Source organism: Sander lucioperca, chromosome 11 (genome assembly GCF_008315115.2).
Source record: "Sander lucioperca isolate FBNREF2018 chromosome 11, SLUC_FBN_1.2, whole genome shotgun sequence".
NCBI lineage: Eukaryota > Metazoa > Chordata > Actinopteri > Perciformes > Percidae > Sander > Sander lucioperca.
In genome coordinates, this window is record NC_050183.1 from 6,364,001 (window position 1) to 6,469,335 (window position 105,335).

Below are 105,335 nucleotides of genomic sequence, written 5' to 3' on the forward strand. Positions count from 1 at the left end.
GCATCAATTTTACAGACCCATGGATATCTGGAGAGACGACCGACCCAATCATCAAAATTTGCCGCTCTGACTTTCCTTTGTGTGAGCAACGTATATATCCTATGCATTGTATCAACAAAGGGCGTGATATGTGTGAATACATGATTCGACCACAGAACTGAACTGGCCAATCCATGCCTGTTATCTGGCACAACTCCAAAAAAGGTCTCTTCTGTCTTGGGGGAACCTCTGCTCATGTTAACAATTTCCAGATGTTCTCAGTAAGTGTAGAGTAAAGTTCATAGGACTCCCTTATAACAAACCTTTAAGCAAAGTTTATAGAAAGTTATAGAATGGTCATATACTACACTAGCTACATGGTGGCGCACAGGCTCTGGTGCATAGACTGTATATTAATATACAGTCTGGCGACAGCAAGGTTGCTGCTGAACTACCAGCTTCACTGATGTAGGCCTACACAGACATGTCATTTCATTATTAAAGTAAGACAATGTTATTACAGTAGATACAAATGAGATACACATTTTAAAATTAGTTTTTGTCAGTTGGTTTCAGTTGAACATTCTGTTGCAAGAAGCAACCACTACCTGTCACAGTTCCATAGCAGTTTAACTGACATTTTGCATCATTAGCCATATTTAATATTCCAGCATTATTTGTAGATACTGTTATATATAGCTGTTTTGTGATTGTTGATTTGTGTTTTGTTTGTGGTTGTTATTTTAGTTTGTCTGATCAGTTTACTGCTCTTTAACGTAACAGTTATCTGAGGCTAATGTGTTGATAATACAATCAACAAAAGCTTTTAGGCCTATCTCATTTTGATATTGACTAAAGTCATCATTTTCAATTAACCCAATGAGCGCTGTGTCATCAGCAAATTTAACAACTTGACAGCTTGCCTGCTGTGGACGGTAGTCTGCAGTATAAATGGTAAAAAGAAGGTGATAAAACAGTTCCCTGAGGTGAACCTGTGTTTGTCATGATCTTGTCTGACTTAACTTTTGAATTTAGCTTAACAAATTGAGACCTGTTCTCTAAGAAATTTAGAATGAAAGAGATAAATACCCCTGGAACCTTCATCATCAAAAGCTTATTTACAATGATGTGTGGTTATATCGTATTGAACGCTGAGCTAAAATCATAGTAGGCCTACAGAATTCTCACACACCGTCCCCCTGCATCCAGGTGAGAATAGACACTGTCCAGTTTACAGACAATGGCATCCTCTGCCCCTCTCCCTTTCTGATAAGCAAATTGGCAGGGCCGGGTCAAGATACTGCTCCACATGAGGCTTCAGACTATTTAATGCGATTTTCTCACATAGCCTACCTTCATAGCTATGGAGGTTAGAGCCACTGGTCTTAGATCATTCATACACTCAATGCAAGATTGTTTCCATAAATCAGGTAACACTTTATAAGAGAAACAATAATTAAAAATACTTGAAAAAATGCTTGCTAACTCAAAAGCACAGCCTTTTAATACTTTTGGAGACAGTCCATCTGGACCTGCTGCTTTGGTAGCTTTCAGTCTCATAAACATACCATATACCTCCTGATTGTTTGTTTGCAGGGTATAGCCTAGTCATCATCCTCTGTGCTCCCAATCATTTCCTTTGTCTCTCTCCTCTTTGTCTTTCATCAGAGAAGTCTATTTTGTCAAATCTATTATAGAAATGATTTAGGTTATTAGCATATTCCCTTGTGCCATTTAACTGGGATCTGTTCCCCTTCCCTTTCCCTGCATACATGCATATGATGATGATATATGATCCACTCATTACCACATTCCTTCCCAGACTTTCTTCATATCATTCTCTTTAAAATAATTTTCTATTTCGCATTTATACCGATATTTCTCTTTATTTATTTCCCTTTTAAGTTCTTTATGGATCTTTTTCAGTGTATTCTTGTCTCCCCTAGCAAAGGATTTCCTTTTGTCATTAATTAGCTTTTTAATTTCATCATTCATCCAGGGTTTACAATTTGCATATACCTAAATACCTAAAATGATATACCCACAGACGGACTCAGTAGGCCTAAGTTCATTTATGTCCTTGGCACTATTTTCAAAAACCGCCCAGTCCGTAGGCCTATTTTCGAACGAGTCTTTCAGTCTCTCAGTCGCGTCTTTTGTCATATTTTTCACCGTGATCGTTTCCTTTTTGTGCCTCTTTACGAGTGGGATATATTTGGGACAGAGCAGGATCAGATTATGGTCCGCCTTGCCCAGACTTGGTAGACTTCTGGACATATACGCATCCTTGACCTTAGTGTAACAGTGGTCGAGGACCGTTTCCCCCCTTGTGTTGCACTTGACATGTTGGTAGTATTATGACCCACTTGACTTTACGATGCAATGGTTAAAATCCCCAGATATCACAACAAACGCGTCAGGTGACGCAGACTCAATCCTGTGCACGGCCGCTTGTATCTCCTCGGCTGCCTCCTTAGACACATTTATAGGTGGCACATAAACTGCCATCACAACTACATGTGGAAATTCACGAGGGATATAATATGGGCGAACACTGACAGTCGGTATCTCAGAGTTTGGGGTACAAGTCTGGTCTTAATGGACATATTATTTGGGTGACAATATTCCTCATTAACATACACCATAAGTCCGCCGCCTCCTTTCTTCCCCGAATCCGCTGTTCTATCCCCTCGAAAAGTTTTAAATCCATCCACCGCTACTAGTTCATCAGTGTGATTTCTGTTGAGCCAAGTTTCGGTAAAGACCATCAAGCTTATTGATCTATATTCGTGGAGAAACAGGGCATTGGGCAAGTTTTTAGAATTGTGTGCATAGTTTAATTTTGTGTGTGTATACAATGGGGAAAAACTGTAATACAGTATTTCTTCTGAGAGATGTTACATCGGGCACCCAGTTCGTAATACTGCAAACATATACATATGGACCATAGGCGCAATTACCATTGTGTTTCCTACTTCGGTGATAACAGACATTTATTTAAATAATATCTTCGAGATTACAGCTTTAATGTTGACTTTTCACCAGTGGTATTTAGTTTTTTCCTAGCATATGGCTCAATGCAACTAATTTGTTAGTCTACACTTTTGTAAATCTTGTTTCTTTGTTACTGTACTAATTTTTCTTCAAAACACACATGATTTAACTCCTGTTCATGGTTGGTGGTATGTAATTGTTTTCCAATTTGTACTCAGCATGTTTATTTTTAATATTATTTTCATAGTTTGATCATTGCTATTAGTAAAAACTTCAAAGACTAAGCACTGTCTTCAACCTTCACTGGAAATGTTTAGCTTATTGCATTAATATGTTTTTTTTTTTAAAGTGTAGCAGACCTTTCAGGTCTTCCTCAATATTCAAACAAGGAGTGAATTTTTCTAATGGAATGAATGTATTTTATATTATGAAATTAAGATTTCTCAAGCCTGGTATGTTGAACACAAAACCAACAGTTCAAACCATAGAGGTAAAATTGGGATTTACAATTCAGTTTACAGTGAATTAAATTAAATGTATTCCAATTTATGTTATATTAAATTGTTTCTGCCATTCACATGTATTGTAATTACAATTCTCAAAAGGCGAAAATGATTTTGTGACATTTCATGATTTCAGTGAGCTTTTTAGCATCTTCCTCTAACAGTGATGCTGCATTTACTCTTGACAAAAAACAACTGTAATACTGCTTTGTGGCCACCAGATGTTGACTGCTCAACACCATGCAAGTCAGTATCTAGATCTTAAAGATGGGTCCAGACCAGTGTTTGTTGTTGTTTGACCACAACACACAATGAAGGTTGACATCAAAGACCCATGATAGGAAGGGAAGTTGTTTCCCTAAATGTTTAAAGCTTCACTAATCATTATTTTCTTCAATGAATAAAGTGGCTGTGTGTAATGTAAAAGGGCTGGTGATGCAGTAGTGTAAGTAGGCAATTGTTTCCTTGTATGTAAGCCATTTTACACATCAAAGTCTGTTTACAGGTCTTACGGAGTACTACTTCATGTGAAAAAAGTTTAAAAAGCCTTTTTTGGCTCCAGAGGTAGCTGCATGAAATCTAATAAAGTACCACTAGTGATCACTAGCATCACTTGGAGCTGAAGACTAGAAGAAAATGTAAACAATCTGGAGGTGTGGCGTTAGACAGAAGTCAGGTTACCAGATAGGGGAAGCGGGTAATTTAGGCTCCCAAATACTCCATCCTGCAAATATGGACAGGCAGTTATCCTTGGCACTGTATTGTGTCAATTTGCAGGTTAATTCCCATATTACCCAAAGACATTGAATGTGCCCTCACTGCCCAGAAGCAATCCCCACCCAAGTCTCGGTCATGGTTACACAAATACACATAGATAAATCTGAACACTAAATCAAACCCACAACACTAAAACCCAGGTAACATAAATGCACACCCAAAACAATAACAGAACATCATTAAAACATACTTCGACGAAGACAAGAACCGTTCAAAACAAAGTCCCATGTGCCTTTGCAGTGCTTCAGTGCACAGCACAACGGCCGTTACAGTATTGTACACACAACTACGCTAAAGTTAAAGCATACAAACCCACGTGTATTCCCTGTATTACCCTACTGCTTTTGTCGCTATGACCACCTTCTGTGGCTGCTCTCTGTGTTCTTCTTTTTTGGTTTGGTTGTCATGGTAATCAAAGGCAGTGTCGGGAAAGCGGAATAGGTGCTTTGGGAGTGGACTAAAAAACTAATCAGGCTACATAAAATATATTGATGACAATGTTGTAAATTATATTTGTCAATACTGAGCCTGCTACATGTGGAGAGTGACCTCAGAAAAAGTCAAAGCAGAAGAAATAATTGATGCTTACGATGTCAAAAAGAAGCTGCGCATATTGCTACATTAAGGCAAGACTTGGTTAGTTTTTTAAATGACAGTAATGTATTGATATGCCACGTGTCTTTGTAATGTATTTTATTGTGTAACCTCTCAGTGAAATATTTTTTATTGTGAAGGGTAAAGCAGAAGTGTTGAATTCTGACATCATGTGGTGCCATTGACTGTGTAATGTTATTTGATTAGGCTTCCCAGCACATACTTGTTTTATGGTGAACTTCAGACATTCTTTGACTCTGTATGTAAAGTATTAAAAAACAAAAAAGCTTTAAAGACTTATCATCTCCTGAGGAGCACTATAGACAACATTGCCACATGATTTAAAGGTGCTGTAGGTAGGATTGCGAAGAGCCAGGACTAAAGCCTGGTTCACACGGCAGGATAATTAGGCTGATTTTAGCCCCGATTCACCCCTTCCGACAATCTTAAAGATGCTCAGATTATCGTAAAATAATCTGATCAGATATTCCTGCCGTGTGTGGTGTGTTAAGACTGCTCTCGTCTGCTCGGAAGGATGTCGGGACCGCTCCGATCTCAAATCGGGGATATCCAACATGTTGGATTGTTTTGGCCCGATTTCTCCTCGTGTGTGGTGTCCCCCGGGGACAAACGAGCATGCAGCCTGTGGACTGTGGCGTGTAGCCAATCAGAAAGCGAGGTGACGAGGCGGCGAGGAAAGCACCGGGAAACAAAATCAAAACAGCCGGCGGCATGGCGCACCAGAAAGTCCGGTGGACGTCGGAGATAAGTATAGCAAGTATAGTCCATGCATCGCCTTTTCTTTTGATAATGTTTTTTTTTCGGTTAAAAACAAACTACAAACTATCGCCACTGCATCCTCTTCGTCCGCCATGATTGTTTACTCTGAAGTCACGTTTGATCTCAAGGGATTTTGCGAGATTTCCCGTCTGACCTGGGAATGCTCGGGAGTCAAATCGGTTCGTGTGTGATGTGTTGATTTTGCCGTGTGCTGTGCACCACACACTGTACGATCAAAACTGTTAGACCCGTGATTTTTTATTGCCGTGTGTGGGGTCTCTCAGGATTGGAAAATCGGCCGACAATTTTAAAATCGTCCTGTGTGAACCAGGCTTTAGCCAAAAAACTTCACCTTTAAAGAAGTGCATACCTAGAAGAAGTCTGAAGTCTGATCACACCATAATCAGTGAAGTAAGAGCAGGTGTTTCAATTACTCATCAAAGGCTGAACTAATGTGATATTATTGGTTGGAGGTGTGGCAAAAAGCACATAATAATTCAAAGTTTAAACCCACGAACAGCAGTACAGCAGTATATTCATGAGCACAAAGGCAAATATAGAAGTGTCTAAAGATGAAGTCTCTGTAATACTCACTGTCCACTCTTACAGACTAAGATTTCTAAATGTGTTCATGACTGGTACATGAGGGCTCACTGTGAAATTAGCAAGGCCTTGAGGGCTTTTCTCACACATTTTTTTGATTGCTTTATGCACATTTTTCCACAGGTTTTAGAACGCTACATACTTTGAGTTATTACTATACCCACACTTCATAGTATTTAAAAGTTTAAAAAAAAAAGTAAAAGCCAACAGGGCTGGCTCTGCTTATCAGTTTAAAAAAGAAACACACGCACACACACACACACACACACACGCACACACGCACACACGCACACACGCACACACGCACACACGCACACACACACACACACACACACACACACACACACACACACACACACACACACACACATACACACACACAAACTTGTGGTTGAGAATACACACAAAGTTTGAAGTCTTATTTTCAGAGTAAGGGCGTTTTCAACAGTCATGGGTGTTGTTAACACCTCAGGTTGCAGTAGCCTGTTGTGAATTGAATTGTTTTTTCTTTTCACCATTTATTTACAATAACAGGCTCGCCACAGTATCATTTAATTTAGATAAAGGAACATCTATCCTATATCAAAAAATCTTACAACTTGGTTTATTGATGCACGTCTGTTTTTTCACATCTCAGGACTAAAAAGGAGAAGTTGTGTTAGAAATTAGATACTTTGGTTTAAGGGGAAGGCCCATGAGTGTTCCTTACTGTTACACAATGTAGGTCAGTTATATTACCTCTGTATTGTTTCTGTATTTACATGTGCTCTCCTTTCTTGCTCTTGAACAGAGAAACCATGCAAACTGGAGAACTGTTTGTGATGGATATACTGTAAATGGAAGATGACAGATAGAACCCACTTGCAATTTTTCGTATGGGCATGAAAAAAACTATATTTTTTTCTTAGAAAAACATTTGGGGGGGATTGGCATGGTTATAGTTCTATTTTCTCAAAGGTTTATTTTGTCCTTTTTTCAGACCCCACTAGCATGCTTTTGAAGCATTTGATAAATGAAAATTATAGTGCAGCAATACAATTAGAGCCTACTTTGCTGAAAGATTGAAATATATAATCATAAGTCTTTGAAAACTCCACTCTGAAGGACAAATGGGTTCAGCCACGAGTTTTGGTTTTGCTCATATTTGAAAAGTGGTTTCTTGATTTTAGCGTCTGGCATCACTTTAGTGTTTGCAAGATGCCTCAAATGTTAGTTCTCAGTATATTATGTGTTAATGGTTGACTTGAAAGTGGGTGGTCATGGTCTCAGTGCCACTGCCTGTCTTATTGCATGTGGTTATGGTCTGATGGTGCATGGTTGGAGGTTTGCTAAAGTCTAGTGTGCCATGCATGGTGATAATAAGTGCATGGAGTGACTGTAGCCTGTCAATCCAAACCAACAACCACAGCTGTGTAATACGTATGAAACCTTATATCTGCAGGGAGGGGCGCTGCAGGGAGGGGTTCCTGTTTTTCTCTTGTTCTCTTGAAATATTGAGAAGAAAAAAAAATCTAATTGGAGGCTTTTGTAAAAACGTGTCTCGAGTTTTGCTCTTGTAAGTGCAAGTGGAATTCTTGCCACATATCATATTGCAAAACATTTACAACTTTCTCAGTGTGGCACAAGTGTTGAAAGAGCCTTTCCCGTATAAGTTATCATAGGGAAACTTGAGCAATATGATTTAATGTGATGTTGTAAAATGTGCGTGATGTCCTGGGAAAACGTGATGATCTTGATGCACCAGAAAAGTGGTGGAGAATTGTTAAATATCAGAGTCAATTAGATTTTGTCAAATAGATAGAAGATATTTGTAGAGCAATTATGACTTCTTCTGAGACTGTGAAATTGTATAATTGTAGGTGAGTGTGAAATTCTCACTGTTTTTCTCTTTTCAAGGTGATGGAACAGAAGTGACGACAATCTCTCTGTTGCATATTTCTGTTTGCGTGTGTGTGTGGTGTTTTGGGTGTGGTGTGTGACTTTGGCATACTTCCCCTTAAAAATTCTGTAGTCAGCGACACCTTCTCACTCACTCAGCATCACCACCAGCAGCCAGAGTAAGTATTCTCCACTGCACAGCATTCACATCACTCTACAGCTATAATAATTACATGTGATGGATTTTATCCACATATAATAGGATACAATTAAAATGCAATTTCAAATGAGTAAGTTTTCGAACAGATTTCATAATTCCTACCTAACTATTGGGAAACAGCATAAAGTTATCGAAAGTTTAAACAAAAAAAAATTCTTTGATTTTAGATAAAACAATATGAACCTTGAAATAAAGCTTCATGTTTCTTTAGTCGTTTTTGATTAATTTATTTTGATTGATGTCACTGAAGAGAGTTTTAGGAGAAAAAAGAAAAAGAAAAACTGATGTTTTTGCTATTTTGTAATTATTAATTCATTATTAGTTAGTAGTGCAGTAATTCAGACAGCATTGTTGCATGGAAATTTTAAGTAAGCATTTTCCAGCATTCTTGTACGAAAACAATGTGTGTATTTCCTTCATGTGGAGATTTAAATGCCCTCTGCAGCTGCTCACTCATCCTGTGTTAACCACAGCTAGGTGGAGTGTCGTGGCACATGAGATAGGTATTTAAATGATGCCTTTTAAATTGATTGAAGCACTTTAATGAGGAAACACACAGTACAGTCATTAGAGCGAGAGGAATTGTATTTTATTTTCACACAGATGCCGTATTGAAATTTCTTCTTCTTATGTCTTCTCAGTTGTGTGTTGGGTAGAAGCAGAGCTCCAGTGGTTAGAGTGTGATGATAGCCTGTTTGATCACAGGAGTTCCACACTAATTCCCGTGCAGCTCGTACCAGCTCGGTTCCGCCTGTTCCCACCCACAGCCTTGATCTTGACCAGCCCAGCTGTTGCTATGAATGTCTTTTCATCCCTCACCTCCTCCTCATCCTGCCCACACTTGTACCACATACCCAGTTACCCCAGCAACATCACCATATCAAACGGCACCACTGCAGCCAACGAGATCAACCATGTGATCCTGCGGCATTACAACCACACCGGCCGCCTGCAGAACAGGACCATCTCAAACACCCAGAACCACATCAGTGCCCCCATGGCCGTCTTCCTCTTCTTCAGTATTTTCATCATTCTGGAGAATCTCCTGGTGCTGGTGGCTGTCATCTCCCGCATCCGCCACAGTCAGCGCTGGGTTTACGTCTGCATTGCCAACATCACACTCAGTGACCTCCTCACCGGCACTGCCTACCTGGTAAACATCTGTATGTCTGGCAGCCAGACGTTTCGCCTCACCCCTGCTCTGTGGCTCTTCAGAGAAGGGATGCTGTTTGTGGCCCTGGCAGCATCCATATTCAGTTTGTTGCTGATTGCTGTGGAGCGTTACACCACCATGATGAAGCCACTGCCCCAGAAGTCAGCCAGGAAGACCTACTATAGGATCTATGGCTTGGTAGCACTCTGCTGGGTTTTGGCGCTGGTGATTGGCTTTCTCCCCTTGCTGGGCTGGAACTGTGTGTGCAGCCTGGACGGATGTTCCACCCTCCTTCCTCTCTACTCCAAGACCTACATCTTTTTCTCTCTCGTCATCTTCTTCCTCATCCTCCTGGCTATTGGTGTGCTCTATGGTGCCATCTACTGCCACGTGCACAAGAGTGCACAGCTGGGCCCAAAGCGCAGTCGCAAACGCTCTTTGGATCTGCTTAAAACTGTGATCACCATTGTTGGGGTCTTTTTGCTCTGCTGGGGACCACTGTTCCTGCTGTTACTAGTGGATTTCTTCTGTGCCTCCCGTCAGTGTGCACTGCTGTTCAGCGCTGACTTTTGCATCTCCCTGGCTGTCCTCAACTCCGGCCTGAACCCCATCATCTACGCCCTGGGCAGCAGTGAATTGAGGAAGGCTATTGCTGAGCTGCTGTGCTGCTGTTGCCTGAAGGCCGGCCTCTGTCACCCAGACAAATTCACATCCAAGGAGACCAGCAGCACCTCAGAGAGCAGGAGGGACAGTCTGAGGAACAGTTTTAACAAGGTCAGGAACCTGAGCGTGGCCTCCCCACCATCAACTCCTAACAAGCCTCGCAGGGCACCCCGAAAATATAGGCTGAGCTCCACCACCAGCTGCCTGTCAGTTTCAAGTGGTTAAACCACAACGTGGTCCCCTCCCAAGCAAACAAGACCTGTGTGCACTGATACACATCTAACCGTTTCCTCTGAGTTTTGGTTTGAATGTGCTTTGCCTGCAGGTACTTGCACTGATGATTACACACTGTCAGAAAACCTGTTAAATAATAATAATAAGTTTTTTGCATTACCAGACAGTCCTTTTTGCAATGCATTTGACACACTTTATTGATATATTGTTGCACTGTACCTGTTGCTATTACCCAGGAAAAAAATGTATATTTTTTATAGATATGAAGTCAGATTATGTACCACAAGTATTATCTACATAAAAGTTAACATGAATGGGTATAATTTGCAGAATAGAAAAATATGTATATACGTGTATTGCATTGTTTTGTAACATTTTGTGTAAGCCGGATGTTTTACTGTATGATAAAAATATAAATAAAGTTTATTTTGCTTTATACATGAGTGCATGCTGTTTTCAGTATACTCCCTCTGCTTTCCTCTGGAGGGAGACGCATCATCAAAGCATTTACTGGCTCCTGCAGATGAATCAGATGATACAAAATGCTTCCGATTTTCATTTCATTATAGTAACCTCAACACAAATTCTTTATGGTTTTCTAAATTCACCACATCTATATTTTGTACATCCCACCACATTAAAATGGCATAATTTTATCTCTGCCAAAAAAAGAAGATCTTTGTTCACACATCAGTTTCAGCATGCTTGCAAAATTCTCATGTGACTGTACATGAAAGAAAATATTTTGTAATTCAGCTTTAAGGCTCGTCTTCTTTGTTAGACCTGACAAACTTCAAAAGGCCTTTTTGCAGGCTGCTTCCCCCTCCCTGCTTTTCTGACAGGATGACTGATTGAAGTTCAGTGCAGAGAAGGTGAGGGCTGTGAATGCAGCCCCAAGGGCACACACGGCAAGGGCTAATTGATAAATGCATTATGACTGCCTGGCTGGGTAGATAGATAAGGTTTAGCGGATAGTATTCACTCGTAAATTTTACAGGCTATTGTACTGCACTGTCCTGTTCTGTACTATATACTGGAACAACTGGTTTTGTCTTGACATGTAAAAGTATTTCACAAAGCAAAACCAACGGTCTGCAAAGGCAGAATATGCAAAGTGTGCTCTCTGGCAGTTTCACTATTTCATGAAACTACAATAGATCATAGCCACAAGGTGCAGTCTGTAAGAAGTCAATACTGTATTGTTCCCACTTTCAGTACTTTACTTTCTAAAGTATCTATTTTTACACTTGAGCCCAGTTCTCACATCATATCTTACTGTAAAGGAATGACCATTTACATCCTATAGCCCTATTTCTCTTCTCTAACATTACTGTAAATACCCATGACTAATTATAGTAAGCAACAAGTTATTATTTATTAAGCTTTTACTCAAAATCTCACTTAATTTGTTGCAGGGTGGTGTTGTTTGATCAGATTTGATTAACATCTGCAAACAACCCACCAACTGTCATCAGTTTCAAATGTTGCTGAATTCTGATTGGGGCTCAGGAGTACGTGACATCACCTTTTTCTAACCACTGTGTGTGTGTGTGTGTGTGTGTGTGTGTGTGTGTGTGTGTGTGTGCATGTTTCTTTTTTAAACTGATAAGCGGAGCCAGCCCTGTTGGCTTTTACTGTAGTGGCTCCAAACAATATTGTGCTTGTGCCCTCAATTCAGTCCAGGAATTTTATTGTTTGTCAAATGGTATGCACCAAACTACTCCTATCACTATCTTTTATATTTTTTTTATCCATTTCAGAGTTGCAGGGTTCTGAAAGCGATCCAAGAATGCACTTGGTGAGAGAAGCATGCAGACAGGTCGCCAGTGTGTGTGTGTGTGTGTGTGTGTGTGTGTGTGTGTGTGTGTGTGTGAGTCATGTTCACAAAGACATGATGACAATAAAAGAGAGAGGGCAATATGGTGAAAACATCTTTAAAGGTGCAATATGTAATACTGACAGCTAGTGTTTAAAATAGTTACTGCAGTACAAATTCAAAATACTGGAGAGAGTTGTCTCCCCCACCCCTCCTTCCCAGACTCGAATTTCACGGAGGTTGTCAGGCTGAGACCGCAGCATCCACAACAATGTTGCTAGACGCTTGTCTCACAGAGCCAGACATACCTTCACAGCACAGCGGAGTAGCTAACGTTAGATGCTAGCTCTATTGACAGTCATAAAAGCCCGTGCTCATGCGGAGCTCTGTACCCAACTGACAGACACACTTTTTTGGCTTAGAATTACAGTAGGAACCGCTAAAAATAACACTACCTTGCCATCCTCTCCACTGACTGAACACACATTATTGGCTTAGAATTATGGCAACAATCGCTTCAGGTTTACAGCCTCCCTCTCTTGGCTTAAAATAACTCACCGTTGTCGGCTATGGCCGCTGAACAGGCTACACATTGTAAACAGCCATGGCCAGCTTGCCTGGTCCTCCGGTAACGTTAGCAGTTAGCAGGGTTAGCATGGCGGTGTTAGCCAGGACCAGTCGGGATCCCTTTACTGGCTGTGTCTCAGTTGTTTTTGTAACACTTGCACTTACATGAATGTTGAAATGACATAAAATGCCCGTCCCTTGTAGCCCTGATAAATTAGCCTGAAGCTAATGCTTACCTGTTCAGGAGGAAATTAGCCAACTCTGCGTCCTTTTGGGCTCTAAGATGTCTCCATCTTTTCAATGCATCTCCATTATTTACCCGGGGTTTGTAATGTCTCTGGTCACGCAACTAGAGACATTTACAGGTATATCTGGCAACCCGGCCTGGCTGTCAAACTGGGCAGTTGATAACAACACACAGGCCAAAACACGAATAGAAATTCCGTCACGGAACGGAAATTTCAAAAGGAGAATATACTGGCTTTAGCATTGTTGTCAGAAAAGATAGTATTTCAACTTAGTGTGTTTCCTTAATATCTGATGACGCATTGGGGTCATTTTTGGATTTATTACAGTAAATATATTACATATTGGACCTTTAATCCTTCTTTTCTCAGCCAGAACTTATTTGCAGAATATTGTTGTAAATGCCTTCAAATGTCCCTGTAGACTGCAGTGCTGAAGACCCATCCCCTCTTTAATTTAGCCTCTGTTTCATTAGCATCCCTAGGAAGGGTATTTTCTCATGGAGTTTTTCTTAAAAACCTCAAACATGATACAGGGATTTTCTGTCCATTGTCAATTCTACTGTGGTAGTATAGCATACTGTAATTTTCAGCACTTTGTCAATTTTAAGAAAGATAAAACAGCTAAATATCTTATTAAACAGCATATGTCAGTTTAAGCAACATGCTTTCAATGTCTCCTATCTTTGTAAACATAAATATAGACAGAAAACCCTGATGACACATTTCCAGAAATTACACTGGAGCAATAAAAGTGCAGAACAGAAACTTATCTGGAAAATAAATGGGACTTCAGTTATAACATACTACTATATGTTCATGCAAGCATGAACAATAAAAATCAATTTGTTCAGCAGTTACAAAAATATGGAACTTGATCCTGTTGATGCAAACATATCAAAAACTAAGATAACAAACAAAAAAAAGTCATCCTAACCCTAAAAAACTATTCACTATGTTATTGTTTGAGATGTTGCACAATCCTGGCAGCCTATCACGCAGGCATTTCTGTTTGTGACGTGAGCTGCACGGGCTCGTCAGCAATGACTGGAGGAAGGAAATGAGGCGTTGTGGTGAGAAAGGAAGAATTTTGCTTTTATCCTTTTTATCTGAAACGCCCGCCAACAAAGCGGCTGAGGGGATTGTGCAAAGCACACATTCAAATATACATACACACACACACACACACACACACACACACACACACACACACACACACACACTCTAAATCCTCCTCAAAAACCTTTCCTGTTTTTTTAGTGGCTGTGGGTGCAAACAAGTCATTGCTGGTTGTGTGTGTGTGTGTGTGTGTGTGTGTGTGTGTGTGTGTGTGTGTGTGTGTGTGTATGTGCTTGAATTCCCCTCTCGTGAATTCCTGCATCTTTACGGTTACAGTAAGAGTAGGGAATAAGCCTCTCTCATCCTTGGTCCTGGCACAGCTCCAGGTCCGGTGCCTGATGAAAAAGCAACAGCAAATTCCAGGCTTTATTAGCTTCAGCCTCAGAGTCATTCGTTGTATCATATTTGACATGTCAGGGGCTGATCAGCAATCCACGCTGCTCCCTCTCTCTCTCTCTCTCTCTCCTCCTCCCCTCTACAACAACAAGGCCTTCTCTCTGCTCTAAATGAGGTACGATGGGTTAATGATGGTTGCGTGCAGACGTGGCTATGCCCTCAACAATTACCTCGCTGACTCTGCCTCCAGGTGTTCAGCAGACAGCTAATGATGTACTGTCTGAGGAGAGGGGAAGGCAGCGGGTGAGGCACAGAGAAGCTACACGAGAGGAGAGAGTGTGCTGAGCTGCAATCAGCACTGCGACAACTCAGTGGCACAAAAACTGAATGTAACAGCCTGGACAAAAGAAAAACTCAAAAATATTAAAATCTCTTGTCCACCATCATGGATAAGAAATGTGTTTGTTCTCTGTTTGTTAAAAACTGTAATCACCCATTTGTTAAAGGGAAATTCCACCTTTTTATATCCTGATTCTAATTTTTGTAATGTTGGCCATCATTCTCATAAGTTATAATAATATTTTACTAGCTTAATTGCTGAGATATGGGACTGACAGCTTTACAGTAGACTCCACGTGGCATCTCTGAAAGACACAGCAATCCATTTAAAGGGATAATCCACCCAAAACCTCTCATGAGTATCAAACACAACCCATGTAGACTTGAAGAGGTGGTTTGTAGCTCTTTCAGGGCGGAGTTCAACACGTCTTTATGGCATTTACAGTATAAAGTGACCGGTTACTTGTAGAAAAAACACAGATAAAGATGTCTATAGAAACATCTCTTAAACGTTGTCCTGCAGCATAATCTACTTCTACTAAATGCACAGCTTCTGGTTTTAATACTCATACACAACCTTCTTAATCAAGTGTGTGGGTTGGTTTGCACACATTCGAGTGGATGCAAAATGTGACACAATGCACAATATGCTTTGACATCGTGCATTTGTGGGATATTACATTATTATATTATATTATAATGTCCATCTCTGGGCCACAAAAAAATAACTTAAGCCACCTTCCCTAAACTGTGGTCATACTAGTTTTGCCTAAAGCTGGAAAAAGCAACATACTGTAGGCTGCAACAAAGGTGAGGTTGAATTAAACATGGCATTTGACAAAAAAATCTCCCACACACTCGTAATAAAAGGCCATTGCATCAGCTCTAGAAAGAGTTTGTTTTGGATTTACAACATGATGATTCATTGAGAGAGAATGATAGAACTGATCACATGACAACCAGGCCCAGTCTTTAACCTCACTCTAGCTCTGTTCTAAGGATACATTAAAATATGGATGAGGCACAATTTTACTTAAAGATAAGTCTATTGGCAAAGTATAGGTCACTCAATGTGAAATCAACTATACTCAGATTACAGAAAAAAAACCTGTAAGGTATTTTGTTTTGGACACAAAAGTTTCCAACATTGTGCTTATGGCAACAGCACAGCCGAAGCTGCAGAAAATTATCCTTCAGCTCCAGAAATGTGACTTAAGTGTCCACAGGCCAGAAATGTAATGACACTTTTTGACTCCTCACTGCAGACAGTAGCCAAAGAGACTGTATGACTGCACAGCAATGGATTTATTGTAATGAAAATATTATCTTTGTCATGATCATTCATTTGTCATAATTTTAGAGAAAACTCAATGGAGCTTTGTTTGAGTGTGTTTACGTGAACATGTGTTGTTTTATGTGTGTATACCTAACCATATGTCAGCGTATGTATGCATGTGTGCATGTGCTCGTGCACCTGTGTACTCATCTAGTAAACGTGTTCCCACGGTGATATGAAGCAGATACTAACAGCCAGGTGTCCGCTGGGTCAGCAGTCGTTATCTGGTCTTTCTCATTCACACACACACACACACACACACACACACACACACACACACACACACACACACACACACACACACACACACACAGGATGATTTCATAAACTGGCAGCGTCAGAAAACTCTTTCTTTATTTAACCCAGCGGACTTGCTCCCGGTGAAAAACTCCCCAAGAAAATATCCAGTTTATTTGGCTAACTTACAGCGTCCCATTCCACTTTCAGACATCAATAATGGCTGTGCAAATATCCAGTGTTGTGGTTAATTATACCCAATCAATCAATCAATCAATGCATTTTCTTGTGAGCTGCCATCAAAGAGAACAAAATACCAGGAAGGGCATTAACTCGCTGCATGTCAAAACGAACAAATCAAACATTTGAATACAAGACCCTTTTCTTCTGTGTCTGTTTCTGTTGACTGCACCTGGCTGGGAAATCTGGTCCGAGGAACGACAACGTTTTCTTCTTCTCTGGTGCCAGTGGATCTACTTTAGGATTTATGTACTTTTTGTTCATAGTCAGTCAAGTTATGCATGTCTCTATAGTTGAGCATAAACACATACCAAACATCTCTGTTATTCCTAACACACACAAATTCTGTTCAGTTGTTTCTTAATTAAAAGGGAATGCACCACCATGTCATCTTTTTTGTATCTATTCTAACAGAAGAATAGCTCAGAAGAACACAGAAGAGCCTGTTCTGGAGAGATGTACATGTGGAGGAGGAATCTTCACCATCTTTGGACCCAGCTGTTTCCTCTTTATCAGATCCTAGATAGTTGGACAGCGGAAACAAAGGCCAGTTGAGTTTTAAAATGATGGAGGCAGACACACTATAAACACAAATTCTGTTATTAAGCATGTTTAAAAAAAACAAAAAAAAAAACATGTTCCAACATGATGAAAAATTGCTACAAGCACACACAAAAGTGTGTTTTCATTCCTCTTTCATTGTGAGTGTAGGAGACAATTACCAAAGACAACAAGGGCTGGATGTCAGCCATATGCAGTGACTTTGCTCTTAACCTTGGAAATGTATGTGAGCAAGTTTTTTCTCTTTTCTTTCTCTTTCTAAATCCTCTCTCTCATTCTTGCTGTGCTTTGGCTGAGCACCGTGACCACTTAACTAATTGTGTTATGAAAGATGTTCCAAGGGTGATGATTCGGCTTCAGTTTCCACTAGTTTCTTAAGCAGGTTTTCTTAGAAAACTGCAGGGGACTCGTTTAGAAACAAGACTAAGACTCTACAGTTGTGCTCTGTGAGATTGTACTTAGGCACAGCAGTGTTCTGGGCTAAATGCTAACATACACACAATGACACTGTGTTTGTTCGAAATCACTACACACAGGCCTGAAATACACATACACATGATCTGGTCCTATACATGCACAAATGGAGAAATGTCCAAGTGAGTGGGCTAGTGCTGGACCAGTGACCCTCCGGTTCCCAACCCAACTCCCTATGGACTGAACTATTGCCACCCCTAAAGTTGTTTACCATCTAAGTGCGATTAGTGCAATGGCAATTCATCCAATGGTTGTTAAGATATTTCAAAGCCACAAAAATGGTGCTATAGAGAACAATTCTGCAAAAAAAGTCAGTGGGCTTCATCCTCTGGAGATCATGAATGTCTGTACAAAATGGCAATACATCTAGTAGTTTCATTTTTCTTCTAATTATTCTTTGGGCATTTCGGTTTTTTGTACGGTTTTAAAAATAATAACGAGATATAAAACGTTATTTATTGAGCTTTAGAGGTGCCGGAAAGCAGATTTACATTTATTTATAATTGGACAAAGTTAGGCTAGCTGTTTCCCTTGGTTTGCAGTCTTTGTGCCAAGCTAAGCTAACCGTCTCCTAGCTCTAGCTTGGTTTTGACTGAAAAGATATGAGAGTGGTATAATTCTTCTCACCCTTAGTTTGGCAAGAACGGAAATTAGCATGTGTCTCAAAATCTTGAACTATTCCTTTAAATAATGACAGGGTTTGAAGGTGTTTATATATAGTATATCACCATTTGTCGAAAATAAATACAATCCACTGTTTCTAGAAACCAGCTCCAGTATTTCATAAATCCCATCTTGATGTGGGTTTGGGCACAGGGACAAAATGTGTGCACATTTCTTGAGTGTGGCCACAGATGTCTGACTAAATAATACTAATAACACTGAAAATATTGTCACAACTCTACATACTCTATAATCACATAATAAATCTATTCCATGTGAGTCATCCAACTGAATGAAACACTTTGTCTCAAAGTTTAAAACCTCCTACTGTACATATGAAATCAATAAAGCATACTCTTAATCACTGTCAGTCCAACTATAAATCCTACACAACTTGACACATTTGAACCTTGCATTTCAAAGCCCCTTCACTCTTATTCTCTCAATGCTAAGATTATTCTTATTCTAGGGTTTGGACTTGAGGTTGTGACATTTGGGGGTCCTTTGCTGCAGCAGCGGTCCTGCTGCTAGCCTTGGTTTTTTTCCATGAGGCCTGAGGATTGGAAGGAGCTGAAGCTTTGTAGAACAGATGTTCCCGCTCAGCTCTAAACCAAATTACGCAGTCAAGCTTACAGCCATGGGCCAGAACCGCACAGATGCTGATTGAATGGCAAAGGGGGCAACAAAAGTAGATCAGGCTCAAATCTGGTCAGCCTTTGAGACCGTAACATAAAAATGATATTGACATCGCTATGGAGACTAAAAGGAGAGCTGGAGGCTTTGGTCTGGGTACCCGTCACCAGACAGCCGTATGGATGCGTGTGTTTGTTTTCATGAGAACTCAAGATTGTGTATTGTCGTGTTTATGATTTCGATGTATGAAACAGGCAGCCTGCAAATGGGTGTAACAAGCGTTACTCAAACATAAAGTTGAACCTTTGACCTTTTGTTTGCTGGAAATCGTCTGCAACAGCACTGACAATAAGCAATCACACTATCATAACACTAGTGAGGATTTGTCACACTGAGATCACGAGTCCAAGTCCCAGAATATTTTGACCAGACAGCATACTGTAAATAGTCTGTAAATATTTTTTCCATTATTTATTTTTTTAAATCAGTTAACTGTTCAGAAGCATCGTCTGTACTCTATTTCCAGGTCTCTGTCTTGTGAAACCATGAATCTCCAAAAATAAAATAATATAAGCTATAATTAATATTAGTGTTTCCCCCAGTATATTGCAAGCCTGGTGGCCCACTGGGCCTAAATTTCCCCCCACCAGGCCTAAGCCACTGGGGAAAAAATGTTTAATGTATTTTTAAGATGTTTTTTAAACTAGTTACAGTGGGATAGCTTGGTTGGAAACTTAGACGTAGTCATATTTTCAAATCTACAGTTAGCTTTTAGCATTGACTTAATTAATGTAGAGCCCTATGAAATCTTTCTTATAGCTTTTTTAAATTCTCCATTTCGCGATTTCATCCATGATTCTGTTATCACAGAAACTATTTGGCTGTACATTAATGAAGACACTTGCCACCGGGTCTGACAACGTTTCTGGGGGAAACACTAATTAAACATTTCATAAGCTAAAAGCTAAAAAGTCTTGTCTTCATCTTTTTTGACGATGCATTTTTCAGACAATACAATTTTAAATGATTTATTTAGCCTAAGAAGTGGAATAATTTTTTCACCCCATAAACAAATTCATCATTCAGTTGGAACTGCATCAATTGTACACATCAAAGTCTGTTTACATGTCTGGGGGAGTACTTCTGCATATGTGAGAAAACATTTGATAAAATGCCTCAAGTGATGGCACTCAGCATCTGTTGGAGCTGAAGACTACAAGTTTATAAAGGAAAAAAATATGCTCTTCTCATCTCTGCTTGAAGCTAGCGACTTGAAGCTACATTAGCCGCTACTAGCACAACACACCCGATCTCTGACCGAACTATCAGCGGTCAAGTTGCATTGAAGAAGAATGTGTGGAATAAAAAAGAGGATTGAAAATATTATAGTAGGAGTCAAAATGTACCTGAAAAATATCCCCCCAAAAATATAAACAGGTTCCTAAAAACCTTCAAATTGACCTCATGACGTAAGTGGTAGCTTTGAACCTGACTGGTGAAAACATGGCTACCCCAAAAAACTCAACAATTTGGTAATCATCTGCAATTAAACCCATTTTGTCACACCATACCTTTTTGATGACCTTTTTATTCTTTGTCTTCAACTTTTGTTGTTTCCTGCTGCAACATGTTTTACTCCCAGGGATAAATGATATCTTGTGATATTTAAAAAATAAAAATGCTAGAATCCTTTTCAGCTCATTTAAACTTTATTACATTAACATTGTGGCTGGATTAGTAATGAAATTAAACATTTGGTTGCACGTGTAACATTACAATAAATAAGGCTCCACAATGAAAGTAGTTAGAAACTTACTGACATTTAGAATAATCTCTCTAATTTTATGGTGCCAAAACCACGATCAGTGGAGTTGCCGGATAAGAGCAGATTCATCATGCTTGCTAATGAACATTCATTTTCCTGTGGATATGAAATCTTCAAGATGAAGCACTTTTCCTTTGGTGGCTGCGAGTTATCTGGAGTGTGGGGAGAAAGCAGCATTGCACACATTCCCTGATAGTCACTGATAATGGGGACAGCTGGGTGACATCAATTAGACATAGACATAGCAGACATTTCACTGGGATTACCTGACAATGAACTCCAGTGTCAATGTGGCCTTTGACAGCACAGAGAGACAGAAAAAAGAGAGAGGCATTGGCAAAGAGTGAGCCATGTTTGCAGCTTTTTCAAGGGAAGAATGCTGAAATAAACATGAAGGCTGAGCAAAACAACAAGATCAACGACATCAGTATGTAACAGTATTAACACAATGGCTCTGGACGCCAGGGCCTACCTGTCAAGCATAAATGGTAAATCTGCTCATGAAACATTCATGTTTAAGCAAAGAAAGGGGACAGTCATCTAAAACTTGAGCTGCACCGCTTTGCATACACTTCAGGGTTCAGTGCCGTCGTCTGACAGGTTGGAGGGCTCGGGTTTGATTTTTATCAGGGCCAATAACTCGAGGCATATTCCCCACACCGCTCTGTGCTGGGTGTGGTCAACTTAACATGAGAGCATTGCAAAAGAAATGTTGAATCTGGGTTGGGCTGTCGTGCTGCGTGTTCAGTGGAAGATGGTAAGGTAACACAGGACAGAGATCCCGCTGACAGTGGACTTCACTCCTGTTCCTGCTGAACTGAGCCAGTTTTTAGGTAAAACACTGATACCAGTTCAGTAGGCACAGGAGGGCACAGCCCGAACATCGCTCCATTTGAAAATACAATGTGCGGTTGGGAGCGTGCCTATGTTCCTACAGCCCAAAATTAGGCACTGTGTTCCCACATTTCCTTTTTCATAAATTTGTATCAGATTTTATCCCCCTTTCTCCCAATTTGGTAGCCAATTACACCCAACCTATTATCCAGTAACAATTGACTACAGATGGAATGTAACCCTAACCCTAACCCTAACATAGGGCCTAATTTTAAGAAACATCTTAGACATGTGGGAACATATAGGGCTGTGGGAACATAGGGCTGTGGGAATATAGGGCTGACCCCGTGCGGTTTACATGCAAGGCGTTTTTTTCTTAAATATAAATTTACCGTTTACTAAGCCCAGCAGCTTCTAGGTCTGTCAAGCTTTCCGTTGTTGCATGGCATTTACAGTACAATGTTAACATTACAACTCAAACATTATTTTTTTATTAATTATACTAGACAAATGCTGCTTCTCATTTCTAGCCGGGACTGTCGGTTTTGCTGGCTGAAATAACATCAGCTATATCTACCTAGCTTATTAAGCTAACATCAGTTTAAAGGTTTAGGACTTTTTTATGTGTCCTCGATTTATCTTCTAAAAAAAAATGAACAAGTCTTTTTCCATCTTACATACAGTATATTTTGTCAAAACACTGAGGCTAACATGGCAGAAAGTCAGCATCCTAAAGAAGCAGCATTGGTCCTTGTATTGCATGGAGCTAGCTTTGTTAGTCCTAGTATTAGTATGATAGGGAAAAATGGCAAATCAGACAGCTCTAAGTAAATCTGCTTGGCTTACATAAAAACCAGAATGTTTTCACTTTTAAAGCTTTAGTGCGTAACTTTTTGATATTGTTACATTCAAGCCATTGCCAAATGAGCTGCTACAAAGCTCCACACAACTCTCTCTGTATTTCTCAGTATGGCTATGTTCAGAAGATTGTGGCGTCCGGTGACTTTCCTGAGCAGAAACTCAAGTGAAGATAATTACCTCTTCTGAAGAGTCCATCGTAAGGCTTGTATAATGTAGACGCGCCAACAGTTTTGTTGTCATTACTTAGAATTCCTCATGGGGGAGACAGAACCTACACACTATAGCTTTAACTTTCTACACATTTCTTCCCAAGAGAAAGTGGAACAAATGTGTACTCGCTATTTTGAGTAAAGTTGACTGGGGTTGCTGGAGTGTAAACCCAAATCTAGAGCAGGAGAGCTGCTAGCATTAGCCTACACTCTGATAGCATCCACACAATGGAGAAATAATACACAGCTAGTTGTGCAGGGCTTTTTTTGTATAGCCTATATACGTAACCTGTAACTCCACAGATGTATGATGTTAGTTAATGATGTAATCCTTGGCCTTGGAAGTAATACTACTAATTGTTAGCCAGACATCAACAACTGTAGCTTGCGTTAGATCAGACCAACACACTGTTTAATCCATTCTGTGCACTTCTGCTCCTTTGTTTTTGGTTTTGAAAAAGCTATAAAAAGACACAAATCACACTCTTTAAACTGTGAGTATCTCTCTTACTGGACCTGCTCCATCCGTACACTACTAACAGGTCCCCCAGGCCTTCCAACCAGGGATTACTGGTGGTCCCACGCACTCGCTTAAAAACTAAAGGTGACCGTTCCTTTGAAGCGGTGGCTCCAAACCTGTGGGACGGCCTTCCAATTGTCTTACGTTCTGCAGTCTCTGTTGATGCTTTTAAAAAGCAGCTGAAGACGCACTTGTTTGAATTCGCTTTTGATTCATGTAGTAACTTTGGGTTTTAGGTTTTAATCTTTTAAATGATTTTCATTGGTCTTTCAATTGTTTTTGCTTGCTTATTTCTGTTGGATCCTACTGGTTTTTTTTTTACAAATGTTTATCGTGTGAAGCACTGTGACTTTGTCTGTAAAAGGTGCTATATCAAATAAACTTATTATTACAGTGTCATGTACACCCCACCACACACAGCTTGAAAGGCCTGCCGTGCCTAGTTACAGTTGCTAAGCTTAGACAGTCACTGCTTGGGGAGGGGGTTATCAACCGGCAAACTAGGTGCATGTAGGTTTCTTCTCCAACACACACATCCAGGTGTGGCACCAAAATACTGGCACACCAGTCCTAAGCAAACTCAGTTGTACATGAACTGGGCCTGCCCCGACGGGTCTGACATTTACCACCACATTCCTAAAATCACAATACAACCTGTGGCATTAAGTTCACATTAAACCCAGGTCAAACTGTCTATATTTGGTATGCATGATGATTCTTGCCAAATGCATAAGGTAAGATAAGACATTTGTTGCTCAGGCAAACACAATAAAAAAAACTGTACAGCTTGTTGCACATACTGCACAATCAAGACCTGCATTTGGACCACAGCAACATATTTAACCCTACATAACTCCTACATGGGGATACAATCTTTGGTCTTTCTGTCTTCTCACCTCCCTCCCTCCCTCTCCACCTAATCTCTTGTCACTCCTCTCCTCCTCCCTCCGCCTTTCTTCATATCCGAGATCATCAAGTTCTTTCCATTCAGCGGAACAAATCCCCTCCATCGAATCAACTATTTCACCTCAGGCACTGAACTTAGCCACTGTGAACAACACATAGCAGGGATCAATGCTCACCAATTAGCTAAGCTCTGTGCCTTTAGCAAGTGGGTGGCTGGCCTTTGAGGGAACAAAGACTCACGCAGACCTTTACGTGATTGCTCAGTGGTAAAGTTTGGTGGGTTTCAAAGCCTGCAATGTTCAAGATGTTGGGGTTTGCTTTGCCTTCGACAGGGCTCGTTCATATTGTGTTTCAGAGTGCACTGCCAACGGAGGATCCTATCCTTTATTTGAAACATCCAAAATCTTCTCCTTGTTTATAAATCTTAAGTTACGTGATCTGCCTTCAAAAATGTGTTCTGTTGTGTAAATCTGTATGGCTCTCATATGCATTTACATCGACTTGTTGGCGGATTTGAAAAGGGAGAATAGTTTCAATTTCAGACAGCTGCACATTTAACTGCAGCCTTTTAAATGCATTTCGCAGTTTTCCATGTGAGAAACTAATTCCACAAGCAATTCTCTTGAGGTGCACTGAGAGAGTTGATCACAATATCTGTCTTAACCTCTCCAGTATTTATTCCTTTGACTCCATAGCAACATCCAGTGCAGATAATTACAGAACAGCCAAGAAGACCACACAAAAGCATCCCACTGTGGAAATATAACACGGGCGGGTCACCTGCTGAGCTGTGAAGGAGTGGAAATCCCTGGCAATGTGATTTTTGTTTCTCTTTGTGCATCAAATCACGGTGCCAGGAACCCTCCCCACCACAGCCGTGGCAGAGGCTGGAATGGATCCACCCTGAACCTCTCCGCCCTCTGTATCTTCTCTACCCTTCACCTGGGCTCCAGATGCCTTCGTCCACAGCAGCTGTGGAGTACCTGTGACCAGGAAGAAAGAGGAGAAGAGAAAAGCGGGGAACATTACTCGTCTGAACAAAACCTTTTCAATTTAACTTGAACTGATCCTAAGATATTCTATGATGCACTTGTTGCACCATCTCTGTAACCCTGGGATGAAATATTATACAACCAATCTAAAAAAAATTAAATTTGTGGGATGTGAGGAATGACTGCAGACTTCTCTGCTGCACAGATCAGCAGGATGCAGCAGATGTTGAGGCTGGTTGGAACATGCAAAGCCAGCTACCTGGTCAGTTTGTTTAAAGCAACTCAGGGACAAAATTAAAACATTGCTTGTTTGAAATGGTGAGGGCAATGCAAACTGTCTGGTGAGGCTCTTGGATATCAAGACTCTCACTATAAAATGCCAGCCAATCACAACGTACACCGCAAGGAGATCTACAGTATGTCTTGTTTTTGCAAATAATAAGCAAACTATGACAAATAGACATGGTTCTGTTTTGTCTCTGTTTCCCATTAAACGAGGGGGTTTCAGGTCAGAGAGGTTTGTTTGATTTGTTTTGTGCGTCACTTCTACTGTTTTGTAGATTGACGTAGCTGGGTGGGTCCACAAGGGGAGACTTAGAGAAAACTTTTTACTTTCTTCTTTAAAAACTGGAACGTCACTGTGTATTATTATCTTTTGTTGTTGTTTTTTCAGGGAAAATTCCAGGCCCACCCTGCAAGGAATAATGACAGGATTGTTGAGCAGTGAGGAGGAGGAGGTTAGGGCTGAGTCTCTACAGTCTTTCCTTCATTGCTTTTCATACACCGTCTGCGTCTCCTCACACTTGATTTCAGAGTGAAAACCTTTGGAGAACCACATCTGGAGTTTCTTCTATCCCAAGAGGGATATCAGATCAGGGTTTTTTTTTAACTTAGGAAATATTAAAATCTGTCATTCCATTTCAAGATTTTTAAAACACTACAATCAGTTGTTCTCATGCTACTTGTACTGTAACTGTTTTCTTAAATTTTTGGACTTAACAGCAGCCTCCTTTCGTTCCTTAGGAGCTGCTCAGAGCCAATAAATAGTGTGGCATGTAACACTTCCTAAAGTGGTGTTGTTTTTACGCTTTAGGTTTTGTATACATTTAAAAACGAGAAATAGCTAGTGGGCGGAATTTGTTTCCTTTGTACAGCCAGGCTAGCTTTTTCCCCGTGTAAGCTAACCAGCTGCTGAATATAGCCTTACCGTATATTTACCAGACAAACATGAGAGTGATATCGATCGTCTCCTCTCTCTGTCACAAAACGAATAAGTGTATTTCCTGAAAATGTGAATCATTCCTTTAGTTATCAATTACATATGTTAATTATGTGCTTTAATTGTTCTTTTTTTGTCTGTTTATTGTAGCGTACATGCCAATGAATAACTTACAGATAACAGTAACAATTTGAGGATTTAATGAATGAGACTGAAGGACAGACTTCCATCTATAATCAACACTTCAGGAGAACATATCGCACCTGAAAGCACTATCATCAGTGCATTTTGAAATCTTGATAATTACAAAGAAATTTCACGAGACTTCTTTAGAAGTCTAAGCTCTGCTCTTGTCTACACTTGCAGGTACATAATACACATTACAATGTCTGCTGACAAGATCTCAATGGCATGTGTACATCATTTTATACAGGAACTGGCTGTCCTCCACAGCCTGGTGTTTATGTGCAGAGCCACAGTACATGTTGTACAACCTAACAAAGGCACGCAAAATCCTTCCAGACAGAGAAATATGTCTGCCCTGTCAACAAGCGTTAACAGTGCACCCCGCCCTGCACAGGAATCATGAATAAATATGTTTGTCTAGGTTGTGCTTCACTGAACAGTTGTATGAAAGTGGAATGAGGGATTGCCTGTGTGTGTGTGTGTGTGTGTGTGTGTGTGTGTGTGTGTGTGTGTGTGTGTGTGTGTCCATGTTGGTGTATGTGTTGGTTATTTGCATGCATGAGTTGATGTGTGTTGAGTGTGAAAGGAAAGAAGAACATGGTGAGTGAATCAAAGGGAGAGGTCATTCCCTCCAACATGTCAGTGAGTCAGTTTTTGTTTGCTGGGTGTGAAAGTTTAATATGGGAGAGAGACAAGGTTTAAATGAATGGTGTGATGATGTGACATATTTTTGGCAAGCTGGGTGAATTACAGGGTGGCATACAGAGGTTGAATGTAGTAATGATTACATTATCTTAGAACAGAAACTAATAATGATTTTAATCATCGGGTAATTTTTACCGACAGTCTAAAAACCTAAAGATTTTTTATTTAATTCTCAAATATGACAAAGAAAAGCAGCAAATCCTCACATTTGAGAATCTGGAACCAGCAAATATGTCTAAAAAATTACTGAAACGATTAAGTGAATATCTATAATTTGTCAATCGACTAATTGTCTGAGCTCAACGGTAGATAAATAAGCCACTGCAGAATGAAGAATATTGTAAAAACAATTCTATCAAGACAAGACAATATTCTCTGTACGTTTTCAGTTTGACATGATTTCCATATGTCCATAGCAACTAAACTTGACTCTCTTTGCCATTTGTTTGTGCAGTACGCAGTACTTTGTTATGTCATGTCTCCAGTTTATGTGAGTCCCAATGAACATAATTTACAGCCTGATGGAAGTTATTATTTTACACAAGGCTGAAAGTGTGAACAAGTCACCACATTTAGAAAGTGCAATGTTTGCACACTCAGCCGAACAAAATGACCTCATTCACGCAGCCCGGAGAAGCTGTTCGTTGGGCTAAGGGCCGAAGTAGAGAGGAAATAATGCTGAGCTCAAGTGGCATTCGCAACCTAAAAACACGGACTGCAACATTTATGTACACATAAACATCCACAAATATCAAACTTCTTTTATGTTTCCTCTATATTTTCTTTCAAAGGTGACAAAGTCACACCATTAGCTGAAAAGCTGTTTCTCATGTATTCTGGAACTTGACAGTTGGCAGTATTTACACAGGAGATGTTGTGATAAATGTGCTGGTGACCGCAGGCGTGAGACTCACATCTGAACCCAGCCGTTCAGTGCTGACGTCACCCTGCATCTCGCACGTCGGTGCCACTGTGATTTGTTGCCATGCTCTCACAAAACAACAGGCAAAGTGTTGAGAGGGAGAAGGAGAAACAAGAGACGGAGAGAAATATAAGTATGTGAGAATGTGCGCAACAAGTACAAGTCAAATTGCATTAGAAAAGTCTTGGTTTATAGATGCCATTCTGTCATGATGTTCTTGTCCGTTAAGTGTGCAAAGCTCTTCTGAAATGTGAAGCTGTAAGAGAGACAGAGAGAGACCGGTTCATACATTGAACCCTTCAAAGCTGACCATAAAGGGGTCAGTATGCCTCAAACAGAGTGCTTGTAGGATCATCGAACAGCGCCTGAAACCCCATACAATTTCTGTAACTTTTCAAAACGGACAATCCAACATTCACGCAGGTGTGTTATTGTTAAACAACTGTTTTCACTTTTGTGTGTACAAATGAGTGCGACACTATAATTGTCTTCCAAAAGCGACAAAAACTGTTCACCCATATCCCCATATTTAAGGTATCGCACACGTATGACGGTTTTCACCCTGCCTTCGAGTGTGGCCGCTCGGAACAGCTATAAACATGTTTGTCTTCCGCGGTAGTTCTTTTCAACTATACCCCCGCCTTAAAGGGCTTGATATGCCTCAAACAAAGTACTTGTCTGAACCCCCCAGGTAACTTTCTGAAACTGATAATCCAACAAACACTACCATTTCATACAGTAGGCTAATTGTTTAGGTGTGGAGGTGAAAAAAAAGCAAGGAGAATTTGAACTTCTTTGTTATCGTGTGTTTAGACTGAACCAAAGTGAATTTTAGAGGTGGCGCGATTGCATATAAAGTTGATGAAAAGATGAGTGGGCGCGAAGGTGTGGGTTGAAAATGTTTCAACTTGAGCAAAAAATGTGCGCTTATCCCAGGGCTTAATGAATCTGCTGAGGGAAAATGTGAGAGACCGGAGGGAAATAACAATGAACTGGAGTTTCTGGTGAGTTCAGTCAGACACTGAGTTGCCACATCGGACAGTGTTAGAATTGATCAGAGAGATAAAACATGAGGCCCCTTTCTCAACCAATCACACCTCTGTAGGTAACTAAAGACCCCATGAGCATTAAAAAGTCATTACCAGAGCTTGTTGGGTCTGGGCTTCATTATTAAGCTCATTAGATCACTCAGTCCTGATAAACCAGCCCTGCCATGAGACTGATGAAGAGAGCAGGCATCGAGCAGGAGCTTTTTTCTCATGTCCCATTAACAATAATCCACTTTGCATAGCGTTAATGTAATTTTGGCGGGGATGTAATTTCATGCAAAATCAATCATTTCCAACCTTTTTTTAGAACTGAAACAGAATCAGACATATGAGACTAAACAGATTTAGGAATTTAATGTCAAAAAGTACTTGATCAAATAATAAATAAATGTCTCAATGACTCACCTCTTATAGGAACAATGGAGAAATGAAAAAAATGATCTGGGCCTCTGCGCTGACAGGAACATGATCCATTATAAGGCATGAGAGGAAATGGCACAGCTGCATTAAAGTCTGGCGTAGGCTATCTCTGAATCTGATATTAGTAGCTATCTCAGCTATTAGCTAATAGCCGTGGCTACGCTGATAACATTATGACTAGAAGGGAAAGACTCTCAGAAAGAACCTGAGAATACAGGGAGGTGGTGTAGAAGTAACGTACAAAAGATGGTAAAATTAAGAAAGATAAAAGAGATGCATACAGTATTTGTGTGTGAGAGTGTGTGTGATGACGTAGCGGTGGAGGAAATAAACTCAGACACAACATTGGACTGTAGGGTTCATCTGAGGACACTGGGATGTGTTTCAGTGCTATTAGTAGAGCTAACTCTGATAATGTTTCATACCAGACTCAACTAAACCAACCCCTTTTTTTATTTGTAGCACACTCTGAACGCAGTGTTCTTGCACCGACAGTATAAGAACAAAAGCTCACGAGGAGTTCTTTCCTTCTTGCCTCTATTTGATTGGCATTATTCCAAAAGTTGTGCCATAAATGTTGTAAAATAAAAGCAGCAGAATCTAGTAATACATTTTTAGGTAAGGACGGAGTGAAGGATGTTTGGGAAGGATTCCTGACTGACTTATGAGATGCATTTGTCAGCATGGAGTGTGAGAAGGCCAAGAGGAGTTGGTGTGTTAGGACCGTGACCTCCATGACCAGCAGGCTCCCTCCCACTCCAAGCATGCAATCTCTCCACAAACTGAGGCCTGTTTTTCCACCACACATGGCTTCAATTGGAGGCTACTGCTGCTGCTGCTGTGTCTGCAGCTCCAAAAAACAAAAAATATAACAGCCAGGCATAGCTCGACAAACCTGATTATGAAATCAGTGACTGGCAAACAAATCGAACTGGCAGTGTCACTTAGTGTTGGATATTTCTGTGGTGTTCGCTGAATTGGCAGCGGAGATTGCTGTATAGTTTTCTCTTGATTTCTTGAAAAATCTTTTTCTATTTGTGTGCAGGCATGATGTGTGTGTTTGTTTGTTCGTGAACAGGCCTGGATTTAAAGTCTCGCTCTAGCGCCAACAAGTCAAAGCTGTTTACAACTTGGTTGGTCGTAAAAAGTAAATATGCATCAGTAGAGGCCTATCAAAGGCCCCTTCATTTGGTTCCTGGCTAAGATGGCTTTGGATGTGTGCTGTAATTGCCTCGGCTCAGACAGAAATTCTCTGTGGTAGACGCATGACCGGGCTAAAAGAACAGAGGGAAACCATGCTGTCCTGTACACTTAAACACTTTGCAGTTGATCTGAGGGGAACCAGCAAACAGACAAAGTGCAGGGAAACCATAAGAGAGAGGAGAAGGCAGAGTAGCTGCAGACAGGACACTGACACAAACACACACACACACACACACACACACACACACACACACACACACACAACTACTGTAGAGTCACACAGGTGCACCTCTTGCAGGAGAACACACACCACACACAGTGATGTGCTCACACTAGTATTAACTTGATTGATTAAATTAAAAGCCAAACCCAAATGACAAACATCTGTTCATTGTCCCAGAGACCACGCCCATGTCAACACCAGCCACAGATAGTGGGAATGCAATGTAAGGCATATTCCGAAATAGTTTAGATTTGAAGCTGAATTAACTGATATTAGACCACAAGGGGGCAGAAAGACTCCCCAAAACAGAAACACAACGTCAGTTTATGAAGTTGTTACTGTAACTTGTTTACATTAATTAACTATTTTTTTTTTTTTAACTTATAGCAGACACAGCAGTAACATGGGCATCCCATTGTTGTATTTGGGCACCTAATAATTTTAGTAAGTGCATTATTCATTCGCAATATTCATTGTGTGCATGTTAGCTTTGGTTTGGAAGAGGAAGAATTATCTGTGTTAAGTTGATAAATGTTCACTTTTCTTCAACAGTCAGTTACTTTAGCTCTTTGCTATTTTGTTTGGTGCGTAGTAGCCGCATGTCTAAGCTTGCTTGCTGTAAATGGCTGCTTACGTTTTTTTATCGGGGTGAAGGAGTAACCTGACGCTCCAGATGGTTTGATAACACAGAACCACCTGAGAAGCCGACATTGGAACACACACCTAAACCACGCCTGTAGCTGCAAGTAAATCCTCACCGGGCGCTGATTGGTAGCTGGTAGTTCGGACAACAAACGCATTACTTGAAGCCTGACAAGATGGATTTTCATGTGATATGTGATCCCACGATTCTCACATGATCTTGTGATATCGCGAGAATCCAGCTGTGGACTGTGAGACTCAACCATAGAGAACCATTATGTGCGAGCACGAAAACCAAAACAAATTGCAAAAAGGCAACAACAAAAAAAGTTAAAAGATGCTTACAGCTGCAGATTTGGGTGTTTTAATTGTAGCACTATGAGTGCATTAAATAATTATTTATCACTATTTGTGTTACACGCAATAGGCATAAAGAATCCTTCATGTTCCACTACTACAGTCAAATTGTCTTATTTATACAGCTGCATTTGATATAAACACTTTATATCCAGAAGTTTAAAGCTTCTCTAAAAGCATTGGCCTTGCCCTTGTGTAATATGTCTCTTACACGTGGGAACAGCTCACTGATTTAGCAGACCCTGATAAAGCCTTGGAGCATGCTCAAATATTTGAAGTATTTGTTCAAAAATGTTCTGTGCACTTGACTTTAGGGTGAGTTTATCAAATCAAACTCCTTTTCAAACAGTGGTGATATTATGTCATTCTACAAAAAACCCCACGGTCATGAGTTTGCTGAGAAAAAGTGCTGGTACAGCAGCCAGAAGTCATGCAGGTGTGCGTTTTTGTGTGTGTGTGTGTGTGTGTGTGTGTGTGTGTGTGTGTGTGTGTGTGTGTGTGTGTGTGTGTGTGTGTGTGTGTGTGTGTACACTACTGAATCTGTTTTCCTAAATCAAATAGAGGTTTATTCAACTTTTATAAGGTTTTAATTGATTTGGCATTACAAAACCCACTAAATTAGTTTTGAGTAAATAAAGATTTTATTTTTCGTTCGACCCTCATAAACAACAAGATTAAACCAATGTGTGAAATATCTTTGGTAAGCCAATGATTGCTGTAAAACCAACTACTTGTTTGTCATACAAACAGATTGACTGTCTTCCCGAGTACCAAAGGTCACCATCAAAGCCAGACTCTGACAACTGCATAAACTCCATAACATCAGACTTAGCTTTGATCATATCTCTTGTCTTGTGTTGTGTCGGCTGCCAAAGCATGAAAAAAAATACGGAGAGGCACATAACAGAGCTAAACTATTACAATTTGGAAATGAAACATGACACCCACATAAAGAAAAAAACTCAAAGGAAAAATTGTGTGTGAAAAGATGTGAGAGACAGAGAGGGATGTTTGCCACTCACCATGCCCACAGGTCGGTTTTTGTTATTCGGTAAGTATGAGTCACCTCAAGAGTTCAGATGAGGATATGCACAAGTGGAAGAGTTGACCCAATAGGGAGGACCCCACTGACCGATTTACTGGCTGACTAACTAACCATCTGACTGGCTAATGACTGACGAGTCAACTGCATGATTGCCTGACTGCCAACTGTACCATTTCAGATCCAAGAATCAGTCGGCGGTGCAATCCTCAGAGTCTGTCCATGTCGTGACCTGCTCTGTCCAGGGCCACTTCCCAGTGCTCGACAGCCCAGCGAGAAACAGAGAGAGGGGGAGAGAGAGGGTAAAATGAAGATCTGTCCCCCTTGTTCCCACAGCCTGCCAGAAGGAGAGGGGAGGAGTGGAGGCTGCTCTGTTCCCATAGAGGTCAGATGTAGAGTTAACACACCCAGCCGGCAGCAGGCTGGTAACTGCTGCCTGCCTGCTACCGAAGTTGTCTCCCCCCTCTCTCCCTCTCTCCCACTGTCTTTCCTCACTGCAAACCTGACAAATCACTCTGGAGACACAGCAGAGCACCGACCCACTCAGCCAGGAGTAACAGTAGAGAGAGAGAGAGACTTTCAACCAGTTGTCCCAAGAGATCCACTGTCCATATGAGAGTCTAGAGGCAGAGCTGCCAGTTCTCCTTCTTCCCTCCCTCCTCCTCTCTATCCCTCCCTCCATTATTCCCTCCCTCCCTGCCTCTCCTCTTTCATTCCCCTCTCTAGTTTTTTTTACAGCCTCCGCTGAGACATTCTTATTGTGGCAATTGCATTAGCCTTTAGCGAGCGAGGAATGGCTCTAAGTGCCTAATGCAATGTTGTGTCTCTCTGTCTTTGTCTCTCTTTCTCCTTATCTCTCTTTCCTCTCTCTTTCTCTCTTTCTCTCTCCCAAGTGTCTATCAGTTGGACATGTACACGTACACATACACACCTCCTCTCCTTCCTTCTTTGCAGCTTTTCTTCTTCCTCTGTGAGTTATTCCTTAAAGAGACACTGTCTCTCTTTTTGCTCTTTCATGGAGGTACTTTGAAGGAGTCAAGGTGCAGGATCATATTTCTGGAGGCTGAGAGGCATCGATTGTGTTTTTCTGTTTGCCTTGTGATTGTCTCCAATGTTTACCCGCTATTAAAGTACTAATGGTCTACTGTGCCACTGCAGGAGATATGTAGCCTATGTAGAATCAATAAGACAACAATGGGCAGAAAACACATTTAACCACTTGGTTTATGACCATAATAACATAATATAGTAAGAAGGACATTATCATGACGGAAATTTTATTTCTTAACATTAAGAAAGAAACAAGAGAAAAGGCTTATCGAGTGAGGACTTATGTGTTTAGCAAACATAACGTTGACTGGGGTTGCTGAAGTGTAAACTTTCTTAAATCAAATGAAGAGCAGAACAGAGCTGCTAACGTTAGCCACACTCTGATACAGTAGCATCCAGGATTAGCTTCCACACAGTGGGTAAGTACTACACAGTTTGTCGTTAACAGGGCTTTTTAAACGTAACCTGCAGCCCCACACATTTATGATGTTAGTCAATGATATGCTCCTTCATTGGCCATGGCCAGGGGCATAGCACAAAATTCTGGGCCCTGTAGAAAGGCATTTTCTATGGGCCCCTCCCCGCATCCACAGCTATTCATTCTAGCATCTTTTTGGACCTCCTCACCTGAGGGCCCTGGGTACTCAGTCCCCTTTTCCCCCGAGTCCGACGTCCCTGACCATGGCACTCGACTACTTCTGTAGTTAGCAGGACATGCTAACGATTTGCAGCTTATGTTATAGAAGATACATTCTTTACAGTTTTGCTCATGTTTTTAGTTTTAGAAAGCCTAAAACCAGTCCATCCTCCAAATCTTTTAAATGCAGAGTATTGCTCTTACTACAGCCCCATGCACAATGTTTCAATGTGTGGAGAAATCCAATCCATGACTAGTTATTGCTAAGCTTAAGATTGGACAATCTATGTTTGGGTGTTTAGCAAATGGTCAATTGTAATCCAAAGTCCATTTTATGAAACCAAAAAGTAATTATTCACATAATTTAGCTTACAACAAGATTACAGTAAAAGCATGTATGAAAAAGTAAATAAGGTGACAAAGTCACATCCACTTGAGTCTCTGAAGCCCAGGCATCAATATGTTCAACCCTAAAATAACTAAAATTAACAAAGCCAGTAGAGGGATGACAGTGTTTCATCAGCAGGCGCGATGCAGCAGTTTTGGACTTGGCCCTAAAATCTGACACTGGAGAGTCACACATTTTATTCCCACAACTGTCCTGCTGAGGTGTCTTTAAAAACTATGCTGAAATCCTTAAACATGCTGTACAAAAAGTCAGAAAAAGTTGAATTTAATGTCATTAAAACATAGCAGAATATGTGAACAACAAGTTAAAAAAAACACTCAGCAGGGACATCCTAATACTGTCCCTCCGAGGTAGAGGCATGGCCGTCGGTGGCTCCAGCGACTCCCTGCTGTAAATCCGAAATGATTAGAGGGCAGCAGCTAAGATTAGACTGTATTTCAAAGAGTATTACATGTCCAGACATAACATTCATTAATAAAAATCTTGTGTTCTCTTTGAAGTTAGATAATATCTTACAAAAGCAGTTTTGGGGACAAGAACTGCAGCCCCTGCAATGTTCTTGGAGCCGTCTGTCCGTCTCATAACTCACAGTTACTTTATCAGTGCGATCTATCATTTCCACTGTACAAAATAGGCTTCAGTGTCTTTTTCCAGGCTGGCTTTTCTAAGTTTCTGAGCTAACAGCAAAGGAGGCTACCAATGTATTGAGTCTCTCCTAAACAGATAGCCCAAATTACAAGAAGGCATGCAAATCACTTACCTCTAATCGTAACTAGCCATGTGGATAGTGTAGGTTTAATTTGCACAGGTTTCAATGCAATGGAGGTGAATTGAATTAGGTTTGTGGTGCTTAAAGCTGAATTAGTTAACATTGTTATATTATAAAGTAGCAATAGATTAAATGACTCAGAGAATGATCAACTATCAGACTGACTTCACTAGTCTGTCTGACAAGATGTTCATTTTAGCCATTTTCATTTTGGTGAGGGTTGTTATTTCTCCCTTACCAATTAAATGACTTAATCATCCCACTGATGTCATTGTTCAGTAGACATGGAAGCGTCAGTGGTGGTTGCTAATAGCAGCTAGCTAAACATTTTAATGTAAGTGGACATACAACAATGTGCTGTTCTTGTGGCAATTATTCTGTTGCCATTGGGACGGAAGATGACGTCCACACTTTTCATCCCGCCTACACATCTCTTATTGACTCAGTGGTTTTTCCAACCACAGCAACAGGCTTCCATGTGCTCAACAGAGATTCAGAGATCCGGAGGAATACTAAAAGAAATGTTTACTATGAAACTGTTGACATCCAGAGTAAAAGCAACACTATTTCTCAAAAGAGATGTACTGTAAATGTAATTTTCAATGCTTTGAACACCACGTATAAAATCCCATTCACCTTCATTGCTTTAGTGTCAACGCAGAAACTTCGAGCAAACAAAGCCTGACTGTAAGAAATTACTGCCCACTCTGGAAACTACAGAAAATTAATCAGCACTTAGGAGAGAAAAGCTTCACAGGATGAAAACAGACGTGGCATGGCAACATTAATCTTAGTTCATGTAGCTGATGCCGTCTCAGCACAAAACAAGCCATCTTTCAAGGCAGCGATGGGTGCTCATTGCTGAGCCAAGGTGCTGATGTTTGCCTGTGTTTCTCATATTTTCCCTCTGGGCTTATTTGTTTGTGTAAACTAGTCTAAAGCATTCAGACTTTTCAGCAGACAGAGCCAGGATGAAGCAGAGAGGCAGGCTGATCGACTGGGATCATTCCCTCATTTTCAGTGACTGAAACCAAACATTTACAGAAACACCGGGCAGAGTGGTTTCACTGCACGCAAGGAATTCTATTTTGTTAGACATTACTATGTTACAGTATATAAACAGTGTCACACATTGTTTGTATGATGGGGGCTTGTTTGCAGAGACATTGGGCAGTTTTCAATTTTTGGGGGGCATTTTATGCATTTGGTAGAGTTTTGACAGTAAAGAGATATGACAGGAAATGAAAGGATGTTAAGGGAGATGTAAATATTAATGGTGTCCTCCTCGGTTGAGCTGTAACTGTAGCTAACCGATACAGCCGAGAAGGACGAGCCTCTCTTCCATGAGTGCGCTTCTTTCTGCGCAGTGATATGGTTGGTGAGTGTAATTCATTAGAAAGAAAATAGTTCCTACATTAAACACGTGAATTATCTTTAGTAACTGGGTCATGATTTCTGGAACGAGACATTGCTGTTTAGTTTTTCAAATGTTTAGCAGTCCCAGTCTGCAGTTCTGTAGTCAAGTAATTTTGTTCTACCAGTCGTTGCTAAACGGGTGTTTTGTTTTGTACAATATGAGGCTTGTGAGAGTCAATACAAGTTTTATTTACTTGTTAGGGGTAAATATTTTTGGAGCATGTTGCTCCTGTCCTGACCGTCTTCGTGTTTTGATATTCAACCACACACTGTCAGAGCGGAAAGAACGGGAGGTGAGGCTGATGACAAACTGAGGGAAACAGACAGCCTGGCTGCCTGTCTTTGACTTTTCCAGGGTGGGCTGAAGACAGTGCCAGCGGGGATGCCATGCATGGTGCTGTGCCGGGAAAAGAAGCCTACGCAAGACATGGGGGAGGGAACACGCACACACGCACGCTGACACGCGCACACGCGCGCGCACACACACACACAGACACACACAAACACACACACACACACACACACACAACCTATGCAAATGAGCTCCAGAGGCTCCATGGCATGTGGCAGATGCCCAGTTCTTCTGCCCACATCCTGTTTCCAGACCAAACCAGAGCTCGCCTTTTCACTCAGGGCAGCAACATGGCCGCAGATGAAAAATTACATTGTTGAAGGAGAGTTTTTTGAATGTTTTATTTCTTTCTCATTACAAGATGTTGATCACTCCCAGTTACTTGTAATTCATGGGTCTCTGCATGTGCGTGTCAGCCTCCTTGTGAATGTAGTTGTACAGGCTTAAAGATACTTTCCAGAAGAAGAGAGTATTTGCTTCAGTTTGTTACTCAAGGGCACTTAAAGCACGGCATTAGCTTGATGCCGTGCTTTAAGTGCCCTTGAGTAACAAACTCAAGGGCACTTAAAGCACGGCATTAGCTTGATGAGATGGAACTTGAACTCAGATCATATAGCTGAAGGCAGTCTCTCCTGCTGTATTATACAGTAGGTCTTTACAGTATTGCACCTTTTTGTAGCGTCAGTAACTTCAGTGACCAATCAAACAACCTCTCTCGCTACATTGCCAGACACAGTGAGAGAAAGTAACTTAAAGCAAGCAAGCACACACACGCATGCACGCACGCACTCATGCACTCACGCACACAGGCATGCTAGATGACTCTTTTGAGTGAAAATAGACACATATGTTCCCTAAGCTGTTAAAGAGAGGGATTGTGTGTGATGCATGCTGCCTGGAGGGTTCTCTCTGTTAGAGTTCTCACTCAATTCTTTCCCATACTTCTTAAGCATCAAGGCCATCTGTAGCTTGGCTTGACTGTACAGCTACATGTGTGTTCATTTTGAATACGTTCATTTTTGCACTCTGTCTAATGCAACGGATTACACACCTTATTTATATTTTATGAGACTTACAGTTTTTTCCAACTGCTTACACACGTTTTCAAAACTATGTCTCCTTTTTTCAAAACTCTATACACAATTCCCAAAACTGCACACACAAAATGCAAAATGCCTCATCTCCTTCAAAATGAAAAACTGCATTCAAATACCATAAACACATCTCAGAATGAAGCATTTGCATCAAATGACAAACACTTTTTTCACAATAGTAAATGTTTGGATATACCATATACACACTGTTGTTCTAAATCTAAAGCTCTTTTGTCTTTCATAGGCTTATCTCTACATTTACAATGTTCTAGAGATAAAGTAATCTGCTGAAAGTGGTTGAAAAGTGCACTGTAAAAAACAATAAAACTGAAAATATTTATTGGGCAAAACATTACGTTTGTAAGAGTAGCACAGTGTTGTATACAGTAGCATGAAACAAGAAAACAAAAGTACAAACATATGTAAAGATGGCTCTCCTTCTTACTCTTCTTCCCTCCTCCTCCTCCTCCTCCTCCTCCTCCTCCTCCTCCTCCTCGTTGTTGTCCCCTGTCTCTCCCTCCTACTCCCCTTGCTCTCTGTCTATTGTTAGCATCCATTGTTCAAAACAGGTAATCTGGCCTTTGACCTCTGTATAGGCCTATACTAAAGCAGTGATTGGTTAGTGTTCAGTTATGACATAATGTGTTAGCACACGTGAGGAGTGTGTGTGGGACCTGGTAAATAAGTGTAGCATTTTGATTGGTTGTGAAAACTGAGTGAAAGGCTGATAAATAGCTTATGGTTTTGGAGATTTGCTGTGTAATTTTGCATTTTGAGTGAGAGGTTTCAAAAATCGTGTGACATGAAAAGATTTTGTGTGTAAGCAGTTGAAAAAAACTGTATTTTCTGATTCATTTAATCAGCTTTTTCCTATAACATACATTTTGATTTGTCATAGCAGGAGAGGCACAGGTGTAACTATATCCACCAACTGAGGATGTTAAAAATCAGCTGCAGTTGGGAATTCAAGAGGACAAAAGGGAGACGAAGAAGGAGGAAGGCAGCAGCAGGTAAGGTGAAGAAGTAGCAGAAATTGGAAGTGAGAAGTAGAGTCTCAGAAGAGAGAGTCGTACGACAATGGAGGGAAGGATAGGTAGAGGAAGGCAAGAAAAGACACACACGTGTCAGCTTTAATGGCTCTTTCCAGCGGCCCTGCCTGTGCGAGGGGCTCAGGGGGAAAATCCCCAGGGACTAACTGAACTCTTCAAACCTCTGCCGCCACATCTGGATGACACACCACCGCCCTGAATCAAAGGAAGGGACGCGGCGGACGGCCAGACAGGTGGCAGGGCAGTACAACTGGGACACACCCATACACATACCTACACAACAAAGATGTAAAACACATGCACATATGTATACACATACATATATTTACACACAATTACCTGATGTTTAGCCTTGTTAGTGACATGGCTCTAGGGATGGCAATGATGGTTTGTCAGTCACTTTGGTCCAAACTGAAATAACAACATAACAACTATTTGATGGATTGCCATTTATGTTCTCTAGAGTATTAAGTCCACTGACCTCAACAACTGTCCTAAAAGTGCTACCAAAGAGGTCGATGTTTGTGTATTTGTATTTTGAACAGCTGTTGGACGGTTTGCCTTGAAATGAAATTTGGTAAAGATTCAAAGTCTCCCTGAGGATGAATTGTAATAACTTTTGTGATCCCTTAATGTTTCATCCAGCGTCATCATTAGGTCAAAATGTCAATTTGTTCAATACTTTGGTTTATTTAACATTATTGAATTTAATAAGTAGTTACAAATTACAAATAATAAGACAAAGCAATACTAAATAAAATTCCATTGCTGGCCTCTTGCTTCTCACCACATCTTTCTCTTTTCATCTCGTTAGATCAAAAGTTAGATATTAAAAAACACAGTGAAACTGAATCATATTCCATTAATCTCAGTCCTATAACCGTATGATTCATTTCTTACACCCTGAGTTCATACTGCAGTGGGTCTTTCTGCAGGTGTGATGGCATTAATAGATATCCTGTAATACCAATCTATCACCTCAACATGTGCATTGCACAGGCTGAACTAATTACTGCACTTATACAGGAAGCTCTCTGAAGCACATGCTGGACTGAGCACCCAGTTGGGCGCTCAGAGCAGAGTGCTCCCCAAACGCTGTCACCCTGCTCAGCGCTGCTCCTCTACCTGCCGTTGGTGATGGATGACCTGTGAGGGATGATGAATCGGCTCCTGTCAGGTCCTCAACACTTCCTCATCTGGGATTCAGCCGTAAGGAGAAAGAAGCATCACCATCGCCCTGCATTGTACTTTAAAATACATAGACTGATGTGTTGGTTACAGCTTTTAGTTTGTGCATCATTTCCTGCCCTTTTTAATACTTCCGATACTAAGTATAAGTATTATATTTTGATTTTCTGACTGCTTTCTGTAATGATTCATCCTTAGTTTTTCTTATGACATATTTCTTTTTTTTTTTTTTAGATCAACTTTTTACAGACAAACAGACAAATACAATTGAACAAAAACAAAAACCCTCTACCACCCCCCACCCTCTGCGCTTGATGGTGTTTTTTGCCTCCAATGGCGCCTTCCAGGCAGCTAACCCTAACCTTAACCCTAAACATAACCATTGCTGTGCTGCCTGGGACATTGGGGGCAAAAAACACCAAAGACCACCCTCTGCGGTCTCGAGGAAAACAAAACAAACAAATAAACAAACAAACAAACAAAAAAGTCACACCTTGCCTAGTCACTCTCTTATGACATATTTCTTTTGTTTTTGTATTTGTGGAATTTCCTATGTATATGGACCTTGGAAATTACAACTGTGTATGTATGCTCTTTTTGATGTCATTACATTTTAAGATTGAGAAACATTTGCGCGATGAATATCTAGTGACCGCCAGCTTTGTCATTATCATTGAGCCTGTGTACAGTGTTCTCTTCTTCACGTTGGATGTTTTTGGCCTTCTTATTCTTCTTATCATTGTGTTGTGATTGTGGTGATGTTTTCAAAAATATAAGAAACTTGCTTTCAAAGACAGAGGGGTTTTGAATTGACTTCAACAAAACTCATCAGTTAATGTTACAGTGTTCCTGAATAAAAACATGTTTAGTTATGTCAAGGTAGCGTTAAGACTTTCATAAATTGTTATATATAAAATAGGTAATCACAGAACTGGCAATAACTTCATCCACACACCAGATCAGCTCTAGTTTCACTGTTTGAACTTCACACTCTTTGCTTTCCTCACTCATTTCATCATGTTTTCTTCATTTCCTGTGTGCAGCGAGCAGAGTTCTCTGAGTTTGGGTTAAGGCCTGAGTGTTATCTGTGCTGAGTGAGAGAGGGGCTTCCTGGTAGCTTCAAAGCCAGCAGATTTTGAGCTCATTCAAACCAAAAGAGCCTCTCTGCTATCGTGAATACAGTTTCTCACTGAGGTGGTCAGTTGGCTTTATGAGAGTCAGCAGCACAGATGTTTTGTGTTTGTGCGGAGAGATCAGGTTAACGCCCCACGCTGATATTGTGTGAGCAGCAAGATCAATAAGCTGTGGGTCAGTACTAAGATATCCAGAGAGAGAGAGAGTCAGCCATGTGGCGAGAAAGTCTCATTTCACACAAATCTCAGTGCAAGCCAAAATAGAAGCAGACGGAAACCATTCCCTCTCGCCTGCATGCCCCTGTCCAGATTACTTCCTGAAGGTTTGCTAGAATTTAAATTATGCCCCCTCCTCCTCCTCCTCCTTCCTCCTTCACTCTTGTGCATCTGGCAAACGCCAGTCGATATTTATATTCATAACAAACAATGAATCTACAAGGAAAAGAGAGAATGATATAGAATAACTCAGGCAGTGTGGCACAGGAGGCAGATACCATGCTGTAACAACCATGCTGTGACGGGTTGCTGGCAAATATTGGACTTCCCTCGTAAACCTTCACCAGCAGGCTGGATGGAAGAAAGCCTCCACAGTATGTTTAACCCTCTGCATTATCCTTACAGCAGCATAGCCAATTACAAACCAGATGTGGCAAAAGCCCGGGGATCAGGCCTCTCTGATTGAAGCAGATCAACAACTCACATTTGATTCTGGCTCTCAATTTGAGTTCTGCTGAGTAGATCTGAGGCCCGTGGAAGTGAAGAGTCATCCTGTCCTCAGGTTGTGCTCCCTGTTAGTCAAAAACATGCTATAATAGTTTGACATTTGCTTTCTTGCTTCATATCGATGGTATTGATTAATATAAAGCTGGAGCTAGCAACCAGTTAGCTTAGCTTAACACAAAGCCTGGAAACAGGTGAAACAGCTGACCTGGCTCTTTCCAATAATAATGAAGAAAAGAAAACATAATTAATTAAAAGAAATTGCATGTTGCATCTCATCTGTTTAATCTGTACAAAAATGTAAGTGTAAAAATGACAATTTGTGGCTTTAGCTATTGGGAATTATGTGCCAGACTATTTCTAAGTTTCAGAATGTTTTTTATTGAGCCAAGATTATTTTACAGACAGTAACTTAGTCAAGTCAATATTCATTTTTGTAGAAAGGTGAAAGTAAGATTACAATCATTAGTCTGTATATAGAAGGTTAAACGGGATAAACGTGTGGTTTTTGTGTGCCAGACTATTTCTTGGTCTTGCACAGAGACTTCCTGGGATAGTCCAAATCACAAATTGCCGTTTCTACACTTGGGTTTTTGTTGGGATTAAAAAAAACATGATAACATGTTTTTAGGGATCTTTAGAGGTGCTGGTAAGCAGATTTTGTTGCCTTTGGACAGAACCAGGCTAGCTGTTTCCCCCTGTTTCCAGTCTTTATGCTAAGCTAGGTTAACCAACTGCTGGCTCCAGCATTGATCAATAAGACGCAAGAAAGCAAATGAGTGTCTTTTCCAAAACATCAAACTAATCCTTCAAGTGGTAACATTATGAAAAGAACTGGTCAATTTTTAATAGTTTTTAAACTGTAAAATGCTAAAAGTTTTTTTTGTCCCCACCTCCTTTTAACCTTTTTATATTTTCAAACTGTGACTGCAGAAGTTACTGATAGATTAGTGTTATTTACTTTTTTGTACTTTTCTATAAACCGGCTTCTTTCAACAGAAGAAAGAAGACGTGACAATTAGCAACAGCCTACTGTAATACTAATGTGTCATCGGACATTAAGCTCTAAATACGTGAACACATGCAACGCTGATCCTCGCCTTGATTCCTGTTTCTCTCTCGCCACCTGAACAACTTAAACCTGGCTGGCAATCAGTCAGCAATCAGGCCAATCAAAACAACTTAAACAAACAGCAGGAGGGTGAGCGATGGTCGGACAATGCTCCCAGAGGCTCGACGTGACCTCCGGAACGAGGCAGCCTCATGACTGATTGGTGTTTAAGCTCAATCACAGTCAGCACACTTCCTACTCCTGTGGTCCAGCTAAATGGCTCTATTCTCTCTGTCAACCCCCCATTTCTCTCTCCCTCTCTCTCTTTTAGCTCCCTGCTCTCTCTCTGTTTCACTCTCCCACTCCAGGGTCTCTAACACCTCCCCTTTAGTCTGTCTGTCTAGGCCGGAGGGAGGCACCGTGGGAGTTTAATTGCCTCGTATTTCCATGAAGCCAAGTTCATTACATTAACAGCTCTGGCCCACGCTGCATACTTCTAACCTGCTGCAATTTGTTTTTGTATTTATTAGGCTGGCAAAGAGACAGCTTCCCGCTCAGCTGGGGTGTGTGTGTGTGTGTGTGGGGGGGGGAGCGGCTGGGTGAGGGAGAAGGTCAGAAGGAGCTCGGCAGGCACAGGCATCCATTGTGATGCACCAGCCGGGCGGATGAAAACATGACAGGGAGGTACAGGCGAGGAACACAAGGCCTACTCGGTCTAGGAGAAATCAGGGTCGCTCTGGTGGGGATGCAAAGAGGTGAGGCAGTGAAGGAACAATAAGGGGCAGGCCAGAGGCAGTGTTGACTCAAAGTGCACATCACTGTTGGAGGAAACTTTTAGAATAAATTGTGACCAATGTAAAGAGGTAAACATAAACATACATCGGCCGCCTTAATTAGTTCACCCAGAAAACGTTGCATGAGTACTAGTTTAGGGGGCCGGTGTTTTAATCCCAACCATGGTCTTCTTTCTAATCTTAATCGTTGTGGGGCCTAAACTTAACACCTTTTGTCGGCTAAACTCAACAGCCACTGACCTGTACGAGGTTCACAGTCATGTTTAGTTGGTTAAACTCAACTGAAACGGTCTCTGAAACCACAGGTATCTCACCGTAACCGGTACACGGCTGACAGTAACATTTTCTCAGGTAAATTTGACTGTAAAGACCGCTAAACTTGACTGTCATGTGAGCAGTCGTCATGTGACCAGCTGGCAGTTGTAATTTCGTAGGATATCACACAAATTGTTGCGCATAAGTTTTCATACGATATCATACGAACCTGTTCATAAGAATGCGTTGGTTTGCTACTTCACAACTTTAGAAGGTGATAATGTCAGTGTTGTGTTTACAACTTGTGCTGCTGCCCCCAAATGGCCAATAAAAAAAACCCACTGCTATTTAATTTACTGGATATAAAAGGTAAAAATGTGTTTTGTCTACCTGCTATATAACCAACAACAAAAGACAGCACACTATCCTTGTATCCGAGTGACACAAATTACAAATACATGCTAACTAAACATAGATAGATAGATTAGATATTAGATAGATAGACCTTCTTCAATACATATTGCACTAGTGGTGCAAATAAAATGCCATTTAATCAAACTACCAAAGACCAATTGACATGCAGTGAATCTGGTACTGGGTCTCTAGTAGTATGGGTGCAACCACTTTGCAAGGTTGGCAATTCAGCTGTACGGGAAGACAGGAAGAGACACAATGCATTGGACAAGATCCTCTACCATCATACTGCATACATTCCCAGCATTATGTAGGAAGTTATTCACACACACACACACACACACACACACACACACACACACACACACACACACACACACACACACACACACACACACACACACACACACACTCTCCATTCATGAATTTGTGTTCCGCCCACTAAAAATCACTAAATGTACAGTTCACACTGTACAGACTGTGGGGTCACACATGTTCCTGTTTCACAAGCCTAGAGTTCCCAATTTGCCACACATGCTGCAGTGAATGCTTTTACAGCATTAGAGAAGCACACAGATTCAAAAATAAGCTTCCAAGAATTTTGTATTGCAAAAGTGTGCATTCACCGCAATCCCAAGGTGCAGTAATTCAGAGACAATATGTACCCTTTTACTCTTGTGCAAGGACTGTGATGATACTGTCAGAAAACCACCAGCTAATCTAAAGCAGCAACACAGAATGGATCCACTCAAACCCTCCCAAGAGTCATGGAGAAGAGGAGTAAAGACAGAATGAGTGGGAGAGAGAGAGAGAGAGAGAGAGAGAGAGAGAGAGAGAGAGAGAGAGAGAGAGAGAGAGAGAGAGAGAGAGAAAGAAAGAAAGTACCAAACACAAGGATATACTGGAAGAAACAAAAAGAAGTCAACAGTAAGACAATAGAAAGAGCAAAACAGAGAGAGAGATGGGTTGAATCTACTGGCTAGCATGAGTGAGCATCTCTGAAAGTGGATACGAAGGCGGATGAGCCATGCCAACCTCCTCTGACCGCATTAACAAAACCTAATGGAACGGCTGGCTCCAAGAGGCCTCGTCATCCATTATCTGACTGTTGCCCTGCGCAACCAAATAGGCTCATGGTCTCAGTGGCTGCAACTCAGCTGTCATACACTATGATCTCCCTTTTTCTTTGTTTTATGTCCACTGGCCTTAATGAAAATGATTGGTAAATCAATTCCCTGGTACGAAAAGAAGCCAGGGCAATATTACCTCCACCAGGCCTGTGATCACAAATCAACTGTAAATCAGCAGGAGAGGAAAAGAAAAGGGTGGTCATATATTGTGTTGAGAGGCAGCCATCAACTCAGATCCATTATTACCAGGTCATGTTGAGAGAACAACCACAGCTCAAACCCACACACTGAATATTACAGTTTCAGTGTGATTTAAGAACTCACAAATTCACATTTTTGTATCTTGCATTTTGCTTTTGTTAAATTAATAGCAACTGTGCGTTTCATGTTTGGCTTTCCCCAGTGTATTGACCAGGTGTCCAATATTAATCATCATATTCACCCAAGCGGTTAATATGATTTTGTTGAGTACATTTACTCAAGCACTGTACTCAAGTTCAATTTTCATGTATTTGTACTTTACTTGAGCGTTTCCGTTTTATGTTACTTTTTATTTTAAAAAGGACATATTGTTTTATACACTTCGTTGTATTTGGCAGCTGTAGTTACTAGTTACTTTACAGATTAAGACTTTATATATATAAAGGATCAAATTACTTTTCTCACCACTGACTCCAATTCTGCTCATCAATAATCGATCAGGGCCTTTGTTTCAATCAATCAATCAAGATCTTTTTCTCAAAGTTGTTAACACCCTAAAGGAACTGAAGAGATTTATTATAAAGGCAATGAGTATACACCCTTTCTGGTTTTATTGTTTTTTTATTGGGTAGTATTTACTGGGGGTGAATGTAACATAACCTTGTCATTCAGGGGCATGGTGTACCAGGCCCAATGTCATATAGATTTCTCACAAATATTTTGGTGGTGTTGGGAGAACAGCATTACTGATTTTCTTTTAAAATAGCAATGCACTCTATATAATGGGGCCAGGATCCAATGATAGTGTACATACAACTAACTTACTCAAAAAAGGTTGAAGTAGTGTGAAGTTACTCTTTAGGAACATTCAGATAGTGTGTCCTCTGACCACTCTTCATATCATGGATGCCTCCCTCATTCACAGATCTTTCCATCAAGCAGGACCTTGTTGTTTTTTTAAACTTCTGCTCATTAACAAGGGGATTACAGCGTGTCGTGTTTTAGGGAGTGACTGACTCAGAAGACCGGCTTCATAGGTCTTGGTTTTAGAAAGACCAACACTGTGTTAATAGTGGTGTCTGTGAGGAAACTTCATGCCAGAAAGCACTCGCTCTTACAGTATATCTTTGGTATTCTGTGATTCTGACTTTGTCATTGAGCGGTTTGAACACTTCAGTGTGGCCACTGTCTGCAACCTTCCAGCGTGGTGAGAGAATGACAGTATCCTCTGAGAATGGGAAGGGGCAATAAACTGAGGGGGGGGGGGGCTACTTACATAGGCATGCTACACAGAAATTTCTTACTTACTGCTAGGTAGCTAATCTCTCGTTAATCCACGGTACTTACCCACACACACACTGACTGCACCTTTTGTGTGGTCGCACAGAGAAAGTGTTTTTCTGTGGCCGGGGGTTGGGAGCAAAGGCTGGTCTGATTCAGGACATTCCCAGGAGCACTGGAAAGAAATGAGGACACTGAACAGCTCATGCATTGTGTGTGTGTGTGTGTGTGTGTGTGTGTGTGTGTGTCTGTGTGTGTGTGTGTGTGTGTGTGTGTGTGTGTGTGTGTGTGCCCTTGAGTCTTCACTGTAGTGTGCACACAGTCATGTTTGGGAAAAAAATTTTTGTTTTTGGACGATGCGACATCAAGTGAAAAATGTGACCTCATGCATTTTTGCTGAGCCGCTGTGTTGGATGATCCTGATGTTATGAATTTTGAGGCTGTGACTCACACCACCATCCACACAAGAACGTTATTTTCTTCTTGAAACAATTGTTCTTACTGTTGTCTTTATGTTGAGCAGTATGTTTTTCTTCGGCCAGATGGTGGGTCATATGAGTGGATCTCCAAATGATAATTTCTCAATAATGTGAAATCATTACAATGACTTTCAACGTCCACGCCAAATTGGTTTTGTGCTTTGTTTGCTGCTCGCCCTCTCTCACCAGCTTGGGCATGGATTACTCATACAAGAGGAAATAATGACGCCAAGGTCCATTAAGTGGGATGGCAGGACATCATATCAGCATTAATCTGCCACTTAGCAGAGCAGCCTCAGGAGGGAGAGACAGGGAGAAAAGAGAAAATGATTTTCAGCTCCTCCTAACTGGACTTTAAGTTTTATTACTGTTTTTATATAATAAAAAAACTTGGGTCCCATGACCAGGCCAAATTTTCAGTTTCTTTTTATAACCCTGTTACGTTTCCCTTAAAGTCACAGTGAAATGATTTAATTTGAATGGATGCGTTTATCTATATGCCAAGTGCAAGATGAGTCATCAAAAATATTCCACTATTACAGAGGGGAAAGAAAGGGGTTTGTATACCGTATATAAATACTCAAATATGTTTTTCTTTTTAACACATCCTTGACGCGTGCCTAGATATATAGCAGAAAAATGAATGCAGAGACAGCGATAGAAAAGAGTCTAAAGTACAATCTGGTACAAAGCATCTTTTCTCTTGTTTGAAATAAATGTTTTTTGTACAGTGGCAATAAAAAAGTGACAAAAAATTATTTAAAAAGAAAATAATTTGTGTCTTTTACACCATCACAAAGTCAAAGCTCTGGTCAACAGATTATACTGTCAAATCCAGTTCAAAAAACAACAGACAGGCAAATGTCTTGGACTTATTGATCTTACCTACTATACCTGTGTTCATGGCTGTAATTACCATTGGAAGCAGTGGGATCATGTCCTTGTCATCTGGGGGGATTTACAATTTTGATGGAAATCAGGTGTAATGATCAATTTATATTTAAAAGTGTAGGCCTGGGGGGTTCAATGTCAAGTCCTGTGGTGGATAAGAGCAGGACAGAGAACTGGACAGCAGAACCCTTTTCTTTGGTGCAGTTGAAATACATTGGTTAAAAATGCCATATATGGTTAATAAAATAACATTGAATAATAGACTTCTAAAATCCTGGTTACGGACATGTCTGTGCTTAAAGAAGTGCTTTATTGTTGTGTGAAAACAATACTGGACTTATTTGAATGACGCACCTCTGATGAAATTAGATTTACATAATCAGAATTAAAGCTAAAACGTTTAACTAAGGTCCTATATTACATTACATGTTATTTAGCTGACGCTTTTATCCAAAGCGGCTTACAATTGCTATATATGTCAGAGGTCGCATGCCTCCGGAGGAGCTGGGGGTTAAGTGTCTTGCTCAGGGACACATTGGTTGATGTATCGCAGTGGTAATCGAACCCGGGTCACCCACACCGAAGGCATGTGTCATATCCACTGCGCCATCACCACCCCTATAGCAAATAGTAAATATCAGTATATACTATATACTGTAAATATAGCCTAGCAATATCATAATCCATCATATATGATTACAGGGCCTGTACCATGGTTAGTTTCTATGGTGTACAGCATGTGGCGTACACATTGACATATATATGGGTGTACAGTGCCATCTAGTGGATCTAGTGTCATTAACCATACACGACCCTTTTATTATAGCTGCCCTAGAAGATCCCTGAAGGCCCGTTGATTCAACTCAGTTTGAAATATTTAATTATCAGATGAATATTCTACACAAACATGTACTTTTCAACATACATAACACTGTATTGCTCTATTTTCTGGTACTGGCACTAATGTTGCATTTGTTCTGGTCCCAGTGTGGAGTAGCTGATCGTGCAGCTATTTGCCTGATGAGAATTATCTGTCAGTTGCTCCGGTTCTTTTCTGTCTATGCTCCGGTTGCGGTTAGCTGACTAGCTAGCTAGCTAAACTGGGTCCCCGATTGTCAGTTGCTGAGAGCGGTGACAGCTGAACATATTATTTTATCTCTAGCTGTGCGCTCAATACAATCGCCACAATGTTTGAGGAGGCTAGTGAAGTGTTCGACAACATGTTTAAATCTTCGTTTCCCCTTACCTTTATTGTGTTTATACCCGCGGTGTTGATCCTGGTGTCACCGCTCCCGGCCGAGGCGGCACATGAGTTCACGGTGTACCGCATGCAGCAGTACGACCTGCAGGGACAGCCTTACGGTAAGTCAGCTGTCTGTTTTATCACAGTGTAATACATGTAAGCACTACTAGCTAGTACTATCTTGACCAGCTACTAGATCGGTCTCCAACAGCTAGCTAACTCAAAGTAGCCTCGTTGACGCCTCCAGCTAACGTTAAGTGACCTGAAGTGCTATAAGTTAACGTTACATCAATGACATTCAATACAGGATAGCTAGCTGCTAATGTAGCTTAGCTTTGCTAATAGGTAACGTAAATACCTAGCTAACGATAGCTATTTTCCTAGAAGCAAATCAGAATCATATTTTATGAAAGCCCATTTCCGCCAATGTGATGGGGAAAAAAATATCCTGTAAGTTATTATAATGTGAAACTTCTTCAAAATATTGACTTAGTATCTCAAAATAATGACTTAGTTTCTCAAAATAATGAGAAACGTTCTCTAAATGTCTTAGTAACGTTACCTCAAAATAATGACTTAGTTTCCCAAAATAATGAGAAACGTTCTCTAAATGTCTTAGTAACGTTACCTCAAAATAATGACTTAGTATCTCAAAATAATAATAATCCACAAAGTGAAACAAGGGGAAGAAATTCCAATAGGGATAACGTTACAACAGCTTGCATTTTTAAAAGTATGATAAGTCGTAATTGCTAGTATTTCTGTGTTAAGTCTTAGATGAAGATTAACGAAAGCTACCAGACTTGACAATGAGATCAACCAAACTCGGCCCTTTTGTTATGTCTGTGTCAAGTACAGCGTGATTAACTCTGTTTTAGCCTCAGCATCAGTTTGTCGATACAGTGACATTTGATTCAACCTAGTCTCTATTTAACAGCTCTTGTGCTATAATAGCTGGATAAGTCATTCTTGACCTTTCCTGTTGACATAAAGACAGGAGTTATTATATCATAATTTATCATCAGTGTGTCTCCTACCCTCAGGTACCAGAAATGCCATCCTGAATACGGAGGCTCGTACTGTGGAAGCAGAGGTACTAAGTCGTCGCTGTGTTATCATGCGGCTGGCAGACTTCTCCTATGAAGAGTACCAGAAAGCCCTACGCCAGTCGGCAGGAGCTGTGGTCATCATCCTGCCCAAGAACATGTCTGCTATGCCCCAGGACATAGTACAGGTAAAAACACTTTAATGCCACAAATCAAAGTCTTGTGCTGTATCCAGTTTCTCCCTCTTCATCCTCAACGGTTTCCACTTTGAGTGTGTCAAGTAAATCTGAAAGAAACCTCTGAATAAGATAAAGTGATGGCATTGGTACTGAGGGCTATCAGTGACGCGTTATTATGGAACCCATGCATTTGATTTGTTCAGGTCCTATCCCCTGACCAATCGGCTATCCTAACCTTAACCACTCAAGGTCAATGCCTAACCCCAACCAATTGGCCTGCTTCGTAGGGCGGGACTTGCCTCAAAGTTACGTGGGATCCATAATAACGCATCAGTGACCCATGTGAGTAGCTAAAAAAAAAAAAATGTACAAAGGAGGGTGGTGATGCAACATTTAAGTAAATGTGATCTACAGATATACAGAACAAGGAGAAGAAAAATTAAAGCTATACACATTTCTGTTCAGTCTTTATTCATAGTAACAAGTCACGAATAGCATCCTTTATTTATGCAAAACTTTATTTAAGATAACCGAGCAGTGCCCTGCTTCCTATTCACACAGTCAACTGTAAGCTTATCTGTTTTGGGTTGTATTTATTGGGGTTCGTGCCTTGCTCAAGTGTATCTATCAGTGGAAAGGGTGGATAGGCAAGCAGTGTCCAAATGCATAATTGATTTACTGTCTGATGATTACTATTTTTGAAGCTTTTCCCCTCAACCTTTCAAAGCTAAGTGTGACTCAAAAATAAAGAAAATGGTTTGGATGGAGGACTGTGACAAAACCCTGGATTTGCAGTGTTCCTTTACAGAGATTGGATGATTTTGAGCGATCCACATCCAAGTGATTGGATCTGACTAAAGCACACTGTGACTAATTGTAGTGGTGGGATCATTGGATTAGTCTTTCTGAAAAACAGAAGTAGTATATGAGTTACTTATTTGGTTACATAACTTAAAAATGTAATTTTTGGTGAATTATTGTAGAAACTAAAAGTTCACTTTAATGCAGTTTCTTTCCTGTTTTCCGCTGTAGCTTTCCCCCATCACTTACATTCCTCTCAAAATGTTAGCAATACTGAACTTGCAGGGTTTAAGGAATTAATCAGATTTCCTCTTCTAGTTTTAATCCTTCAGCATGTCATGCTAACAAACAGAGGTGTGTGTCTTTGCTTGTTAAACATGCTGTTTATCCTGTGTAGCAGTTCATGGAGCTGGAGCCAGAGATGTTGGCCACTGAGACCGTCGTCCCCGTCTACTTTGCCATGGAGGACGATGAGCTGCTGTCCATCTACACCCAAACCCTGACCTCCTCCTCCTCACAGGGCTCCTTATCAGCAGCCGAAGGTGGACTTTTAGACTGGACCTGCTGCTGGACTCAAATTGTCTACCCGTCTGCATTATACACAGCATTTTATGTACATTTATGAAAAATTATACAGATAGGGGAAATGGTAAAGTAGGATGGGCACTGTGCAAGTCGATCAATTCTAATTTTATGCTTTCTGTTGAATTCTGTAGTGCTGCTGCATACGGCCACAGCCAACGGCTTCCAGATGGTCACCAGTGGAGCTCAGAGTAAAGCTATCAGTGACTGGGCCATCACCAGTCTAGAGGTAAGAGACTTAATCTGAAGACAACTGTACCTGAATCAGCTGATTGAAACGCACACATCTTTTATAAAGTGATACATTATGGACGACCAACATGTGAGGTGGAAGAAGAGTCTTCTGGTACCTAAGCTGTGACAGTCAATCTTGTGTTATTAGGCCAGGGTAGTATTGTGTGTTCTGCCTGCTATCCTAGTGCCCAGTGAGGGTTTTCTGCACATGTGGGTGGCCATAAATCCTGTAACAAAGACAACTGTGTGGACTGAAAGCCTGGAATTTTGAAATCAAGATGGATTTGAAATGCAGTTTAAATTGAGACTATTATTTTGTTATTTACACACACTATCTAGCCTGATCGCTTGAAGTTTTTTCTCTATTTTTCTCTTAAGGTCAAAAGAGTCTTTCACCCTTAACAAGGAGAAGATTATTCATGGCTAATGTGAGAGCATGTGAATGGCATTCTTCTCTTTACAAAAATCGATTGCTGCAGTATTTCTGTCCTCTTTTTATGAAGGGATTTGGATGGCTTTGATAATTGTTTGAAGATAGTTTTTAATCAAACAGTTGAGCTTAGTGTTAAAGGGGAACCATGCTGTTTTTTTAGTTTAATTTACCTTAACTGAACAGCTTCGGAGTCACTGGAATGGTTATATAACTTGTTTCAGGTTGAATGGTGGTCGTCTTGCTCCCCGCTAGCGCCTGTGAGCGGAAAAACCACCCTTGCAACTTTTGGCCGGCGAGCCGGCGGTCTCAGCGTCAGGAAGTATCACGTGATATCAGGTCTCGCGATGTAACAAATTGCTTCACAGCACAGCTAGCTATAAGAAGAAGGTAGCAATGGAGTTTTTCACACTATCGTCATGGCTGAGCTGGAAAAAAAGAAGCAGAAAGCTAGGAAAGCATTGTCAGAGGAACAGAGAAAGAAGAAACGGCAGGCTGACCGAGCAAGTTTTTACACAGTGTTGCCAAATATCTATTCCGAAGCTGTAGGGGGCGCTCTACAGAGAAACCTGCGAGCAAAAAGCGAGAAAACAGCGAAGAAATTGCCAAAACTGCATAGCGCCCCTTTAAAACCAGAAGAAAAAGGTGTTTTAGTCCAACTGCGGGGGATTCGGAGACTGAGGTCTGTGGACACGAGGTTGACTGTGACTGTAATCCACTGCAACTCTGCACTGGCACACTACCAGCCAGACAGTTTAATACGCACGGCGCTATTGGTTCAGCTGAATCTCATGCTTTTGCAACCCAGGTTAAAAAAACAAACAATAATTTAGTCAATCCCAGTTTACTCCCACAATAAAAATATACGGGCAAGGTGAGGTAACTTCCTCTTTCCTCTCACTCCGCTCTAGCTGGTCACTGTGTTGAACGGCGTTGAACAGAGCAGCAACATATTCTTTTGTTTGAACTCTTCTGCAGTCAGCGGTCAGGTTTTGTGTTACCCTGTTAGGTGTTGCTGAACCACCTGGAAATCTCACTCTTTGACCCATGAAACGTGGATTATAGTTGAACCAGCCCCTCCCTTCCACAGCGTGTGGTAGGATTGACTGGAACTGAATCTTGGAATGAACTTCTTTTTTCTTTTCTTTCTACTTGGTCTTAACGCTGGCGATCAAAAGAAGTACTTTTAAGGGCCTCATTTTGTGTTTTTGTATTTGTTGTTTGAAAATGATTGCATTACAATACTTATTTAAAACGTTTCTCTGTGTCCTTGTCAGTGATATACAGTTGTACACATTGGGCTCACAAACGAGCTTATCTCTATGCATCGCTGGTCCATAAACTTTAAACGTTAGCTATTTCGACTTGCTACGCTTTAGATAATCTGTTTCTGCTTCTGTTTTATATCACTCATCTAATGTTTTTATTTCCCAGGGTCGTCTGGCTGGAGTTGGAGGAGAGGACCTGCCCACTATTGTCATGGTTGCTCACTATGACTCCTTTGGTGTTGCTCCAGTATGTTCACTGCTTCTTTTCTCTTACATATAAGCCCTGACTTTTTCAAAAACATACATGGAATTTAGCAGCTGAAGAAATCTGTAGGATTTGGTTAAATTTAGTCTCCAAGTTGATTAGTCAGACACAATGTCTTTTTATAATTGGATACAATAGTAGTTCAGGAAATAACACAGTGATGCACCACAACCGTCAGTAAAAAGAGAGCATGCCAGGAAAGTATTCTGACCCTGTGTGTGTGTGTTGTTGTGTCCAGTGGCTTTCGTACGGAGCAGACTCAAACGGCAGTGGGGTGTCCATGTTACTGGAGCTGGCTCGTCTCTTCTCGAAACTTTACACCTATAAAAGGACACACGCTGGGTGAGAAATGATGACAGCACTCACATTTACATTGTTGATGGATCATTTTGTGTCTCATGAGTTTCAAATAGCAGTGTATATATATATATTTTTAGCTGCATAAAAAGCACAAATTATGATTATTTTACACATTCATGTCAAAACGGTGATGCTCTATGCTGCACACTCAGTTTATGCATTGTATATATGATGAAATAGTAGAATGAAAAAGTAGTATTGATGGCTGACCTCAGTGGTTCATCTGAACATACGATTAAGTCTTTGTTATGTCTATCACATTTGTTATGTTTAGTGTCCCGCTCCAAATGCTTTTTGAGAACTATATTGAGCATTATCTGTGCACTCTGCTGGCAGTAAGAATCATATCGGACTGTGTTAAACACTTAAAGCGGTCAATAATATGGTACAGGCTCATTCTTGTGTCTAAATGTACTTAACAATAGCTGAGAGGAAGGATCCACTTCTTCCAGAGAGTGGTTAGTAAAGGATTAATGGACTTTACTGTAAAATGCTCGAAGACAAAGTCGTCTGTGTAGGTTCAAAGTCAGCACCACTCCCTTGATGTGTCTGTCATTTTAGACTCTGATATTCCCTAATGTTATCTCTAATTCTCTAATCAAGATTGGATTGGAGACTGGAGACTAATTTGTGATTTTGTGAAATGTGTTCAGGTACAACCTGCTGTTCTTTGTGTCTGGTGGGGGGAAGTTCAACTACCAGGGCACCAAACGTTGGCTGGAGGACAATCTGGACCATACAGGTATTTTTGTTCAGTTCATACATTTCTGCCCACAGAAAGGAGTATAAGTATTCATGCAGCTGGATTTGGTTAGATATACAATTCTGGGGCTATGATTCAATTTTAAAACAATACTCAAAATCTGAATAAGGACAATTATTTGATTTTAATTACTTTTAAATGCAAAATGAAGTACAATTCAAGACCAATTTATTCCCAAACCAGTCTGAAAAGACAAATAGATACATTAAGATACACTACATCTGTAACCGATTGTTTACTTTATAGTGGGGAATTTTCTATGGTTGAGAAAATTCACCACTATAAAGTAACCAAACAGTTACTTTTTAATGCTTCTTGTTGAAGCAGATCAGAACAAAATAACAACACTATTATAGTTAGAACCAGTCCTTGTTTTTTCTCTACATACAATATTTGGTTACATCGCTGTGTTTAAACATGGCAGGTGCCCTTTTTATTTATTTTTATACCCTCTGTCTTTCAATATTTTTAAACGTAATTGTTAACTTCTCCTTGTCGTCCATACCTTTCCCTCTCTTTCTCTGTAGACTCCAGTTTGCTGCAGGACAACGTAGCCTTTGTGTTGTGTCTAGACACTCTGGGGAACGGAGACTCTTTGCACCTTCATGTGTCCAAACCTCCTAAAGAGGGAACTCCTCAGTATTCTCTACTTAAAGAGCTGGAGATGGTAAGAACCTCAAGGCTCGATACACCTCAGTCTGATTATTGAGTCGCTTAAAGGAACATGCCGACTTATTGGGACTTTAACTTATTCACCGTATCCCCCAGAGTTAGATAAGTCCATACATATCCTTCTCATCTCCGTGCGTGTCGTAACTCTGTCAGAGGCACCCACCGCTAGCCTCGCTTAGCACAGATCCTGGAGGTAACCGGCTCCATCTAGCCTACTGCTCCCAATAAGTGACAAAATAACGCCAACATTTCCCTATTTACATGTGATTTGTATAGTCACAGCGTGTACAAATAACAAGGTCACATGAGACGCAGCCATCTTCTAACTGTATACCTACTGGGAACTATATTCTCAGAAGGCGAAGCACTGCTACTTCTGCTACTTGGGCGGAGTGATTAGCGCAACACCTGAAAAGCACCGTTGTTACTCTCTGCTCCTCACCACGGGGCTTCTCAGGTGCTGCGAGCAAATCACTCCGCCCAAGTAGCAGAAGTTGCAGTGCTTCGCCTTTCTGAGAATATAGTTCCCAGTTTGTATACGGTTAGAAGATAGCTGTGTCTCATGTGACGTTATTTGTACACGTGTTAACTATACAAATCACAACATGTAAATAGGAAAATGTTGGTGTTATTTTGTTACTTATTGGGAGCAGTAGGCTAGATGGAGCCGGTTACCTCCAGCATCTGGGCTGGACTAGGCTAGCGGTGGGCCCGTCAGACAGAGTTACGACACGCAAGGAGATGAGAAGGATATGTATGGACTTATCTAACTCTGGGGGTTACGGTGAATAAGCTAAAATCCCAATAAGTCGCCGTGTTCCTTTAAATGACTGACTCTCACTACAACCTTGGACAAAAAACATGTTAAAACACACTCTTATTTAGTAGCAGATATATAGGTCTGTATAAATAATCTCTTAACCTATATAGAAATGTAAATGGCCATGCAAACTCAGCACTATCCCCCTTTAACACTGTAGATATTTCTGTAACACAACAGCAGTTTTACTTCGTTCTTGAGTCACATCATTTTTAGGTGGTGAACCAGAGCACATGAGCTGCTTCACCCTAAATGAACTTGTGTGCTCTAACTTAAAGTTTTTTCTTAGTGCATACCAACTGATGTGTACAGAGTTGTAATTGTTAGTTGATTAAAAGTAAAAAAACAAAAATCTGCTTTGACCGATGGAGCCTACACCTAGTTTTTCCTGATACAAGCAGTTTTAATCAGTTTTGCTCTACTTTTCTTTTTAAACCCACAGCACATAGATTATAGGCTATGATTTAGGATTATATTTCTCATTTCCTCTCAGGTGGCTGCGAGTCAGTTCCCAGAAGTCAAGTTCTCTATGGTTCACAAGAAAATCAACCTGGCCGACGACATGCTTGCCTGGGAGCACGAGCGCTTCGGGATCCGCCGGCTGCCGGCCTTCACGTTGTCCCATCTGCCCTCCCACCGCCTGGCTCAGCGCTCCAGCATCATGGACGTGCGGTCAGTGTCCCCCTCCTCTCGCCATGGAGCGGGAGAGCCCCCTGCTGGGTGGGTTCATTACTGCAAGTCTCTGAATCACAGAGAAAAGAGATTCCATTCTAGCTGCCAGTCATTTTGTTCATGTCACAGGTGTTGTTATAGACCCATTCCTTTGCACCTCTGCTATCAAGTCCCTTTATACACCTTCCATGAAAAGAGTGTTGTGAGGGCACGACCACTGCATATTCTGCATCATTCACGACTGTATTTATGCACTCCCGCCACATGTGGAATGAGCGTGTGAGGTTTTAGATTTGATACTGTCTGAGTGTGGCAGAAACACCTTTTGTCCTCTCATTTCCACTCTTCACTCCTCCTTTATCTCATACTGCTCCTGTAACTACACGACTACACGTCCCCGTCTCTCTGTCTGTTAGTAAACCATTTATCCACTTGACCTCACAGTTGATTTGATATTTCTCAAACGTTCTGCATTCCAGCCCACCTGTGTGAAAATGGATGCTCTGTAACTGGTTTCTCTTCTCTCCCTTGCTGCAGAGGGTTTCTGGTTTCTCTCCTTACGTTTTGGCGTTTTTTTACCATTTCTAACTGTCTGCACACTTGTGTTCCTGTTTTACAGGCCTCATGTCGATGTGAAGAAACTCAGCAGGAACACCAAGCTGGTAGCAGAGGCACTGGCAAGGGTCATTTACAACCTCACTGAAAAGGTAAACACACAGATGGAGAAAATGTTTTATACTGCGTGTGCTTTCTGCCTGTGATGTGACATGTTTGTGTACTGTGCTGCACAGGGGGCTCCTGGAGACCTGCAGATCTTCACTGAACAGATGGTAAGTCACTAAACTGAGGGCACGGTGGTAACAGATCTCTAAAAGAAACGGCAGTAGCAACAATTGTCCCTTATTTTGTAGCGTTTTTATCAGGACAGAATTTGTGTTGACACTATTTAGAATTGTATTTTGTGAAATTGCTATTAGTACCTTTTTTATTTGTTAAATCTGAAAGCAAAACTTTTATATTACTCCAAAAAACTGGTATTGCTTTATGTAATACTTCTTTTTAACTATATCCTGTCCATTACAGACTCTGGTTATTTTGTGTGTAGCTTAAACTGTACACCTGTGTAATGCAGTTTTTGTCTTGTCGCGTCAGCAGGTGCAGGACGAGCAGCTATCAGCAGTGGTGGACTGGCTCACAGCGCAGCCCAGAGCCGCTCAGCTGGTAGACAAAGACAGCAGCGTGGTGTCCACTCTGGAGTATCACCTCGGACACTACCTCAAGGATGTCAAGAGACACTACGTCAAAGCTGACAAAAGGTAAAGAAAAGGGTGGATGCTTCACTGCCCAAAATGTATTGTCTAAAAATTTCCAACGGCGATAAGTATTTGCTGTACATTTCCATAAACAACAGATATCATGTGTATTGTACATTTATGTTTTGTCATGATGTCCAAGTGACAGCTTTGAACTCTGCTTGTCCTCAGGGATCCAGAGTTTGTATTCTACGACCAGCTGAAGCAGACTATGAATGCTTACAGGTACGCTGTAATGAGCTCCTCTTCTGAGATGCTTTAGTGCACTTCAAGCTGATTTACTGTAGCTATGTAAAAGCTCACAGCTGTCTGTAAAGTCATGAGGCTATTATCTGCTTTCAATTAGTCCTCAGTTAACTGTATTTTGAGATCTTTTACCAGTATGGACCAAATCCAAACATTAAAACAGCCATCACATAATGTTACGGATGATTTTTGACTGTTTCTCTTTTAATAATCTCTCTGTATCTCACTCAACTCTCTACCTCTCAGAGTGAAGCCTGCTATTTTTGACTTGCTGCTGGCAGTCTGCATTGCAGCCTACTTAGGGATGATGTATCTTGCTATCCAGGTAGGTCACTGTGTTCATGCAGTAGTCTGTGGCCTCTTTCAGACATGCACTACATTACATAAATGTGTTGTTAGTTTTAGATGTTTAAAGCTGCTACCGATGTTTTACAGCAACAACAATTTGTTGTGATGAACCTACAGACAAATATCAGCTGAATAGTTTCAGTTTAATGTTTAGCTGTCTGGTCTGTAAATGAACTCTCACTGCTCTCATAACATTGCCTTCTTCCACAGCAGGCAGCTGTTTTCAGCAAAAATCTCTAAAAGAAAAAAATAAAAACCTCTCTGCTACCTGCTCAGAACCAAACAGCAGACAGACACAGTTAGCAGAACATAGTGGAGCATTTAGCAGCCAAAGAGTCGGCTATTTCCCTCAGGAGTTGGTGGAGATCAAAACAGACCTAAAGTAAATATTGGACTTACAGGCATCCAGAAATACAACTCATGATAAATGATGATGTTGCTCCGTAACTGTTGGATGTGTAAACAAGCAACAGGTTTGCCATATCAACTTAAAAGGGGATGGTTTGTTATGTGAAAATGTTTCTCCTGCTCCTAAGTTGCCAAAATATTCAGTTATTGCACTTTAATTCTTTTACAGAAAAGGCACGATGGTAGTCCTACTAATTCTAGTAACATTTCTGTAACTCACTCAACATGTGAAAGGCTGCAGAAGCGCTATGTTAAATAAACACAGAGGTATTCATTGCCTTCTTTAGGGCCCTGTAATACATTTATCGCTATTGATCTTGAATGCCGAAAGAAAACGTATTAAATAAACCACAAAATGCAGTGAAGGAGTGGCCGGTTTGGTGCAGTGGTAGAGCAGGCGCACATATGCTGAGAGGTTTATGCCTTGACGCAGAGGTCCAGGGTTCGAATCTGACATGAGATGATTTCTTACATGTCTTCCCCCCTCTTTCTCCCCTTTCTCACCTAGCTGTCCTGTCAAATTAAAGGCGGAAATGCCCAAAAAATAATCTTTAAAAAAAGATTAAATGCAGCGAAGGAGCCAATTTTAAGCTGTTGAGGAGATTCCTCTGATATCGGATAAGTCTTTTAGTGTGGATAAGGGGTTAAAAACATCATCTCACCATTAGTATGCTTTCCTGGGTTTTCAGCTTTCTATCATACAGTGGGCTTGGATAAAATAAATGTCCTGCAAAACATACAGCGTGTGGACAAGTAGGAATTAAATTAAGTGGCATTCTTGTGTGCTGAGGCACTTTCAGGCATTATTATTGTAAGGGACGTTTATAAGGGTTTTCGGTAGATAGAAAAGGAAGGCAAGCATCCTTTGTACTCACGATGGTCATTAATTAAGGCCTCAGCGACGAGTTTGAAAATCCATCACTGATGCAGTGAAAAAGGCTGATGTCTGAAAAAGGCTTGTGAGTGTGCAGATGTTTTGTGGGTCTTGTCTGGATACATGAAATGGACTCTTTTTTTTTTTTTTTTTTTTTTTCTTGTGTTCCTTACAGAACTTCGGAGTCCTGTACAGTGTTGTCCGTAGAATCACCCAACCCAAGGCGAAGATCCATTAAGGTGCTCAACGCCGTATTTCTTTTTCCGATCCCACCCTTTTCCTCAAATCAAGAAACTTTAACCAGTAAGAACATAGAAGCTGGGCCGAGCTTCTGTCCTCATGATGGTTTCAAACCAGCAGAATCTCTTCCTTTCATTTCCTTCATCCTTATACCACAAACTATGATGTCAGTTCCTGTCCTGCTGCCAACTTAATCCATTTGGTCTCACAGACCAGAATATTCAGGAATAATTTTTCAATCTCCCTGTCTTCATGAACACAGATGTCTTGTCATTCATTAAAACAAGAATCCCTCGCGTCGGACATATTTCGTTGTTTGACTGTCGTGAGGGATGCAAAGCATCTGTCCACACCGCTGAGATCTAGATGAAATTGAGTTTCTGATGTTGCTGTTCCAGCGACCACTCCTCATTCCTCCTCTCGGTATACCGTACGAGTGATCGTTGTGCCAAACCGACGCCGATGTGTTGTCTCAGGCAGCTACAGGGAGAAACTGACCACACAGAGCTTAGTCCAGAATTTCTTTTGTCGAGAGATGTGTTCACCCAACCTGGTTGTTAAAGGACAGGTTCACATTTTCCAATCTGCTTAAATACAATACTCACATTCCCATAAAGACGTTTACAGTCACTTAAATTGTTCTTTCTCTACATACTGAGTGAATGTTTAAAGACCCCCCCCTAAATCCACAGTCCTGGTTCTGCGCAAAAACCTAATTTCAGCTGATTAAAGTCTTTTTGGTACGACATTCCCTCTTTGTGTCATTCTAAAAGACTGTAGCATCAGGCCAAACCCATTTTAGCTTCAGATAAACTGCACTTTTGCACAGAAAGGACTGTGGATTTTGTATTCCATCTCTTCAGGGCTGCAACTAACATAATCATTTTATAGTCAACTGATCAGTTTTTATAAATTGATCGATCGCTTAGATCATAAAATGTCAGAAAATAATGCAAAATGCCCATTGCAGGTTGTCCGAGTCCTAGATGACATCAAATTGCATTTCCATAAAATTTACAATAATATAAAACAATGCAACAAATCACAGTAAAAATGTTTGGTTATTTGTGTTTGATGGCTTAAAGGATGAAGCGATTATCAAAATATTTGGTAATAGATTTTCTTTTTTCTATCGACTTATGTCATATATGGGTACATGAGTATTTTGTTGAGACAGACTGGAAAAAAAACCTGAACTTATCCTTTTAAATGGTCAGTGAAAATGACTCCACGAATATCGTTTACGGATAAGACGAGTTGCCTAAATGAAATGTGAAGTAGTGTTTAGATTATCATGATTCCATTGCCTCGGTAGGGAATTTATGAAATATTTGATTGAATGAAAGAAAAAAAACTGCCAAATAATTATTGTATGGTTTAATCTCCCCCTTTCTCCCTGTTGAATATACAAAACGGAAATTTAAAGCAGATTCCACCTTGAAATTTTCCTTCTTACTTTTTGTGTAACTTTTTTTCTGTTGTAGAGGTTTGTTTCCTGTTGCTGTGTGACTTGATGTCTTATTTTTACTGCTCAAGTCTTCTTTTTTTAATCTAGAATAAAAAAAATAAAAAAGTCATGCTGGTGATGTTGACTTATCTTAAGGCTCATGATAAAGAAAGGTCACGTGCAACAAACATGTTTGTTTAATCAGAGCACACAATGTGTGTTAAGCATATGAGAGTCCAACGCCAACACATCGTGACAAGATAAAACTCACCCTTTAGTGCTTTTATCAGAAAATGTGCTGACTGCAGCAATGTGATTTGACTTAAGACTTTTTTAAAGCTGTTAAGATTTTGGTCAAGCCAGCACTGCAGTTTTTGTACACTGGATGTCTTACAATGGGCAATAACACAAAGGGTGTTAAATTAAATGGGGACAAATATCTTAAACACATCTAGATTCATTTCATGAGCTATTGGGGTGTGTGTAAAACTAATACTGCAGTGTTTCCTTGACCCTTTCTCTGCCCTGGTCTTGCCTTGTTGTGGGTGAACGGTGTTTTTCTGCATGACCATGTGACCCCCATGGTAACAATGACAGGATTCTTTTTATTTACCACTGAGGGAAATACTGTGTGGTACATACGAATTTTTTATTTATTGAAGCAGTTGGTTTTCATTTGTGCACTGAACTGAACTCTTCTCTGGTCTGAACCTCATCCACAACACTTGATCTTTGCAATGAAAATATCAGGTGTGATTAAAATAAATAAAGAAATCACAAGGAGCAAGTCTCTTATTTACTGACACGTTTTATTTTATGGGAAAAAATGAAACGAAAACATTGGCTGAATGGTATTAAAATAGTATTACAAAAGAGCAAGTATGTGTCTTTATCAAGTGGTCAGATTTAAAAAGTGATCAAGTCGAGTTTGAAAGAAAAAAGGGTCAATTTGTATCGATTACAGTGCATCAATGGTCCAGAAAACAAATAATTAAAATCCATTTTATATTTTAAGTTTTAGTTACTGATTCTTCCAAGAAAGTAAAGATTCCCAAATTCTCCCTTCCCTTTTCTAATTTTGATCTACTAATAAACAATAATAATAATAAATTACAGTGCAATTTATAAGAAATACCTGCAGGGCTTCTTCTGCCCGTCGTTCTCTACTAGCTCTCCTCTTCGCTCGTCACCAGCACCCACAAATGCTTGCCTCATAATTTGGGTGGACATTTTGGCACAATCAAAGCACTCATGAAGATACTTTGTGTCATAAGGAAGGTGAAGCCTGCGAGCTACAGTTCAGGCAGACAACTCACACGTCATTTAGTACAAAACATCCGCCAGCCTTTGCAAACTGATCAGTAAAGCAGCAGTACAGACAGGACTGCCTTACTGCAAACACTGCTTCATGTTTATCGTCACTCCCTAATCTCCTTTGAGCCGATCTTCGTCTATGCAAATGGAGAGTGATGAGGTCAGAGCCTTAAAAGATTCGGCTACATCCATCCTGGAATGTCTAACACATGCACTTACAGTTGTGTTCAGAATAATAGCAGTGTTTAAAAAAAGTGAATAATGCTCAAAATCCTTAGAATAGCTTTTAATTCCATAACATCAATGCATTGGGAACACTGCACATTCAATTCCAAATCAGAACATGACCAAAATGGATCAAGTTTGTGTTATACCTTTACAGAAAGTGAAGAAAAAGGAATATTAGGCTGTTTTCTATGGGATTGAGGTCTGGGGATTGGGCTGGCCACTCCATAACATCAATCTTGTTCATCTGGAACCAAGACTTTGCTCGCTTACTGCTGTGTTTTGGGTCATTGTCTTGTTGAAAGACCCATTTCAAAGGCATTTCCTCTTCAGCATAAGACAACATGACCTCTTCAAGTATTTTGATGTATTGAAACTGATCCATGATCAGTATGCGATAAATAGTCCCAACACCACAGTATGAGAAATATCCCCATAACATGATTTTTGCACCACCATGATTTACTGTCTTCAGTGTACTGTGGCTTGAATTCAGTGCATGGGGGTCGTCGGACAAACCGTCAGCAGCCCCTAGACCCAAAAAGAACAATTTTGCTCTCATCAGTCCACAGAATGTTGCGCTATTTCTCCTTTGGCCAGTCAATGTGTCCTTTGGCAAATTTCAACCTATTCAGTACATGTCTTTTTTTCAGCAATGGGACTTTGCGGGGGCTTCTAGCTGATAGCTTTGCTTCACATAGCCTTCTTCTGATCGTAACAGTACTCACGGGTAACTTTGAGTCTTCTTTGATTTTCCTGAAGCTGCTCATTGGTTGAGCCTTTGCCATTTTGGCTATTCTTCGATCCATTCGAATGGTAGTTGACCGTTTTTTCCCCCGTCGTTCAGGCTTTGGATGCCATTTCAAGACATTTGAAATCATTTTGGCTGAGCAGCCTATACTTTTCTGCACTTCTTTATATGTTTTCCCCTCTCCAATCAACTTTTTAAATCAAAGTCCGCTGTTCCTCAGAGCAATGTCTGGAATGACCCATTTTGCTGAGTATTTCAGTGTGAAATGCACTATAACCAGCATGCACAACATTTGCTTCCTTCCTTAAATATGGGCCATAATTGACACCTGTTTCTACACAGAATCAATCACCTCACTAATTGAAAACATTATTATTTTGAACATGCCCCTTTCAATTACAGATTCAATTACACAGAATGAGCAGCATGCATGTCATGACTGTTGGTTTTCTATGACTCTACAACACTTACTAGTAAATTATTTGGCATGTAGAAATATCACTTCTACCAAAAAATTTGATTTATAAGGTTAGTGATGTTGGACTGCTATTATTTTGAGACACACACACACACACACACACACACTTTCAATTCAAACTAATGGACGCCATAAGCTGTGTGGTCGCCACCACTGACTTGTGCAGTGATATAAAAATCAATACATGTGGTGAAACGGCTCTCCTGCATCAGTGCAGCCGTGAAAAATGATACTGAGAACAACGCAATGTTTCCCATTTGAATCATGATTTTTTTTAGCCTTTTCTCTTCATGTCTGACGTCAGAAAAGTTGGACGGAGGTTAAAGGAGGAAATTAATTCATTATTTCACTGACTGACAAACACAGCTCACTCCTATTAGAATTAGCTGCTTGTTTACCAGGTTGCTAATGGTTACTGTCGGTCTAAATGCTTACAGACTGCAGTCTGGGTGCTGTAGCGTTGTTCAGTGTGACGGTGATGATTATGACAACCTGTCCGACTGTGAGTAAGAGTTGGGCTGTGATTGTTACGTAAACTGTTTTTTTCCTTTCTACTCAATCAAATGTAAAGTTAGCAACAATAAGACAAAAAGTCACCTGAAATAACATTCACAGTGCTCTAATGAAAACAAAACGACAGCGATGAAATGAAATGTAAAACAAATAAAAATTTTTAAAAAAAAACAAGTGTAAGTGTAGTGTTTTTGTGATCCTCTTCCCTTCAGCCATGCTTTTTGAGCGTGAGCCGTCCAAGGAGGGCATCTTGTCTTGCTTGTAGTTGTAGCCTAGTGCCAGGTGGTGGCAACGGAGAGACTGTTATAGATGCTTCTTTTTGTTGATCCCTTTCTGCAGGTGCTTTCTACAACAGAGACAACAGAAAGAGTCAGTGTAATGAGAGCAAAGGACAGGACGGGGATGGAGAGAATAAGCTTGTCAGAAGAGGTGATCAGCAGATGTGAGGCATTAGCAGGCAGAGAGGATATCAGCAGTGGTCAAGGCCAGGCAGATAAGGAGTGCCACATAATCACATCTCCATACGGTCTCAGGCTCTTTGATCCTATCTACCTGTGAGGGCCGCTAGTTACACAAGCTCAGTGGGAGACCTCTCTCTGCATCTACACCTGAACTTCAGGAGCAAGTGTCTGCTTGAGTTATAAAATCTTTGGATTGTACTACAACACAACAGTTTAGAGACAGTGTCAGTTTTTTTCTGTGAGTATTCCAAACTAATAGAAAGGTGATAGAGATGTCACCAGTTTCACAGTCTTCAGAGTTTCAGTGGTCAAAGGCTACCATGATAATCAGCAGCAGATGATAGAGGTGCACATGACAACACTAAGGCAACTCCTTAGATAAAGAGATTAATCTATAAGTTCAGATAAAAAGGCACAAACTTTGTGTTTAGTCAAGTTAGCATTTTCTTTTTTTAAGCTCAATATTGCAAAGTGCCGAGTACTTTTTTTTTCCACATTAGAAGAGACCCCCATTACGTAACACATACATTAAACTATGTAAATCGCATAAAAATCCCTATATCATTCTAGACAATCTCCTTTTATAGAGGCATAGTAATTATTACAATAACTGCTAAGATGGGTATAGAGAGGACACTTGTTTGGCTACAAAACTGACTTTGAAAAGTGCTGTGTGTGTGTGTACCATTTTACAACATAAATGTATGGTCTGTAAGCAGTGGTAATACAGATGGAATGATTAAGGGGTATCAAACTCATGGCAGTGGCATTGACAGCCAATTACTAAATGAATGCCATAATTCCCAATAAAAGCTGCTTTTTATGTGGAATCATGGCTTTTATATATAACAGAATTTGGTTGACAACAGAAACAAAACTGTCATGTTGTGATATTATGTAGAAACCATCTCTCTTTGTAAGTAAATTGGTGTGAGGTCTGTGTTTATTATTTTTTAGAGCCTACGCTGGCATGTTGAATTATCTTGTTAGACCACATTTATACCAGCCACACTAGCAGCTAATATTTATTTTAAACTAAGATGGTGAACCAGGTAAATATTATTCCTGCTAAACATCAGCATGTTAGCATTGTCATTGTGAGCATGTTAGCAAGCTGGCGTCAGCATTTAGCTCAAAGCACCACTGTGCCTGTGTACAGTCTCACAGAGCTGCTAGCATAGCTGTAGTCTCTTTTGTTTATTAAGAATATTACAATACACCTGGCTATGGGTGCATATAAAATAAAATTAGAAATCTATTCATGAAATATTTATTTCGGTAAAGTTCTGTCTTGTGGCATTAGGTCAGCCATTGGCATTAGACAGGGTTTCTGCAGTTTTCAACAAGTCAAATTTAAGACTTTTTATGACCTTTATGAATGAAATTTAAGACCTATATCACAACATTAAAGTACACAAGAGTCACAAAAGTACTTGCAAAATAAACAAAATCATTCAAATTGAATAAAAGTTACGCAGAGTAACAATAATCTGTACATATACAGCGAATTATATGTGGACTATCAAAAGAAAGAACTACAACACCATGGAATAAAAAAAACATTTCAATGGAAATGGACGTAGGGAAATTAAGCCCCATTTAAAATTATTTAAGACCTAGAACACAATACTAGAATAATAGAATTTAGGACTTTTTAAGGCCTAAAATTTTAATTTTGAAATTTTAGACTTTTTAAGACCCCATGGAAACCCTGATTAGAACCACCTACACTGGTGTAAACTACACTGCAACCATCCTACTGTTTTCTGTAGTTCATATCTCCATAATGACCTGTCTTACAACTAATGACTTATTGATGTGGACATTCTTCAAATAGCATGTTGTAGCTACTGCTGGTTTGGTTTCAAACTCAACATTTACAGTGAAAACCTGCCAGCAGTTGGCTGGTGGTATTATTCCACCCTGCACTGAGGTCTCAAACGACACGCAGTCTGTTGGTGTTAGCTCACCCCTGGGCAGAGTTGTGATGTCCAGCATCATCATGGTTTTCTGCCTGAGGTTCCCTGAGCAGACCAGCTGCCACGTTGTTTCCTTCCTTGTACTCCCTGACGTCGTTCACCTCCTTCACTTTTAGCACCTTCACTACAAAAACAACAATGAACTACACACAGAACAGGGGAGAAACAGGATACACAACAGAGGTCAGATTGTGTCATCGTTGTGGCAGTTTAAGACAAAAACAAACATTGACCATAAATGCTTTTTGGGTTTGAATTAAGACACCTGTGTGTCCTCCTCACCAAGAACCAGTAGATGTTCATGAGCAGCAGTGCCAGGAGAAGAGTGCTGAAGAAGAAGTAGAAGGGGAAGTTGGGGACAGACTGGAGGCTGGACACACATGTGGCGTACAGCACTTTGAGAGGGAACCAGTAGAGACGGAACCAGAACCTGAGAGAACACAATAGAAATTAATGTCTATTCATCTGCAGATCAAGTGTGTGTGTGTGTGTGTGTGTGTGTGTGTGTGTGTGTGTGTGTGTGTGTGTGTGTGTGTGTGTGTGTGTGTGTGTGTGTTGAACCTCACCAGGTGATGCTAAAGCTGACTGAGCCCATGTTGGACAGCACGTCGTTGAGCAAGTGATAGCCTTCTCCTCTAGACTTCAGGTAGATGTTGAGCTTGGTGAACTCCAGCTGGATGTCATTGATGTCGTGGAGGAACAACACCAGAATCCCTCCGTTGTGGAATCTGAGGGCCAGGGAACACATGGTACAGTATGTGTATATATTTCAGCTTATTTCTAATACAAGTCCATTACAAGCAGGCATCTGCCAATGCAAATGTTTGGATGGTCCAACCAGAAACATTTACAACAAACCAACCAAGTCAATTTATTTTGGATCTATTTTGCCTGCCATTTGGGAGCTGAAAGCGTATTAATGGACTACAATGACCAAAGTTTAATTCATCACACATATGATATGCATCTATGCTGATGATGTGGTAATATAACATAAACTGAATGGTACTGTAGGACACTTTATGCTCATAGAAAAACTAAAAGGGTCAACAATAGATCTTTTAAGACTTAACAAAGGTACCTAAAGGCGTAGGAAAAACTAATGAGTGCCAGCGTGATGATGTGGTGCACCACCATGACAGCCGAGTCCTTCCTCCACGCGTCCATGTAGACCGTAGCATAGATGGAGTGGCCGTAGAAGCTACCCTGGATCAGGTAGGCTATGGCGATGTCTGTAGGCACCGACATACCACTCTTCCAGTCTGGAGGAAAAGTGAGGAGAGGTCACAGGCTGAGACACACTGAGAGCACATTAAGGATGTCAGCGTTTACTTTAAAACCAACCTAATTCAGATGCAGATTAGAAATGAAACATTTTATATTAAAATTCATGTAGAGCATTATGCAGCCTTTGGCAGAGAGGTGTGCACTCTGAGCTTTCTCGTATGTATTGTGATTGCATCTTTCTTCTTTTTATCTGTTTTCTTGTTGTTCCTAGTTGAGTGTCTCAGACTTTTGGCTCACACAGTAAAACAGAAGGTGGTGATTGTATCACAACTATCACAGTTGATGCCAACAGAAGTATTTACTGCAGACTCACTACTCACTACTGCAAGCAAATGTGGAGGAGGCACTTTTCTTTTAGCAAGTGTGTAGACGTCAAGACTCATTGTCTCACAAAACTCTGAAACATTGTGGATTAAATTAATTTCTAACACATTTTAGATTACAAATGACTGTGGAGGCTGAAGAAATGTAAATATTGAAATGGTTAATCATATAATCAATGTGAATTAATTTGCATTACACTGATCCAATAAATAAAATCATTAAACGTTAAATGTGCTAATTATTCTATTTCAGTATTCTGTTTTAATGATGAGTTAACCCACAGAAAAGTAATAGAAAATGAATCTTGTGTAGATGATAAATATGTTGTAGATGCAGCAGGATCATTGTTTTATACACACATACACTGTACACCCATTTGTATTCCCAATATGTCCAGATACTGAGCTATATGCAGTGACTTCTGGGAAGGATACCAGATGTGGAGGAGGCTGGAGGGATCAGGTTTAACCTCGGGGGAATTAAAGAGGGTTTCTAAAGTAATGGAAACTTTCTCCTCCGATGTTTGAGTAAGGTATATCTCTGGTGGGATGGGGTTATGTTCGGGCCGTGTGTAATGTTTATTGATTGGACCTTCCATCATCACATCTCCGGCTGGCAGCTAATGAAGCTCAGCGTACATTCTTTCAGGGAGACTTCAATAACGTCTATTCTTATTAGTGTTTTCATGTACTTTTTGGAACATGGCAGCAAGGACATTAATTGCAATTATGTCAAATTCCAAGTTATACAGACTTCCTACTATTCCTAAGATAGAATCCCTAAGAATCGGCCATGTATTTCACAAGCCAATCACAGCATGACATCCCTGCTTTAAATCTGTTCTCTCCCCTGCGGTTGTGAGTTGTCATTTCAGGCAAACAGTGCAACCCTCCTCCTCCCCTTCCACCTCCAGTCATCTTCACCCACGGTACACTGGGTCTTCATCCAGCTAACCGCTCCCATCGACGCCTTCGAGTCGGTCTTCGTGCTCCTTCACCACCAGCACCAGTGTCTAGACTCCATCAGAGGATATGTCTGGGTTTCTCTACCCCTTTAAAATATATTTGATACGATGGAGTCTAATCTCCAAAGACTTTGTACATTTCATATTTTGCATATGTAGCTTACAAATAAATCTTTGCATATCTGCAACGAAGTCTCTCCTGATTGAATTAGAGGTGATGCAGCTATTGAAGATGAACCTGGCACTGTCAACCAGTCTTTGCTAGCTCCACTCAGAGCGATTGAGTTCGATCAGAGCCCTGACACTCTGTCTGATGGAGGAGGCAGAGAGACTATAAAAGACATTGCTGGATTTTAAGTGGAATCCACCTTACACATCTATCCTACATTAGCAGTGATAGTCATCCATTAGGTTATATTATGGAGGTAAGTGTTGGAGCAAAACTTGATAGAAATGTATTCTATCATAAAACGCTGCTCTATTTAGGATTGTTGGTATATCATTTCTGTCCTTTTGGTTACTATAAAAAGAAGTTTGGATTTTTTTTAATGAATAACACAGGATCACTGATTGGATAATAAGTCATTCAATTCAAGGCTCAGAATATGCATGAATATCCACTATGCACTGTTATAAATACCTCTCTATTTGAATACTCAAAGTGACATTTAACCCCCACAGAGTCTCTACAGGATTAAGATGTGCTGCTTGCTGTTTCATTAGATTAAAATGACTTCAGCTCCTTGAGAGGTTAGGTAGGAAAATTACATTACATGTCATTTAGCTGACGCTTTTACCCAAAGCAACTTCCAATGAGATAATGGCTCAGCTACAGTACTATTAAACATGCTTTTTCTGAGGTCAATTTTGATCTAGTTACTGGCTTCAAAACCTGAAAAGGAATTAAAATCAGTAAATTCAGTAATCTAATTTCAATTCAATATATTGAATACTGACAAATTATTTAAACCATTAAAGGCTCTTTTCTTTTAACGTGATCAGGAGCAGAGTCATTCAATTAACAGATTACTAAGAGGACTAGTGCACAAACTGCTAAATAAATGACCTGTACATGACATTCACACTGTTGTGTATCTTACTGTAGAAGATAGAGGGCGGGTCATGGAAAAAGGAGTAGGAGGTGAAGAAGAGCAGGTAGGTGCTGTATGACCAGGACATGGTGTAGAAGACCAGCTTCCACGCGCTCTCTGGCATCTTGGCAGCATCTTTGGGCAGCAGCCTGCACCACTGTGCTAGAGGCTGCGGGGACAGAGCAGAAAGAAGAACCACAGTCAGAGGAGAGGAGGTGTGAGGAAGTCACTCTCAGAATTAATTTAGCTGCTTCTTTAAGCATGCGGCTGGGTGAGCTGCTGGGAGGTCCTTTAGACACAACTGATTAATTTAGATGGTGTTCTTTTACAGAATTGTAAAATTCAATACAATGGCTCTTAATTCAATGTGTGGTGAAGCAAAGAATTCACCACATGGGTTATTTAAAGTCTTTTAATGCACTAGTGTCTTCTGAGCTGAAATCATTTGTCTTCGTTTATTTTATTGCAAAGAACCGTTTATGTTGTTCCATGATGTAAAGGCTGATAAATTAAATATTTTGGCCGGTTGGCATACAGATGTTTTTAGAGGGATTGCAACAACCTTAGGCTCATTTTTCTGAACTAATAAACTCTGGCTGCAGAAAACAAATGGGCCTAAAAGGAAGCTAGAATGAAGACATTAAGAGGGTAGTGTACACTGTGTCTTTATAATAAACAGTTGAACTACCACACATGCATCACGTGAAATACCGTGCTATGGTGCACAAAGTTCAAAGATTTTTGCAGGAAAGATTAACTCAAGTCAACATCCTCTAGTTTAGTGGTTTATCTGTATGCATCAACAGGCCGGTGGTTCATGAGCTCACCATAATCATCCACCCACAGACGCTATCTTAAAACATACACATGCACACACACATTCATAGACAGCAATGTTAACCGTTAGGGGTCAATTTAATGACTTATCTTGTTTGGGTTTTTTTTGTGCATTATGACTCTGGAAAGTGTAAACAATGTGTATGGTGTATAAAGGGGGCATGCTAAATGCAAGTTCTAGTGCTTTTTTTGTTGTTGATTTCACTCAATTCAGAGTTTAAAGAGTTGTTTTTTTAACCTTGTCATGACAAAGTCACATATTTTCGTGATGTAACCAACACAAAGACACATCTTGCTTGACACCATATGGAGCTAAATAAATACGAAACTGGCTATTAGAATCTGAAAACCTGCCTGTAAGGTCCATCCTATTCATTAAAAAAACAATACACATAAAAAAAGATGTATTATGGAATGTAAAAAAAATAGTTACGTTGAAAATAAATGTACAACTGACAATATCAATCAACAGTTCCACAAGAAAGTAAAAAGTAATCAGAAATCACAAATTGTGATACTGAATTACAAATCAAATAGTATTGTACTGAGAGATCCCTGTTGGTTATCACGAGTGTGTGTGTGTGTGTGTGTGTGTGTGTGTGTGTGTGTGTGTGTGTGTGTGCACACAGTAGTACAGAAGTTGATCCATCTGACCTCGACCTCACATCAGATTACACAGTGCTTTGTCCACTGATGTGTAAATGTCCATAAGGTTTCATGAGTTCTGAACCTAATTAAGTATGTGTGCTCAGGATTGTCTGTGCTGTCATCTATTCTGCTTATTGTGCACACATTAGAGCCCATAGCTGCTATTGTGTACTTCAACACTTTAAAAACCACAATTCAAGCATTACTGACATGGTAATACATGTGTTTACTTAACATCCAACTAAACAAGTGAGGAAGCATCCTGTATAGTTCAAATCAGTGCAATTAGCTGAGCTCACATACAACCTCAAATAATGTAGTTGTACGCTTCTGACAACCCACCCCAGCTTTTGTGATGTATAACAGCAATATTCATATTGCATTAGCTCAGCACGACTGACCTTACACTGAACCCATCCTCTTCATCCCTAATGTAAGCTCTGCAAAGGTGGTGTTACACATGCACTAAATAACCAAGGTATCACTGGCCGATCTCTCTCACACACACACACACACACACACACACGTCGTGGCATCTCTCCACCCCCACCCACAATCATAGCATAATAACGAGCCACATCCTGGCTATCTGTCAAGAAGGGCCCCTCCCTGGCAGCACCAAGAGGGTGGAGGTACTCAAGACTGGGGGAGGGAATATAGGAGACCCGGGCATAGGGCCAGTCTGTCAGAGCACAGCTTAAGTATCTGGCTTCTGAGTGGCATATTAATATAATGTAGATGCAATAGTTCAAATTCGTTATCTTGTCATTCCATTTAAACTGAGATTAGCCATTTCTTTGTGTAGCATCTCTTTGTGTATTTGGCCATTGTGGGCAATGTTGCAAATCAATGAGCACAACGATGAGTGATGGCAGTTTAATTTGTATATGATTTTTGTATCAATGTGAAGAAACACTTTGAACAGTTAGGTATTGGATTAGCCAAAATACACATCTTGCTTTTTGGTTATTATATTCTTAACCGTTTAATACATTTTCTAGAAAATGTATTATTAATTACAAAAACTTAATTTTATCCACATTCCCCACCCCTAATTTCAGCATAGTTTGTGTGTGAAATAGAGAGAGAATTATTACTATAGTTACTATAGATTATACTGACTGTTACAAATGTATAAAATGGAAAAGTACTGTATTGTTTATTATAGATTACCAGAAGGAATAAAATATAATTATATGTGCCAATATTTATCAAAAACGTCTTATTTGTTACAGCTGTTCAGCTCAAAAGTATAGATAAGGGTGATAACTGTCTAACATGCACACATTCTGTTCCTCCTGATTTGCTTCTTTATCTTATGCCTACAACTGTATCTAATTTGTTAACATGTGTTATAGCCTACTCACTCTCAACTGCTGTCTCACATTCAGTCAGCCCAGAGCACGTGCCTTCAGTCACAACACCTGAGAGATGGAAGACACCGAGGCCACACTTCTGCAGTGCTGGGGCTCTAATTAGAGGAATATAAGCTACTAAACCCTTTAATTAAGGGTGTCTGTAAATTAACCTTGGGGAGATGGGAGGATCGGATCAGTAGGTGTTGTGATAGTGTGTCACCCACCTGAAACAGACATTGTGTCAGTCCCCGCCTGACCTGCGTCCACAAAAAGGCACAAAAGAAGAACAGGGTGATCTCGGTCAAGGTAATGTTTGCATTATCCAGGAGAGTCCGTTTCGAGAGCTCCAAACCGCAATGATTACAGTCTCTCCATGCGCCCAGCATTACGGTGGAGGCTCTGGTGATGAGGTCCAAGTATCCCGGCATGGGCTCCACTTCCACGGGTCCGGCGTCCCCAGTGTGACCGCTCATTGTGGTGTGGCGCAAGAACAAAAATGTGGAAACTGGAGAAAAAAAAAAAAAAAAGAAAAATACTCCAATTGAAGGGCAGAGGGAGTGCAGGGAGCAATACTGTCCAGACTGTTTCTAATCCGTGAACCAGCTTGCTAGCTCACCTAAAAACGCTAAAACAAGCTTATCTAACCAGTTTACCCTCTTCAGTAGCTTAATTCTTTGTTTTCCAATTTAAGACATGGGCCCATTCTTCGCATTTTTTGAATGATAGCAGGGCCTACCTGGTCTGACCAGAAACACTGGCTATGCATACTGCATCACTAGTCTGTCAAACTCATTCTCCTGCAGGGAAACAAAGAACAGAGAAACCAGTTAAACACCAGGAAAAACATCTGACCAGCTGTGCATCGCATGGTTTGTTTTGGTAATGGAATCCAGTTTTAGTATGTTGATGTACATCTGCACTCCTGTGTAATTAAAAACACACTGTGTGACAAAGGCTAAAGATTCAGAGTTTAATGCACGCATTGACTTTGCTCCAACGACATCTGCTGCCCAACATTTAAAACAACCAAGCCAGGTAATTCAATGATAACAGAGTAAAGGTTATGAAGGCTTGTCAACAACTGAGTGGAACTTGTGAACCTAAATAGCCCTGGCCAAAGGTCAGAGGCCTCCCTCAGAATAAAATGCATTGAATAACAAATATAGACACAATCAAGTTACCTTGGCTAAGTAGTCTTTGAGAAATGGGTGGGCTCTGTGCACATCTTTCAGCTGAGAGAGGTACCGATTGGTTACCTGAGGGCAGACGTAAACAGATGTCGCAAAAGTTAGAAAGTTAAAGCCAAAAAAATAAGGACATTAAAACTCAAGAGATTGATCAAGACAACTAACAATATGTGAACATTTATCATTAGTCAGGAAGCCATATAGACTAAAAAAAAGTAAATTCAAAAGTTACTCTCTACTACCACACTTGAGGATTAGATGCGTTGTCTACATGATTCCGGTTAACCTTGAATGAGATGTGCTAATTAGTGGTTATCACAGTTGGACACCATTTAATGATGGCTTAACGTCAATGCACAGCATTCTTGAGATAGATAATTGAGTCTTTATCTTATGAACTTGATGTTGAGTTCCAGGGTGTACTACTCATACAGCACTAAACCAGTGGAAATGCTTAGATAACACTTTTCATGATAGAGGACAAACGCAATCAAGAAATTGCTTGGTTGAATGCTTTTGCCGGCTTCAATTAAAGCAAACACACAAAATTGCTGAGAAGAGCATCTTTCACTCTTAGCGTAATGTTATTGGACAAAGAGATTTCAAATCCTCGTTGACTGAAGAGGAAGTTTGTCTAAAGGAAACTGCTAAAGTGAAGGCTGTTGAAGAGTTGGGTTGGCATTGGGTCCAAAGTCTCACCTCGGGAGCTTTGCCCATGTGCTGAGTTAGCACTATGAGGTTGATCAACGTCTCAGAGTGACTGCTGTCCTAAAAGGGGGGAGGGGGAGGGAGAGAGAGAGAGAGAGAGAGAGAGAGAGAGAGAGAGAGAGAGAGAGAGAGAGAGAGAGAGAGAGACAGATGGACAGAAAGTGAGACTCAAAACACAAAAACATGGAGTCAAGACAGTGAAAGAAAATATAGTACCTTCTGTTTCATGTTCAAGTTTCATGTCACTTACAGAGATGACTTTAATTTCCTTTATCACAAGTACAGCAGACAAGGTGGAATTCAATTATGCTCCAAATGTTCATATTTCTACATACCCGTCTGTGTGAAACACTATACATTGTTTCTTTTCATTTTTATTTATTAGATTCAACTTCATTGTCATTGTGCAGAGTACAAGTACAAAGACAACGAAATGCAGTTTGCGTCCAACCAGAAGTGCAAAAAGAGCAGAAAATTGCAATGCGATATTCAAGTATAGACAGGACAAGAAATATACTGCAGTGTAGACAGTATGTAGCAACCCAGGGGACTTGAGAGCCAGATTCACAATGAAAATAGGAGTCTCAGAGACAGTTAGCTTAACATAAAGTGTTCTTTAATAACTTAGTCAGGAAAAGGGTAGTGGGACAAACTTTAACTCAGGATTCTTCACGTCCAGGGTCTGTCAGTCTTCAGGCAGTGTTGTCCTGTGGAGGTTTAAAGCAGGGCGAGTCCTTTTTCCAGCCAATCTCCTTACTGAACAACAAACTCCTGCAATGTTGCTTCTCTGGTCCTTTGTTCTTCACTCTCCCCCGTTTGGCCTTGGATTGGCTCTCTTAATGTCTTCCCCTGATTACCTGATGGGCTGCAGGTGTGACCAGTGCCATGTGCCAAGTGGCTGCAGCACTTGCACAGGCAGATAGACTCCCTCTATCACCTCCCCCAATCTGAGCCTATGGACCCGCCCCCTGTGCCGGATTGGCTGGCCTTGGTGAGGGGAACCTGCCAGTATCCTTTGGTAAGATCAAGAGTAGAAACAAAATGGGCAGGGCCTAATAGCTCGATTAGCTCATCCACTCTAGGCTTGGGGTAGGCATCAAACTTAGAGACTTCATTCAACTTTCTAAAATCATTGCAGAATCTATCAGTGCCATCCGGCTTGGGAGTCAGAACAATTGGGGTGGACCAGGCACTACGTGACTCTTCAATAACACCCATTTCCAACATCCTTCTCACCTCCTCTTTAACGGTTGCTCTCTTGGCCTCTGGGATACGGTAGAGCCGGAGCCTCACCTTCTTTCCTGGTTCGGTGATTATGTCATGTTGGATTACATTAGTTCGGCCAGGTCGGTTGGAGAAGACATTTTAAACTGACTGGTCAGTTCTACCAGGTCTTGGCGGTGGACAGGGGTCAGCTGAGAGCCTAAAGGTACCTGTGAAGAGTCAGAACCTGGGACTTCAGCTGTTAGCGATGTCATAGGCACACAATCAGAGGCATGCCATTTCTTAAGAAGGTTTATGTGGTAAATCTGGCAGGATTTTCTTCGGCCTGGTTGTCTCACCTTGTAGTTGACCCCACTTACTTTCTCTACCACCTCATAGGGCCCATGCCACTTTGCCAAGAACTTGCATTCTGCAGTTGGTATGAGGACAAGGACAAACTCACCAGGCCGGAACTCCCACACTTGAGCATTCCGGTTGTAGACCCGGGTCTGGGCTTGTTGGGCTTGCTGCATATGCTCCCGTACGAGTGGCCATATTTTAGCCATCCTCTCTTGCATCTGATCCACATACTCTATGACGGAGCGGTGGGGCAATGGTTGTTGCTCCCAAGCCTCTTTAGCCAGATCCAGCATGCCTCTGGGTCTCCGCCCATACAGCAACTCAAACGGCGAAATCCCTGTGGAAGCTTGGGGAACTTCTCGTATGGAAAACAAGACAAAAGGAATTAGTTGGTCCCAATTTTTCCCATCCACATCAATAACTTTCCTCAGCATCTGTTTGAGGGTCTTATTAAATCGCTCTACAAGGACATCTGTCTGTGGGTGATACACTGACGTTCTTAATTGACTTGACTTTCAACAATCTGCACATCTCCTTCATTATCCGAGACATGAAGCAACTTCTCTGGTCCATCAAGACTTCCTCTGCAATACCAACTCGACTGAAGAGAAGGAATAATTCTCGGGCAACAGCTTTAGCAGTACGTAATGGAATGGCCTCAGGGTAGCGAGTGGCATAATCCATGATGACTAGGATATACCGATGCCCCCTACTGGACTTTGGCAGTATATCCATGGCCACTCTCTGGAAGGGGGTGTCAATTATAGGTAAAGAGATCAAGGGGTTCTGATAGGGTACCTTTGGGGCAGTCTTCTGGCACTCCCTGCAGCTTCTGCAATAATCCTGGACCGCCCTTTTCACCCCTGGCCAGTAGAATCGACCCAAGATTCTGTCGTAGGTCTTCTCCACCCCTAAATGAGCTCCCAAAAGATGTGAGTGGGCAAGGTACAAAACTTTGGGAACATAGCATTTTGGGACTAGCAGCTGATCAACAACGATTTCACCCCGCTTAACCACCCAATACAAGAGGCCCTTTTTCACTGAAAAATGTGGAAAAACAAGTTGACTCACCCCCTCCACACGTTTCCCCTCAACAACCACTAGGTTTTGTCTGGTATGTTCCAAGTTGGCGTCCTCCAACTGGGCGGTCCCAAACTGCCCTTTTCCAGCCCCTCAGAAAAAACTTCATCTGATGAGGTCTCGTCCGGCCCCGGGTCCTCCTTCCCCAGGGCCTCTGCAGGGACCCGAGCTTCTTCAGCGGTTTCCTCTTCAGATGAAAGGGAGGGCCCCAAGGGTGCTGCACAGGCATGTACCAACTTTGCTTTTTGGTTTCTCAGAGGTTTCTTCCTCGTACTACTTCTTCTGGGGCCCCCGGTCCTGTGGTCCCAAAAACAAAATATAGGGCAGTCCCACCCTATCAACAGTGGTACTGGCAACTTTTCTACCACGCCAGCCTCAACCTCAAAGGTACCCCTCGTGGTCTGCACCTTGATGTGGGTTGTGGGATAATCCTGCGAGTCTCCACGGATGCAGGATATTGGGATGATGGGCCCACTGGGCCCAGTGGTCAGCTCTGGCCTTATTAGGGTCACGGAACTCCCCGAGTCCAGCAGGGCCCCCGCGTCCTGGTTCCCAATCCTAACGGGAAGCTTAGGGGCCTTTAGGCCTTTATGGGCCCAGCAGGTGGTGAGGTAGCTGCCACTCTTTCGTGTGGAGTCCATTGACCCAGCTGTGGGAATTGGTTCATCATTGATGAGACAACTCCAAGCTAAATGGCCCTCTTGTCCGCAGGTAAACATTTATGGCGGTCGTGATTCACCAGAGGTCGATGCCGTGGGGGTGACCTAGGCTGCCCCACCTGGGTGGTGTGGTGTTGATTCGGTGCTTCCACATCCCCCTTTTTCATTATTCACATCTGGGAGTGTAAGGTCCCGACAGGCTTTTTGAGCTTCACCTGTTAAGAAAGGGGCCAGGATGCCTGCCCACTCTGCTTTAGGCCAACGCTCTCTCTCTGCTGTCCTTTCAAACACCTCCAGATAAGCCTCAATATCATCTTCACCACCTTGTTTGGTCAGCACTTTACTGGGCTCTGTAGGCTTCTCTGGCTTCATCAAATGCTGGCGCAGCGCAGTCATAGCATCTTGTAAGGCCACCAGGCTTTGGGCATGCTGGGTTTGGGTTTGGACAAGCTGGGCTAATGCACTCTCCATAGCAATAGCAGTGTCTCTCTCTTCTACTTATTTCATTGTGAATCTTTAGCGATGGAACAGAAAGGCCTGCATTCTCCACCAAAAACCTTGAGAGCCTGATTCACAATGAAAATAGGAGTCTCAGAGACAGTTAGCTTTAACATAAAGTGTTCTTTAATAACTTAGTCAGGAAAAGGGTAGTGGGACAAACTTTAACTCGGGATTCTTCCCGTCTGGTCTGTCAGTCTTCAGGCAGTGTTGTCCTGTGGAGGTTTAAAGCAGGGCGAGAGGTCAGTCCTTTTTCCAGCCAATCTCCTTACTCAACAACAAACTCCTGCAGTGTTGCTTCTCTGGTCCTTTGTTCCTCACTCTCCCCCATGCGGCCTTGGGCTGGCTCTCTAAAAGCGCCCATATTATGCTCATTTTCAGGTTCATAATTGTATTTTGAGGTTGTACCAGAATAGGTTTACATGGTTTAATTTTCAAAAAACACCATATTTTTGTTGTACTGCACATTGCTGCAGCTCCTCTTTTCACCCTGAGTGTTGAACTTTCTGTTTTAGCTACAGAGTGAGGCATCACACTTATATCCCATCTTTGTTGGAAGTCGCACATGCGCAGTAGCTAGGTACTGCGCAGTAGCTAGGTACTGGGCTACTAGCTAGAAGCTAATGCTGCTAGCGGTTAGCCACCTCGTTCTCAATGGCAAAACATGGCTACAACACACACAAGTTCATCCTAATCTACAAAAGTACTAAACTACTTACATGTCCCTCGTCTGCAGGTATTCAACGCAAAGTTGGAAGGGTGCCCTCGTTTAGAAGAAGTCTCCCGGCTAATCCTGCCTTGTACTGACCGAAGTTGGAGAAACAGCTAGCTGATGTGGTATTAGCTAAAGTGGTTAGCACACACCAAATGTTTCGGCCAATGACGTAGATAGCCCTGCCGATTTTGACCTGCTCACCCAGAGACTGAATGCAGGATACATTCAGAAACCCGTATCTCACTCAAAACAGCATGGATGTTTTTTTTTTTCAAGTTTGTATGCGTGTGGAAGCACCAGAGACACAAAATAACACCCCAAATCCCAGAAAAAGTGAGTTTTTTCATAATATGGGCTCTTTAATGCCTTCCCCTGATTACTTGATGGGCTGCAGGTGTGACCAGTGCCATGTGCCAAGTGGCTGCAGCACTTGCACAGGCAGATAGACTCTATCACCTCCCTCAATCTGAGCCTATGGACCCGCCCCCTGTGCCGGATTGGCTGGCCTGTTTCCCTGATTTGCAACAAGTAGTGTACAGTTGGTTAACAGAAGGTGGTTTAGAGTAATATAAATTACATATAAATGTGTGCAGTGTATTAGCAGTTACCTTATAAGAGCAGAATAAATATGGCTATGTAATATGAACAATGTATGAACAACATGTACAGATATGTGCGATGTAGCAGCAGTAACATTATAATAGTAGTAAAAATTATATAGATATATGCAGTGTATTATTATAAGAAAAACTGAATAAATATGGATATTCAGTATGAACCATATACAAACAGATATGTAAAGCTATGTGCAGTGTGTTAACAGTACCGTTGTAGTGCAGAAACAGTAACATTATAAGAATAGTGAGAATAAGTGTATGTGCAGGATGAATAGTATGAAGAGCAATAGAATATGGCTATGTATAAGTGTAGTTACAGTATGTACATTTGTAAATAAGTAGAACACTATGGGTGGGATAGGGGGGTTGGGGGCTTAGTTGGTTGGTTGTCACCGGGATGCAGAGCTAGAGTTCAGTAGGGTGACAGCCGCAGGAAAGAAGCTTCCTCTGAACCTGCTGGTTTGGGTGTGGAGAGACCTGTAACGCCTTCCGGAGGGGAGTGGGGTAAACAGTCTGTGGTTGGGGTGAGAACAGTCTTTGATGATGCTGCGCGCTGGGTGTGAGGAACCAATGATGCCCTCTGCAGAGCTTTCCAGTCGTAGACAGAGCAGTTGCTGTACCAAACTGTGACACAATTGGTGAGGATGCTTTCAATGGTGCAGCGGTAGAAGTTCACCAGGATCTGAGGAAACAGGTGGACCTTCTTGAGTCTCCTCAGAAAGAAGAGACGCTGGTGAGCCTTCTTGATCAGATTACAGGTGTTGAGGGTCCAAGAGAGGTCCTCAGAGATATGGACACCCAGAAACTTAAAGCTGGTGACATGCTCCGCCTCAGTCCCGTTGATGAGAATGGGGATGTGTGTGCTAGCTTTAGACTTCCTGAAGTCCACAATGAGCTCTTTGGTCTTCTTGGTGTTGAGAGCCAGGTTGTTGTCAGTGCACCACAATGTTAGGTGCTGGACCTCCTCCCTGTAGGCTGTCTCATCATTGTTGCTGATGAGACCAATCACCGTAGTGTCGTCTGCAAATTTGACAATAGTGTTAGAGCCATGTACAGGTGTGCAGTCGTAGGTGAAGAGGGAGTAAAGGAGAGGGTTCAGCACACATCCCTGTGGTACGCCGGTGTTCAGGGTGATGGTTGAGGAGGTGTGATTATCTAACCTAACAGACTGAGATCTGTTGGTTAGGAAGTCCAGAATCCAGTTACAGAGGGAGGTATTGATGCCCAGTTTACTGAGTTTGGTGATCAGTTTGGAGGGGATGATGATGTTGAATGCTGAACTAAGTCAATGAACCTTTCCTTTCCAGCTCTCAACGAAGGCGGTCGCTTTTTTTCTCCCTCTCCCTCCCAGGCCTACCCTGCTTGCTATCTTGTCTTGTGTTGTCTGTTGTTAACTTTTTAGAGACTCTCCCTGCAAGGCTCTACAAATACCTAAAAATCATGGAATTGATTAACTGGTCTCTCAACGCAATTGACACTGTATTCTCGAGGAGGAGCACTGGTTCGGGTGAGCCAGCATGTCCTGACGGGACGTTTGCTGAGGGGTATACGATGGACGGCTGGGAGAAATGGCGTGTCGTGTGTCTCTCTGCTCTTTCCGTGGAGGACGTTGAGGATATCTACCTATTTGGAACCCTGATAACTGGAATGTTGCTGATTGGAGGATGCTTCGCTCTGGTTTATCGAAAAATTGGAAAGACTTTGGTAGCTGTCCAAAGCCCAAGGAAGCTGCCTGGCCTGACTGAAGCTGTCGAAAAAGCGATCAGTTCGCAAACTGGAACTATTAATCGCGTGATGGAAAACAACATGGTAATGACCCGCGGCTTGGATACCATCATGAGGAAGGTCATGGATTTGGAAAGAAAAATTGACCAGTTGAACAGTTGAACAATAGAATGTATGTCTAAATTAGAGCAGCCATTCATGTAGACAAAACAAATTTAATCTTTCGGCTCCCTTATCCTGAACGGCCTTGCCAAGGCCGTTTCTTGGAACAAACAGTCACCCTGTTGGGGCTCTGCAAGCGAGACTCTCTTGGTTCCTCCCCCGTCTTCCCCACTGCCTGCTGATTGTCGTATCGGTTCTGGACTGTTCAAGGGTGTCACCACGGCAACGTGCTGTGTTATCGCTATAACATTCTGCGGACTGGGACACTAGTGGGACTGCCGGGCTGTGCGTTTCTCAGCAGGCCAAACTCCCCCAACCTACCCCCTCCCCAGTCCCACGCCTTCGCCGCTAAATGTGCAACTGTACATTTATGTTATGTTATGTTCAGCAGTGCAAATGTACTGCTTGTGTGCTATGTGCTGAGGTGTTTTTTTCCTGTTCCCACACTGTTCTTATCTTTATGAGGATAGTCTGAGAGTTGCTTTTTTTTCCCTCTCCTCTCCTTCATGTCATGCTGTATCTGTCCCTGCTATGTTATGTTATGTATGTGATTATTATTATTATTCAGTCAACTAATAAGCAAAATACCAGTGCAACAGTGCAAATATACTGTTTGCGTGCTTTAAATGTGCTCCTGCGAGAGTTGTGTTGAATGTTTTGGATGTAAAGCGCTTTGAGCTGCACTCTGTGTATGAAAGGCGCTATACAAATAAAGCTATGATGATGATGATGATGAATGAACAGCATTCTCACGTAGGTGTTGCTATTGTCAACGTGGGACAGTGCAGAGTGAAGTGCCGTAGAGATGGCATCCTCTGTGCTCTTCTTCTGACGGTAGGCAAATTGGAAGGGGTCCGGTGAGTAAGCAGGTCTTGAGATGGGCCAGGACCAGCCTCTCGAAGCACTTCATAATGATGGAGGTGAGTGCAACTGGACGGAAGTCATTAAGGTTTGTTGCAGTGGAGTGTTTTGGCACCGGCACGATGGAGGTGGTTTTAGAGCATGTGGGGACAGCTGCCTGTGCTAGTGACAAATTAAATATGTCAGTCCAAACCTCAGTCAACTGCACAGCACAGGCCCTGAGTACGCGTCCGGGGATACCATCAGGACCAGCGGCCTTACGTGCATTAGTCCTGCTCAGTGCCACACACACATTGGTGGTGGAGAGTTTGAGGGGCTGGTGATCTGCAGAGACCACAGCCTTGTTGTCCCTTAACCTTGTTGTCCCCCCCCAATCAAAGCGGCCATAGAAGTGGTTCAGCTCATCAGGCAAGGAGTGGTCAGTGACAGGGGGGGTGGAGTTAGTGGTTTTGTAATCTGTGATGGCCTGGATGCCTTGCCACATGCATCAGGGGTCAGAGTTGTTCCTGAAGTGAGCCTCAATCCTTAGCTTGTGGTTGTGCTTGGCCTTTTTGATACCTCTTTTCAGGTTAGCCCTGGATGAGCTACAGGCTTGAGCATCACCTGATCTGAATGCGATGTCTTGTACCTTCAGCAGGAGTCTGACCTCACTGTTTATCCATGGCTTCTGATTTTGGAAAGTAGTAATCCGTTTGAGCGTGGTGACACTGTTGATGTTTGAGTTGATACAGACCAGAACGGAGGAGGCATATGAAACAATGTCCGTGTGGGAGTCATGGGTGGCCTGAGTTGTGAACACTCTCCAGTCAGTGCCGAGTCAGCTCCCTCTGGCCACACTTTGACTGTCCTTACTGTTGGTTTCACACATTTGATGAGTGCTGAATACTTGGGCAGTAGAAACAATGAGAGGTGATCTGAGTGTCCTAGATGGGGGAAGGGAGCAGCTTTGTATGCATCAGCCATATTTGTGTAGACTTGGTCTAAAGTCTTTTCTCCTCTTGTGGGGCATGATACATTTTGATGGAATTTAGGCAGTACAGTCTTTAAATTTGAGTGGTTGAAGTCACCCGCGACAATGTAGGTTGCCTCGGGATGCAGAGTTTGTTGTTTACTGATAGCAGAATGCAGTTCTTTCATGCCAATCTTAGCATTAGCATCCAGTGGTATATAGGCCGCTGTTAAACTCTCTGGGCAGATAGAAAGGTCTACACTTAACCATGAGATACTCTAGGTTAGCTGAGCAGTAACTCTGATGGTGATGGTGGTGTCCGTGCACCACGTTTTGTTAACATAAATGCACAAACCACCACCTCTGGTCTTACCGGAGTCATCAGCTGTTCTGTTGAAGAGCGAGTCGATGTGGAGTTAGCTTTAGCCGCGCTCAGATTCCACCGCGCGACCCCCTGCGGCGACGTTTGCGTGTCCGCTTGAAGGTCCCTCCAGTCGGTGTGGCGATGTTTGGAGGTGCCGTTGGTTTAGCGATCTCTGGAAGTACGCTAATAACGATGTCAGAATTGCAGGAACCAATGTCCAAAAGTTCCTGTTGGGTGTATGATATGCTAAACTGTTTTTACTGAAAATACTTGAAATAAACAAGCATATTACCACTAATTTGCAAAATCTGGAGAGACATGGAACGTCACAATGCGTTCACGCCGCCATCTTGGTCTTTTATTCCACGTGCTAGGCAGAATGTGTGCATTGACATTGGCGTAAAGTCACATAATACTCTAAACTCTACACTAAACTTGTGTATGTTCTGTATCTGTATGTTTAATGAAAAAGAACATCCATGAATAACCATCACTTTGTAATAAATGAACCAATAAAAAAGAAAAAAAAAAAAAAAGTGAAAATAGAAGCTCAGAAAAAACATTTGTGAAAGACTTCACTCACACTAGAGTCTGACTGAGGTCTGGTTTTAACAGTCAACATAACTGAGCTTGTACAACTTTAAAAACAAACCTGACATCCTTTTGGACACTAAGTTGCAATATTTGTAAAAGGTGAGATAGAGCATCGTATATTTAATATTCATATCGTATAAAAAATTAAAATGTACAAACTTTAAAAGCAAAACTACTGCAAAGTGAATATTTTGTTGCCAACTTATTATGGATAACATACAATAACTGTAGACTAGAAAATAGTTTGTGGTGCCCTCTGCTGTTACAATGTGAACAGTTAAAATGTTTAAATTGTTGTGAGAAGCATCCACAGAAAACGTTTGGCTTATTTCTGAGACTTGTGATATTAGAGCTTAAGTCTATTGGAATAAATAGCCTCATTACTTAGTTAAACATGTTTTGTGACAAATTGGTATGCTACAGTGTGTCTATAAAAACACATATTGAATCATATTGAATATCATTATTTTCATTTGTAAAAGTTGTGACCTATTTTAATCTGAGTTTACTCAAAAATAATTTTGAATGCATCTTGTAATGGGTTTAACCCTGTATGCATATTACACTTCCAGCACAACTCCCCTGTATAAGCAGGCATTCATTAGGGATTTAATTATGAAGGCTATGAATCTAATACGGGCCTCAGAAACAAGCTACCAAAAGCTTCAGCTGAATTAACTGTGCATGTAAGTACACTGAAGTGTGTTTAGTATGTCAGAAAATGTGTGATGAAGAGACAAGAGGGATAAAAACTAAAACACAAACTATTGTCATCTAACCTTGTCAAGTGCCTCCTGTAGCACTCCTTCAGCCTCCTCCCACTTGTTCTGAGCCATGTAACAGGCTGCCTGCCCGTTGAGGAGCAGCAGTGTAGATGAGTACTTGTCCGACATCTCCTGGAAAATGTAGTAGGCATCCTGCAGCTTCTCTCCACCCTGGAACAACAAGCAGAATGCAATAAAATGTAGGCAAGAAGAAATCTGAGTGTTCAGCGGTGATAATGCTGAAAAGTCAATAATAAGTGAACAACACATGCTTTTTTTAAAAAATGGTGTCAAGGGTGCTCACTGCTCCTGAAGAGTTGGAAGAACTCAAATGTGCAAATTAAATGGAACACAGTCCTTCTTAGACCTGGTGAGATTAGCTTTATACTGCACCAAGAATTGCTACATACTTCTACCCAACATACAAATATATCCTGCCCAAGAACATGTCAACTATGCCCCAGGACATGGTACAGGTAAAAACACTTTAATGCCACAAATCAAAGTCTTGTGCTGTATGCAGTTTCAGTCTTTATTCATAGTAACAAGTCACGAGTAGCATCCTTTATTTATGCTAAACTTTATTTAGATAGATAGATAGATAGATAGATAGATAGATATTTGATACTTTATTCATCCCAAGGGAAATTATAGAATTTAAGATAACCGAGCAGTGCCCTGCTTCCTATTCACACAGTCAACTGTAAGCTTATCTGTTTTGGGTTGTATTTGTTTGGGGTTCGTGCCTTGCTCAATCTTTCAGTGGAAAGAATGGATAGGCAAGCAGTGTCCCAATGCATAATTGATTTCTGATGATTTCTAATTGATCTGCTGATTACTATTTTTTAAGCTTTTCCCCTCAACCTTTCAAAGCTAAGTGTGACTCAAAAATAAAGAAAATGGTTTGGATGGAGGACTGTGACAAAACCCTGGATTTGCAGTGTTCCTTTACAGAGATTGGATGATTTTAAGCGATCCACATCAGTGTTTGGTGTTTTTTGCCCCCAACGTCGCCTTCCAGGCAGCGTGGCAATGGTTATGTTTAGGGTTAAGGTTAGGGTTAGTTGCCTGGAAAGTGACGTTGGAGGCAAAAAACACCATCAAGCATCCACATCCAAGTGATTGGATCTCACTGTCTCTCACACTGTGACTAATTGTAGTGGTGGGATCTTTGGATTAGTCTTTCTGAAAAACAGAAGTAGTAGATGAGTTACTTATTTGGTTACATAACTTAAAAATGTAATTTTTGGTGAATTATTGTAGAAATAAAGTTCACTTTAATGCAGTTTCTTTCCTGTTTTCCGCTGTAGCTTTCCCCCATCACTTACATTCCTCTCAAAATGTTAGCAATACTGAACTTGCAGGGTTTAAGGAATTAATCAGATGTCCTCTTTTAGTTTTAACCAATCAGCTTGTCATGCTAACAAACAGAGGTGCGTGTCTTTGCTTGTTAAACATGCTGTTTATCCTGTGTAGCAGTTCATGGAGCTGAGCACTGTAGATACAGTCTCTCTTCCCTTTCATGTCTTCATCTGTCCTGTGGAACTAAAGGCCTAAAAATGCCCAAGAAATACTCTTATTTAACGTAGGGGTGTACTTATTTATGCCCCCTGTATTTTAAGGAAGAACATTTATTTATTTACAATACATTATTCATTCACAAAGAAAATTTGTGTCCTTAAAGGTTGGATTTTTCCTCATTTTTTAAATTAAGGCATTAAGATCAATTTCCAAAAGATTATCTTTTATTCCTCTTTTTAGTCAACTTTAGCATGGGTGTATTCACTTATGCTGAGCACTGTATGATGAAATAGTAGAATGAAAAAGTAGTATTGATGGCTGACCTCAGTGGTTCATCTGAACATACGATTAAGTCTTTGTTATGTCTATCACATTTGTTATGTTTAGTGTCCCGCTCCAAATGCTTTTTGAGAACTATATTGAACATTATCTGTGCACTCTGCTGGCAGTAAGAATCATATCGGACTGTGTTAAACACTTAAAGCGGTCAATAATATGGTACAGGCTCATTCTTGTGTCTAAATGTACTTAACAATAGCTGAGAGGAAGGATCCACTTCTTCCAGAGAGTGGTTAGTAAAGGATTAATGGACTTTACTGTAAAATGCTCGAAGACAAAGTCGTCTGTGTAGGTTCAAAGTCAGCACCACTCCCTTGATGTGTCTGTCATTTTAAGGTATGCCTTGTGATTTATTTACAACAGACTCTGATATTCCCTAATGTTATCTCTAGTCTCTCTATGTCTATACATCGTATCATCACACATCCTCCTCCATCAGGTTCCCGTCAGGGGATTGTCGTTGTAGATTTGACTAATTTGTGATTTTGTGAAATGTGTTCAGGTACAACCTGCTGTTCTTTGTGTCTGGTGGGGGGAAGTTCAACTACCAGGGCACCAAACGTTGGCTGGAGGACAATCTGGACCATACAGGTATTTTTGTTCAGTTCATACATTTCTGCCCACAGAAAGGAGTATAAGTATTCATGCAGCTGGATTTGGTTAGATATACAATTCTGGGGCTATGATTCAATTTTAAAACAATACTCAAAATCTGAATAAGGACAATTATTTGAATTTAATTACTTTTAAATGCAAAATGAAGTACAATTCAAGACCAATTTATTCCCAAACCAGTCTGAAAAGACAAATAGATACATTAAGATACACTACATCTGTAACCGATTGTTTACTTTATAGTGGGGAATTTTCTATGGTTGAGAAAATTCACCACTATAAAGTAACCAAACAGTTACTTTTTAATGCTTCTTGTTGAAGCAGATCAGAACAAAATAACAACACTATTATAGTTAGAACCAGTCCTTGTTTTTTTTTCTCTACATACAATATTTGGTTACATCGCTGTGTTTAAACATGGCAGGTGCCCTTTTTATTTATTTTTATACCCTCTGTCTTTCAATATTTTTAAACGTAATTGTTAACTTCTCCTTGTCGTCCATACCTTTCCCTCTCTTTCTCCGTAGACTCCAGTTTGCTGCAGGACAACGTAGCCTTTGTGTTGTGTCTAGACACTCTGGGGAACGGAGACTCTTTGCACCTTCATGTGTCCAAACCTCCTAAAGAGGGAACTCCTCAGTATTCTCTACTTAAAGAGCTGGAGATGGTAAGAACCTCAAGGCTCGATACACCTCAGTCTGATTATTGAGTCGCTTAAATGACTCTCACTACAACCTTGGACAAAAACATGTTAAAACACACTCTTATTTAGTAGCAGATATATAGGTCTGTATAAATAATCTCTTAACCTATATAGAAATGTAAATGGCCATGCAAACTCAGCACTATCCCCCTTTAACACTGTAGATATTTCTGTAACACAACAGCAGTTTTACTTCGTTCTTGAGTCACATCATTTTTAGGTGGTGAACCAGAGTAGGCCTGCACGATAAATCGTTATAAAATCGCGATCTCAATTCACCCCTGTTCACCATTTAATTTTTAAAGATTTCTTTCTTCTTTTTTTTCTTCTTTTTTTCTCCTTCAATTAATTTATTGAAAGCATTTGACATTGAAATTGACATGTTTTAATTATGTAAAGACATGTTCAAGGAGATCAGATAGAGTGAAAAAATCGTGGCAGAGAATCATGATATCAATTCTAAGATAAAAAAATCGTGATTCATATTTTTCCCCAAATCGTGCAGGCCTAAACCAGAGCACATGAGCTGCTTCACCCTAAATGAACTTGTGTGCTCTAACTTAATGTTTTTTCTTAATGAATACCAACTGATGTGTACAGAGTTGTAATTGTTAGTTGATTAAAAGTAAAAAAAACAAAAATCTGCTTTTACCGATGCCCTGGAGCCTACACCTAGTTTTTCCTGATACAAGCAGTTTTAATCAGTTTTGCTCTACTTTTCTTTTTAAACCCACAGCACATAGATTATAGGCTATGATTTAGGATTATATTTCTCATTTCCTCTCAGGTGGCTGCGAGTCAGTTCCCAGAAGTCAAGTTCTCTATGGTTCACAAGAAAATCAACCTGGCCGACAACATGCTGGCCTGGGAGCACGAGCGCTTCGGGATCCGCCGGCTGCCGGCCTTCACGTTGTCCCATCTGCCCTCCCACCGCCTGGCTCAGCGCTCCAGCATCATGGACGTGCGGTCAGTGTCCCCCTCCTCTCGCCATGGAGCGGGAGAGCCCCCTGCTGGGTGGGTTCATTACTGCAAGTCTCTGAATCACAGAGAAAAGAGATTCCATTCTAGCTGCCAGTCATTTTGTTCATGTCACAGGTGTTGTTATAGACCCATTCCTTTGCACCTCTGCTATCAAGTCCCTTTATACACCTTCCATGAAAAGAGTGTTGTGAGGGCACGACCACTGCATATTCTGCATCATTCACGACTGTATTTATGCACTCCCGCCACATGTGGAATGAGCGTGTGAGGTTTTAGATTTGATACTGTCTGAGTGTGGCAGAAACACCTTTTGTCCTCTCATTTCCACTCTTCACTCCTCCTTTATCTCATACTGCTCCTGTAACTATCCACGTCCCCGTCTCTCTGTCTGTTAGTAAACCATTTATCCACTTGACCTCACAGTTGATTTGATATTTCTCAAACGTTCTGCATTCCAGCCCACCTGTGTGAAAATGGATGCTCTGTAACTGGTTTCTCTTCTCTCCCTTGCTGCAGAGGGTTTCTGGTTTCTCTCCTTACGTTTTAGCGTTTTTTTACCATTTCTAACTGTCTGCACACTTGTGTTCCTGTTTTACAGGCCTCATGTCGATGTGAAGAAACTCAGCAGGAACACCAAGCTGGTAGCAGAGGCACTGGCAAGGGTCATTTACAACCTCACTGAAAAGGTCAGTGGTGGAGGAAGTGAGGAAGTACTGAATCTCAGTACTTAAGTAGAAGTACAAATAACCATAACTAAATTACTTTAGTAAAAAGTAGAAGTACAACAATGACAACCCTGCTTAAGTAAAAGTAAAAAGTACCTGTTTTTAAATGTACTTTAAGTATTAAAAGTAAAATACTTGCATAACGATTTATTCTCTTATAATGTCTATATTCTAATAATAAAAACAAAAAAAAACAGTATGGGCTGTGGCATTTTAATTAAGTTAGTTTTAGGTTAATGTAATTGTGCTTATTAAATGCTATAGAAGGGCGGGTCTTGGCGTGGCCATAGTGGGATTCGTAATATCGCGAGCGGCACCGGGAGCTGGACGGCCGCTGCTGAAGGCTTCCCTTTGGACTGCAAACGTGTGACGGTCAGGAAGACGTTTTGGCAGGGAGTAAAACTGATCAGAAAATGTAACGGAACGTTGTAGAAATGTAGTGGAGTAGAAAATATAAATAATTGCTGCAATGAAGTAAAAGTCAAAAGTATGCACTATTGATTGTAGGCTACTTAAGTAAAGTACAGATACGTGAAAAATGTACTTAAGTACAGTAACGAAGTATTTGTACTTCGTTACATTCCACCACTGGAAAAGGTAAACACACAGATGGAGAAAATGCTTTATACTGCGTGTGCTTTCTGCCTGTGATGTGACATGTTTGTTGTTTGTGTACTGTGCTGCACAGGGGGCTCCTGGAGACCTGCAGATCTTCACTGAACAGATGGTAAGTCACTAAACTGAGGGCACGGTGGTAACAGAGCTCTAAAAGAAACGGCAGTAGCAACAATTGTCCCTTATTTTGTAGTGTGGTGTACAGGTGTACAGTTTGAGCTACACATAGAGTCTGTAAAGGACGGGACAGGATATACAGGTGAAACTCGGAAAATTAGAATATCGTGCAAAAGTTCATTTATTTCAGTAATTTAACTTAAAAGGTGAAACTAATATATTATATAGACTCATTACATGCAAAGCGAGATATTTCAAGCCTTTATTTGTTATAATTTTGATGATTAGGCTTACAGCTTATGAAAACCCCAAATTCAAAATCTCAGAAAATTAGAATATTGTGGAAAGGTTCAATATTGTAGGCTCAAAGTATCACACTCTAATCAGCTAATTAATCCAAAACACCTACAAAGTGTTCCTGAGCCTTTAAAATGGTCTCTCAGTCTGGTTCAGTAGAACTCACAATCATGGGGAAGACTGCTGACCTGACAGTTATGCAGAAAACCATCACCCCTCCACAAGGATGGAAAGCCTCAAAAGGTAATTGCAAAAGAAGTTGGATGTTCTCAAAGTGCTGTATCAAAGCACATTAATAGAAAGTTAAGTGGAAGGGAAACGTGTGGAAGAAAAGGTGCACAAGCAGCAGGGATGACCGCAGCCTGGAGAGGATTGTCAGGAAAAGGCCATTCAAAAGTGTGGGGGGGGGGCTTCACAAGGAGTGGACTGAGGCTGGAGTTACTGCATCAAGAGCCACCACACACAGACGGATCCTGGACATAGGCTTCAAATGTCGTATTCCTCTTGTCAAGCCGCTCCTGAACAACAAACGTCAGAAGCATCTTACCTGGGCTACAGAAAAAAATAACTGGTCTGTTTCTCAGTGGTCCAAAGTCCTCTTTTCTGATGAGATCAAATTTTGCATCTCATTTGGAAACCAAGGTCCCAGAGTCTGGAGGAAGAATGGAGAGGCACACCATCCAAATGCTTGAAGTCCAGTGTAAAGTTTCCACAGTCTGTGTTGATTTGGGGAGCCATGTCATCTGCTGGTGTTGGTCCACTGTGCTTTATTAAGTCCAGAGTCAACGCAGCTGTCTACCAGGACATTTTAAAGCACTTCATGCTTCCTACAGCAGATAAGCTTTATGGAGATGCTGACTTCATTTTCCAGCAGGACTTGGCACCTGCCCACACTGCCAAAAATACCAAAACCTGGTTCAATGACCATGGGATTACTCTGCTTGATTGGCCAGCAAACTTGCCTGACCTGAACCCTATAGAGAATCTATGGGGCATTGCCAAGAGAAAGATGAGAGACATGAGACTGAACAATGCAGAAGAGCTGAAGGCCGCTACTGAAGCATCCTGGTCTTCCATAACACCTCAGCAGTGCCACAGGCTGATAGCATCCATGCCACGCCGCATTGAGGCAGTAATTCATGCAAAAGGGGCCCAAACCAAGTACTGAGTACATATGCATGATTATACTTTTCAGAGGGCCGACATTTCTGTATTTAAAAACTTTTTTTATTGATTTCATGTAATATTCTAATTTTCTGAGATTTTGAATTTGGGGTTTTCATAAGCTGTAAGCCATAATCATCAAAATTATAACAGGCTTGAAATATCTCGCTTTGCATGTAATGAATCTATAATATATTAGTTTCACCTTTTAAGTTGAATTACTGAAATAAATGAACTTTTGCACGATATTCTAATTTTCCGAGTTTCACCTGTATATCCTGTCCTGTCCATTACACACTAGTGGTTATTTTGTGTGTAGCTCAAACTGTACACCTGTGTAATGCAGTTTTTGTCTTGTTGCGTCAGCAGGTGCAGGACGAGCAGCTATCAGCAGTGGTGGACTGGCTCACAGCGCAGCCCAGAGCCGCTCAGCTGGTGAACAAAGACAGCAGCGTGGTGTCCACTCTGGAGTATCACCTCGGACACTACCTCAAGGATGTCAAGAGACACTACGTCAAAGCTGACAAAAGGTAAAGAAAAGGGTGGATGCTTCACTGCCCAAAATGTATTGTCTCAAAATTTCCAACGGCGATAAGTACGGATGTCACGATTCTCCAAATCCTCGATTCGATTACATTTTCGATTCTAAGGTCACAGTTTGATTCTCGATTTTTAAATTATTTTTTTTAAAGCACAGGTTGCTATGCCATTTTTAGACTAGACTTTTATGCAATATAATATCTACAGTGGCCGTAAATATCTGACCTTTGTTCGCAATGTACCACTACATTGTCAAATTTAAAACATTTATGTAACAATACCTTATATCTATAACCTGCCATCTAGTTTCTCTTTTGTAACTGCAGTCTTCTTCACAGAAGATGACATTCAAGTTCACAACAAAACAAACAAAAAACGATAAAACAGCCATGTCCATAGTCTTCTCTGAACAATTAAGTGTCTTAACAAACTATTTGAACATATACCACACAGATAATTATGTTGACAACGTTCGCATCGTCAACATAATTCACTGGAAATCCAAAATACTTCCACACTGGCGACTTCAGTGAAAGAGGAGGGGGTTCAAGTTATGTCGATGGGTCTCCTGCATCTGCAGTTGCCATGCTATCTTTTGACTGGCTGTAGCTAAATTAGAGGAGGTTGACTGACAGCACGAACTGACCGAAGAGCCAGTTAATTAACCCGAGTAGTGTCACTGAACCGGGAGAAAGAAACGACTCACTCCTGGTTTTTTACCTCATTCGTGCCGGCAGTGCATCCCATGGATGTATTAAGAGAATGTATTAGGATGTATAAAGAGAACATCCATGCCTTGAACAGGCTACACGTGTGTGTTTTTTCCGCTTGTCAATGTTGTCAAGCCGACCAGACGTGACATGGGGGCGTGACAGCATCAACGATTTTATTTTATTAGGATCCCCATTAGCTGATGCAGAACATCAGCTACTCTTTCTGGGGTCCACACAAAACATAAAACATTACCACAGATAAGACATTTTCAGACAAAACCGTTATAAAAATAAGATATTTTCAGGCAAAAACAGCCATATGATATAAAAATAAGAGCAGTATAGCTAGTATTATTTTTCTTGCAAATATAAATATACATATTCCTCTTCAAGTACTCTATTACTATATACTATTAAATATCACAATAAATACATAAGCACAGAATATAAAAAAGTTAAATCTTACAACATCTTTGTTTACATATCAATATTCCTATACATAAACAAAATATGGTTACAGTCTTAGGGTCCTTAGATGTTGCTTTACTAGTTTTTTAAAGCTTGATTTATTGTGCGCTTTGGCAATCTCTGCTGGAAGTGAGTTCCATGCAACCATCCCTCGATACAATACTGTACGTTGCATTGATTGTGTTCGGGCTCTAGGAACTTTGAAAAGACCTTTGGTGGCATGTCTGGTGGGGTATTTATGTGTGTTAGAGCTAAATGTAAGTTGACTGTAAGAGCCATTTTCATTGGTTTGGGTGTAGGACACAAATTGTCCACTGGTGGCACTGGTAGGCATATGAGTGAAGTCTATATAGGTAGGAACCTTTCAACAGGTAACTAGGGGTGCTGTTAAGCGAAGGAGCACAAACAGTTTTTGACCACATCAAATCGCTACAGTGCGCAACGCTCATGTGGATGAGGAAATATTTCTGGTTGGAGCTTGATGACACATGGTTTCTTGCACGTGGATATGAAGAACTTTGTGATCAATAAATGAGCATCAAAAAGCAATGATGGCTATTGGAGTCTGTAATTTCAACAAGAGACTACTGAGCGGTGTCTGGTAGAAGAGAGCGCGTCAGCTAGTTTACTAGCCATAGACTGTTTGTTTGTTTGTTTGTTTGTTTGATTGTTTAAGTCCGCATAGCAGCCCCTCAGTGGCTTTAAGTTTTAGGCTTAGCCATTATATTGACTATACAAACAATTTTCAATTCATTAATGTTTCTAACAAAAGCCAGGAGTGATGCTGATAGTGCATGTTATTTACATTAGACCTAAGTGGGAATTGAAGGGCAAGACGAGCTGCTCTGTTCTGAACCAGCTGTAGTTTTCCTAGATCTTTCTTTGCAGCACCTGACCATATTATTGGGCAATAGTCTAGATGTGATAAAACTAGAGTCTGGAGGACTTGTTTGGTCAGGTGTGGTGTTAGAAAAGCAGAGCATCTTTTTATAACAGATATATTCCTCCCCATCTTTACAACAAGATAATCTATATGCCTTGTCCACAACAGTTTACAATCTAACCCCAAGAAGCTTTGTTTCCTCTACTTGCTCAACCGCTACATTATTCAGCATCAAATTCAGCTGAGGTCTAGAGCTCAACGAATGATTTGTACCAAATACAATACTTTTAGTCTTTGTACATGTTTAAGAATAATTTATTGTTAGTAACCCATTCTGGTGCTATCTGTAAATCTTTGTTGAGGTTTGCAGTTATTTCATTAATAGTAGGTGCATACATGTATATTGTTGTATCATCTGCATACATGGACACATGGGCTTTTTAAAAAGCAAGTGGAAGATCATTGATAAAAATAGAAAATAGTAAAGGGCCAAGCGAACTTCCTTGTGGAATTCCACACTCTAAATGTTTTGTATCAGAAAAGCTTCCATTAAAGAAAACTCTTTGTGTTCTATAGGATAGATCATTTTCTATCCATGATAAAGCAGATGGAGCAAAACCATAACATACGAGTTTTTTCAATAATTGTGATCAATGACATCAAAGGCAGCACTGAAGTCTAGCAGTACTGCTCCCACAATATTCCTCTGATCAATTTCTTTCAACCAATCATCAGTCATTTGTGTAAGTGCAGTGCATGTTGAGTGACCTACCCTATAAGCGTGCTGATACTCGCTTGTCAAATTGTTAGCACGATTCCATTCCATTTTTTTATTCGAAATTCGAGATTGTGACTTAATTTTGGTCAATTTTGATTTAAAATCAAAATCGTGACGCTCTTAGCAATAAGTACTTGCTGTATATTTCCATAAACAACAGATATCATGTGTATTGTACATTTATGTTTTGTCATGATGTCCAAGTGACAGCTTTGAACTCTGCTTGTCCTCAGGGATCCAGAGTTTGTATTCTACGACCAGCTGAAGCAGACTATGAATGCTTACAGGTACGCTGTAATGAGCTCCTCTTCTGAGATGCTTAAGTGCACTTCAAGCTGATTTACTGTAGCTTTGTAAAAGCTCACAGCTGTCTGTAAAGTCATGAGGCTATTATCTGCTTTCAATTAGTCCTCAGTTAACTGTATTTGAGACTTTCATCTTTTACCAGTATGGACCAAATCCAAACATTAAAACAGCCATCACATAATGTTAAGGATGATTTTTGACTGTTTCTCTTTTAATAATCTCTCTGTATCTCACTCACTCTCTACCTCTCATTTGTTATCCAGGTAGGTCACTGTGTTCATGCAGTAGTCTGTGGCCTCTTTCAGACATGCACTACATTACATAAATGTGTTGTCAGTTTTAGATGTTTAAAGCTGCTACCGATGTTTTACAGCAACAACAATTTGTTGTGATGAACCTACAGACAAATATCAGCTGAATAGTTTCAGTTTAATGTTTAGCTGTCTGGTCTGTAAATGAACTCTCACTGCTCTCATAACATTGCCTTCTTCCACAGCAGGCAGCTGTTTTCAGCAAAAATCTCTAAAAGAAAAAAATAAAAACCTCTCTGCTACCTGCTCAGAACCAAACAGCAGACAGACACAGTTAGCAGAACATAGTGGAGCATTTAGCAGCCAAAGAGTCGGCTATTTCCCTCAGGAGTTGGTGGAGATCAAAACAGACCTAAAGTAAATATTGGACTTACAGGCATCCAGAAATACAACTCATGATAAATGATGATGTTGCTCTGTAACTGTTGGATGTGTAAACAAGCAACAGGTTTGCCATATCAACTTAAAAGGGGATGGTTTGTTATGTGAAAATGTTTCTCCTGCTCCTAAGTTGCCAAAAAAATCTTACTGCAGAAGCAGCAATGTTAAACGTCCAGTGTGTAACATGTTTAGTTGTTCATTATCAAAAATCTGTGTTGCCCGTTCACAAACTTGTCCTTTTTCATAAATATTTACCACCACCATCAATTCCAAGTATTCCTTTTGGCTTGAAATTTGACATTTGCGTTTGCATGAACTGGGGTAGATGCCCCAATATTCATGCGCCATCTTGAAATACATTAGCTGGTAAGGGACATACAGGATATACTGCTCGGCCTTCCACATTTTCACTGTCACATGATAAACTCGCAGGTGCTGCTAATGCTGCTAATGGGTATCGTAGCCAAAATCCAAATTTCAGGAACAGGAGTCTTCTTCTTCGCCCAGAAAAAGAAGCGTGAAGGCTACCGTAGATGTAATACGTACTTTGAACTGCGTGGCGCGAGAGAGTTGATTGTGATATATGATCTCAACGCTAGATGAGAGAAATTCCCACACATTGGACCTTTAAATAAACACAGAGGTATTCATTGCCTTCTTTAGAGCCCTGTAATACATGTATCACTATTGATCTTGAATGCCGAAAGCAAATGTATTTAAAAAACATCATCTCACCATTAGTATGCTTTCCTGGGTTTTCAGCTTTCTATCATACAGTGGGCTTGGATAAAATAAATGTCCTGCAAAACATACAGCGTGTGGACAAGTAGGAATTAAATTAAGTGGCATTCTTGTGTGCTGAGGCACTTTCAGGCATTATTATTGTAAGGGACGTTTATAAGGGTTTTCGGTAGATAGAAAAGGAAGGCAAGCATCCTTTGTACTCACGATGGTCATTAATTAAGGCCTCAGCGACGAGTTTGAAAATCCATCACTGATGCAGTGAAAAAGGCTGATGTCTGAAAAAGGCTTGTGAGTGTGCAGATGTTTTGTGGGTCTTGTCTGGATATATGAAATGGTCCGTAGAATCACCCAACCCAAGGCGAAGATCCATTAAGGTGCTCAACGCCGTATTTCTTTTTCCGATCCCACCCTTTTCCTCAAATCAAGAAACTTTAACCAGTAAGAACATAGAAGCTGTCCTCATGATGGTTTCAAACCAGCAGAATCTCTTCCTTTCATTTCCTTCATCCTTATACCACAAACTATGATGTCAGTTCCTGTCCTGCTGCCAACTTAATCCATTTGGTCTCACAGACCAGAATATTCAGGAATAATTTTTCAATCTCCCTGTCTTCATGAACACAGATGTCTTGTCATTCATTAAAACAAGAATCCCTCGCGTCGGACATATTTCGTTGTTTGACTGTCGTGAGGGATGCAAAGCATCTGTCCACACCGCTGAGATCTAGATGAAATTGAGTTTCTGATGTTGCTGTTCCAGCGACCACTCCTCATTCCTCCTCTCGGTATACCGTACGAGTGATCGTTGTGCCAAACCGATGCCGATGTGTTGTCTCAGGCAGCTACAGGGAGAAACTGACCACACAGAGCTTAGTCCAGAATTTCTTTTGTCGAGAGATGTGTTCACCCAACCTGGTTGTTAAAGGACAGGTTCACATTTTCCAATCTGCTTAAATACAATACTCACATTCCCATAAAGACGTTTACAGTCACTTAAATTGTTCTTTCTCTACATACTGAGTGAATGTTTAAAGACCCCCCCCTAAATCCACAGTCCTGGTTCTGCGCAAAAACCTAATTTCAGCTGATTAAAGTCTTTTTGGTACGACATTCCCTCTTTGTGTCATTCTAAAAGACTGTAGCATCAGGCCAAACCCATTTTAGCTTCAGATAAACTGCACTTTTGCACAGAAAGGACTGTGGATTTTGTATTCCATCTCTTCAGGGCTGCAACTAACATAATCATTTTATAGTCAACTGATCAGTTTTTATAAATTGATCGATCGCTTAGATCATAAAATGTCAGAAAACAATGCAAAATGCCCATTGCAGGTTGTCCGAGTCCTAGATGACATCAAATTGCATTTCCATAAAATTTACAATAATATAAAACAATGCAACAGATCACAGTAAAATGTTTGGTTATTTGTGTTTGATGGCTTAAAGGATGAAGCGATTATCAAAATATTTGGTAATAGATTTTCTTTTTTCTATCGACTTATGTCATATATGGGTACATGAGTATTTTGTTGAGACAGACTGGAAAAAAAACCTGAACTTATGCTTTTAAATGGTCAGTGAAAATGACTCCACGAATATCGTTTACGGATAAGACGAGTTGCCTAAATGAAATGTGAAGTAGTGTTTAGATTATCATGATTCCATTGCCTCGGTAGGGAATTTATGAAATATTTGATTGAATGAAAAAAAAAAAAAAAACTGCCAAATAATTATTGTATGGTTTAATCTCCCCCTTTCTCCCTGTTGAATATACAATATGGAAATTTAAAGCAGATTCCACCTTTTTCCTTCTTACTTTTTGTGTAACTTTTTTCCTGTAGTAGAGGTTTGTTTCCTGTTGCTGTGTGACTTGATGTCTTATTTTTACTGCTCAAGTCTTCTTTTTTTAATCTAGAATAAAAAAAGTCATGCTGGTGATGTTGACTTATCTTAAGGCTCATGATAAAGAAAGGTCACGTGCAACAACAACAAAAATTCTAATCAGAGCATGTGTGTGCTAAGCGTGTAAGAGTCCAACACCAACACATCGTGACAAGATAAAACTCACCCTTTACTGCTTTTATCAGAAAATGGACTGACTGCAGCATTGTGATTTGACTTGTTTCAAATATTTTCATTTTGAAGCTTAATTTCAAAAATCAAGTTACAAAATTGTTATTACAGTGCTTCTTTTTTTACAGTATACAAACAAAGATAAGGAAGGGAAAGAAAGATAAATAAGTAAATAAAAACAAAAAACTAACAAACGAGAGGCCCTAATCCTCACCCGCAATAACCCACCCCGGACTGCGCTCAGGATACTGCTTGTCCTGTAAGATAAGATTCCAAAGGTTGCCAAATGTTCTCAAAGTCTTTAAGCTTGTGCTTAAAGATGAACCGGATCCTCTCAAAGTGGAGTGTGTCCATCATCTCCGTGAGCCATATCTTCAGTGTTGGTCCCTCTTTCTTTTTCTAGAATAAGAGGATACACTTCTTTGCAGTGAGAATTCCATATGCCAAGAAGTGCTGTTGTGCCAGTGTCAGTCTCTTTGCTTCATTGGATTTCCCTAAGATTACTAAAACTGGATCTGGGACAATTTTAATATTTAACACCTTAGACATGAAACTAAAAATATCACCCCAGTAACCTTGTATTTTGCAACAAAGAACATAACTATAAAGTAAATTACCAACATGAGTGTCACATTTTTCACACAGAGGAGAGAGCTCAGGGAAGATCCTTTGAAGTCTTTCTTTGGAATAATGTAGCCTATGTAGGATTTTAAACTGTATTAGACAATGACGTGTGTTTATGCAGCACTTGTGGATATATGCTAAACTCTCGTCCCATAGGTCATTTTGTATGTTCGTACCCAACTCCATTTCCCAATCCGCATTAACAGTGGCAGTAGTTGGGCGGCTTATCTCTTGCAACTTATCATATAAACAGGATATATTGTGATCTGACCTCCCTAACTCACCTAGGCAGTCATCCAACTTATCTGGCCCTGCTTTCTCAAACTGAGGAAGATGTGTTCTAACATAATTTCTTACTTGAAAGAATCTGAATAAATGGTGTTTTGGTAAACCATATTTTTGTTGTAGCTGATGAAAGAATGCAAATGATCCTTCCATATATAAATCACCTACATTACGAACACCGAGTTCTTTCCACATATCAAAGGCTGTGTCTAGACAAGAAGGAGGGAAGGAAGGGTTTGCTGCTTTTGGCAACCAGAGAGAGATCGCTCTGAGTTTTAAGTTCTTTGATATCTGTTTCCAACTCCTTATTGTGTCGTGTATTACCGGGTTGTGCTTGTAACATGTTCTGTTAAGAGGAATTAGAGACAAAATTAGAGCACCGATTGAATATGGCAGACAGTCCTCTTGCTTAAGCTCCAGCACGTTCGACAGCAAAGCATCGAACACTGATGCAATGGAACGGATAGCCCAATAATAATTAATGAATTTATAAAATGTGGAAGTGCAAGTCCTTCATGTGATCTGGACAAATTTTCTTTTTTATTCTATGGGATTTATAATTCCAGACAAAAGGAAGAACTATTGAGTCTAACTTTTTAAAGTATGACTTTGAGAGGAATATTGGTATGTTTTGGAGGAGGTAAAGTAGTAGTAGTAGTAGTAAAGTAGGAGAAAAAACATCTTAATTCATTCACCCTGCCCACTAGGGATAATGGAGTCCTCCAGAACTGAATTCTATTTTTGAGTTTGTCTAAAAGGGGAATAAAGTTTTCTTTGAATATAGAGCTTAATTTTTTTAGTAATGACGATTCCCAGATAGGTGAATTATTCTGATGTTATCTTAAAAGGGAGTGACCTGAGCCAATTATAATCTTCTAGATATAAGGGCATCAGTTTGCTTTTACCCCAATTGATCCTATATCCAGCGAAGGTGCCGAATACCTTAATAACTGCTAAAACATTTGGCATAGTAATTTTCGGTTGGGATATAAATAACAGAATATCATCAGCGTACAAGGTTATTTTGTTTGCCGTGTACTCTGTTATATCCATGACTCCTGTGCGCCATGGATGTCTGAGCCTCAGCAACCACTAACTATAACAATACAATGTGCCTGTTCCCAGCATTAGCACAACACTTTGCGATGGTTAGCTTGTTACCTGTGACGATATATGCTAAATGTAACGTCTCTTTCACATTAGCGTGTGAGTGACTGACCTATTTGGGTGCGTTTTGAGATGCCTGATGAAGTTCGACGTTGTTGATCCGGCATCATTTATCTTGGTGCCACACACCTTGCATGTAGCTGTTGGCTTACTGCCACTGTTTACCAAGTAATTGAAAGCAAAACTAATGACAAAAGGCACAACTCTGGGAGGACTTGGTGTCGCCATGTCAATATATATATTTTTTTATGTGAGTGCGAGCACATAAGGCATAACGCATGCGTTACGTTGCACATTATGGCAAAGGGCAGGGGACATGAGGCTCGTCATACGTTTCCCCAACGTATATGCGCCAATAAAAGAAAATAGAAATACATGAATAAATTTAGATTTAAAAAGCAATAATTGCATGAAAACATGTTGTTGACGAGTCTCAAAGCTCGAGTCTGAAGTCTTTTGGGTCGAGTCGCAAGTCAAGTCTGAAGTCTTTTGGGTTGAGTCCGAGTCAAGTCTGAAGTCAGCTGTTTGTGCGACTTATGTGTGACTCGAGTCCGAGTCTCAGACTCGAGTCCCCATCTCTGGTGATTTGACTTAATCAGACGTTTTTAAAGCTGTTAAGATTTTGGTCAAGCCAGCACTGCAGTTTTTGTACACTGGATGTCTTACAATGGGCAATAACACATAGGGTGTTAAATTAAATGGGGACAAATATCTTAAACACATCTA

At 40.8% G+C, this 105,335-nt stretch overlaps 5 protein-coding genes and 2 long non-coding RNA genes across 11 annotated transcripts; 3 read left to right on the forward strand and 4 right to left on the reverse strand.

Annotated features, from left to right (window-relative positions):
* Positions 1-8,184: 8,184 nt before the first annotated feature.
* On the forward strand, positions 8,185-10,814 carry s1pr4 (sphingosine-1-phosphate receptor 4). Its single transcript, XM_031307478.2, has 2 exons — positions 8,185-8,287; positions 8,970-10,814. The coding sequence occupies exon 2, from the start codon at positions 9,125-9,127 to the stop codon at positions 10,367-10,369; it is 1,245 nt and encodes a 414-aa protein (XP_031163338.1). The 5' UTR covers positions 8,185-8,287; positions 8,970-9,124; the 3' UTR covers positions 10,370-10,814.
* A 9,820-nt stretch (positions 10,815-20,634) lies between these two features.
* Positions 20,635-22,504, reverse strand: LOC116055211. The gene is made up of 2 exons (XR_004106236.2): positions 21,962-22,504; positions 20,635-21,692 (listed from the first exon to the last, which is right to left on the reverse strand). It is a non-coding gene; the product is annotated as an uncharacterized LOC116055211 (long non-coding RNA).
* A 6,594-nt stretch (positions 22,505-29,098) lies between these two features.
* On the reverse strand, positions 29,099-54,381 carry LOC116055212. The gene is made up of 3 exons (XR_004106237.2): positions 54,259-54,381; positions 40,027-40,030; positions 29,099-31,062 (listed from the first exon to the last, which is right to left on the reverse strand). It is a non-coding gene; the product is annotated as an uncharacterized LOC116055212 (long non-coding RNA).
* On the forward strand, positions 50,428-63,700 carry LOC116055206 (nicalin-1). 5 transcript variants are annotated; one of them, XM_031307016.2, is made up of 15 exons: positions 50,428-50,734; positions 51,659-51,849; positions 53,039-53,183; positions 53,358-53,452; positions 55,322-55,402; positions 55,659-55,762; positions 56,434-56,522; positions 57,071-57,210; positions 58,529-58,755; positions 59,327-59,414; positions 59,499-59,537; positions 59,860-60,023; positions 60,192-60,245; positions 60,513-60,591; positions 62,072-63,700. In XM_031307016.2, exons 1-15 carry the CDS (start codon positions 50,560-50,562, stop codon positions 62,132-62,134), a joined length of 1,734 nt encoding a protein of 577 aa, XP_031162876.1. In that variant the 5' UTR covers positions 50,428-50,559; the 3' UTR covers positions 62,135-63,700. The 5 variants fall into 5 exon arrangements, with proteins under 5 accessions (XP_031162876.1, XP_031162880.1, XP_031162881.1 ...); XM_031307020.2 differs by having other exon boundaries at positions 58,529-58,707; XM_031307021.2 differs by having other exon boundaries at positions 58,529-58,707; positions 59,863-60,023.
* Positions 63,701-67,052: 3,352 nt separating this feature from the next.
* On the reverse strand, positions 67,053-76,326 carry LOC116055207 (ceramide synthase 1-like). Its single transcript, XM_031307022.2, has 6 exons — positions 76,038-76,326; positions 72,980-73,139; positions 70,386-70,566; positions 69,871-70,032; positions 69,296-69,734; positions 67,053-67,210 (listed from the first exon to the last, which is right to left on the reverse strand). Exons 1-5 carry the CDS (start codon positions 76,284-76,286, stop codon positions 69,515-69,517), a joined length of 972 nt encoding a protein of 323 aa, XP_031162882.1. The 5' UTR covers positions 76,287-76,326; the 3' UTR covers positions 67,053-67,210; positions 69,296-69,514.
* Positions 76,327-76,571: 245 nt separating this feature from the next.
* LOC116055210 (coatomer subunit epsilon-like) lies at positions 76,572-88,544 on the reverse strand. Its single transcript, XM_031307028.1, has 4 exons — positions 88,275-88,544; positions 77,700-77,768; positions 76,995-77,069; positions 76,572-76,610 (listed from the first exon to the last, which is right to left on the reverse strand). Exons 1-4 carry the CDS (start codon positions 88,527-88,529, stop codon positions 76,572-76,574), a joined length of 438 nt encoding a protein of 145 aa, XP_031162888.1. The 5' UTR covers positions 88,530-88,544.
* Positions 88,545-90,383: 1,839 nt separating this feature from the next.
* LOC116055208 (nicalin-1-like) lies at positions 90,384-99,236 on the forward strand. The gene is made up of 8 exons (XM_031307023.2): positions 90,384-90,418; positions 90,622-90,710; positions 91,262-91,401; positions 92,225-92,451; positions 93,017-93,104; positions 93,832-93,870; positions 95,703-95,866; positions 98,952-99,236. Exons 1-8 carry the CDS (start codon positions 90,384-90,386, stop codon positions 99,055-99,057), a joined length of 888 nt encoding a protein of 295 aa, XP_031162883.2. The 3' UTR covers positions 99,058-99,236.
* The last annotated feature ends 6,099 nt before the right edge of the window (positions 99,237-105,335 follow it).

Coding starts and splice junctions, on each gene's coding strand:
- LOC116055207 (XM_031307022.2), bottom strand. CDS start 76,286: ATGAGCGGTCACACTGGGGACGCCGGACCCGTGGAAGTGGAGCCCATG. Junction 73,140..76,037: donor TGACACAATGTCTGTTTCAG/GTGGGTGACACA, acceptor CTGTCCCCGCAG/CCTCTAGCACAGTGGTGCAG. Junction 70,567..72,979: donor CCCGCCCTCTATCTTCTACA/GTAAGATACACA, acceptor CTTTTCCTCCAG/ACTGGAAGAGTGGTATGTCG.
- LOC116055210 (XM_031307028.1), bottom strand. CDS start 88,529: ATGTGTTGTTCACTTATTATTGACTTTTCAGCATTATCACCGCTGAAC. Junction 77,070..77,699: donor ACATGGGCAAAGCTCCCGAG/GTGAGACTTTGG, acceptor GTCTGCCCTCAG/GTAACCAATCGGTACCTCTC. Junction 76,611..76,994: donor TCAAAGACTACTTAGCCAAG/GTAACTTGATTG, acceptor GTTTCCCTGCAG/GAGAATGAGTTTGACAGACT.
- LOC116055206 (XM_031307016.2), top strand. CDS start 50,560: ATGTTTGAGGAGGCTAGTGAAGTGTTCGACAACATGTTTAAATCTTCG. Junction 51,850..53,038: donor TGCCCCAGGACATAGTACAG/GTAAAAACACTT, acceptor TATCCTGTGTAG/CAGTTCATGGAGCTGGAGCC. Junction 55,403..55,658: donor ACTCCTTTGGTGTTGCTCCA/GTATGTTCACTG, acceptor TGTTGTGTCCAG/TGGCTTTCGTACGGAGCAGA.
- LOC116055208 (XM_031307023.2), top strand. CDS start 90,384: ATGCTCGAAGACAAAGTCGTCTGTGTAGGTTCAAA. Junction 90,711..91,261: donor GGACAATCTGGACCATACAG/GTATTTTTGTTC, acceptor CTTTCTCCGTAG/ACTCCAGTTTGCTGCAGGAC. Junction 95,867..98,951: donor TACGTCAAAGCTGACAAAAG/GTAAAGAAAAGG, acceptor GCTTGTCCTCAG/GGATCCAGAGTTTGTATTCT.
- s1pr4 (XM_031307478.2), top strand. CDS start 9,125: ATGAATGTCTTTTCATCCCTCACCTCCTCCTCATCCTGCCCACACTTG.